Raw genomic sequence first — 144,179 nt, 5'->3', positions numbered from 1 at the left:
AGGTAAGTCGCTATGTGTGGAGATGAGTTTGTTCTATCCTGAGTTTTCTTTCATCTGGGATTACCGTTCCGACCTACGAACTCCAGAAATGATACGTTTGAGAGAAATTTAAGGCATGTGCATTCTTCCAAAGCATTTATTATTTCCATGCTTTGCTGAATAGTTGTCCAAAGGAAATTTGAAATTTTGCCAAATTTGATAAGAATTCTTTTGTATGCATTCATTGTGGATGTATTATTTGACTAAGAAATCGTATGTTGGGTACTTTGACATTTGAATTAGGTTGTGAAAGGTAAAATAGTCATACATTGCTGAAGGACAGTGTTTGACTTCGTAGCTTAGTTTACACACCAGGTCTCTTGATTCGAACTCTATGCAGTAGGTACAAACAATATAGCTACTTGAATTATGTTCTGAACAAAACCTAAAACTTAAAGAAAGATAAAGTTGCAGTCCCTGTATTTTGTTTTCTAACTTTACTGAAACACTTTGAAAACACATATTCAATGTTTTGGTAACATTTTTCAAAATGGCCACTAAAAGCAAGGTTGTTCTGGGATTTACACATGAGATATATAACATAACAATCTCATTGTAGGAGTTTTAATTTCACTAGATGTGAGCAGAAAAGCATGTCTTTTTATGGTTTCGGGTTAAACTTGATTATTATGTGTTTTCATTGTGTGTCAGTATATTTGAAGAAGAAAAGTATGGGGGTTTAATTACATTGATTACTTAGTCGGTATCCCCATGTTGAGTTTAGCAGGAAACACTGCTGTTAGGGTCATGATAAAATCAGTCAATTATTTTGTCATCATTGATTGAAATTAGTACTTTCTCTTGATGTTGGAACTTTTTATGTCATATTCCATTTCTTAACATGTTTGTACTTTCTTAGCTTCTTGCACAACTTTGTCTCTGTATATACTACTCAAAAGAAGTTAAGGAACAACCCATTCTTTGATATTACTTTGATGATTAATCGGTCATGCCGTGACAGATGTTCTTTAAGTTCTTCGAGAAGTATAGAACAGTACTGCTTTAAAAGTATGTCAGGAATAATACTTTCATTTAATCCTGTAATCAGCCAAGTTCATTGTGCGATATGAAGAATAATAATACATATAACTACTCCATTTTTATAGGGATATTTTCATCTTTAGATACACCAAAATGGCTCTTGTAATAATTCAGGTTCCTGACATATATGTGATTATCCCTTTCAAAAGTTGATTAGTATACATAGGAATCAGTTTTCTCCTTAATTAGCTCTGGGAATAGTGAACCTTAACTAGTTGCAATAAGACTTGCTTTTATCTGCGACTTAATTAATCCAAATTAGACCTGGGAATTGTGAAACTTAATTAATTCCAATTAGAGGTATAACGATACATCAGTGCACTGGTGCATTGTGAGTTTTCATGCTCAGATACGATACACGATATCTGTATTTGTTTACATTTATTTCTACATCGATACAAGACGATACACTTGCTAAAATACATTACAGCTCGTTTCATGAATCCCCAGAGTTTTTGTGAGTTAAAAATTGCAAAATGTGTGGAAATTAAGTTCACCGCTGAAAAGTGCTGCAACGAACATGTGTCTACAGCTAGCTTTTCCTTTTGAACCTGCTCTGAAATATTTATGGTCAAGACGTTTCCACACGATCTGACGTAAATATGCATATCGCGATATGTATCGTATTATGACCTTTGTATCATGACACATATTGTATCACGACCTTGCTGTTTCACCCCTAGTTCCAGTAAGATATGCTTTAAAAAGGTATTATTCAAATTGAACATCCTGAAAAAGAATATGCAGGACAAATTTTGGGTAAATCTGAAAAGATTTAAAATTCTGGTAATTGTACAATATCTAGCTAAACCATGTACATATTGATATTTAAACATGTATGAATTTTCTGTATGTATGTTATCAACTTGATCTACTAAGTAACAAAATTTAGTCAAAACCATGTCAATTTCCACATAAAGCATTTGTTTCTGTGCTGACATACACAGTCAATAAACAGAGGATCTATACACAATAAACCTGTCTACAGTCATCCCTAATTACCCCAATTGTGTGATTGTTATTTCATCCCATCTGTCATATACCCCCCTCCCCCCAATCCCCATCACCCATCGATAACCCCAGGGTATTAAGCACCCGTAAAGCACCAGTATAATGATCCTCATTGTCCTCTCTGCTAATACATTGTCTCCCCCATCTGGAAGGCTCTGACTGGAATGGTGTGTTGTGATAGTGAAGGATTATCTCTAAACTCTTACTTTTAATTAGTTACTGTTCAGTGTCAGCTTAATTACTGGCTTAATTACCTGGATTATTGTGATTATTTCTTAATCTCTTTCTTAAGAACAGATTATACCACTGATGTCCTTTTGAGTAACTTTGGTTGTTTTCTTTGCAAAAGTGTTATATTTAAGCAGATCTTGTTCACTGAATCAGTACATTTGTGAATCTTGGATGGAAAGGGGGTTAAGGTTTATTTCCCAGAATCTTGGATTTATTTTAGCAGTGGTACATACCGGTAAGATAGCCTGTCAAATTACTATATAGCGTAATGATTCTTGTGCACTGGTACTTTTTGGGTCAGATGATAGCTGAACAAGAGTCATTGTTATAAGTGCATGTGATTTCACAATTCATTAAACACATGCATTATAGCAGAATTATACAGATAAATGTCATGCTTTAAATGCCACATCGTAAGCATTATGTAAAGTTCATTGTTTTCAGCTTCTTTTGTGTCGATGGTGTAATTATTTCATGTTCCTTAGGTTTTGTAATGTTCCAGCTATATATATATTCATGGTGTGTCAGTGTTCAAGTTTGTTCAAGAAGCGATGTTTTAGACAGTTTGACCCTCTTATGATATTCACCTGAGAGCAAGTTCATGCTTGTGAATTAGTTAAATGTGTCGTTGGTGTTGAGTTACTCACAAGCTTAAAAACCAAATTTCACAGGATTAGTACAGCTAAATTGTGCAGCCTGTTGAAATATTCCAAGTGGATTTTCAAAAATATTTAGCCAGGTCAAAACTGGTTCTTCAGAAAGGTAGGCGAAATGAGAAGTGATAGGGGAGTGTGAGGGTGGTAAGGAAATTTGTGTCTTTTTTTTGCGAAATGAGAAATGTCAGATTGTTATGTTTTTAGGAAAAAGTTTTATATCAACTTGAATATTTAATTATAATTGGTTTGGAAACAAAGGGGTTGTGTTTGATTTGAATACTTAATTTATTTATCAACAATAGACTTGTGACTGACATGTGACCTGGAGTTTGACATGCAGATAATCATAACATGAAGCTAATTCAAAATTGTATGTCTAGAATGGGCTGGAATGAATTTGCTTTTGACTTAAAACTTTGAACGATGAGCAAAACAATTTCTCAGCCTCAGTAAATATATGGCCTTATCCTTGGATGGTATTGGACAAAGGGGATATCTTCATTAAGGAGAGACAGGTGATTGTCTTTTTGCATGTCATATTCCCATCTTCTTCACCCATGTCATATCAACAATACTTGTTTTATGAATGAGGCGTGAGTTTAACACACAAATGAATACACATGAATGGGCAATAACCTTTGTGGCATAAAATGTTGTCATTGTCAGGAATATTTGAGGCACAGAGTGACCAGTGAAGGTAATGACAAGCTGACATTGACGGATCACTTTGAGGAAATGGACAGATTTTAAAAAGGCCATATTGTAATAATTGACAAGATTAGGCCCTAAAGCTAGTATGGGGATCTAATCCTGTGTCAGTGTAGCTACTTTTGTCTCCCAATTGCATTTACTGCAGTAACCTGGATAGGGAGACTGTCGCCTGTGTTGGAATTTCCTGTATAAACCATGTTTCTATGGCAGGAAACTAGCGGTAGGGAAAGTCTATAAAAATTGGCTGCCAGTGTCCCTAGTTATGTCGCCATAGGCATACTTGCCCCGATAGTTGTGTAGATATATGAACAGAGGAGGGGCCTCACTGATATTGCAAACTTTATGTACTTTGATATTTGGAGAAGTCTTGTCTTTCTGTGGTTTGTTGGCAATGAGATAGCTGTACGTGGTGAGTTGGACCAGCTTGCTGTTTTTCTGGTGTAAATTTCCACCAGTGCTCTTAGGAAAATCACTTTCATTGTTTTAGTTTATTACACATGTTGTCAATTTATTGTATTTATGTAATATTTTTTAATAATGTTGTAATGTTTTTCTTAATTTCATTTAACTGACACTTTGTGTTAGTAACACTGGGGGACTTACATGATAGAAGTTTTGTAATTTATTCCATCAAAAATGAATATGCATTCATGATATCACTTACATTTGTTTAAAAAATCTTATGTTGCCAAAAATGTTAATTCCTGTAATTGTTTCCTAAAATTATTTTTGCTGACTTTTTTTTGTAAATATGCAGACTATTATTATGAATATTAGCTGTGACAGAAAGAGTTTTGAGTTTTGGAATAGGTGCTGAAATTCCAGATTGTTAGTGTCTTTTGTAAGAACCACTATAAAAGACACGGTATAGTAATGAATATTTGTTACATTGCAATTTTATGAAAACATATTTAATTTCTGTATGTATTTTGGCATGGTGTGCATAATCACGACCATATTTTTATATGTGACACAGGGTGATTGCTGCTAAGGGCTTTGTTTCTGCCTCAACTGTTGGAATGATTGATATTTTTCATCGGAATGTCATTTTAGTTTTCCCTACATCCATGAAGGACAGTGTTCACATCACTGTGTCCCCCACCACGCCAGGAAACTCACCTCAGTCACATGGGGAAAAGCACTGCCTCCTGTCAGGGATCATTTCATTACTGTCATTATCATTTATTCATCATATGTTAAGAAACTCAATCTTTTGCTTTAATTTGACTGGCATCTCATGAAAGGTAATGTCCCTATCAATCCCATGCAAAACCTAATGATTGATTGTGTAAATTTTTTGCTTGTAAAATAAGGCGACGCTAGAAGTAGGTGCGTTCATGTTAAAAAACAATTGAGCTTGACTATTATGTTTTTGTTGCCATAACAAGTGCAAGATCTTTCTGTTTCCATGGTATGAGGTGGCCAGGATAAACTATTCATGTCATGTTAATTTGGACGGGCATTTCTAATGTGAAATAATAGTTTCTAAGTGCTGGCTATTGTCTTGGAGGTGAGATATGCTTGATGTTTTTATCCTTTTAACAGGGAATAATTGTGATGTTATAGATTAGTCTTGTCGATTGTTGGGAGGATTAACAGTGTTTCTGACACGCATGATGCGTTTCGTGTTGGGCTCCGTTACTATAGCATCAGATATCAATATGTGTAATGTCGGCCTATATTGTAGAGTCTATGTGGAGACTCCTACAGCGTCTATGGGGTTCACACACAGGACCAAACTGAGGCTGATTATGTTGGAACTTGGTGATAGTACCTGCTCACATTTCACACCAGATTGGTTTTGTTGTCAGGAGAAATGGAATATCTGATGTCACAATGTCCTTTGTGATAGTTTGCCATCTACCAAGTTTAACTCCGAGTGAACAGTTTATTTACTGGGAAAATCTACAACAGGGTGATGAAATATACTGTAAAAAGAGTGTTAATCTGTACATATTGGTCAGAATCAGATTGTTGCCATGGTTACAAGCAAATTTGGTCAATTTTACATAAATAAGTAATTTGGAAGTTACAAATATTTTGTTACGACTTTGAAGTTTAAAGTTTCTGTAATGTTACCTTTCTATATATTTTTTTTATATACATATTATACTAATACACATTTCAATTCTTTGGTGCTTTAAATTAGATAATGTATATGTGTGTCAGTTTTTACACATATATTTCTGCAGGAGTATTTGAACAAACAAAGATGTACAAAACTTGTGTTTGTTGGAGCAGCTTTCATGTCCGTCTACATCACTATAATTATCCAACAAAGCCTGACACTCTAACAACAGTACTAGAGGCTGAGCAGTATAGAAATTAACCCAACCAGAGGAAATGTCTCTCACCAGCTTCCACCAACTCAACAACTGGGAAATATTTTATTATTTATTTGTCAAAGTACTTGGCACTGTCAATGGATTTTACAATTGAGCTGATATTAACTCAGGGTTAATAAATATTTCATTGCGAGAACATATTTCATGAGAATTGTGCCAGCACTACTACTGTATGTAGACAAATTCTAATAAAGTGAGTAACTTCCCTGAGAAATTCAGCTGGTTCAGTCCCAGGCCTTTGTTGCTAGTGTAATAACCTGCATTTGATCTGTTTAGTATAATTTGGCTATGAATGGTTGCCATAACGATGTCATTTAAGAATGTTGAGCATTGATATGTGGCAGCTCGCTCAGTCAGCAACTGTGTGAATACACCAAACATCAATCCACGTTGACATTTCACCAAAATACGACTCCAATAGAAAATTATTCAAATTGCCACAATTTAGTGAGAAACTGTAAATTGGGGTGAAAATTGATATATCCAGTGCCACGGAATGAGCTTCGTCGCAGTTTCACTCAGTTTTTGAATGTCAAAAGTTTATCCAATATATCTGAATCATGTGAATTATGGGTAAATTTATTGGAAGAATGTCGTCCGTGAGAAAATGGACTTTGATCGACTCAAATTGCTTACATTAGTAGAACTGTGATTTATATTGTATTGATATATGTAGTGCTAATTACATGGTGCTGAATAACACTAGCCACTGTAATTGATGCTTAATCATCCAGCTATGTAGGATTCTTTAACTGGATGACAAATCCAATAATTTTCCATATTCATGTCATCGTAAATGGGAAAATCTAGTTCTAAAGTTTTTTTACGCCTTGTAAACATTTGTTGTGCATCATGGGACTTGAAAACATATCATTTTCCTGGATAATTTTGTTTTATTGAGTAAATTTCAATTGTGGGAGTTGCAGATAATTTTACTTCACCTACATGTGTATGGTGGATGTTGTGAACTAAGTCACCTCATTTCATCTATTCATCATTGGATTTTTAAATACAGACTGTGCTGAAGTATGTTTAACACTAGCTCCAGAATAGTATGCTCACATGCCTGTTATCAAATGTGATATTCTACAGAGTCTTTCTTGAGGGAAATGTACTTTAGTAGTAAAGACTTATGTGGGATGGTATTTTGAACGAAATAGCAATATTTTGCATGCATCAATCCATATAATTTCATAATTGTCACTGTTTGAAATTAAGGGAGGTCTAATCTAAGGGTATTTGAATCTTGGACCCCCTGAATCTTTAATTGGTAACATAAGGGTTATGACAAGCACCCCCTGACTCTCATGCTTAATCTGAACACTGAAAGTAATCTCGGGAAACTACTTTTTGTAAACTTTATGATTTATAGATCTGGATCCTCTTGGACAAAGTGATCCAAGTGCTACGACGATTGTAACTCCCATGCTTTAACAGGGACTTACGTTAGCCTTAGCGCTAAGATTACTTTGTGCAAGTGGGCCATCGTCTTGATGGTGATAAAGTTTTGGGCTGACCATGCAATATTTTTCAGTATTGCCCATAAGCTGGCTGGATCACTGAATGTAGCAATTGTCCAATGTTTGTACATGTGTAATTTTCACAGTTCTCAAAGATGATTGCTTAGTTGCATCATCATCAAGTCAAATTGCTGTTTATTTATATATAATACATGTTATAACATGCTCCATTATTCATGACATCACAGATTGATGACATTACTCATTTGAATAAATATGCTAACATCAGTGAAGCATCACTTCATGAACTCATAATTACTTATAATATCCCATTGTGACTGAATGCCATAGATTTCCACTAAATTGTCACCAGTGGCAGAGGTATTGCCAGTGTGATACAAAATTTTAACTCACTTTTTTTCCGTAAGGCTTCATCATTCTTTTTCATTACTTTGGACATCAAATCTATAATTCATTGTAGCCAGAGGGTTAGTTATTATATAAATGGTCCTTGTTTCTTGTTGAGTCTTTTGATTTGGTTGAGGGAAGATCTAAACATCATGTGACAAGTCTTTTCATCATTTACAGGTTGTACAGTTCTCTCGTCATGTGATCTGGCCACGTAAGAACAAAATACAACCCTTGGTCAAACTGCTGATATGGCGCTTTCATTGAAACTTGGCAAGCTGGATGCCATCTGTGCCAAACTCAAATCCCACACACCTGAAGGGCCGAGTTCTAACGACAATGATGAGGCTTCTCTTTCGGAACCGCCAGAGGCCTCAGAAAGCAACAACAACAACCAGAAGACCCTAGACTTCAACGGAAGTGTGCCTCCCGAGCCAGTTGCTCCGTCCACCCCCATCATACAACCTGCACCTCTTCTTGCTTCGACACCTGACACAGCCAAAACTTATCAGGCAGCTACACCCAAGTCATCAAAATCAAGTGGTCGCAAGAAAAGTCGGAAATCTGCTTGCCCTAGGAATCTAGCCCAGTATGAAGATGTGAAATTCTCTGAAGGTACGAGGAAGGATGAGTTGGGTCCGTATGAGATCAACAATCAGAACACACACTTTCCCCCACAGGAAGGAGAGACGGATGAATTGCTTGCTCAGGACTTGTCCATGGACAGTTCTCGCGCCACCTCACCTGATGACCTTGACCCTCACTCACAGATTGATTCAATGGCAAGTGATAAGGAGGATTCTATATGTGCAGAGAAGTCAGAATTAAACTCTAGTTCCTATGCCAGTTCGGGTTTCCCACTCGACCTGTCGGTCAGTCGTGCTGCTGATGATGCAAGTGTCAACGGTAGCCCTCGATCAGCCGATAGTGACAGAGAAGCCACGTACCAGTCAACGTTGGAGTCACATGATCATGCTGCTGACCTCTCTACTGATCACGTGACACCAGATACTCACGATTCCCCTGCGAAACCAATGGTATCTGCTGAAGCACGTGTTCTTCAGGACTATGCAAAAAACACAATGAATGAACTGCTCAGTATTTATGGTTTTGGTGGGTCTGCTGATTCCGTCACGAAACAAATACCTCTCAAAAACTTTACATTGTACCAGCACCAGTCCCCAAGCGCCCAGGACCTGATGGAAGGGTCGTCGTCAGACATTCAACCATTACCCAAAACAGCTCACATGGATGGAAAGTCCCAGAGTTCCAACAAAGGCATCTTCAACAATCAATTCCAAAAACTTGCTCAAATTAATGGAGGTAAGTTTATTGCATTTTATTTGAGTATTATTTTGTTCATCACATCGAAACATTAGCTCCTATATTTTCAAGGATCAACTTTGCACTATTGCGAGTCAGTTCACTTAACTTATGTTGAGGGTATGCTGAGGGCTAGTAGAATTTCAGCCCTTTTTCAGAGTGAGTGGTAGAGGATTGACGCTGCTTTCAGCAACATTTCAGCAGCATCACTGTGTGGGGTACCTAAGGTAGTTGTTGTTCTTGTTGGTTATTCCTAATTGGCTTAGTAAACATTTCAGTTCTATTTCTACCACTGTTTCTTTTTAAGCCTAAGTAAAACATAATCGTAAACCATTAGAGATATGACTTTCTGTTGCTCGTGCACTCATAAAATGTTGCTTGGTCGAGTTGCTGTGTACATCACAGCTCCATGCATTGATGGCCCCAATACTTCCATGTTTGTGTTTATTTTGTTAGCATTAAATGAAGCACACATGATTTTGTTGATTACACCTATGGATCATTAAGGATGTAATTGTTCTTTTTTCTGCTTTATTACTGAATTAAGGCGAGACATGTTCTTATTAATTTGTTAGTTAATGTTCAGTATCAAATGGGAATTATGATAATGGGCCTACAGTGTGTCTGTAATTGTGTGATGGAGTGGCAGGCTACTCGGTAAGGTAATCCATTCCTTGTATGGAAATGCCTGGCCGTGTTGCTTGGAAATGCATTGGTTGTTTGGAATCACTGATGCTAGGGAAGAAAGACTTTGTGTTCAATAATTTAGAAGCAAGAAGGATGGGAATGAATTCCATCTACCTAGGCAGCTGTGCGTGTGACACCTTCAATACTATTGTCAAGACAACCAATGTAAAGACATTGGTGATTGTGGGATGTTTCCATGGCTGATTGGTTTAGGAGAAGACTATTATTCCTGTAAACTGGCTATCATAATATAACTGCTTTACTCCTCTCCAACGAGAATAATTTGATGACAACAAATTACCTTCAAATCATAAACAGTAGAACATTATCTGCATTTTACTTTACAGTTTGTGTTTAATGGTTCTCTTTGCACATGAATGATCCGCAGGGTTGAAACAGAACTGTGGTTACCAGGTCCTGAGCTTAGAACCGTGATGGTATGGGACGGATTTCATAATCAGATGTTGAGTAGGAGTAGGTGGTTTTAAACTGCTTTTAGCACTATTTCAGCAATATCATGGCGGGGGACACTGGAAATGGGCTTCACACAGTTAACACTGAGAATTTGAAACCAGGCCTTTGGCGTGATGATCTAATGCATTAACCACTAGGCTACCAGACAGATCTTGAGTGGAAGGATATTATGGAAGTTATAACTGTTATAGTTTGTTAGTTGTTTAACACTGCCCTCAGTGAGTCTGGACCAGACAATCCAGTCACTGACATCATGCACATCGATCTACACAATTAGTACGGGTCTTGGGAAAGCATCACCTTGTCAGAGGCATAAGAATAAGTTCCCAAGTTGCAACATAAGGTGAAAGTCCTGTCATGACACTAATGTTAAAAATGAAATGTGTAGAGTGTCCATACACAAAAATAGGTTACTAAAGCCAAAACATAATCACTTTGATTTGTAAAACTGTATGTTGCGGGGTGATTTGCGTTGTGATCAGATTGAGGTACGGTATACAAGCCGAAACACTGGAAAGTCTGCATTGCCATCAGATAAATGAGTCTAGCTAGAGGACATGTGGCCATTTCTATCTCTGTAAAAACCAAGTAGAATAAGGCATTGGCCTTCACAACTTTCTATGTTTGCAGCCAATTTCTTTAAAAAAAATATGTATACTGTGTTATATTTAGGACCCATGTCAAATCTTGACACGACACTGGTGTCATACATTGAAAGTGAGTTTTGTTTTTCACCTCTGTCAAGCAACATGACAACTGAATGTCATATGATAATTAAGTCTACATGAGACGAAGCAGTGGTTGACAGAATGAGCATGTTACTTGGCTTTTACATCAAGCACTAAGGGTGCTGGGGACCTATTCTGCACAAGTACCCCAGAGAGAGACGTAAGTTGAGAACAGTGATGTTACTCTATGTATGATGTTGAGAAGATACATGGATTGTGTGTCATATGGTCAGTCAAGTAACAAATCTTTTGAATTAAATCTTAATGTGTAGGACAAGGAACGGCCGATGTTGGGTTCTCTTACATTGTTACAAGAAATATCTTTGGAATAATAATACTTGGTTACAATTATTGGAATTAACTTATAATTCAATAGCATATGGTTAATATTACTAAAGGAATATGACAGTATGTGTTTTTTATTACAAGCCTCAAGTTAATGTTATTTCTAGAGTAAATTGATGTCAGAAGTCTTATCTTGAGATGGTAGGGTAAAGATAAATATTATATGACACAGCATTGCTGTGCAGTACAAAGTACTAGTCGCTTGTTCTTCACAATCCCTTCATATAGTGGTCTGATAAAAACTGATAATTTCCTCTCAAAACAGGTCAGGCAATTTGCTATCATTTCTCCCTATTTGATAAAATCTTTATCAGTATTTTTTTCTTGGTTCTAAATGTGCAAACCAACAATGTTATACTGGTTCATTACTTCATCAGATAACATTAGATAATTCGTCATTTATTCTTGTGTATTCATCTGAGAAGTAGCTTACAACCTTCCCTTACTAGGAAGTCTGTTAGATATATTTATGAACGGGGAATGTAAGAGTTGCAAATCATGACATGTGAATAAATTTACATTCAAGTTGGTTATAAAAACTATTAAGATTTCACACATTATTTCTTGTGTGTCACAGCTCACATGTAGTCACAATGATAGCTTTCCTATACATGCCTGGCATGTTTTTTGAGCATGAAGAACCCTTTGAATATAATATGAATATACTTCTGAATATATGTACTGTATGTGTGCCAGAACTTGATATTTGTATTAATAGTGATATCTTTCAATGACCTGGCAATCTGCCTGGACCTGTTTCTACCTTCCTAGCAATGGACTAAATATTTTTGTCTCTATGAAAAAAAGCATTATTGAGTTGGTATGTTACATATTAACTATCTTTGACTTTGTTTTGTCAATAATGCTGTTACACTTAGATAGTCACTTTGACATATATTTAACTGTTTGGGTCCAAACTTAATTTTGTTCTACATTTAAAAGTAAAATTTGAAGTTAAGAAAAGTAAAAAAGTAAATGTGTTATTTTTTTAATTGAATATTTTTATTATTTGAGTTTGATAACCTTTTCCCCCTTTTTGTGTACTTTATAATCAATATTGTATAAGGTACCTCTCTGTGCCTAATAGTTGAAAATAAACAAGGCAAGAGTTCGAGACAGATAAATATTGATAAATTTGAATTTAGGGGCATTTCCTGCATAAATCAATGTTTTATGAGTTATACAAGCTACATAAACCCAATAGTTTTTATTGGGAGACTCTCTGCTCAATATTTGTGTTTGAATAGAATTGTGAGTGATTAAATATGGTCGTCCTACAGACCCAATGTTGGGTTGAAATAACCTGCTTGATGAACCAATGGCGAGACATTCATACATAATGTCTATAGATATAGCTCTATATCCCAGCAAACTCCATACAGGTACAAACAATTTTCCCCTGATTTTAGGCCTGTTGGCCCACATGTTTATGGAAGTTTGTGGAATTGCTAGGCATTATGGTTTAGTAGGCTGAACTCTTTATTGAGAAATGTCCTCGTGTCAAATGATAGAATTTGTCTTTCAGTCCCCTTGACTACCGGTTGCCGGGGCCATGACTTCCCGATTGTGTGCTTGTTTAAGATCTTTGACTGGCGAATACTTTTGATATATCTTAATTCAATTGAACAGCCTACCCGGGTTGGCAGATTTCACAGAAACATTAGGTGGTGTAACAGTGATTACGATTTCTATACCCATGCCCCGTTTGTCAACTCTATTGGAAAATCCTCTATAGTTCCATTGGTTGCCATGGTGTCATTAGCCCAAGCAAAGAATTAGTGACGATCAGGTTTATTATGGGTCTCTCTCTCTCCAAAATACTGGAATTTCTGGTTTGGGCCGTCAGCCAATAAATATCAAGGCTTGTAAGGAGACACGTTTGTCTAAAAGTTTGCGGGAGCAATTGCTGTTTAGTTATTGATAATACTGTCACACCCCTCAGATGGCATAGTGCTGGAGTTTGGTGAATGAGAAGGCTGTTATGTTTTTTGTCAGTTATTTAGTGTGTTTAACAACTGACATTAAATGAAATTAGACCCAATTTATGAAAATGATAAATAAGGAAATATGGTGTGTTTTTTGTATTTGCCTCAGTTTTCTCATATGCAATATGAAATGATTTATTTTCGGAATGGTATTTGTAATTTTAATCTTACTATCTTGAATAGATGTGTTGTTAATTTATGAATTGTTTAAATCCTTTGTGGTAATTGAATGGATAATTTATATGATTTTGCTTTGATCAAGTTTTATGATAATTTAGAATTGATTGTATCTGTGTTTGCTAAAACAAGCAAATCGCTGCAACTTAGGTGGGTCATGGAAAGAATCAAACATGGCTTTAGAAATCCCCTTGACCCTTCAATATATGGGTGGGGTGGGGGAGGGGAAAAGGAGGATTTGACTATAACCCCAATGTGACCTGTGACCTGTAGTTCAAATAGTATTAGAATAGATCAAGAGGAAGTAGCCATTGTTTGTCCATTGTATTATACCTCTGATCAGCTGGGTCATGGTGGCTGGTCATTCAGACCATGCTTACCTGCATGTGATATAACTTGACCGCTCCCACCCGGCTGCAGCCACACCCATTCTCTAGGAAACTGACCCTTCAATACTGCCCAGTTAAAGTACATGTGGAGGACTTGATGCAGTTCACTGGGTAAAGTAGCACAAGGGTTTTTACAGTAGTTCCACTCAGCTGTTTTTCTTGTGTTTGGGAATTTAGTCAATGGAACCTTCTGCCATACAGTCAAACTCTTTCATTTAAGACAAAATTTGGTCCAGATATTTAAAAAGAGTTTGGATTGTATAGCCCTTGAAATAACTCTATTCTCTGTTCTTAACTAATTCCATATATCTGTAAACAAATATCTGGTTTCATTTGAAGGTTCCATTTTGAGCGTTTGTAAATATGATTTTGAGAAAAAAAATTATGATATGTCAATTTCATAATTCAATCTGAAATGTATTGTTGGCATATTCCTTGGTAGAACAAGAAGTTTGTGGTTTATGAAGGAAACCATGAATATCAGTAATTTAAATGTAGAGTTTTTTCACAACAGATTTCATGGATGCTACAGTGTAATCCGACTTTGCAAAAGGAAGACAAAGAGATTGACATTGTTCATTGCTGATGTGTGGAATATATATTTCTGGTTTCTTTTCCAAAACTATATCAATCATAATCAATCAACTTTTCGGAATATGATGATTGTGATGCAATAAAACAAGTATTTTAAACTTCCATAAAAATTCTTCTCAATAACAAGCAGAATCACAGAATTGGAATCATTTCAGGAAAACAATAGCTCTAATATTTACTTAGTGTTTCAGTGTGGATTCTTAACATTCTAATTGCAAGAATTACGATTAAATGCTAGAGATGTAATTGACAAAATAATCTGCCATTATCCAATATTAGATGTTTGTGTTGTTGAATTGCTACAACACTAGAGAAGTATCATCTACTCGTTTAGCTCGGCCAAATCATATCTTAACGTTTACCTGGACGTGTTCTCACCTGTAGACTCACAATCAATTGCTCAGATTAAATTTCAAATTCATCACCCAGTGGACAGTATTTGAGTCCTGCTTTGATAGAGCAATACAAATATCGCATTGATTTTTTTGGGTATTTTGGTGTTTATTGCTTGCATGCAATGTTAAGATCAGATAACTGGCCCTATAATCTTGCATGGCTGATTGTATCAGGTCTGGCTAGAACACTGGAGGACAAGGCTTTGTATTCTATATTGAACACTTTATTGTACTTCTGGATGTATTCAACATATATGGACTCCCTATGGATTTGTAATGCAATATATTTCAAAGAATTAATTACTTGGCCGCCAGAAGTTATAACTTGAGGCTCATGATTTTAGAAATTTACAGTTTATTAACCTGTTATTTTCTTACCATACATTTATTATATATAAGTATATAAATAAACGGTGACCTTGCGGTGCCTTCATCAATTGTTATTTTTTCCAGTTCAGTTCATATTATCCTAGTATAATCATTATTTGTTTAAAATACGTACTTGTACTATTGGTCTGTGGTTATACAGTTAAACGACAACAATAAAATTGAATATTTTTTCTGTACTGCATGCGAGGTGGTATTTTAAGGACGTCAGTGTTTCCATATTGTGGTGAAAATACTTTTGTCTTATGTTAGAGAACTTTTTCGTTTAGGGTGAACTACACCAATCATTCTGAGAGATTTAGCTTGAGCTGGTTACCAGTTCGGACATGACGCCACAGGCAGTTTTCGACTGAAACTGTGAAGTTTTGATTAATCTCAATTATGCTGCAAGAGTTTATGGCAAAGTGAAGGGGGAAAGGATGTCAGCTTCCACACTTTAGCCATGTTTTATTGCACATTAATTAAACATACCTCACACTGCTGTCATATATATATCATTGTCGTTAAAATACTAGAAATTCTCTTGTAATAAAACTGTCAACAATACAACGTATATTGCCTCAAAACGACACTGTTGGTCTTGGCCATGTTGTTTTCTAGGGGGTATTTTTTGAATTTCCTGCCTTTCAGTTTTTGCAATTAATGGACACTAATATTATTCAAGATTTTATTAAACCTTAAAAATTAATCTTTTGTCGTTTAAGGAATTTTAGACGATGCATGTACAAATGAAATAAGTGGTAAGGATAGCCACTTTGGGGACAGGAAGTTGTGTGTTTCCCATCATCATGCACTTCATGCAGTTGATGCTTGCCAATTCCCAATGGAGGCCTGGGTTAGACTGTTTCACCACTACCCAATTGCTTGTAATAGGCATAGTGGTTAATGGTTCGCCAAAGGCCGAGATTCGATTCCCCACATGAGTACAATGTGTCCATTTCTGATGTCCCACCCCATGATTTTCTGGAATATCAGGGATGTCATGGAGCGGGACCACAAAAATGGGCTTTACACATTTTACCCATGTGGGAATCAAACCCTATCTTAGCGTGGTGATGAGTGAACACTTTAACCATTAGGCTACCCCACAGTCCCTCTCTGTGTTGACATTGGAATAGGACAAAAATAATTTCATTCATTTTCAGCTCCATTCTCACATTATACTGTTGTGATCTTTTAAATCCTGTGATAAAACTCTTGATGCTTCAAACTCAAGGACCTCACATATGAGCTCATGCCTTTGTCATTACTTTGCAGCAACCCAATACAAGCCATGGGTGTTTGCTTATAAGTAATAGCATGAATGGTAAGGTCTTCCATTAAGGTCCCACACAATAATATCAAACACCCTAGCACAGGTGAGACTGTTGCATTGTCATGGTAACAGATTGACAGGGCGTAATTTTCCAATAAACTTCTTAAAAAGCCCTTGTCGATCAACTGTCATGAATTGATTTGGGCTGGACTCAAGTGGTGCTATTGTGAAAAATTGATGTGTCCATGATGATACCTGGCACTGCAGACTTGTCAAGATTAGTCAACGAGGACTTGGCCCCCTTTGATGTGTCAGGTTGCCATGGTTACTGTTAACTCTGATAAGGTGGCGGTGGAGGTTTGGGAGACAAGATCTGAATGGGACCGGAAGGAACTGGTCTATCTTGGATGTGGTCAATCCCCAGCAGCCTGCCGGCCATTGTTTCCTCTCTGATGCTGTTGTCCATTTCCATGGCAACGTGTACAGCAGAATTTCCTCACGGTTCTATGCGGTTTATGACATTTCATCTTCGGCTTTATTTTCTTTTCTCAATGAAGCATGCAGTAAACAAGAGATGAATTATCAATGAATGTTAATCCCCTTGTGGGCAGGTAGGAAGGCAAGCAAGCAGAAAGCCAGCCCTAGCTCACCTACAGTTAACACTTGGCTCAGGTAATCAATGTGCTACACCAGAAGCTAGAACAACTAGAGTTGCACATCTGATCGCAGTCTATTAAAGAGCATTTGTTTAACTTCCCGTATGGGGTAGAGGTAATCGCTACAGGGAGGAAATACAGACGTAGTTTGTAAAGATGGTATTATGCAAAGTATGAAAAAGGAATTGCACATTTGACCCCCTCAATTAACGATTGTTTATCATCGGAGATCTTAATGTTGAAATATTGATATTGTATTATTAAATATTGATGTCTCTTTTACCAGTATTGTGTCATGGGAAGGGTTTGAGAAAAAAATAACATGCTTTTGGGAATGATTGTAAAAGAATGAAATACATTTAGCAGCGGTCATCAATATGTTCCATGCATGTCCAAAATTAATAAGTTGCAAGGAGTCTTTGGCATCAGGGCAGTAGATCCCACATTAAAATAGTAGCTTTAGGGTCATTATTTTGAAATTCCATCACCAAAATCCTCAAAGACCCAATCTCAGAAAGGCTCCCTTCATTTCCAATACGGCTTTAATTAAAGTGAGGTCCTCCCCTTCTCTATTATCATGTAAGACAACTAATAAAGAATGAATAAATAATAGGTCCCTAATTAATCTGCTTATTTTACCCGTATGGCATGGATATAATGGAAATTATTTTCAGTACTTCTCACAGAGCATAATGACAATTGTTCCATTGTTTTCATTGTTTGAGAAGATCAGTGTGAAGTCACTATTCATGACGTCATAACGATTTTAGGCGATGCCAAGGCTTAGAACTTACAACATTATTCCCTCGGGACTCTGCCCTGTGGAAGCTGTTTCAGAGGATAAAGAGTTTGGATATTTTCTGGTGTTAACGTTTTGTATTATGTTGTCTATCAGCAGAAATACTGCAGTATTTTGACAGGAGTAAGAACATAGGTATTGGTTTGAAAAGGCTGATCACCTGGTATGAAGCTACATGATGGCATTATTTGGAGCCAGTTTTGGATCAATAATCTTTAAATTAAACCTTTTAATTGCTAAGTAGAAAATTACTGTTCATATTTTTCTGAAGTTTTGACTTTTACAAACATTGAGATCCTGGAAACAATACTTATAGTTGATGAATGTGGAGAGGTATCTATTGTGAGGATACATTACTGAAACTCATGATGCGTTAAGCTGGAAATATGTTAATAAAGACAATTTCACCAGAGAAGGTACCGTCCAGTGTAACTGGATTTCAGTAGAAAAGATTTCATCCATGAAATAGTTCATTAATATGTGAGCCTGGTTTGAAAGAAGGAACTTTTTTTTTATCCATAAAGTGGTTTTGGAAGACATGCAAGGAACAGGTTTGTGTGGGTCGTGTTCTCCAGTGGGACAGTGAATACAATGCACTTGGTGAACTCAGCCTGAAGTGTTAGAAATATGCCGGTGATTAAGAACACTTGCATCAATAATAAATGAAATGTTTTAATCAGCAGCTGAAGCAACAAGGCCAAGGCGCTTCATGCTGTTATTATGATGTAGAAGTTTAAAGTGATCCCAGTAATTGTTATAAATTTGAACAAGTTCTTCGGTTTCACAAGATGACTATCAAGGGAAGGTATCCCCTTTCTGGGAAATGTCACCTTACACTAACTGAGGGACAATCAAGCACTTGCATTTCACCAGTTTGGAAGAAATATTTCTGAATAGAATCATACGTATATTTTTGTCATTTAATCAGTTTTGATGACTATAAACACACTTTGCAGTCTGGCAATTTAGTTGAAGGTTTTATAATAAAAAAGAAAATTATATGCACATTTGGAGCACATTTGGCAACAAGTTTCAAATCTACGGTCACTTGAACATGTTGAAAAGTAATTTATCAATAAAAAGCTTTTTTTGAGGTGGTCTTTTTTGTTTTATGTTCAGGTTATAATATATGTCTCATATTAATGTATGACTTTTATTGTAGTGTGTTTATACATTTTTTGAGCAAATTTATGATAATAAAAACAGTAGAAGTGCTTGGACATGTCTTCAGTGTCATATCCTCATGTTAACATTTGTGATGTCCATATAAGTCTGTACAAGTGATACCTCTTGGGCTGAATATCACGTTAAGTTTTTATCTCTCCAGTTTGTAACATTATAGAATATATAGAGTTCATAGTTCATTTCATGTTTTTATTTGTGTCAGTTTCAGCAGAAAAATACTCACATCTGGGTTTCCACTCAGCTAGAAAGATTCTTATGAATCTCCTGTGCAAAACTGTTTTACCTTGCAGGTGTGGCTATATATTTAATATGTAATTTAGCATTTTTCAATTTGAATCCAGTTTAAGCTATTTATCTTGCTATTACAAGCCGACGTCAGTGTGTCGTGGTCTTAGTCATGGTTGTGTTGTGTGACTTGTCATGCCTCAATGGACAGCTATAATAACACTATTGACAGCTTTCTCATCAAGTTCAGAAACATCAAAAACTCGCCATATTTCCCACCAGTATTCAGAAATAGCTCCATAATTCTTTGAAAGGCAAATTCTCCACTACTTGAGAAGTAAATATTGAAAACTGTGTGTCCCCTGACCGGATAAACATTATCCAGGAGTACGGGTTTCTCTGTAAATTCCATAGTTACGAACAATATAGCTTATCACTCTTGCCTGGCCTGTCTATCTTAGCAATATTTGTTCTTCAGCAAAACCAAACAAGATAGGCCCTCCTTGTTTGCCGAACTCAAAAATACCTGATATTCCCTATGAAATTCGGTATTTAGTTTCTGAGATTTTGGGACCCGAGCCATGAAATACACAAGTTCGACATAAATTTGAAAACAAGGAGGCTTTACTGTCGTATCGCTGCCTGACATTTATTGTCGTGTATTATTGTAAATTACCAAATTTTTATGATTCACCCAACCTACATACTATGAGCCCTAGGCATGACTTAACACTTTGATAGCTGGAGCTCTTTATCAGGCTTTTGAAAATATCTTGTTTCCAAAGTACGAAAGATATTCATTTTTAGAAAGAACTTGAAAAGTACTGTATGAAGGTCATGTATAAATGGGGACACATATATTTAGATAAGACACTGTTTGTTCAGGGAAACATTTCACCTTCAAGACAACACGAACAACCTGATTTATTTCGGAGATTTACTTCTCAAAAAAGAAGTTTGTGAAGTAACAAGGAAAGATTAGGAAGGTTGTTTTAAAAAAGGAAACAATCTATTTTGAGGTATAATTGTTTTTTTGAAGCAACATTTTAGCATCATATTACATGCATTATAATTTTTTTTAAATGTGAAATAGGAAATAAGAAATATTCTTATAAATAATTAGTTTAGCGAAGCCACAGTTTGGTACATGTGTTGTTTTACATGTATTGTATTCTATCAAAAGTGTCAAAATACAAAAAAATGCAAATAAAGATTTCAATGTGATTAAAATATAACTCAGTTAAGAAAGGTTAGGGGGAAGATAAAATACGAATGAGTGAGTGGGTGGACTCTAACACCTTTATCATGACGTAGAGAAATCAAGCTTCAACCAAAAAAACAGTGATCGATAGTGTGAGCACCTATCAATGCATAGCCTGAAGGCATGCTGTCAGTCAGTGATGTGGCATGGGTCACTGGTGTGGTGTGGGTCAGTGGTGTGGGTCAGTGGTGTGGCGTGGGTCAGTGGTGTGGCGTGGGTCATTGGTGTGGTGTGGGTCAGTGGTGTGGCGTGGGTCAGTGGTGTGGCGTGGGTCACTGGTGTGATGTGGGTCAGTGGTGTGGCGTGGGTCACTGGTGTGGCGTGGGTCACTGGTGTGGTGTGGGTCAGTGGTGTGGCGTGGGTCACTGGTGTGGTGTGGGTCACTGGTGTGGTGTGGGTCACTGGTGGTTTAAGCATTTACTATTCTTAAAAGCTGAAAGGAGAATTGTTTCAACAATGAGCTTCATAATATGGTGTAGTTTAATTCCTGAAAATTAAAGTTGAGACATCATGTGATGGTGTAGGTGATACAGAAGTAATAGTGAATGGGTAAACCAGGATGTGGGTGTGGGAGGGTAGGGATTACTAAGGGGGTTAACTGGCAGGCCTTTTTGGGTATATATTGAATGGCTTACTTTTCATTCTTAAACAATGACTAGCAAACATTAAATTCATTTTTATCCTTTTTACATAAAATTGAAACAATCCCTTCAAAGTATTTCAAATTAACTAACTAGTCATGCTTCCGTGTGGCTGCATTAGTGTAATTACTTCAAATTCATTGCATTCCTGGAAAGTCTTAATGTCACCCCCAAATATGGCTATTTATCTGTCTACAGTTGTATGAATGGGAGGAAAGGGTGAGGGGAGGGGAGGGGAGGGGAGGGGAGGGGAGGGGAGGGTAAGGGAGGGAAGGGGAGGGGAGGGGAGGGTAGGGTAGGGTCAGGGAGGGGAGGGGATGGCTGTGTTGACATGTTGTACAAGCAGCATCTCCCTTACTGCCCATGCCTCATATATCTAGCCCCACTCACGACCAGACACAGCATGGACAAGTAAAGACTTGACACTTTACAGCTTATTGATTAAGAAACATGAAAATGTGGGAAAAAGTAGATGTGAAATTAAAAAATAACAAGCACATCTAAATTTGGATATTTGTTTCTAAGGGCAATTTTCTAATTTATTTGTCATGAAATAAAACATACATTTAAATTGGTAGTTAACATGACATAAGAGAAATGTCTTTTTTTAACAATATCACTAACATAGGAAATTGCCAAGTGGGTAATGCCAAGTTCTGTTCCTGCTTTGCCAAGTTTATCTCCATGGTTTGCCATTCCCAGCCTGATCTCCAGGTCTGATGTAATAGTGTGGAGCTATACCCAACTGTCCCTTACCTAAACAATACATTCATATTTCATATCAGGGTAACGACTGTGACTGTTCTACTTCCCTCCATTGTCCATGGCATAATTCATGTTGACCCATCCCTAAAGAATGCCTTGTGTGTCAGCCTGTACCAGAGGATTGTTGTCGTATTTTCAGGGAAACTTCTTAAAAGTTAAAGAAAATAATCTCTTTTTTCCTCAACATGATCTTATTTTCTTGTGAAAATCTCAAAATTTTCTCTGCCAGCTATCCCAACTATTAAACTCCTCTTTGAGATCTCTGGCACACACTTCCCGGAACTTTTGTCTTGACAAGGCTCTGTCTCACCCAACAGAGAAATTCCCCGCCAATTTAACCCAACTCTAGCAATTCCCAAACCCGACGTTGTTCAAATCTTAATCCATGTAACTTTTGTCTTTATGCTACACTCTGGATACATATTTATTTTTTGCATTGAGAAAATATCTAGACAGGAAAGTATTTTTCTGTAGAGTTCAAAGTGAAGGCTGTGATCAAGCTTTATTTGTGACGTACATATTTTGAATTGACAGTTAAACAGCTAACACCCAAATCTAGTCCAGATCACAAGTATACATTTCACAAAATGTCACCTCGGCTAACCATGCATATTTTGCACAGAGTTTATGGTTTTGGGCCTACAAGTTTGAGAGAAATGAAATGTAAATATATCAAGACCAAACCAAAGCTGAGAGATTTGTTTTGTGACAATTCAATATGTTATTTGTGCACTTGTGAGGAATGCTGTCGTTCCTTTTGTCCCCACCAACTCTTCTTCAACGGTCCTGGATTGAAGCCAATTTTTTTTTGTCTGAAAAGGTAGTTTTACTCATAAGTTCCAAAAAGGCCATATTTTACAATCTTGAAAAGACTGGCTTTGATAGGGAGGACAAAATCTTTAGCAATGAATGAAAGGTTGCGTCATATTGCTCTATCTTCTTTCCAGTGAAGGTGTTTGTGTTAACAGGTTTTCTAAATGGTTGGCATTTCAATAGTCAGTGCATATAGTCCCAATCACCCTAATTTGTAAAGACGTATCTGTCAGCTAAGAAATGCCACAAAAGCTATTTAGTGGAGTAAAACCGTCCACTGCAGTCAGCTTTACACTAGCATAAAAATGTGCATTTGATTGTGTAAGTTACATACAAGTTGTAACCTGTGGTTTCCTGGCAATACACTGTTGTGTGTTTACAGGTATGGTAGTCAGTTAGTGGTAGGCTTTCTGTATACCATCTTACAGTGAACAGTAGATGAATAGTTGTTGAGAATATATATAACTTCTGTTGATATGTCTTTATTATATTACTAAAGTTGACTTCCAGGCCAACTCAGAAAGAAAGTTGTTGGTAAATATATGTTACTGTTTTCAAGTGGAAGGCTCCTGTTAGTGAAAAGCACTGTTTGATGAATATCGTTCACAAGTGAATAAATGATATTTAGTCACCCTTATTATGATTTTTCAAGTTTTTAATATCAGTTTTTAAAAAAAATATTTGTTCTTTAATTACATTTTATTTTAAATAAACCCTTGTGTTGCATTATGAGATGTATTACAAGGAGTCGCTGCATTCATAATTTCTAACGTTGGCGGTTATTTTTGTTACATCATTGACTTCTGGATCCCATGTGTATCAAATCTTCGACTTTAGCCACCCGGGTGAAATCAGAGTTGTCTAAAATTTCTTTAATCTGGTAGTATTAGCTGCTAAAACTCCTTATGAAAAGACGAAATTCCGTTGAGTGATGCTGAAAGACTTCAGACTAGCGAAGTTCAATGGAATGTTTCAGAACAAAGTTGTTGGTTTTTTGGTTTAACCTGAAAATGGTTTATGTTGTTTAACCAATATCAATGTCACTTTAATCTTTTTCTCGTGTTTCATGTACCGGTTTCAGAATGACTACAAATTTGAATCAATTATTGTTTTGCTAGAAATTCATGTGAAGCAAATCCTTTTTTATTGCTTGGTTATAAGCTTTCAATGTTACAATACTGTGTTGGATTTAGGATAGTGATAAACATTTGTTTGTGTTCCTAAGCTACTCTAAGGTTTTATTCTAACATTTTGCTCAAAACGTTTTTATGTAAGTTGTTAAGTGGATTAGGATCTTGTATTGTCAGATCGTGGGTTTGAATAACGGTTTTGTCCCGATTATGTTTCTAGGTATGTCAGCACCATACCAGAGCTTGTTGGTTTCACAAAAGTATTAAACGTATGAGACCTGCATCAATTCTGGCTTTCCTCCCACATTTAACTGACACACCATGATGTAACTGGAATAATGTTCAAAGCGGTGTTAAACCTAACTCACTCACTCTTGTATTGTCGGGTATTCTAATTATTTAAAAACATGTCAGTTAAATAGAATGGCACAGTAAATGGACATAATCTAGAAAGCTCGAGGATGAGAGTCATTAGCTCAACTTGAAAGGGAAATTATGGTGTTAAGCAGAGATATCTTTATGTCCTAGATAATTTTACATATTTGATCATAGCATGTGTGGAAAGAGATTTTTTGTTCCTAAATTGCTGGAGCTAAGGTCGCTGTGTCACTTTACCCTGCCGTTTGATAAGACCATAATTGCCCTGTTATCTGAAAACAAAGGTTTTGAATCAAAAATACAGTTTTAGGTTTCATGTGTGATTTTGTGTCCTGGACATGTGGTCTCCGACACACGATACTTCCCTCTTTCTGGAAATGTGAAACATCATCTTTCATTTCTTCTCCTGTCCTGCCTCTTTTGGGCTACAACTTGAACATATCTTTGTGCAAATATAACCAGCTAGTTGTAGAGATACTGTACACTGTATAAAACAGAGTGTGAAATTCTACCTCCCGTGGTTTCTGTGTTGTGTGGAGACTGAACTTTGAGTCAAATATTTTGAAAGTGTATGATTTCAGTGTGGTACATATTGTGTTTCATCAAGTGTAGCTTGAGTTTGTGTGGCTACATCTGTATCAAGATTCGCGTGATCATGACAAGCAGCGTCATTTGTGATGTTGTCACGGCTTATAAGCACTAGTTTGGAGTTTATGAAATGCAGCTAAACTGTGTATTAATTGATTCACATGGGCAATTTGTATAAAATAAAAATGTCAGTTTCACCCAAGTTATATATACAAGCATCTATATCAGCGATAGAAACTAACATGTTTAGCCCACTAGTCCTTATAATGATAACATATAGCAAAACCCTTAAAAAGGGCAAATTTCTACTTGTCCTCATGATACCTTCACTATTGGGTAGTTTGACAAAGACTACAGGACTAGTGCCAATTTCTAACGCTGTATATTTACGACCCAGATTAATAAAATTATTCAAATTGTTTTCTATCTGCAGACAGAAAAAATACAATTTTAAAAATATTTTGTTGTATTTTCTTCACCACCGGTTACCCTGTTAAGAATGATAAATTGACTTGAGACATAATCATTTGATACCTACAGTGGAGTGTCGCATATGGATCTAAGATGTTACACAAGTGTCTCATATTGTTCACAAATGTACAGAAGTGTCTCGTATAGATCACAGATCCATGGTCTAGTGGTAGAGCGCAAGACGTTAAAAGATGGTACTTGTTTTTACCCTGACTGATACTTGTTTTTACCCTGTCTGGTGCTCGGCATTGAGGTGATAAAACTAGGACTGGTCTGCTCGGAGTCAGTATATTGTCTGAGTGGGGTATTCATGTTAAACTGCGGCATGGTATCTCAGTGGGCTAGCACTATAAATTGGCATCAGTCTGGAATTGTACAAGCATCCACACGCACGGACGTGATGTTATACCCAATTTCACCTCAACTCACCTCACCTCACAGATGTACAGCAGTGTCTTGTAAATAAAGATGTAACAGAGATTAGGCTCTTTCATATTCATTCTAAGATTTAACACTCATATAAATCTGCAGAAGTGTGAACAAAGGTCAAAATATGTCCCCAGCGCTCAATTGTTTGTTGTAAATGGCCGCTAAATTTTGTCAGGTGGTCGGTTTGTTGACATGGTTGATAACAGGTTGTTGTACTCCAACATCTTTGGACGTTACTCATATCAACCACTAGTTGTTCTGGCCCAGACCTGATTAATTACAGGTGTCTATGATGTAGCTGGAAAATTGCTGACTGACCTTTAAGCAACAAACAAACAAATCGCATTGATCTGCAATGTTTTCTGAATTTTCTTCTATATTGATGTATGGAATGTTTTCTATGTAATTAGCAGTTGCATCTTTTTCTCTCTCTCTCAGGTCACCCGCATAGCACCCCTTCCCCCACCTCCAACCCCGCTACCACCTTCAAACCAATTGCACCCAGCATCAAACTCAGCCCTCCGCTCACCCAGTCTTCCTCATCTGCCACCCAGCACCATGCAGGTGAGTTGCTTCCCTTGGCTCAGCGTTTCACTCTATTGCTTTTGTTTTACATTTATCACAGTAGGAATATGTTGGCTGTGCTTTGAAGATAGATATATATCTTGTCATGTAGAAGTCAGGGCTAGTTTTAGAATGTCATCTCATAGGCTGTAAAGAAATATTACTGATAAGGGTAGAATGATTGCATGTAATAACTTTTCTATATTCACGTCAATGTAGTTTCTCTGTAGGGTTGACATTTCATGTGGTTTTTTTCAGCTTCCGTAATATGTGTGAGGGGCAAACCCCAAGGGCCTCAGGACCCCCCCCCCCCCTCCGTTAGGTTTGAACACTGAATATCTGTCTCATATAATGCATCGCAGCATGCTGTGTGTTAGATGATGATGTGATTGTACATCGCTGACACAAACAAGACAATCAGACAGACTAAAGACCACCAGTTGTACATATATATACATGATAAGAATCACACAATGCACATGCATCGCAGCATGCTGTGTGTTAGATGATGATGTGATTGTACATCGCTGACACAAACAAGACAATCAGACAGACTAAAGACCACCAGTTGTACATATATATACATGATAAGAATCACACAATGCACATGCATCGCAGCATGCTGTGTGTTAGATGATGATGTGATTGTACATCGCTGACACAAACAAGACAATCAGACAGACTAAAGACCACCAGTTGTACATATATATACATGATAAGAATCACACAATGCACATGCATCGCAGCATGCTGTGTGTTAGATGATGATGTGATTGTACATCGCTGACACAAACAAGACAATCAGACAGACTAAAGACCACCAGTTGTACATATATATACATGATAAGAATCTTGTGGCCGTCTCACACAATGCACATGCATCGCAGCATGCTGTGTGTTAGATGATGATGTGATTGTACATCGCTGACACAAACAAGACAATCAGACAGACTAAAGACCACCAGTTGTACATATATATACATGATAAGAATCTTGTGGCCGTCTCACACAATGCACATGCATCGCAGCATGCTGTGTGTTAGATGATGATGTGATTGTACATTGCTGACACAAACAAGACAATCAGACAGACTAAAGACCACCAGTTGTACATATATACATGATAAGAATCTTGTGGTCGTCTCACACAATGCACATGCATCGCAGCTTGCTGTGTGTTAGATGATGATGTGATTGTACATCGCTGACACAAACAAGACAATCAGACAGACTAAAGACCACCAGTTGTACATATATACATGATAAGAATCTTGTGGTCGTCTCACACAATGCACATGCATCGCAGCTTGCTGTGTGTTAGATGATGATGTGATTGTACATCGCTGACACAAACAAGACAATCAGACAGACTAAAGACCACCAGTTGTACATATATACATGATAAGAATCTTGTGGCCGTCTCACACAATGCACATGCATCGCAGCATGCTGTGTGTGTGTGTAGGGCCCTCAGCACCAAGTGGTGTGCGAGTAGTTCAAGTACCTCCCCCCACCTCCGACAGTTCACTGGGTTAGTGCCGCCAATTAAACTCAAGTCCAGTCGTTCACATTACGTGAAAAATTTGGAGGATGTTAAATGATTATTGTTCCTTTCAACCTATATTTCCCACATTCCTGTTTGACATTTATATTACACAATATGTGCTTGCTATATTTGGAATGTGGAACTCAATTTTCATCATGTAAGTTCGAATGAAAGCTTGAGTTATTCTTGGTGTGAAAGGTTCTAAATTTCAAATTATAATTGAAAGTAGAGGTCGTAGATTCAGTATCGGGTGATCAGCTGTTGCCGTTTATCATCTTACTTTATTGATTATATAATCATAGTTGTCACAAAATTGTATGAAAGTTTCAAAATGTTGACGTTATACTGTATATACATGAACTTTAATCAATATCACTTTATGATTAAATTAAAAAATATATATCAAGCCCTTAGACCCAGACTTTAAAACTATTTTGTCCAATATTTATTATCAGTGTTAGAAATTAGGGGAACATAGTGTATTTGAGGTTTTCTGCTATAGTATTCTAAACCAGGTTATTTTTTCATGTTTGGAAAAGAGAAGGACTATATTACTATATTTTTAAATTTTGAACATTGATAATGATTTCTTAAGTAATAATTACTGTACATTATATTTTGCACTTCTGTAGCCATATTTCCTGGATTATGTCAGCTTGTTTTGATTATTGTTTTCTAAGTGGTGTATAGGCAATGACCGCCTTCTGTGAAAGTGGACAAACAGAGACAGGGGATATTCATGGACAGGATAAGATGTACGAGTGTGTACCAAAGTAGGCTAATTGCCAGCTGTTTATAATGACTCTCCCACAATATTTCTCTCAAAGTCACTCTCAACGATGACATGCTTCTCACATTTCTCAACTCAGCGTTCTGCGGAACATTTTCAAATGCTTTATATCGCATTGTGTTCTATGCAAATGTCCTTAGTTACGCAAAGGAACGTGAGAATTGTTACATTGAAATTAAGTTTTTGTCAGTAAATGTGAGCTTTATGCAAGTCAGTTTTACGAGACTGCTATTGCCCAACTCTGAAAGGGGGCCGGCCTGACTGTTGGTTGTCTGGGAGATTATATATCAAGTATATGGGAATATATCATGTTTCAGCATGTATCAGGTCAAAGCCTACACTGTAGTCGGGGTAACCAATGCATGACATGTATAGTCATGAGTTAACCAGTTTCTAAGGAAATGATCAGCATTATAATGTAGTCTTGCTCATTATTCTCATGTCATGCTTATGGGTATGTGTGTAACATATCTCTTTCTTTAGTGAACTTTTGCATGCTGTAAGAAAGTACAGATGATATGGGCAATCTATAATATTCCTACCCAATATCAAATGTTCAGTTTTTGAATTTACGTTAGTAAATTCTCACATTTGACTCTACCAAGATGATTAATGTTTATCTTAGTTAAATGATGAAAATGGGGATGTCAAATTATTAATTATTAAGTCATAGCATGGTTTAATGAAAAAGGCTTAAGGATTATTGATCCTGAATTACATTAAGTAACACAAAACATTATCAAACTAGGTTATGGGATGGACAGACTTGCGTTTCCTTTAGCTTGAAGCAGTGTTTGAAAGTAGGCCTGAAAGTCCAGTGGTCCTTGTCATAGCCCTAATAATAACAGGTCAAGATTTAGGGGTCCCTTTATCCTTTACTCAAATGTTGTAGGAGCTACCTCAAGGACAGGGGACCCCCTTAATTTCTGTTCTATTGAAAGATTCCTAGGATCATGTGTTCAAATCTTAGATTTAACCCAAGCAGATCTTTGGCGTGTTATCTCGTACCTGTGCATACTTCTAGCTGTTTCACTTTGGGCTTTCGCAGTTTTATTAAGAATACACATAATGACTGAAACGTGTGTTTAACCCAACTCAATCACATGCTAGTGAGACCGCCTCTGTGGTCTAGTGAGTAGAGCGTCTGCCTGGACAGTCTGTGGTGTGATTCCCTTCAGTGTCATACCAAGAGACGTTTAAGGTGGAACTTGTTGTCACCCTGTCTGTTGTTTGAAATTGGGGGGATAAAACAAGGACTGGTCAGCTTTGAGTCAATATACTGTGTCTGAGTGTGGTAGCAATGTTAAAACTGTGCCATGGTATCTCAGTTTGCTAACACTATAAAACTGGCATGAATTGGGACTAGTACATGAACATGCACATGCACACATTGCTATATAAGTGCAATAATCTTGGACGCAACATTAAACACCATATCATCACCATCCCATCTTAATGAGTGACACGTCTATTTCAGGTTTGAAGTCGAGTCCATCCTCTAGTAAGTCAAACGTTGGTGGAGAGTTCTCCAAGTTCCGCCTGAATCCAGCTGGGCACAAACTGTCTCACGCCAGCTCCTCAGGGAAAACTTTCAACCCCGATTACACCAAGTATCTCAAGCGGTACGACACCATTTTGTCTTCATCTTGTTTGTCCTTGTTTAATGCCCTAATATTCCAGCTATATTACATCTTGTTGTTTAATGCCCGACTCAGTAATATGCCATATAGTTGATGATGGCCTGTAATTAATTACCAAACAAACCTGTGATTATTATTATGAACGACAACCCGTTCTTGACACGCTATCACGCTGACCACCTTATCCAATTTAGTTGCCCTTTACAACATGCAGTAGAGTACTGGGGACCAATTCTAGCCGGGAATTCCGATGGTTCCTCTTTTTGAATGTTAACTGTATCACAATAAGTGATACATATTACGTTTTAGGCCACAATAAATCAATTAGTAGATTTTAGGCCAAATATTAAAAAATGTTGGTTGGGAGGTATTTGATTAATTGGTTTACTGGTTTTAAAGAAATTGTTTAATGCATCTGTTTACATGATGGACGGATGTGAGTGAGTTTGATTTTCTGCCGCTTGTAGCAATATTCCAGCAATATCACGGCGGGGGACACCAGAAATGGGCTTCACATATTGTACCCATGTCGGGAATCGAACCCGGGTCTTCGGCGTGACGTGCGAACGCTTTAATCACCAGGCTACCCGACCGCCCCTATAGACAGATGTGATTCACATAAAACATGACTGTTTGGTAGACTATCTATATATAGTATTTTTAGCATATATTGTAAAGAAAGAATTGCTTGTAGGTACTGGGGCAATAAAATGATGTGATGGGGTGTTTGGTCGTGAGGCGGAAGGGGATGAGAATCAAATAATTATTTTATTGTTGTTTTTTTTTGTGTCCTTTATTTCATGTGCTGGTATACATACACTGGTTGATAACATTAGCTGAAAGGTAGAACACTGCATATTAACCAACAGAAAAAGAGTTTGATGAAAGTGTACCCTTTACATAAGGCGACCCCTTTCTACAGAATTTTCTGGTCCTTATCTACGGTCATATATGGTAACCTTTTATAGGGTTAATTCTGTCTGTCTAGAATAGAATAAAAGCATACTGAGGGATAATTGACAGACATGTTTGGCTATGATAGGTTCAGGGAAGGTGACATGGTCTCTCTGCTTGTTTCAGATTTCACAATGGCGAGGACTGTGGCGGCACCCACTGCAAGGACCTGGGCTACAGGGAGCACTACCACTGTATGGACTGCAGCTTCAAGGTGTTCGTCAAGAAGGAAGAGATGGTCCGGCACTTCAAGTGGCACAAGAAACGCGATGATTCCCTCCAACATGGCTTCCTCCGGTTCAGCCCCATGGATGACTGCAGCCAGAAGTTTGGGACCTGTACGCACAATGGACGCCAGACCCACTACCACTGTCTACAGGTCAGAAAGTTTTTAATTGACAGGAATCAAAGAAGTTAAACGGACACCCGATTCTTTCATATTACTATACTTACTGTTATTGCATGACAGATGAACTGTATTATTATGAAAGAATCAGGTGTCCTTTAACTTCGTTTTAGTAGTATATATGCAGTCACAATACTTTTATGGGTTACTTATTTAAATTTTGAAAATTTGAAATTAATTTTGAGAATTTCACTGTTCACATCAGTAGTTTGAAAATAAGTGATGTAACAATTCATAGTAATGACAATGAAGTAACTGACAGTAAGTGAGAAAGTCAAAACTTCTTTATTTCCTTAATGCATGCAGAGCTAGGATTGGTATTCAGCTCTATAATTGGGTGTTTGTTTCCTACAGCCTGGCTGTGACAAAGTCTACATCAGCACATCGGATGTGCAGATGCATGCTAATTACCATCGCAAGGACTCCGCTATCATCATGGAAGGTTTCCAACGATTCCGCGCCACGGAGGATTGTGGGACTCCGTCATGTCAATTCTATGGTCAACGCACAACACATTTCCACTGTCGACGAACAAGCTGCAAATTTACTTTCAAGAACAAAGCTGACATGGGTATGACAGAGTTATCTCCCTTTATTCTCCCGTCTCATTTGATAATCCTGGCAATGAAATGATACAGTTTCATACCTTGAAAGAGTCAAATGAGGTTATTTGAGTGTCTTTAGAATTTAGGTTATCAATGACAGTTGATTCATATGAAAATGGTCCCTGGATAGTTGAGGACTTAAATGTCTATTGTATATCGCCATTCTATTTCAATAAATACTCTGCACATATTGGACACCATTGCTTCGAATTGGAAGACATGTCATCTTCTCTATTGCTCCTGTCTCTAACCTAGCACAGATTTCCTCTCGGTCTTGAGATTGATTTGACTGGATGGCAATTTTCCATTGTGCTATTTAAGTTGGACTCAAAACAAGATATGGTGGCAAATGGGTCCAGAGTATTTTTTCAAAATAGAATGGAAATTTAATGCTGTAGATAATGGAATATGGAAGTCAGCTAGTGTATGTGACTGCCTGTGTTACAGAGAAGCACAAGAGCTACCATCAGAAGGACGAGATCCTGGGGCGGGATGGGTTCAAGAAATTCATGAAGTACGAGCACTGTTCCTACAAGGCTTGCAGGTTTTCCAAAATCAGCAACCATATTCATTGCATCAGACCAGGTGAGTCTTTGAAGGCTGTTCTACTTACTCGTTTAGCTAAAAGGAGCTGTACTGAAGTTATCTATAGTTAAGATCACAGGAATACAAATTGCAAAGTTGATGAAGATTTGCTTTCTGAATGTTCAGAGATTGTGACACATGTATCAGTGGCATGCGCTTACATTCACCTCTTTACTTGCAGGTTGCAACTATGTGCTGCACTCAACAGCTCAGCTGTATTCCCACAAACGTAAACACGAACGTCGGGACTTTGAGAACGCTTACCGCAACTTCCGGCAGGTCCAGAAGTCAACAACCCCCCAGCCTCGCCCTGCTCAACAGGTGATGAGCTCCTTACAAGGGGTCTCTGCTCTGTCCGGTGCTGGGCAGATTCTGGCGCAGGTGCCCATGACAATGGGGACAAGCCTGGCCCATCAGGTCGTGCCCTCCATGTCTCTGCCTGTTAAGATCAAGACAGAAATGGAATCACCCAAAGGGAAAAAGTCTGACAGCGGGAACAGTAATAGCATGTCTCCTCCAATCATGGAGAGGAAGGTCAAGGTCAAGCTTGAGCCGAAAGAGGTCAAGGACACCATGAGACTGGACCATAGTTCAGGGCTGTTGAATCATGCAGCCATTGTCTCTGAGGAAAAGCTGAATGATTCACTGACCCTGCCAATCCCGTCTGCCATTAGTCCCCAGAAGGATAGCTCCAATCCCCCATCGTCCGGTGAGAACACACCATCACACGGCATTGAACTGATACGTCCATCTCCGGAGAAGAGAGAGAAGGATGAGTCCTGGAAGGCCTATCTTATCAGGTAACTTTAGTTCATGCCAAAACTGTCGGGCCCAACTTTCCCTACTGCATTATTATGCCCCCAAACTAAAAGGGCAGGTGTTATAGTTATATCAAGGAATTCCGTCCTTCCGGGGACAGTTTGTTTTTGTCTAACCTATGACTTGGAAAGCTACTGCGTAGATTCTTTTCAAACTATTTCTTTACCAATAGGAGAGGTGCAGTTCAAGCTTTGAATTAAATTTTTGGATTTTCTGGGAAAAAACCCCAGCTATTTTGAATGTTTTTACCTAAACATATGTGTGACCTATAACTCGAAAGCTACTCATGGATTTTTTTCAAATTCAAGGAACACTTTCTGTACTAATAGGATAGGTGCAGTGATTTGATAAGTGGATTTTCGGCTGATGTTGGAGTCAAGGTCGGGGTATTAGTGAGCCCTGCTCACTTTTAGCCAAGTTTTCAGTAGATTTTACGTAGTTTCTTCTGATATCTTGTTATATGAAAACCGTCTCTTTCAAATAACCCGTGAATAAAGTATTTTGAAAGTTTGATGAAAGTAAGCTACATTAATCTGTTCATAAAGTCATTAAGCTGAAAAATAAATACTGCTAGTACTGTGCAGAGTTGCGTCCATTGGGCACGCCAGAAACTTATGATTGTGGGTACGAATCCCTGTTCGCCCCGATTATGTTTCTAGGTTTGTCAGTACCATACACGTGCTTGTGGGTTTCGCCGAAGTGGTAAACGTCTGAGACCTGCATCACTTCAGGCTTTCCTCCCACATTAAGCTGACATGCCGTGATATAATTGGAATACTGTTAAAAGCGGCCTTAAAACCCAACTCACTCACTCACAACCAACTAGTTATTAACATCGATGTGTTGTGCATTCAGGTACACGGCCAATGACCCCTGCAACTCCCGCTGCCAGTATCTGTACAAGGACCACTACCACTGCAGGGTGGATGGATGTCAGGTCCTCTTCCGATCCAAGGACGGGGTGCGAGAACATGCCAAGTGAGTTACATATTTCCGCCTCTTATGTAGTACCTCAGTGCTTTCAACATACTCCGGTAGCTGCATTCCTATTGGATGTGGGGTGGTCGGGGAGCCTATAGTTAAAGCATTCGCTCGTCGCGCCGAAGACCTGGGTTCGATTCCTGACATGGGTACAATGTGTGAAGCCAATTTGTGGTGTCCCCCGCCGTGATATTGCTGGAATATTGCTAAAAGCGGCATAAAACCAAACTCACTCACTCATTCCTATTGGATGCCAGCTTCCACTGGTCGTGGGTTCCGATCAGAATCCAATATTTTTATGATCCATGTTCTTGTTGGTTTCACCAACATGGTAATGTCTGATATCTGCATCACTTTGTTTTCCTCCTATCTTAAGCTGACACGCTGTGATCAGGGTTAGAACTAAAATGTAATGTTAAATCAGTGAGGAAACTGGGAAATTTGTGCCAACCTGCAGGTCTTTGTACTAGCCCCAGACTTGTGGGCAGTGTTAATTTGATGATGTTCCTGAAATGCTGTTCAAAGTGGTGTTTTTCTCAATTTAATACTGATTCATAAGAGAACAATAGATGAAAGGATGGTGAGGTGGTCTGTTGCTTAAGGTTCTTCCTTAAAGACCAGGGTTTGATACATGTGTATGTCCCATTCTTGGTGTACCATGTGATATTGCCAGAATATTGCTTAAAGTAAAAGGTGACTATGCTTGTCGTGAGAAGCGACTAACGGGATCAGGTGGTCAGGCTCGCTGACTTGGTTGCGTGGATTGATGATTATTATATCAATCACTGAATTGTCTGTTACAGACCACCGCCATATAGCTGGAATTTTGCTGAGTGCGGCAAACAAACAAACAAAGCTTAAAGGGGCAAAAATCAATACTCACTCTCATGTCCTTTATACCCCTCTTCACCACATATGTGTGCTGATGTTGCTTGCCTTATCGTTTTTTTCCATGGATGTGCTGAAAAGTGTTTCTGTGTTTTAGGTTCCATGAAATCCAGGACCGTATCACACCTCTTGTGTATCTGATGTATGAGGAGCTGCAGGCATGTCCCCAGAGCTGCCAGCTCAACCTCAAACAGAAGCACTACCACTGCAACTGGGTATGTACATACAATATATCAGTGTTGAATAGAAGAGAAAGCTATGAAGCTTTGTTATTGGATTCATGAACAATATTTCCTATAAACATTCTCTAAACATAAAATGATAATACTTATTGTTTTCGTCAAGATTCAATATTTGAGGTAGAAGAAATGAAACAACAATGAAATGAAAGACTAAAAAAATATAAAAAATAAAAATAATCATTCTGTTTTCAGACTGGGTGTTCCCATGCTATTCCCCACACCGGCCCAGCATTTGCCCGACTTGAACATTACCGCATCCATGAGTATGCCAAGGCTTCAGGTGGAAAAGGCAAGTTTGGTAATTCCAAGGATGACGAATTCTCAAAGCGAAGACGAGGTCGCCCTCCCAAGTATCCCAGGACTGAAATCCCAACTGTTCCGAAAGTGGAACTGCCAGAATCAGTGATCCAGGAATCTGTGAGACTGTACTCAGAGGGGAAGTTTGACCCAACGGCTGAGGTCATTAATGGATTCAAGCACTTCACATCGGATGAGCCCTGTCCGGACACACAGTGCATGTATTACATGAAGGATCACTTCCACTGTGCCCGACCTCGGTGTCATCATGCCACCGACAGGATGGATGTTCTCAACCTTCATGCAAAAGACTTTCACAACTTCGTCAACATCTTAGAAGGCTTTGAGTTCTTTGACCGAAATATTGACTGCCGACGTCCTCACTGTCACAACAACCGTGCTAATCGCCACTTCCATTGCCTGAAGCCCAAATGTGACTACTCATTCGTCCGGCACAGCACTATGGTACAGCATGACAGAAAACACAAGATGCCACCAGTTCCCAAAATTGCCCCAGTCCCAGCCTCAGCTAAGAAGGAGGTCTCCAATTTCATCCCCATCGTCCCAGCAGTCCCAGGATTACAGCTTGATCCGAAGAACAAGAACGTTGTTAAGGCAGCTGGCACCTTCTACCCAATGTCTCCCCTGACTGACGTACGCGGTACAGCTCCTGGCACAGTCTTCAGCCAACATCTGTCCTTGAGCATGGCTAGCAATCTCACAATGGCCAATACCCTCAGCACCCAGGCTATGATGGCTCAGCCCCTACCGTCAACCATCTCCGCACTTCCTACCAACATGTCGACTTTGTTCATGGCTGGGGGACAGTTGCAGCTTCCCATGGCCAGCGCCATGCCCCTTACAGTGCTGCTACAACAAAAAGGGCTCACCCCTCCCCAACCAAACTGGGGTCAGATGAGAAGCAAGATGCATTATGCTCTCAACTCGAACTGTGGACGGCCGTTCTGCAAGCTGAAGAAAAAGGATCATTATCACTGTCTGGAGTGTAACCAAGCTTTCTCCGACCCAGCAAGGTTGCGCTGTCACATGGGAAAACACGGTCTTAGATTCCGAAGATCTGAGTCTGGAGGGAGAGCAGGCAAACATGTACACCTTATGCCCAAACCTGCTCCAATGGCAGGTCTGGACCTCTCCAACACTGCACAGCTTGTTGAGGAGGAGGTGGATGAGGAGGAGGAAGAAGAGGAGGAGATTGCTGAGGAAGATGAGCAGCAAGAAGGCAGCTTTGAGCTCTCGGCATCATCATCTCTCAACCTCAACCCAGAGGCTTTTGCTAACATGCTGCAAAGGAGACAGACTCTCGGATCCGACAACAGCAGCGAGGAGATTGAGGACGAGGAGGAGGAGGACATAAATGGGAACAGTATGGATGAGACGCTTGTAGAAGAGGCCACGAATGGAAGCGACTCCTACAACTACAGTTATGACAGCTATGATGATGGTCCTCTGGTGGTTGATGAAGGGCAAGGGTCAGACGCTGGTAATGAGGATGCAGAGGAGCCAGAGGTTGGGCTCAATCTGTCCATTTCGCGTCGATCAGGACGAAAACGAATAGCTACAAGGCATGAAGATTTCATCGACAGTGATATGTTGATGGCCAAGCAGAGAAGATTGTCAAGCCCGCAGAGCTCAAAAGATCAAGTTGTCATCCCAGAGGGGTTTACCAAACATCGGTCTGGTGATGATTGTGGATATACCACCTGCACCTACCGTCAGAGCTCCACCCATTATCACTGTATGAGGGAGGACTGTGGGTATGGTTTCAGTGATAGAACACGCTTCATCCAGCATGTGCTACGACACGAAAGACTTGATAACATAATGGGTGGGGAGTTCTACCACTTTCGCTCATCTGTGGCGTGTGGAAGCTCTGATTGCGAACTGTCTATAAAGTCATCACACTTTCACTGTCTGAAGTGCCCATTCGCTTGTGCCGACTCCAGCAAAGTTCAAGCTCACCGTAAATATCATAGCAAGATGGACAGTATTGCATCCAATGGCTTTCAGAAGTTCACTGGCAATGAAGACTGCAGGAATACCATGTGCTCCTACTACAAGAAGCAGACTCACTACCACTGCACATTCCCGTCGTGTCACTATGCCGTCCTTGGCCCGGCACAGATGGCAGCCCATAAGGCGAAACACCCTCAGGAAGAGCTCAACTGAAGAGATTGTGATGAACAATGTTACACTTTACACAGCATTGTTACAACATGGGGACCATTGATACAATGTTACATCGTCACTGCGCCACTGCTGACACTAGAATATGCAACGCTGTTGCAGAAGAGTTGAAGTATATTTTTTGCAACACCATCACTGCTGATAATACCCATGGACTGTTCCCATTCCTTTGTTAAGTTTATTGTTGATTTGTTTTGACTTAAATCACGACTGCTGCATCGGTTTACAAACAGTGACGTCCTACTCTGCTGATGAACAACCTTTTCCTGGACCTGTTTCCATGGCAACCTTTACATAGGATCTGCTTCCATGGCAACCGTCAAGGAATCTAATTTCCTGGGCAGCAGAAACAGTTGGTCATGTTTCTTGTTTTGTTAAGTTTCTTTCATGAAGTCACGTAGACAAAGATTTCCAGTGTGACTATAATAATCTTTATGTGTACAATATTTTGCTATTTTATACTGACGTGTATTATGTGAGTTATGTATGTTATATGACCAGTATTTCCGGTCTAGCCGGCCATGCCCACAGGGAAGCAAACAATCTTGCCTCCACACATACCTAGGTTATGTCAAGCAGACATATTTTCTATACTGCTGCAGCAAATGGCTTATACTGTCTCCTGTCCATTATATCTTAATATTGATGTAACAAGTCATATTACATGTGATACATCTTCCCTACTGCTGGTGTCATGCAAATTCTGCTGTATTGATGGCTGTAGCAGGATTTTCTATTGGCAGATGGCCTGTCAATCACTTGTTGAAAAGAATGCTGGTATATTATTGGTTGAGTAACAATCAGTCATGTTGATTTCACTGCTACTAATACTGTGACAATGGCCAGTGATAACCAAGGTCTTCAATTTTAGGAGGCCATTTGACTCATAATTTCAGAGCATAGTTTCTGTGATATATTTTCTTCAAATCAGTGTATATTCTCTGATATCAGTGGATAGTTCAAGATGTACTCCGGATTTATGCAACTGTTTATATTATGCTTCATAAACTGCTGAATTTATGCTGGTGTTTGCATATTTGATTACTTTGAGCAATAAATTGGACAATTTTTCAAATATTATTGAGTACTAGTGCTTTTTGCCTTTTTTTTTTACAAAAGGGGAGAAACTCCTTATTACCTCTTTGACTAAATAGTTTTTTATTCCACAAAAAATCAATATGTGTGGAGGCCAGATCCTGCAATATCTGTAATATAATGGCTTGGTCACATGATCACAAGATGTCCCAGAGTCATCCAAACATAGTTTACTTAATGTACAAATTCCTTTGTTGCCTCAGTACCTATCAAGTCATGTAGACGTTGTACCCTTGTAATCCCTATCTAGAGGTTTGTATCGAGATATTTCTGTATAGTCAGTGAGTTATATTTCAGAACTGTTACGTGGTAGTCATTTACTAATCTGCAGGAGTAATTATTTAGATGTACCTATGTGGCTGTATAAATGTACAGAGATAACAGCAGCATGCTGAGACTGTTTATATTGTATTTATTCAATACAGAGGACTATTGAAACTGTGATCATTAATACATTATTTTAGTGAACATGGCAATATGCTATCTGAGATCACCGCTGAGAGTCACTGCAAGTCTGAGGCGTGTGCAGCACTCAGACGGACCCTCCCTGTCTATGCAACCATTTTAGCTGAATAGTCCACCATAAAGGTCTTAATCACAATCCGTCTTGGGGCTCCCTCGTCCAGTGGCTTGATATACACAGGGTGTGTATGCCTATCAGTAGCATGAAGCCAGGGTCCTGATCACGAAGTGTTCGTAACGCTAGGATGATCGTAACTCCTATACTTTAACATAGACTTACGACAGTCGTAGCGCTACGAACACTTTGTGGCCTCGATCCACAGAGTGTTTGTAGCACTACAATATTAGTAAGCCTACGTTTAACTATATGGTTATGATAGGTCGTAACGCTGCAAAAACTTTGTGGATCAGGACCCAGGTCCAGTTAAATATGTACCAGGATAGTAAACTTAGCTAGGAGCCATGTTTATGAGATAAATGTTTTGACAATTTATGACAAGAAACTAGTTCTCATTGAAACCGATTTAACTCTGACTACTTTAACTGGATATTTTGTCTGATTTGTAGTGGCACTGGTGTGATGTCACCACGCTAATTGTATCGAACTACGGATAACTTGATGTATTTTTTATGATCCAAAGAATTTCTAGTGAACAAGGAATAGTTGTACACTTGGCATGATAGGATTGTGTCCATAGTGATACTATGATATGAACTTTACCTAGAATATTCTCATTTTGTACTGAAAAGATCATTTGTGCATTTCATATTACAGAAAGCATTGTGTAAGCCTGAAATATACCTTGTTGGTTGAGCACGATATATATTATTTTGTGGCCCATTATCACGCTGTGTATTGTTATAATACAAGGAAATTTGCTGAGTTTGCAGATATTTCATTGTGTGTTAAGATTTTGCTCAGATTTCATTTCGTGAAAAAGTGTTTGATACAGTTTCATCCCAAACACCAGCTTTTGATACTGCATGAAATGAGACAATAGGATGTGTGAGTAACCGATGTGATGCCTGAAGCTGAGTTAGGTGGAAGATTGTGTGTGTACTCGTGGAGTGTTGGGCCCCGAAATGTGTGTCTTATTCAATGTACTTATGGCCTCTTGACTTTCATCCCCTCACGAATGATGTACAGACAGTGTTATTGTATATAATATAACAGAATTTAAAATAAAGTCTATATATTCAACTAAACAAATCCTGCAAGATCCTATTTTCTAGATATGTCACTGTCAGCTAGACTAGACCTGTTTTTTGTTCCATGAATCCAGTTCATTCCATTGTCAAATACCATTCCTACCCAATTCTCAGCAGCATTGATTAGAGTCATGTATCTTGTGAGGAAATTGCTTGTTGTGAATGTTAGTGCTTTTATAAGATCATGAATCTTTATCATTCTCCAGAATATTTTCTTTGTTCTAAATGACACTGCTATGCCTTTTTTTTAAAGATTTCATTTGTTTTAGATCCAGTATAGATTTGGATGTTGCCTCCTTAATTCAAATTTTGGTTAATCAATAGTAATTATGAATAGTACAGATATGATTTTGTTTGACTCTGTTCATTACATGCATTCTAAGCTGTGTAAAGAAAAATTTTGAGTACCGTATTCGACGTAATAAGCACCCAAGGCGCTCTCAAAATTAGAAATAGGTGGCTCTTATTAGAATATAATTTTGGTGAGAAAAAAAAAAGTTAAAAGATCGTAAATTTCGTGGTTTATGCTGACAGCCTGAAATAATACTAAAGAAAAGTGTGTGCGTGTTATACACAACAGATATATTTTCCAGAATTTAATTGCCCATAATTAAGGGTGCATATAACACGAATAAATGAGTCTTGTGTACATTGATCAATTGGAAGGGGTGCTAATTGGGATTGTTCACTAGCTAATATATTAGCAAATATCGCCTTGGGCGCTTATTAGAGCGGGGTGCTTATTACATCAAATATGGTCAGTGCACTTAGTTGATTTCAAATAATAGAGCCTTAAGATGGTTAATTTTGTCCCAGTAAATGGAATATTAAGAGTAGTTTTAGTACCCTTCTTGGCTGCTTCTTAGGAGAACATTTGGAAAATCTCCCAGAGATCAATTATATTTAGTGTTATAATGAATATACTCATGATACAGATGAATCTTAAAAGTTACTAACATTATATTATACATTCCATGTCAGTCAGTTCAACAATTAACCAATATAATAGCTGTAATTTATTTTATTTATTTCATACTTATATCAGCGAAGTCATTTATTGTTACCAGTACATTTGTCGTTGAACATTTTCTTTGATTTTTTTATTCACGCTTTCTCTGGAATATCTAGCCTAATATTTATGTCTTGTACCAAGTTTCTGTAATGTAATTTAATTTTTGTGCCAAATTTTGTTTTTGTAATGAGTGATAACTTTCTCAGCACTGCGTATGTACTGCTGGTTTCAGTGTGTCACTGTTTGATAGTGCCCTAGGAACATGCTTATTGCAATGTCTTGATGTGTAGCATAGACGTTGTGTGGTAGAGTTGATGTAGAATAAACATTTCTCTTTGTGTAATCCCCCTCATTCAGATATTGTTTAGTAGAAAATTAAGATATTTTGCAATACACAATAAGACTGTATTGTAGGATATGACAAAATGATATTTACTTTTGAAATCAGATACTGTTCTGGTACATGTATTTCTTTGTAGGATAAAATAACTCATTCTTAATTTAAATCATACAATGTATTTTGTTTGTATTGTAGGTTGAAATAAATTGCTATTTCCTTTTAAAATCATTTACAATTTAGTTTTTTTCTTTGTACAACATATGGTTTTTACTTAACAATGGCTTATTTAATTAAGTTTGAAATATTTCCACACATTTGCTTATATAAAATTTACTTACTTAGATTGTGCTGTAATTTGGAGAAAGTCTTAATTTTCCTGTTAACTGTATATATATAGATATATATATGAGACACAAACTGCACTTGGAGTATACATTGTCTTTAAGTTATCCTTCTTGTGTTATATACTCTGCAAGCAGCCATGTCTGCAGACAACTATTCACAGCTTGGGTCACAGATCAATCGTGGTCCTGAAGTTTATATTCCATATTCTGATGGCTACATTTCTGTTATCCAATATTTTGTTTATGAAAATATTTATTAAATATTTTTTTAAATTTTATTAATCGATACAAAACTGCTCATTGAGATTCTTGAAAAGAATCCTAAAGTCATGAATATCTTTTGTTTGTATGCAATATTTTCTATAAGATGAAAACCAAGTAGATGTGTTGATACAAGTTGTTAGGGGAGTTCTTTAAAGCAACAGACCTAATGGTATCGTAATGGCAGGGAGAATGATGTCAACCGACTCTTTGCAGGACATTCCCAATGTGTATAATTTTTTTGTGACGTTTTCCTAGTGATTTGACTTCTACGGTATGTAGTTATACAATGTTTCTAGTCTTGAGTTCAGAAATACACCATCTTCCTGCTACTGAATATGTAGATTTAGAATGTGTGGTGCCTCGAGTGCTTTTACCCAGTGCAACGAATACCATTTGTGAAATTTCCAGCGAAACTAGTTTCTTACTACTAATCATAGCCAGTTGGGTTGTGTCATGGTTGTGTGTTGAATTCTTTCAACGAAAAATAAAACCATTTTAACATGCATGTGGAGACAGTATTTTGTAATGAATTTTGGAGGACTTTTACTGTGTGTACTTAATGTTTACAGTTGGTGTGCTCAAATGAGTCTCAGTGTCAGTCATATGTGTTATTGTGTGAACAAATGCCAGCACAGAACATCAACAAAGAAGTCTGTTGGACTGATACAGTTACTCTTGATAAGTTTACCATCGAAATGTACCCTGGGTACAAAACCATACATCATGTTGTACCAGATGCAATCACGATTGTCTATGTTGAAAATGATCCGCAAAAGTTTGTCGTTGAACAACATGGCTGTTCCCGATCCTGCTAGAATTCTCCGAGAAGTTTCTGTGTACCTAAATAAAATACCAAAATTTCCCAAGCTGATTTTGTTAGAAAGAGACTTGAGATTAAGTCCAATGTTGACCTTGTGCCAAGAGTTCTCCCCCCAAATGTCATAAAGCTGGTTCAAGCTTAATGACTCATGCCCCTAACAAAAATAGGGTTGGTTGGTTGGTTTGGTGTTTTACGCAGCACTCAGCAATATTCCAGCTATATGACGGCGGTCTGTAAATAATCAAGTCTGGACCAGACAATCCAGTGATTGATATCATGAGCATCTATCCACGCAATTGGGATCGATGACATGCATCAACCAAGTCAGCGAGCCTGACCACCCGATCCAGTAAAATAGGGGTACACTTAGACATGTTCAGGGTAAAAAAAATATATGGCAACACAAATTTGGGTACAACTCAATATTTATTGTTTTGTACCCAGGGTACATTTTGATGGTAAACAAGTTGAGAGTGACCCTATCAGGGTCAGTTGGTGTGGAGAACAATCACATTCAAATTAGATAAATACATTCCACAAAAGTTGTGATCATAGTCCCAGATCAGTTTGTGAAATGTATGGAGGGTTGCACTTCAATCCAAACATATCCTAACTGCTAGTTTGAAGTATCAAGTGGTTTCATCATTTGTCAGAACTTTTTCTGGTACAAAACAATTTTAATGTATATACTCATATTCTGATGTGTATTCATCAATGATGATTTTGATTTTTGTGATTGTAGATTTCAATGTGAGAAAGCACTGTCACAATAAATAACACTTGTACTGTTTGAACATCGCATGAAGTCAAGAGAGATACTAACAGGACTTTGGGAGTGTACAATTCAGCCAGACCATGTTTTACAGCAAATCTTCATAAATGTTGCTAAACTGAACCAAATTTGATTGAAAATATGGATGTTTTTTAAACCTAAAAAATTATGAGATTAAGTGAAGAGCGAAAATGCTTTTTTTTTAATTTTATTTTTTCCTTTCTTTTATAACATATGGCTATTTTTAGGGGACCAAACTCAAAATGTCCTGACAGTTTTACTTTAACCTGCCTACTGATTCATGACATTTTCTGAAATATTGAACAACATTCAAGAAATAATTTAGTCTGGTTTAATGGTACTGGTCATTTTTTATGTCATGATTCACAAATTCCAATATTGAAACAAATACATAAAATTGTGATTTGATTGCAATATTATATAAATATAACAGGAATACTGTTCAAAGCAGTGTTAAACCCAACTCACTCTCTCACTGTCACTACATTCACCATATAGCCAGATTCAGGAAGAAAAATGAAGAGATGAGACTTTATGATGACTTTGTGCTATGATTCGTACAGTGGTTTGTTTATTAAGTTTGATAAGCATTGACACTGGCATCTACTTATGGCAACTAGCAGCCCAGATTCCTCATATATACATCATTCCAATGTAACACTACACGTTTCTGTGTTAGCTGTACTAAGTTGTATTCAGTTTTCACTCTTGTATATAATGCCTACTTGAGTTTACACCACTGGAAACAACCAGAGAGTATTAAATAAACAGAATGTATTAGCTAGCTCTGTTTTTGTCTTTGTTTCACATCGTTTGTTTGTTGTTTAACGCCACACTCAGCAATATTCCAGTTTTATGACGGCACCTTGTAAATAATCGAGTCTGGACCAGACAGTCCAGTGATTGACATCATGAGCATCAACCCATGCAATTGGGATACAATGAAATGCATCAACCAAGTCTTCCCCTTAGTTGCCTCTTACAGCAAGCATGGGTTGTTGAAGATCTATTCTTTCCTGGATCTCCACAGGTCGTCTTTGTTTCACAGGAGAGCAAGCTCCTCACAGTGATAGCCCATTAACAAAGCTCTAAAAACTATCACTGCCACCAGTCAAAGTTCCCCACTATGGTAGGTCGCCACAACCATGCATGGAGTTGAATTCTCAACCGACTGACCGTTGTGTTTGCAAACAAGTGATGACTGTCGTGACGCCAAATACTCTCACCCCAGCTAACTTATTTTCTTTGTTTGTCAATTTGAATTTCTATCTCTTTTCAACTGTTGTATAGCTGGTTGATTTTCAGTTGGTTTGCAATCTCAAACCAATCTGATTATAAACAAACAAAAAGGTCAACTCATCTGGGAAAACGGGTCAGTTGTAAACCTTTTCAAAATTCACTATGATGGCATTCCCAAACACATAAACAAAAGTTAAAACATGTAGAAGGAGGTGTCATACCTTGAGACTGAGATCAACACTTTGACCAGCCTTATAATCTAAAAAAACTAAGATTGTTCTTAAGTCTAAACTTAAGGTTTTTTTACACTTGTTCTTTTATGAATACCGCCCCTAGTGTATAACATCTCCATCGTACTGTACTCATTTGCCACCATAGTTTCATCATAGAAGTGACATCATATTCTCCATCTCTCATAACTATCTCACCACAGAGTTGCTCGAAACTACAATGGTGAATAGGTCTCTGGTATATAATTACAATATATCCTAATGGAATAGAGATTCATGGGATGCAAGAATGCACCTGGACTGAAATCAGGCACTAATAAAACCTGGTCCAGTTTTAACAATCATTGTGTTGCTACAGTCACAAGCTTAACAGAGTTGCCTCCCTTACATCAGTTACCCAGCAATACCAATTCATTTTCAGGCAACAAAGACCTGAAGTTCAACTTTTGTGTTTAGACATGGCTGGCTGATAACCAAGATGAGTAATGTAAATTCCCTCAGTGAAGTCCTAGCTGTATCCACCTCAACACCTCACTATGTAGGCTATGTCATTTATCAATCTGTTTCTTTGTTTGTTGTTTAATACCACAGCTGCACACAGCAATATTCCAGCTGTGACAGTGGACTGTAAATAAACAAATCTGGAACAGAAGATCCAGTGATTGATATTGTGATCAAACGATCCACTTCGTTGAGGTATGATGCAGTCAATTTTAACAACAAATTCATATGTAGCCAGCTGGGCTTGTTACTTTTAAAAGATACTAGCCCTTCTCCAAACTAACTGGCCCAAAACTAAATGTTGGAGGCCATGACCCAGCTCGCTCCAAAAATGTTAGAACTCCTAACCCCTTAAACATCATTTCCTGGATGCTGAGATTAAATCTTGGCTTCCATTTGCCTCATTTCGTGGTGATTTTATGAGCAAATGAAGATGTTGTTGTTGTACAGAACATTACAAAAATGGCCGCCGGTTGTGTCATTCTTCCGAGTTGATCTTTGAGCTAAACATTCACACGACCTCACCCCCCATAAATAGTTTCTCATTGAAATTACAGGATTCACGAGCAATGTCCAATTAAAAAAAATTAAACATACACAGAGAAGGGGTGAAATATTGACACGCCAGACACGCATTTAAACCAACCCCTGCTCTTAAGACCAGCATAGGTGCTTGAGACCCTTCCCTAATGGTTGTCATATTTTTGGAAGACCCTCCCTGTTGCTTGTACATTTTTTTCAAGACCCTCCCTGAAAAGACAAAATGCATAAGCACTTTATATCCTATAACAAAATGTTCATTTTTTTCATGACCCTCCCCAAACCCTGATGGCAGTCACAACAAAACAGTGTTTAACGAAACAATATTTAATGAAACATCTGCAAACCTTTCATCCACATCCAAATGAGTTAAACCGACAGAGCATACATTTACAAATATGAGGAAACAACATAATCTCGCCATGTTGAATTTACTTATTCTTCTTCTTTGATTTTTGTTGTGTGTTGGGTCCATCCCCGTCAGCCCGGGGGCGGGCCTTCTGCCACTGGAGAGGCTTGCGGCGGTACATCGGCCATGGGGGCAGGGTAAGCTGCAACAAGCAGGTGATGCATGCAACATATAAAAAACAATTTGATTACTGATTCTGATGCACCTCCCCTACCTCTTCCTCCAAATAGGTGAGTTGAGGTGAAATGGGGGTTTAACGTCACATCCAAGATTATTGCACTTATACAGTGACGTGCATGCATGTGTGTGTGTGGCGGCTTGTACTAGTCTGGACTGTTGTCGATTTATAGTACTAGCCCACCGAGATACCATGCCGCAGTTTGACATGAATACCCCGCTCAGACACAGTATAATGCGTCTGAGCCAATCAGAATCTAACATTCATGTGTAAGGTAAGGTAATAGATTGTATGACACCATGTACTTGGATAACTTTCTTAATAAAAATAACCAAAAATTCTGAAATGTCTCATTTATTTTTCAACTTTTTCCTGCCTACAGACCTGGATTTGTCAAATCTAGCTAAAAAAAATCTTCAACCATTGTTGAATTTGTCTTAAAATGGCAAAGTGAAAAAGGTAACTTTTTACATGATTACCATGATTAGCTATTGTCAAACAGGCAAGTGGACTATATTACTTTTGTTCTCGTTTGTTGTTTAATACCTCACTCAGCAATATTCTATCTTTATAAAGGGGGCCTGCAAACAATCGAGTTTGGACTAGGCAATTGAGTGATTGACATCATGAACATCGATCCACCAAATTGGGCAACTATATTAAATTGAGTGAATGATGACAGTCCGAACTAACAAAACAAGTTTGAGTTTAATGCCACTTCTGTTGAATCAGCTTGGGGCAATGTTTAGTGCAGAACTCGGCAACATTCCGGCTCTATGACGATGGCCTGTAAATAATGACCAGACAGTGCAGTGATTGATATTGTTAAAAACAAATCGTGTCCTTGGAGTACGAGGACATAGTATCAACCAAGTCACCGAGCCTGACTACCTGATCCATTTTCGACACCTCTTCCATTCCAGAATTATTGGGTGCTGGGGACCTGTTCTAACCCGGAAATCCCATAGGGAGATATACATAAGTATGACAAAGTTGACTTACAAGGCAGGACAGGGCAAACCCAGCCAGGAGGATGTACATTGTCTGTGAGAACTGCTGGCAGATGTATCCCCACACAAACCCAACAAACTGAAACAGATATAACACATCATCATCATCATCTACCTCAAATAGGCACCATTCCAAGGATATGCTCAAGGTGCTACAATGTGAACATCTGTCCAAAGTATATACTTGATACATACACCCGATTAGTAACCCAAGTTTAAAACTAACAGTATGGCGTACACAGTATTACAGTCATATCTGGATGTGGGAGGAACACCAAAAGTGATGCAGGTCGTAGACATTTATCGCTTTGGTGAAACCAACAAGCATGTGTATGGTGCCGATAAAACAAGTATCATAAGATTTTGGAGCTGAACCCAAAAATCACTGGATCTTGGCACAACTAGTGAGTGAGTGAGTAACAGTATTCTAATTATATCACAGCATGTCAGCTTAATGTGGGTGGAAAGCCCGAAGTGATGCAGGTCTCAGACGTTTACCACTTCGGTGAAACCCACGAGCACGGGTATGGTGCTGACAAACCTAGAAACATAATCAGGGCGAACCGGGATTCTAACCCACGATCATAGGTTTCTGGCATGCCCAAGGGACGCAACTCTGCACAGCGAATCGCGGCACCATAGACAACTGGGCCACCCCGCCCCCCTTGGCACAACTAAGGGATACAGCTCTGCATAATGGTTTGATGTTTCTTTGCCCCTGTTGATAATGAAATAACAGTAATTTACTTACACCAAACAGGACAATAATGATCTGGAATGTTTTCTCTGCCCGACGCTGCCCATCAAAATCCTGAAAATATATTTTTCGTGACAATATAATTCATATTTGTTAGAACGCATGTTCCAAATACCTTCCACCATTTTGTTAAGGGATGTGAAAGACCTCCTTCCTCAATTTGATCAATAAATTGCTTTAAAATCTAATTATGAGCTTTAATAATACAAAACCATACAAATCCATAAAAAGTAATTTCTCTGCTCATTTGAGCTTTATCCCACTGCCGTGGGCTGCCATATTTCATATTATTAGTAGACCTCCTCCATGGTCTAATGGACAGAGCGTCTGCCCGGAGAGCAGCAGGTCAGTGGTTCGATCCCAGGCTATGTCACACCAAAAGACTTGATAAAAAAATGGTACTTCTTGTTAACCTGCCTTGCACTCTGCATTAGGGGATAAATGATGAAATAGATAATGTGGATCCTAAAAATAAAGAAAAAAATGAAAGGTGGTCCAGCTGGTCACTTTGTTTTGCATACCTTTAACTGAGAAAAAAGGTGGAATTTTCAAACACAATGTTCAACAAATATGTTGTTCTACAAGACAATAAACTTGATTGAGAACCAGAAACAATAAAATTGAAGTGGTCCAGCTGGCTGAAAGCAAATCTGTCTCCATGTTTTGCCTACCTTTAACAAACAGAAATGGTGGAATGTATGTGTCATATAAAGGGGCAACTTGTGCAAAATATATGAAATATGTAACATTCCTGATATTTTACAACTGCCTGTCAAACTGTGTGCCAGTGAGTTTTCTCTGGCATTGGTCAAAGTCAACCACTGAAATGTTTTTACATGGATATCAGGTTATGGATATTAGTTATTCACTAATTAAGTCAGACTTATCAAAAATAAAGCATTGCTTAACAGACATCATACGAGCAGATTTGTTTATTGCAATATCTACTTATTATCTAGTGGTCACGGTGATACTGGGATAAGAGATGACGTGTTTCTCGCATCTGGGAATGGAACATATGGCATGTTCTCTCATTCGCTTCGATTTGAAATTTTCTTTGTCTTCAATTAGATTCCCAACATTAACTAAATTAGAAAACTGTGTTTCTTACCATGTACACAGGAAGTGACTTAATACTATCTGGGACCAAGCTCATGGCAAAATCCATTTTCGAAGATGTTCGTGCTCGCCGACAAAACCGGAAGTAAAAACTCTTCTGCGAGGAAGATAGCTATCTATATTCTTACATTTGTTTCACAACTTACTAGTAATGTATATTCAATAAAAATACAAATTTGATCATTTCTGCAATGGAATGTATACATCTTTACAGTTAATATATTAAATGCACACAGCTAGAGTTTGCTAATAAATAATACTTCCAACAAAGGTCATATCAAACTCATATCTTAAGTATAGTTTATTTCATTGGTAATTAGTTGTAAACATATAGTACCCACATCGATCTGCGAGACTTTGAGAGGGACGAGACTTTAGAAGAGAAAATGATAACCTTACTGTAGCATTTGTTTATATTGTTTATAAACAACTTGTGCCAACGTTTTAGTTATTTTACAGGATTTTCTAGTCTTGTTACAACAAAGATCAAGTTTGCAACATGGGTGTCCCAAAGTTTTACAGATGGATGAGCGAGCGCTATCCATGTCTCAGCGAAACTGTCAAAGAATTCCAAGTAAGCAGTTTGCAATAGGCAGGCGACGTCTGTTGTGAAAGCGTTTAGCATATTTGATAAATATAGTTCGATGGTATGATGTCATGATGTACGATTGATGCTGGGGAATGGACACTCAGATATATATTTTTATGAGGAGACATTCCTTTTATTCATAAACTTTCTTTCATTTAACAATGGGAATATTATCTGTGAGAATGGTTTAAACCAGAGGTGTTGCACAACAGAGAATCATTTTGATTGTCAGTACTCATAAGCATGATAATTATGACAATTACTCCAAAATCGAAGTTCCATTATAGAGTGGCGTAACCTCATCAGTGACATCCCTCAGGGCCACATTTTTAACAAATATGTAGTATTTGTCATTAAAGGGAAAGAACACTCCAACTTTGAAAGTATTGAAATGGAAAAGCTTTTTCGTAGTGGATTTAAAATTTGCGTATTATGGAATATAATCTTGACTGATTTGACTTGTGTTTTGTGCTCCTCCACGTAGCGACACCTATCGGAGGATAAAAAAATGAGAAGCTGTATATCATAACAAATGATATACAATCAAGAGCTGTAGTAAAACTGACAAGTGTTTTTGTTGCTGATTAATGCATGCACAACTTAAAAGGGGAAGTTATTGGTCAACAACATATTATACACAGTCAAAAAGTACATAGTATACCTTTAGAGAATTCAGGTAAACAAACAGGTGATAACAAACTTGTTTAATAAAAATGATGATTTACCATATTTTCTATTTTGCTAGGCATTTCTCTATTCGTAGAAATACAGATTACCGTGTGTATGTTCTCGTCAACTAAGCCAGAAGTAGCAATCAGCTGTAAGCACATTTTCTATACCAATCTACCAGTGATTCGATGAACAAAATAGGCCTACCCAATAATGTAAGTTGTAACTTCAAAGAATTTTGATACAGTGATAGGATGAATTGTATCTGAAACTATGATTTTATCAGAAATAATATCTTCCAATATCTGTAGTTGCAACTTTTACCATGTATATTTAAACTAATAATAACCATAAGAGAAGCACTTTTGAAATCTGATTGCTATTGCCAGATTTACGTATGGAACAATTTGATCAGTCACCGTTGCGGCCTCCTGTGTTCTTGAAACAGCAAATGAATGAAAACAACATGCGAATATCGTAATTACAACCGACAAAAGTACCGTATATGACCGCGGATCAGCCGACCCCGTAGATAAGCCGAGGTGCTAACTTGACCATTGAAATACGAGAGAAAATGATATGACCCGCAGATAAGCCGAACCAGGAAGTGAAAGGCAAAAAACACTGCGAAGTCGGACTGCAAGACGTGTGCCGGTACTCGCAGATATTATAAAATATAAGATGAAAAACGTTGTAATTATATTGAAAAAGTCATTATTATTTCTAATAAAGATTTAATAAACCAGTCATCCACTTTCATAATGTGGGAAGCTGTTTCGCTTACGTTTTTTTAATCTCATAATGATCGTTATATATGCTGCCATCAACAACGAAACTCCATTTTGTGAATCGGTGTATATAGAATTATGAACCCGTGAAAAAATATATCAGCTAGAGCGAAGACTCGCAGTTTGAATTCAGCATCGTAAGCATGGCGTTTTCGTTTCAAACTCATGATGAGATTGTCAGTCAGTAAAAATATACCAACTTTTATAACCCCCTTTACACCACTATTGTATGTTAATCCAATTGAATTAAATAATCTATCATACTATGAACACATGGAATGACCATCATTTACTCACAGGCTTCTCCAGTTTGATTTTTTCTGGTCCTCAAAATTTCGGCTCATACGCGGTATATCAAGCAGTTACCTTGGTCTAGGAATGTATCCATCAATATCCATGTAAAGGAAAAATATCCTGTACATCTGAAGCTGTTCAAAGAAACTTTTTCGATGTCTTATATTTTAATATATATGTAGTCTTTCAGGATATTTTAAGATAATAACCCGTGTTCTTCTCTCAACTGATCACTTAAGTTTGGTTCTGGTGTTTCACATAGGTGTCTAATGGTCAGCTGAGATAGCACACGTGACAACTATTTTCATGATGTCCACTTTCTTAAAAATATCCATTGAGGTTGATAACAATGAGCAATCAGTCAACGTATTATCAGCTGATCCTTTCCTTTGAACAAAGTATGTTGTTTTTACATAGGCACTTCAAGCCCAGATATGTGTATATTCCGTCTGCTTTAATAAACCTACAAATACAATCACTTTCTTTTGACAAATCCACTGTGCAAGATTACAGTAATTAATCAATCAACATACAGTGGTCCCTCGCTACAACGCTACCAATGTGGGCGTTATAGACGATAAGCCGTTTAACCGAGGCCGAGGCGGGAGAGTGCGCTCACTGGTCCCTCGCAACAACGCTACCAATAGGCTCCAAATAATTGGTGGGCATTATAGACGATGATTAAGAAAATAAACTTTGCTTGTGGTTCTCTTTTATTGCATGCATGCGCTTCTAAGATCAAAGGATGTATAGTGTGAAAAGTTAACTAGTAGAACAATCGTATTTCCGGGACTTGCCGCTGATGTTTTCAAACAGATTATTAGAACTCCATTCAGCGATAAACGGTTGATTATGCAATGAGAAGCGTTATGTGCAAATGAACAATGAACAACAATGCAATCATGGCTGTGTAAAACTCTCAGTATTAAAAGTGTACATAAACACACGTAGTTACCGAGGTAGCGCTTTATCAAAGAGCCCAATAGAGAGGGATCACTGTAGTTAACTTTTCACACTATACATCCTTTGATCTTAGAAGCGCATGCATGCAATAAAAGAGAACCACAAGTTTATTTCTTAATTAGTGGGCAATCCAATTTGAGGCGACACTGTCAACTCACATGTAGTTGCTGTCACAACACGGCGGTCATTCCCTTTGATTCGGAACAAGTAATCGTATCAAACCATTTAATCTGGCTTGAATGTGTATCTATATTTGCATGAATGTGTATGAATGCGCATAGTGCTGGTCAAAACTCTCGTTTTCCGTATTTTAAGCAACATGACCAATCAATGCCACTGAAACACTCTGTACTTGTGTAATGAATTGTGATTGGCTCTTCACTCATAGCGTCTGTTACTACCATTATCGATTGATATTTTCATGTAAGTAGACTACCGTATATCGCTGTGTATAAGGCGAGTTTTTCGTACCTAAAATGAGGGAGGGAAGGGGAGTCGTCTTATACACGGATTCGAAGATCTCACATTTTTTTCCACTGGCGATGTCAACCGGCGTCCGATAGCCAGCCCAGCATTTGGCTATAAAACTTCGCATTTTGTCCTAAATAACTGTTCCAATAACTATTTCTATACATAAACATGATTTGCATATCTTTTCCTTGAATAAAGTTTAATAATTTCTGCAAATAAAGTTGAAATGACCCTCGCCTCGATCCAGATTGTCAAATCAGCTGACACGGTAAAAAAATCAACATCCGTGAGTAGAGAGCCGGAAGTACCGGTAATCATTTGCATATTGCACATGTGACCTAACATGTGATAACCGGTGAAGCTGAAACCAATTCCCGCTGTTTTTACAGTTGTATTAAGATAAACAAGAAATAGTTATTGCATATATAAGGTTTGTGTGCGCACTTGTGATGTGCTTCATTCCAGGTCGCCTTATACACAGAGTATAGGATTTGGGGTTGATTTTGGAGGCGTGTACAGGGGGGTCGTCTTATACGTGGGGTCGCCTTATACACAGCGATATACGGTACATTCACATTGAATGTGACAGTTAAGGCTTGAAAATAATAACAAACGGCGAAAACATAATGGATATATATTTTTACACTATGAATGGTAAACAACTTGTATCATTGCAATGTGCGAGACAAGGTGAAAATCGTGAGATTTGCCGAGTGCGCTCCCCCGCCTCGGCCTCGGTTAAACGGCTCATCGTCTATAATGCCCACCAATTATTTGGACCCCATTGGTAGCGTTGTTGCGAGGGACCACTGAGCGCACTCCCCCGCCTCGGTTAAACGGCTCATCGTCTGTAACGCCCACCAATTATTTGGACCCCATTGTTAGCGTTGTAGCGAGGAACCACTGTATTTAAGTTAAATATTTAAAAACACTATTCATCTGGTCCCTGCAAACTGGTGTCGGGTCGGTTCGAGAGCTTTATAGGAATAAAAAATACCACAATACTTCCACACGAATATGTGATGGCAAATGATCATTATGTAACTGTCATCGTGGAGTTTGGCAAGGTTGACGGAATGCCTGTTTATAATTTCAAAATAAGTTGCTGATTTGCTAATAGACTACGCAGGGTTACTTCACAATATTTTGAGGATACGCACAAGTTTTAATTTTGTAGCTTATCTGTAATGTTCGTTGCGAATTTGATACGCTTGGATTTTATTTTACTGCGTATTTCTGCATTTCTGATACGCAGCTTATCTGGAGCTCTGTCAATATTTATAAAGAAAATATTTAATTGTCAACATGATCAATGCTGGCAACTTTCACTAAGTGGCTGTTTTTGACAATTTAAAATCTTGACTTCATATCCAGGTGAGCTACATTGCCGTGTCATTATTTTTATTAATCAATAGTGTGCAGATATTGAATTATGAACAGGAGAATGTTAACAGATCAGCATGATAAGAATTAATATTTATATAGATTAATGATAAAATTTGTCAACTGATTCAGCATGATCAGGATCAATCAGCCATTCTGAATAATTTCTCGGAAAGAGGACTTCGTGAACATGATGAATGTGATGTTTTACACAAAATAGATACTTTTTTGTACCACTAGAACTAATAAAAGGTGACAGCTTGCTGATTCACATGATGGTTAATTCAAAATTTATAAATATTATGCCATGTGTATATTTTGCTGATATCATATTTATCTGAGAAAATGACTTCCCATAAAAATGTATGCAGTAATGATAATTGTGCCAAGTGAGAGTGTGATACCACTTTTAATGTTTTATCTTTGAATATTACTCCCCTGAAAAATAATAGATGCAGTTAAAATTGAATTATGAGTGTTTTTAATGAATTGATAGAACAGTATTGAAATATGAAGGTCAAATGCGAGCATGGTGAGAGTGTATTGTTTTTCGCTTCTTTCCGCAATACATCTGTATCTTGGAACTATTACCATGTTTACCCCAGCCCATGACTCGTTAATCTCCTTTCAGGCCCCTATCGGGGTTTATGAACAAAATAGTTTCCAAATAGCTCCTTCTGGTAAGAATTGACTAACATTATAGTCTGAGAGCTCCAGATAAGCTGTAGAACACAGATATAATAAACACGGATAGAGCGAACAGATGGATACAACAAACTGTTAAAAAGTCCCTGATTTATCTCTTATATACTTTTATGTAGAATTAACATACGTAACGAACTCTCTACAGCGAAATAACGGATATCGCGAACTGATATCTGATCCCTGACAAGCCCTAATACCACTAATAAGGGACGTGTAAACTGAGAAGTGATCACTGCTATTACCTGTCAATGCTGCAATTATGTGGATTGTGTTTTGTTTGATCCAAGATGGCGGACGTTTCCGAGCAAAAACGTGTAAAAGGAACAACGTATATAACAAAACTGATTTCTCCGGTCCCTTGTAGTTTGTAATATCCATGTTCTCCTGAATATATGCTTATAAACCTCCAGTGACGTCATCCTATTGTCCTCTGGTCAGGTTAAATCTCATTAACAGGGACGCTGTAATGTCCCTGGGATATTCAAGTCATATTTGCTATATAATGTGTTATAATATCTGATGGATTTTATATAATGTCCCGGGTATTTTATTTATACAACTTCGTTTCAGATTGTAACATGTAATGAAATGTAAAATCAAATGACAAATATTTTCTTTATATTCCCGAGGATCGAACACGCAACCTTTGTATCTGTAGCCCAATGAGTGGCGCTGATAAATCACAATGTTTTTAGGATGTCCTTTTCAAGATCCGTATGCCAGCAACATATTTTACGCCCGTTTCCTAATGTTCATGGAAAGTATGTTCGAAACATACAAATGTTGATAAATGTTGTTTTAAGTGTCTTTTTTTTTTGTTTTGTTAGTGATATTTAAAACCCTTTCCCTCGGAAAATCCCTCGGGATGCAGGTTTTAAATATAACAACCCTCGGACGTGTTTTATCCTATACGTAAAATATCAGCTTAGAAATTGGCACTAATCCTATAGTCCTTGCCAAACTGCCCAATAATTATGGTATCATAACGACTAGTAGATATTTGCCCTTTTTAAGGATTTTGCTATATGTTATTATTATATGGACTAGTGGACTAAAGCTAAATACAGTATGTATGAAACAAAACCACCCCCACAATAATTTTGACCCTCTGCGTAATTACCCAATCTTGCCCTTTTTAGCTTGTGTACCTGTATGTCTTGTATACTGATCAGTGCATGCAAGGGAGTCAAAATATATTGAATACAAAAGAAAACTAGGGACAATTAGTTTAATGTCTTAGAGAAATCTTGAACATGGTTAACACACCACTTCCAAGATATCTGGTGAATTTCCAATATCTTGTCATGGATTGATGCCACAACATTTCAATATATATGAAAATGATGTTAATCTTTCTTTTAGTTTCTGGGTAAAGGATAACCAGATTATCACTTGCCTTTTTCCATGTATTAAGTGAGTCTTGGCTAGATATATATGCTACTCGAAAGAAGTTAAAGAACACCCAATTCTTTCATTTTACTATAGCTAATCAGCATAGTAGTATAAACTAATATGAAAGAATCGGATGTTCTTTAACTTCTTTTGAGTAGTATACAATGATAAAGGTGAAGGCACCATGTGGTTCCATGCAAGATTAGAAATTAGCACATGGTGGTTGGTCGGGTAGGTAGGTAGGTGGGTAGGTAGGTAGTTGGGTGGGTAGGTGGGTAGGTAGGTAGTTGGGTGGGTAGGTAGGTAGTTGGGTGGGTAGGTAGGTAGGTGGGTAGGTAGGTAGTTGGGTAGGTAGGTAGGTAGGTAGGTAGGTATTTCCAACCATTGACAGATGTACTACAAAGACCTGATTGTTTGTGTGTTTCAGATTCCAGAGTTTGATAACCTGTACCTGGACATGAATGGCATCATACATATTTGTTCACATCCAGAAGATGACAACCCACATTTCAGAATCACAGAAGAGAAAATATTCTCTGATATTTTTCATTATATTGAGGTAAGGACTGTCCATTAGTACTTAAATACTACTTCAATATGCACATATCATCATGATAATGACATTGCAATGTATTCTAAAATATGGTAAACTTATTTGTAAATTAGGAAATATGTTATTTGGAAATATGTTATTAGGAAATATGTTATTAGGAAATATGTTTGTTAAGCATGTTAACCAAAGTAAGTATATGCCATCTATCCAAAGAGAATGCTATTTTACAAATGTCAGGTTTACATGTTGCTGCAAATTTGCTGATGCAATATAAAGCAACATTCACTTGGATAGATCTGATGTATGAAATTTTAAGACTTATCCTATCTCACACTATGCATTTCGTCTGTGGAAACGTGCTTGAACAAAGCTTTTACAGCTTCTAAGAAACAAGGAACCAGAACACATCCCAGCTTCAGCATGGTCAGTATCCAAACAAATGGGTCACGGCATATAATCCCGTGCATAGCTACCTACACAACTTGATCACATGGCTACCTCTGCCACATTCTCTTTTTCATCGCCACCCTGTGGAGGTGTAGATATTTTTTTATTAGCTGTCTCCTGGTGGTAACATCTACAACACAGTTGACATGATTGAAGTGAATAGGAACAGAACGAGATAAATTTTCATTAGTCGCAAGCTAATAGAATATTTATAGCTGTGCTGTTGATCATTTATCAATGTCCTACATGAAAACATGACGCGTATTATACCTGATGTCAGGTTGTTAAGGTGATACATTGCTTAATATGGTGTTCTACCCACTCACAAGTTCTTGTCTTTATGACATGCGACAGTGTTGTAACTACTGTTTTTGTCACTGTTAGGCTAGGGGATCTGCGCCCCGCAGTCCGACCGCATGATATTGCATCGTCTGAGATAGGATAAGTTAAACTTTTTATGAATTGTATATTTATAATACTTATCCTATCTCACACGCTATATGCCCACCTGGCCATCCCATCACAGCTCCTCTAGCCTGTCAGCTCTAAGAGGGAGAGTGATATGGCAGAGATAGTCATGTGATCAGGTCCGTGTTCGGGTTAATTGTTTTTAGAAGCTGGAATCTTTTGTTCAAGCATGTTTCCACATAGGATTGAAAGAAGGAGGAGTAATGCATAGCGTGAGATAGGATAAGTATTATAAATATACAATTTAATGTAAAATTTATAATTCTGTAGAAACTTCCAAACAGCCATCTGACATGATTCTTTTTCAGTTTTTGTTTCGCATCATAAAACCAAGGAAAGTTTTCTACATGGCTGTTGATGGTGTTGCTCCTAGGGCAAAGATGAACCAGCAGCGGGGGCGACGATTCAGGTAAATACGGAACATGCACACATATCATGCATGTGCAATGTACACAGGTCTCAAGCCATGCATTAACCTAGCTTGTCCAATGCCTTTCTGCTACTGAGCACTGGGTCAGAATATGTTCTCTTGTCACATGTGGCCAGTTTTTCTCTCCCTAAATTTATTTATGTTCATAAACCACATGAAGTTCCCCCCCCCTGGATGAGGTGTGGACTATTTAGATTAGCCAATGGTGTCTCCCCTGCATTCCCAGTAAACCTGTACTATTCTTATGACATGTCTGCTGTGACAATTGTGCTGCCACATCAGCAAGAATGTATGGCTATTACTTTGAACATGGAGGCACAGGTGGCCAAGTTTTAGGGAACAAGATTCTCTTTCTGATTAGATCCTCCTTGGGGCACTTATTGCATTTTCCAGGCTACAGAAAATCTACATGACATGTTGTAACTATTTTGTTCCTAATAAAATATTACCGCACTAAAAAAACAACGTTTTTTTGTGTATGATGTACGACCACCCAAACAGGGCCTCTCCCTATTTTGGCGCCATGTAAATTCGGCGTCCATGGGTACGTGGCACGTCCATTCAATTGTAATGACCGCCGCTTGGTAGTCATCATTGTTTTTTGATACTCTAACTCATGATCGTTTATAAAAACGACATGGTTGTTCATTATCATTGCAATGTAAACTTCGTATTTCCTATTATAACCTGAAGTTCTAAATTATAAGAGACCCTTAACGTCTCAATAAATTAACTCAGGCTTTCTCCGTATATCGGACGTCAGAAGCTTGTATTTTATAAAATTACTTGCTCCTTTATAATGTATATATATTATATCGTATATTACATTACGCCTTTGCACGGCACCTTAATGTTTGTTTCTGTTATATCTCTTGCACTTATACTTGAAACATACATGCACACCGGCTCAAATAAATTACGGTCTCTTACAGGCCTTCAAATTGTGTTCCGGCTGTGAAGCCAGTATCCCCACTCTGGACAATCATGACAAGTGTTTTCGCTGCCTAGCGGAACTAGGTCACGATGACCAAGCTTGCCCGGTCTGTCTCAGCTTCACCCCCAAGGCGTCCAAGAATCGCCAATGACGATCTTTTGCACTACAAGAGACTTCTCAAGGCGGGGGCAGATATAAGGGATAAGTCAGTCCCCCCCCCTTCCAAAAGTAAAGGGGGTAAGGGTAGGGGTAATAAGGGTAAAGGTCCCGCATCTTCTTCCTCGGTCTCCAGCAATAAGGAGCTTAAGAAGTCGGGGTATCAGGCTAGTAGGGTTCCCGTAGAACAGTCACCTACACCAGCACCTTCTGTTAATCTGGCGGATATTTCTGCCATCTTGAGGTCGCAGATGACATCCATGTTCGAGGAGGTCAAGTCCCAGCTCTGCGAGGAGTTACGGGTGGGGCTTCCCGAATATCGGGTGTCGGAAGCGGCCTCGGGGCCTTGTGGAATGCCCGGCGTCGGCCGTGGCAGGTCGCTTGGCCTCGGGGACGACTCGAGACCGGGCTTAGGCTCGGGATCGAGATCGCTCTCCAGCAGAGGGGTGGCGGGCGCCGTCCCGTTCACTTCCTCCTCACCTGTTTTCCAGGCGGAGCTGGAGGCCAAGGCTTCGACCTGTGGTTCCGTGCCCAGTGGTCAGGTGGGTTCTTTCGAACCCCAAGCACCCCGGGACCAGGATTCGGCTTCGGGCCGGGGACAGCCTTCGAGTGTTCGCTCCCGATACCGTCTACTTCCTCCCGGGTTGAGGAGTCGGAGTTAACCTTCGGCTCGGAGACTAGGGATGAGGAGTCGATTGAGGAGGGAGAGGAAGGCTCGGAGACCCCTGCAGGGTTTTCCTTCGCTTCGTCTCTGTGACTCGTACGGGACAAAATTGTCCAGGTACTGCCGCAGGTGGCTGCCCACGCTCCCGAGTCGGTCTCGTCTGAGTTTCGCCTTCCGGGGGACGCGTTTGCGCCTTGCAAGCCGCCCCAGGTGCGACTCCGTATTCTGTCATCGTTGGCGCACGAGGTCATCGATCCTCTGTTGTCGGGTAACCGAAAAAAGTTCGACCTCCCCTCCCCTATGGCAGAGGACCGGGATTTCGAGGTGCGTTTGGACCTCGGTGACCCCCATTTTGGCTTAGGCCAAGCAGGGCCGGCGATTGCCTCCCTTCCCAATCTGTGGCACCGAGCTGAAGGCGGCTTACGTCTGCTTCGAGGAGCAGTTCCGTAATGCCGGCCAACAGCTTCGGATTACGGCCCACTCAGCATACCTTTCTGCGGTGAAGAGGGAGCCGGTGGGAGAGGGCGACTCATCTGAGTTAGCCAGGCAACTCACTGACGTCCACAGTCATTTGGAGAGGGACGCTATACGTAGTTGTGCCTCCCAAATGATGTGCGCAATCATGGGCATGCGCAGGCTATGGATGTCTGTATCTAAGTATTCAGCATCCACACGCCAAGAGCTACTGGCGCTCCCCTTTCCGATGGGTTCTACCCTTTTCCCGGGGGCGCAGCAGGTAGTTCGGGAGGCCGCGGAGCTCTACGCCTCCATCAAGGATTCAAAAGCCTTGTTGGAAGTGCCTAGTAAGCCCCGCAAACAGCCATCCCCACTTGACTCCTCCCATGTCGAGACGCCGGCTCGGCAACCCAAGCCTTCCTGGAAGCAGCCGCTTCCATCAGGCAGGGGCTCGGGGAGGGGCAAGAAAGGCAAAGGCTGGGCCGAGGTGCGGGTAAATCCCAGCAGCCTTTTCGAGGTGAAGGGAACCCACAGGGTTCCCAGTAACCGTCGGGGCGCCCCTGGTGAACCCACAAAGACCAGTCGCAGAACTGTCTACTGTCTGGATTCACTCCCTCAAGCCAGCAGTCCCCGTAGCCGGCCGCCTTACTCTATTCCTGTTGGAATTGGAGAAGGTAACATCCAACCCCTGGGTCCTGTCCACACTCAGGGCCACTTGCCTCAATGGAGACTTCCTCCGCCACCCTTCTCCGGGATAAGGCACACCCCAGTGCCCGCTACCCGAGAGAAGGCAGAAATACTAAGGGCCAAGGTCGTAGCACTTCTACAGAAGGCAGCTATAGAACCAGTACCCTTGGGACAGGGAAACGAGGGTTATTACTTGACGTATTTCCTTGTCACCAAAAAAGAACTTAAGAAGGCTAAACAAATTAATAGAGGTACCGTCCTTCAAGATGGAGACACTGCGCGCAGTGATCTCCGCTGTAGAGACAGGGGAATGGCTGACGTCAATAGACCTCAAAGACGCCTACCTCCACGTACCCATACACCCCGAATTCAAGAAATACCTAAGGTTTTCTTTCGACTGGGGGTGTTATCAGTTTCGGGTTCTACTCTTCGGGATCTCTACGGCCCCAGAGGTGTTCACCAAGCTGATGTTGATTCCTGCCCAAGTGGCCAGATCGAAAGGTCGGTTATGTCACCCGTACCTCGACGACTGCTTACTACGTGCACTATCTCACCACATGAGCCAGATGGCTACACAAGAGGTGTTAGACATTCTAATTACGCTCGGGTGGATAGTCAATTTAAAGAAGTCGGATCTGACCCCAGCTCAGAATCTGACTTTCTTGGGGGCGAATTTCAACACAGAGAGAGGGATTGCCAAGGTCAGGAGCGTAACCTTACAGTTCCTTACCTCCAACAGGCACACTGCTCGTACTTGGCTCCAGTTGCTAGGCAACATGGCGGCGACAGTAGATGGGGTTTGGCGAGCGCGCTTAAGAATGCGACCCATTCAACAAGCGTTCGCCAGCTATGGGCGAACTCGGAGGACCCCAACATGGCTCATTACACACCTTCAGTGGTGGACCGAGGACGGGAATCTGTCCCGGGGGCTCCCCCTCGACACTCCCGTTCCGTCTCTCACAGTTCAAACAGACGCGTCACTTTCCGGCTGGGGAGGCGTTCTGAACGATCACACCGCATCGGGACTGTGGTCCCAGCAAGAGATCTCACTGCACATCAATGTCCTCGAACTGAGAGCGGTCAGGTTGGTGTTCCAACGCTTCCAGGATATGCTTCGGAGCCATGTGGTTCGTCTAGATATGGACAACCAAATGGCGATGACTTACATCCGGAAGCAGGGGGGAACGGTGTCTACGTCACTCCTCAAAGAGACGTGGCAGTTCCTCCTGTGGTGCGATACCCACGACATCAGGGTGATACCTGTTTATCTCCCGGGGGTAGTCAACGTCAGCTCTGTCTCGCCGGATCCTCGCTCCTCACGATTGGAGGCTCGACCTGGGGAGTTATTGCCTCCAGAAGAGCGGTATTCCTGCATGAGTTGCAGACACAATACTGGCTTCGCGGTGGGATTCGACAAACGTTCAGTATGAGGATAGATGGGCCTGCTATGCGCGATGGTGTGTCGATAGGGGGGTTGCAGATCCCTTTTCTGCAGATCTAGTAGCTGTCCTGGAGATCCTCCAGTAGCGACTAGACGACGGCTTGGCCGCATCGACAGTAAGGGGGTGCTCCATGGCTATTGCAGCTTTTCACATACCTATCGACGGGGCACTTCTGGGTGCGCACCCTTTAATGCAGCGTTTTCTAGCAGGTGTGGACAGGTCCGGTCCTTCCTTTCGGGATCTGTCGTCTCTCTCCCTTCAGCTGTTGAGCTGGAAGGCGGCGTTCCTTGTGGCGGTGACGTGAGGTAGACGGGTAGGCGACATTCTCGCAATGTCCGCCGATCCCGAGCTGACCATCTTTCACCGGGACAGAGTCAGTATTCCCCTACTGGACTCTTACCGTCCCAAGGTCGCACACGCTTTCCACGTGACGGCTCCTATCGAGCTACCTGCTCTTTCACAGCCTTCCTCGTCGGGGACCTCTGCAAGAAATGCTCATGTCTTGGATGTCCTCAAGATTCTAAAGGTCTATATCAGCAGAACTATGGGTATCCGTAAGGATAATCAGTTATTCTGCTGTTACGGCGGTGGGAAGGCTGGCTCCCCTGCGAGCAAACAGTCTATTTCGAGGTGGATTGTCTACACTATTTGTATGGCCTATACACACAAAGGGAGGGACCCCCCTGAGGGGTTGAAGGTTGAAGGGGTCCAAAGCGTACACCGCGGCTCTGCCCATTTAGGAGATCTGCTCAGCGGCTATTTGGAGCCAGCCGAGCACGTTCATCAAGTATTACCAACTCGATAAACACTCTAAGGAGCGTGCTCGGTTCGGTCAAGCAGTACTCCGCACTGGACAGAACTCTACGTCTCTAGCCGATTGAGCCTTCGTGATCGTAAAGTTCTCTGTCATATATTAGTTTGGCTGAACGACGCCTTTTTTTATACGAAACTGGCGATCTATGACGTCATCTCTCAACGATCTCCACTCGTTTCCAAAAGCACTCGTTCGATACTACAGGGACCCTCTAGCCTGACTAAGGGATTCTCTATAGATTTCGAAGTCCCCGTAAAATTCACTTGTATACGGTGAAGAAAAAGGGGGGTGGGGGGGTGTATTTGAGTTCTCAATATTTACTAAAGTATAATTATCAACTTTGGTTCCGACCATGCCCTGTCTTCAGCCCCCGCCTCTCATCGGTGGAGATACACGATTTAATCAGAAAGAGAATTTTACAAACCTGTAGAGGTTATGAATTCTCTGATGAAATCCTCCTGGGGGCACGGCCACCCACCGCCCAACATACCACCTGCAAGAAGACATATGGAAAGTGAATTGGGTGTGAGTTGCTTCCCTTGGCGTTTGGCGCCTAAATAGGGAGAGGCCCTGTTTGGGTGGTCGTACATCATACACAAAAAAACGTTGTTTCTCTTTCTGATTATATCCTTCTTGGGGCACTTATTGCATTTTCCTTGCTCAAGAAAATCTACATGACATAGTTGTAACCATTTTCCTTAATAAAAAATGTTACCACACAAAAAACTTCGTTTTTGTATGATATACGACCACCCTTACGGGGCCTCACCCCCAACGGCGCCTCACGCCAGGGGGAGCAACTCTCACCCAAATCACTTTCCTTATGTCATCTGTAAGAGACAGACGTGTTGATTTTTCACACAAGACAAAAATCAGAGAAATCGATCATTCGAAAGAACCATGGCTGACCAAACTGTATGTATGGTACATCTCTTTCATTGCAAAGGCGTAATACCTCGCATTGTGAAGTTATAGAGTTGTAATTGCACAATACTGGCTTCGCGGAGGGATTCGACAAACGTTCAGTACGATAGATAGGCCTGCTATGCGCCCTGGTGTGTCGATAGAGGGATTGCAGATCTTTTTTTTTCTGCAGATCTCGTATCCGTGCTTGAGTTTCTCCAGTCGCGACTAGATGACGGCCTGGCTGCATCAACAGTCCGAGGGTACTCTACAGCTATCGCAGCTTTTCACATCCCTGTCGACGGGGCACTTCTGCGTGCACACCCATTAGTGCAGCGCTTTTTAGCAGGTGTGGACAGGATCCGACCGCCAGTCCCCCTTGGGACTTGTCAATCATTCTCGATTGGCTGTCCGGTCCTTCCTTTCGGGATCTATCGTCTCTCTCTCTTCAGCTGTTGAGCTGGGAGACGGCGTTTCTTGTGGTGGTAATGTCCGGCAGACGGGTAGGCGACATTCGTGTTATGTCAGCCGATCCCGAAATAACTGTCTTCCATGCGGTCGATAAATATCACCGGGACAGAGTCAGTTTTCGACTACCGGACTCTAACCGTCAAAGGGTCGCACATGCTTCCACGTGAACGGCTCCCATTGAGCTACCTGCTCTTTCACAGCCTTCCTCGTCGGGGACCACTGCCAGACATGCTCATGTCTTGGATGTCCGCACGACCCTCAAGGCCTATTTCAGCAGAACTATTGGTGTCCGTAAGGATAACCAACTATTTTGCTGTTATGGCGGTAGGAAGGCTAGCTCACCTGCGAGCAAACAATCTATCTCGAGGTGGATAGTTTCAACCATTTGTACAGCGTATACGCTTACAGGCAGGGACCCCCCTACCAGGTTGAAGGCTCATTAGGTTAGAGCAGTGACTGCGTCAAAAGCGTACGCCGCGGCTCTGCCAATTGAGCAGATCTGCTCCGCGGCTATTTGGAGCCAGCCGAGCACGATTCATCAAACCTTACCAACTCGACAAACACTCAAGCGAGCGTACTTGGTTTGGTCAGTCAGTTCTCCGAACTGGGCAACGTTCTAATCTCTAGCCGATTGAGTATTCGAGATTTTAGACAGTCCTCCGGTTATACGGCTCAGTAATGGTCCGGATTTTATCTTCTGCGGTCGATAAATATCAGTCCTTACTACTCGATAATACTCGTATTTTGCACACGCACTCCTTCGATCCTCGGGGACCCTCTTGCCTAGCTCAGCCCTGGTTATGGTCTCTCGTGATCTACGCCCCTATATCACTTGTTCAAAAAAAGTGGGGGGTGGGGGGATGGGGGGTGGGGTGGGGGTTGGAGGTGTTTCAAGTTCTCAACTTATGACAAGCCGCAAAAACAGGCTTTATCATAATATATGGTCGACCACGCCCTGTCTCTAGCCCCCGCCTTTCGACGGTGGTGCCTCACGATAAGGTTGGTTCCATTTATTGAACTCAATATTTTATTCTGTTGAATAATCAAATACGATGTATTTATTTAGGCCTGTTGCTGACAGATGCCACTTCCTAGATTATCTTTGGGAGTCTGTCTTGATGCAATAAGTGCCCGAAGGAGGATTTAATCAGAAAGAGAATTTTACAAACCTGTAGAGGTTATGAATTCTCTGATGAAATCTTCCTTGGGGCACGGCCACCCACCTCCCCACATTCCGTCAGCATTTGACATATGGAAAGTGATTTGGGTGAGAGTTGCTCCCCCTAGCGTGAGGCGCCGTTGGGGGTGAGGCCCCGTAAGGGTGGTCGTGTATCATACAAAAACGAAGTTTTTTGTGTGGTAACATTTTTTATTAAGGAAAATGGTTACAACTATGTCATGTAGATTTTCTTGAGCAAGGAAAATGCAATAAGTGCCCCAAGGAGGATTTCATCAGAGAATTCATAACCTCTACAGGTTTGTAAAAAAATTTTGTGTGGTAATATTTGATTAGGAACAAAATAGTTACAACATGTCATGTAGATTTTCTGTAGCCTGGAAAATGCAATAAGTGCCCCAAGGAGGATTTCATCAGAGAATTCATAACCTCTACAGGTTTGTAAAAATTTGCTGTACCAGCTGTGTACAGAGTTGCATCCTTTAGTAGTCGTGGGACAATACACTAATACATTGGTGGATCGTGAATTTTTTTGCTTCTCGATACAAGTATCGATCACAACCACACACAGAGTAAAAACTGTTGATTCTTACCTTAAATGTATTCTTTGATAAATGTTTCCACCAAACTAGTGAAAATTAGTAGTGAAAAACATACATACTTTCCTCCATTGCGCCATACTTGACACTGCCAACTGAATCCTAATATTGCATGTTTGATTCTCACATTTGCCCTGATTATTTCTTTCTTTGGTTTCATCAAAGTGGTAAACATCTCAGACCTGCATCATTTCGGGCTTTCCTCCCACATAAAGCTGAGAAGCCATGATATAACTGGAATACTGTTAAAAGCGGTGTTAAACCCAACTCACCCACTAACTCACTCACACTCAAATTTCACATTAGTACTGCCCAAGTTTCTTATCACCCGTTTGTTTACCGAAATTCCCTGAAGGGGTACGGTGTAATTTTTTTCTGCGCATAATATTCGACAAATCTTTTTTCCAAAATACTGAATCCACTAGAAGGGGGCGCGCATTATACTTGGGTCAGCACTATACTCAAGAAAATACGGTATATAAAAGTACCCAGTCTCTAAACAACCCTGCACACTTAAATGTACCCAGCAACAACTCTTCATGAGACTTCTAAAACATCACCAGTTCCGTTCATGACATCAGTGAAAGACTCATTTATGGTTTTAAGACTCTGTGGGTACTTTTTAGACTCCTCTAAGTACCCGGGTACATCGTAGTGCCACGTGTACAAGGTGTGTCGACAACGACCCAGCACATGATTCCGAGCTCACAACTGGTTCCAAGCCTTAGTACCATTACCAATAACAGAAGGAAAATATCAGGCAGTGGCCCTTAGCAATTACTGTGTCAGAGGCATCCTTTAGGGAAACAGTAATGTTTTTGTTTTGATAGTTTGATTTTATTTTGTCCTTATTCTGGAAAGTACAGAAAAATCCCACCAAAAACAGGATTTAGGTTGCGATTGTGTAACTGTGATATTGCTAACAACAGTATCAAAACTAGGAGGTTATTTACACTTATTTTGTGTCATCCATGTTTATTCTAGAAATGTGCTTGAAAACTTGTCAGCAGTATCTTTAATATGGGCATCTTTTTGAGGCAACGTCCACTAGCCTTTTGATCAAAGTCTTTTTAAACCCCTCGCCGATTGCCTGTGTTTGTCTGTCAGGGATGAAATCGTGAATGTTTTCGCTATCTGATCAACTAGGTCGTTGTCTATCGTAGTCACCATCTTTATGAAACCATACAAGATGACAGCGATCTGATTGGATATTGTGTTTTCATTACAAGGGGCACAACTCAAGGGTAGAAACTGGGCATTGATATAGGCTAGTGGACAGGCTTGCATCGGGAATATGATATGTGTGTTGATAAAAGTTTTTTTCCAATCCAGATCAGCACGTGAAGCTGAAGATTTGATAAAGAAAGCGCAGGAAAAAGGAGAAGTTTTGCCAACTGAGAAGAGATTTGACTCCAACTGTATCACTCCAGGTATGTTGGATGACTGGGATAGCACAATGAAGTACATACACTGTATCATAGATAGCATCTCATTGCTAGTCACAGAGGCCAGGGCGTGGTGGCCCAGTGGTCAAATGTTAGCTTGTCGTACCAAACACACAGGTTTGATTCCTCACAGGGATTGCCTAGGTTGACACCATGGTTTGGCACTTGGGCTACGGATGTATGTACGTATTTGCGTATCCAGCATCTAGTCATCTACCATCGGACGAGTGGGTCTGGGTGTATGTACTGTACACTAGGGGTAGTGAAAACACCATAAAGACCTGTAAACATTGTTGGTCCAACCCGGTCACTAGCGGGATACGACCTCAGCACCTGTTGCCTGCTAGGCTGCAGCTTTAGACCACTTGCCCACCCTGCCCCATGTTATGGTGTACATGATGTATTTGAGAGATTAGAAACACACTAAGATAATTTGAATTAGCTCACCTAATCAGTGTTAAAAATTAACTGAGAATCAGATCAATGATTTGGCTTCTATAGTATTTGAATCTTAGAACCAACTTAAGTTCAACTTTTAACATCAGGATTATGATAAGACCCTTTTATTTTCATGCAAGTAGCTTATGAATTAGCTTTAATATATTTCACTTCTGTCCTGAAATTTCTGAGTTTCATAATGATTAAAAAAATAAAAGAATTGGTTCTCAGGCAGTGACTTCAGAAAATAGACTGTTTTTCTTTTCTTTCTTGCTTGTTCAGTTTACTATGTAACCAAATAAACAGTTGTATGCCATCAACCACCGAAAGGACCTCCCTACATAAACAAACACACAAGCTCTTATTGCCACCATAACCTCAACACGAGATACACAATAAAGCAGTGCACATGTAAAGGGAAGTAACTCTGTGCTATAATGGATCGCATTGTTTTTGAGGATTAGGATTATTTATTTTTTTGGAAATGGAAATATAAACGAAACGTGAGGCAGACTTTATGATGATGCGGGCGGTGCCTGAGAACCCAAACTATATTTTTTAGCCTAATGATTTTTTCAGTTTTGTGCAAGTAATCATGGTCACTGTCCAGGTTTTCCATTGGCAGATAATATATGCTAATGCAGTTATGGTTGTAATTTATATGTACATTTTATTTCATGTACATTTCTAATAATTTAGGTTTCAATGTGACATTGAATTTGGCATGTTTATGTAAAAATAATAATACTGATAAGATGAAGTGTCGTCTTTTTCTGAATGACAGGAACGGAGTTCATGGTGAAACTACAAGAACAACTGAAGTACTTTGTGGTACAGAAAGTTACAACAGACCCCTTGTGGCAGGGACCTGAGATTTACTTGTCTGGTCACGAGGTGAGTTCCGTCATTATTGTATCAAATACTGTAAATGTGGAAATTAGTGCGTCTCCAAATTAATACGACTGACCCCTAGCCAAAAATGCGACTCAATATCAATGCAACTCACCTTACCTTAATCCAAACTTACCTTAAACTTACAGTTAATTTACTGACAAACAGTCATTTTGACATGAACTTTTAGAATGATAAGAAATAGACTGAACATGAATCTGATTATTGTTTTGGATGGTTAACTCTATCATTGTCTCTACTTGATACAAGCAATACAGTATAACATTAGTTTCCTTGTACATGCTATTGGATATTTGCAGCTTTGTGGCCCACCCTTGTCTAGTAATGACCCAACTGGTGTTATATACTATGGGGCCTAGATGGGCCAGTTGTCTGAGGCAGACTGTACTGAGTTGCATGCCTCAGACATGCAGTGACCCAATTGGTGTTATATACTATGGAGCCTAGATGGGCCAGTTGTCTGAGGCAGACTGCAGAGTTGCATGCCTCAGACATGCAGTGACCCAATTTGTCTGTTATACTATGGGGCCTAGATGGGCCAGTTGTCTGATGCAGACTGCAGAGTTGCATGCCTCAGACATGCAGTGACCCAATAGGTCTGTTATACTATGGGACGTAGATGGGCCAGTTGTCTACATTGCACCCTACCCATACTTGTGGGTTTCACCAAAGTGATAAACGCCTGAGATCTGCATCACTTTCAGCTTTCCACCCACATGAAGCTGACGACTATTATGTTACTGCAATACTGAATAAAGAAGCATAAAACGCAAAAGACTGCCTCATTTTGGTGAACCATGATTTTAATATATTTTACTTGATATTATATAGATAGCTCCTGAAGACTTATCTTTATCCTCTGTGGGTTATCCCTGCTTTTCTGACATGATACATGATATTGTGTGTATTATTGATTTCCACTCCTGAGTCTAAGTATTTGTGCGTATTGTTTCAGACCCCTGGCGAGGGAGAACACAAGGTCATGGACTTCATTCGTTATGAAAAATCACAGCCAGGTTACGACCCTAACACACGCCACTGTCTCTATGGCCTGGATGCTGATCTTGTAAGTTGTCATTTGTATACGCCTCCACTTTTAATAGAGATATGTTTAACTTTCTGTGATACACAAAACCAATTCTCATAATTTATGAATCTCACACTATGCATTCCTCTTTACTCTTCAATCCTGGTGTGGAAACATCCTAGAACCAAGTTTCCAGCTTCAACAAACAACTCACCTCAACACATCGCATGCATTACTGCTATCACCACTCTGTTCATGGGTCACGAACCACTGCAATGCTGCCTTGCCATCCCGTGCGACTGGAGCCCTAGCGATGCGACCCCTAGTGATCCGATCACCTGATAATCCCTTCATCACTTTTTACAGTCATCCCGGGGGCGGTCGGGTAGCCTAGTGGTTAAAGTGTTCGCTCGTGACGCCAAAGACCCGGGTTTTATTCCCAACATAAGTACAATGGTGTCCCATTTGTGGTGTCCCCCGTGATATTGCTGGAATATCGCTAAAAGCGGCGTAAAGCCATACTCAATCACTCACTTACAGTCGTCCCGCATTCAGCAGACTACCATACCGTATCATCAACTGATGTGTTAATGTTATTCGAGGGATATGCCTAGGTTGTCAGCCGACAGTCACATCTCCCTACCTGTGAATGTCCCAGGATTTCGCGGCACCCTGCTGGTTGCTGATGATATCTCTCCTCTCCTATGTTTGTCAGATCCTATCCCTCGTTGGCTCTTGACTGATGCATCGTCACTCTAGGGTTTGACAGCTCTCAACAGATTGACATCACTCGAGAAATCGGCAATCGATGGATCAACGCACATTGACAGATTTACATGACTCGAGAGTTGGACAGTCATCGATGGTTCGACTGTCGATAGCTCATCATAGTTTGATCATCCTGAGCACCGTACATTGATGGTTCACGAGTGATTGACAGTCATCGTTAGATCGATGTGGCTCGACGACCTTGGATTGTTCAACAGGGATTAAAAGAACGTTCTCAGTCTCAGGATCGTCGTCTATGCATCATCACTAAGATGACCTGGAGCGGGATCTACATATGGATTGCTGTGGTCTTTTTTGCTGGAACCATCTGGTCCAAGATCAAGGTACAGTTCATAGATCTTGTATTCTGATGACCTGCATGGTGCTCTTCTTCAGGAGACAATATGACAGTCAAGATAAGGATTGTCATCATCAACCTTGCTCATCAATCCTATGGGTTTGGAGACATTATTACAGTCTAGATCACATCAGACTCTCAGTCTTATTTTCAAGCTTTTGTACAGATCATGTCTACTGCTTTTATTATTCCACATGATACTTCTACAAGAGTACTTTCACCCTCACCATGGAAGCGTTCAGCCAGTAATGAACCTACATAGATTAGACAGGGAGGATTGGCGGGAGCGTTCTCCGAACCCGTGCCGTGAGGTTCTGTGGAGATGCCACATTCATGAAAGTGATCATCACCAGTCTCAAGATCAATACCCTTGTCTAAACAAGGAAGATTTTCACAACATAAGAACGCTGGATTAGATGATTGACAGAGTCATCATGTGCTATTCCTGTTTGGGATCGTCATTCACAACCTTTGTTATTTTCACCAAACCCCAGCTATTGTTATTGCGGTTATATCTGAGGATTGGTCGTTAAAGATCAAGAATATACCCCTCTCGGGATAGACATCGACTGGGCTCTTCAAACTTTCATCAGTACGATCAGCAGAGATTCATCGAATGTCAACTTTTTCAAGATTTATTTTCAACTATAACAAAGATCAACTTGCTACTGCACCATTCACACATTCTACAGTGAACTGACGATGAACTAGGATCCAGATTTTCCAATTGGTGGCTCATCTTCACATTCAAGTATGAGACGGACACATTCAAGAGATTCACAATATGATCATAGATGCTCTATTGCGATCGGATCATCCATCCCTATGGGAATGACAACTCAAACTGTCGGCCTGTTATTGACCAGATACAACAATCTGAGAAACTATTGAGATTCATCTCACCCAGACAGGACTAGGGAATAGGAAGCACAATGCACTAGCCATCTCTTGGGAAGAACTTCAGCTACTTTTGCTTGTGCCCTTCTGACCAGCAAGGAGCTGACTGTGCACATCTTTACCGAACACCCAACCTTTCCCTCTTTGCAACCGGATTCAACTCATTACCAGGCACACTTCATCTTTGTGTTTGGCACATCTCCAGAAATCTCTCACAGCCAAGGGTTATTCTCGGAAGGTGGCTCGGACTAACACTAAGGTGCATTGCACTTCTTCTAAAGCTTGGTGCGATCACAAGTGGAAGGCAGTTGAAGACTTTTGTTCAGATATTTCATCACCGACCACTGTGTCTCGTCAACAAATAGCTGAATACCTTAAACATTTACACATTACCAAGAAGTTAGAAGGCTCCACTTCAGCTACTATTTGTCTGCGATAAATTCCATCAGTGCCACAACTAAGGATTCCAGGTCTCTTCTGTTGCGGAGCTGACTTACAGTAACAAGGCACCTCCCTTCATCAGGTAACGGGAGCACTTATACGACGTCCAGGGGATGGCAATGATCACTTTACTTTGAACGCTACAATCTTTCAAACCAAAGATTTAGATTAAACTACGGTTGTAACGAACTCAAAGGGACCACTCATTTTAGTTCACTCTAACCGCAGTTCGTTATAAGCATATATACAGCATATGTACAGCAAGTATACAGCAAATGCACAGGGATCAAAAACATTTCGTTACATCCATCAATTTGTTTTGAGCATGTACGTTATAAAAGTAGTTTACTGTACATATATTCAGCTTTGTCTACTGGATACAGCTTCAACTTCTTCCCACAACAGTCTCAGACATTGATCAGAATTTCTCCTGAATTTGACTTATCAACTTTACACTCTTGTAGACAGCCTAATTTAAATCTGCAACCTGTTCTTCAGCAGCCCATTACACTTCGCCAATAGCAAGTGCTCTTGGGACTGCTCACGTCAGCCTACGACCTGATGAACAGGGGTTGGTTGCATATACACCCGATCCAACAGTTCTGCATCCCTCTACAATAAATGTCAATAATGTTGCTTGGTTTTGTGTCATTAATCAGAAGAACATGTGCCTGTTGCTTCTTCTTTTATTACTCTTTCATATAGAATTATTGAAATGTACGCTTCGAGAATTGAGGAACATTCAGAAGAGTCTCATTTGTTTGTTGTATCTGCTGTTTTAACTTGAGATGTGAGCAGCCATTGTAGAATTCTACTATGTTATTCCTGTTTCAGATTGTATTGGGTTTGGCAACACATGAACCTCATTTTTCTCTCCTCCGTGAAGAAGTCCGATTTGGTGGAAGGAAAGAGAGGAACAAGAGGTGAGATGTTAGCAGTAACTGTATCACTAGTACCATTCTACGGTCTACTATTTCGCTTTTTATCTTCATTTGAGCTAGGGGTCACAAGTGGCCAAGTCGTCTAAAGCGCCGCGATTCCCTGTGCAGAGTTGCGTCCCTTGGGCATGCTAGAATACTGTGATTGTGGGTTTGAAACCCGGTTCGCCCCGATTATGTTTCTAGGTTTGTCAGCACCATACCCGTGCTCGCGGCTTTCACTGAAGTGGTAAACGTCTGAGACCTGCATCACTTCGGGCTTTCCTCCCACATTAAGCTGACGCCCCTTGTTATAACTGGACTACTGTTAGAAGCAGCGTTAAACCCAACTCACTCACTCATTTGAGCTATTTTGCAAATCACCAGCAAAATGTAAGAAATTAAGTACCCTATATTTGAATAGACAACATGGTAGTGATTTTAACGAGCAAAAAACAAAAGACACTAAAAATGATACTTGTTGTTACCCTGCCTGATGCTCAGCATTAAGGGAAGTCAGTATTCTGTGTCTGAGTGTGTAATTCCGGACTATTACAAGCGGACACACTCGACTATGTAAGTGCAATGACCTTGAACACGTTGTTAAACTCAATTTTACCTCACCTCCTGACAACTGAATGTTTCCACTAATGATCTCATCTCATCACGTGTAGATAGATCACAATTGATTAATGTCACATTGTTTGAATATGAATTTGTTTGACATTTTCCCAGACCGTCAACACCAGAAGAAACAACGTTTCATCTCCTCCATCTGTCCCTTCTCAGGGAATATCTGGATTATGAGTTCGCTGCTGTCAAAGTGAGTGGGCATGTCTCAACTAATATCAGTTCTGTGCAATTGAGCTCCTTTGAAGCCTGGGTCTAAATATAGTCATTAGTATCATGTGAAATCGCTTTGTGCGGATTGGGCCAAATAGTTCCCCAATACCCCAAGTCTGTGTTAAGGTATGGGATTTATGATCACCTCAGCGCAAAGATCGCTTTGAACAATGGCACCCAGACCAGTGAGCTTGGTAAGGGTTGGGTATGACTTGGCTCACTGGGTGTCACTGTACCCCGGATGCCAAGCTCCTTCCCTGCTCATAACACACGTCACTGCCTAAAGAGTGGATGTGGCCAATACAAGAATTTTGAAATCTGCCGTCTAACCTCAAATGTAGTGACCTTAGTATTTTTGTGTTAGTCTTTGGGAATGCTATCATAGTGAATTTCAAAAAGGTTTACGACTGACTTATTATTTCCCAGATAAACGTTGGTTTTGTTTAATCAAATTGGTTTGAGATTGCAGGATAAAGGAAAAGCATCTATCTTCCCTCTTATATTCTTTCTGAGTCAGTTACTTAATATGGGTAGATGAAATGAAATAGAAATTCAAATGAACAAGCAAAGAAAATAATTTAGGTGGGGGAAGAGTATTGGCTGTCCTGACAGTCATCACTTGTCACAATCGTCAGTCGGTTGAAAGTTCAACTCCATGCAAGGTTGTGGCCACCTGTGACTGGTAGCAGCAATAGTGTAGAGAGCTGCTGTAACAGGCGGTGACCTGTAAAGCCCACCAGGATATAACTGGAATATTGCTCACTGTGATGCTGAACACCATTCACAAACTCACTGGTTTTTTAAAATAGCATTGACTCAATTAAACACTGTAAACTCAACATTTTCAAATTTATGTTTCACGTTTCCAGAAAAAGAACCTGCCCTTTCCTTATGACATAGAGTGCATTATAGACGACTGGATTCTCATGGGATTCCTGGTGGGCAATGATTTCATCCCACATCTGCCTAACCTCCACATCAACCATGACGCATTACCATACCTCTGGCGGACATATGAAGAGGTGTTGCCATCACTGGATGGTATGTTAGGCAGAGACACCTCACTTTTTTTGTGCAAATTGTGTGAATGCCGGTGGAGCAGCACATGCTTACCCTTTTCGCAAACCCCTGGTGTCATCACTGCCATTTGGTGATCCATTCATATAGGCTTAAATGTTCTGTAACTTCTTTTAAGTAGCATACTACACCAAACCAAATGTATTGATATCAGTCTGGAAATGCATGGTGGTAGCCAATGATTTCTTGCACTTCCTGGAAAAGATGAAGGGATTGCTTCTGTTTTGGTTTGAAAACTGTTTTCTTGTTTCCTTCGATTTTTCAACTTTATGATTTCATTGTCCTTTTAGACCCATGAAGATCCGGGGTAGAATAGGTCTTCAGCAACCCATGCTTGCCATAAAAGGCGACTATGCTTGTAGTAAGAGGCGACTAATGGCATTGGGTGGTCAGGCTTGCTGACTTGGTTGATGCATGTCATCGATCCCAATTGTGTGGATTGATGCTCATGGTGCTCATACAATCACTGGATTGTCTGGTCCAGACTTCATTATTTACAGACCGCCGTCATATAGCTGTAATATTGCTTAGTGTGGCGTTAAACAACAAACAAACATTGTACTTTGACATTGTTGCTTTTGTCAAATTTTCAAAATATTGTTTTCACAGGTTATTTGAATGAGGGTGGCCATTTAAATTTGAGAAGATTTGAGAAATATCTTGAGGCTCTGGCAAAGGTAAGTTTGTTCTTGCAGTAACAGCATCTGCTTAGTTTAGAGATCCATTCAGTGTGCACAGATCATTTGTGATTCTTGGGCACAGGTGTCTCAGTCATCTAAGGCACCACAATTTGCAGTGCTAACCCTGGGTTCGAATCCTAGTTCACCCTGATGATTTGGTTTGCTAGCACCATCCCTGTGGTTGTGGGTATCACTGAAGTTGTAAACACACTATGATTCACCAGAAATACTGTTCAAAGTGGCGTTGAACCAAACTCACTCACTCACCCTTTTGTTTTTGCAGTCTTAGATGATATGGGATAGACACCCAATATAATATAGAATATAACCCAACTAGTCCACAGTTCAAGTCAGACAAGTGGTTCATTTTCAATCCTCTCTGGCTAAATAAACAAGATGGAAGTCAATGAGCACCTATATTCAACACAGCGACTGCAATATTTTTTGTGCAACAACTTATTTGCTCTCCGTATTACATAATATCAGGCAATGGAATATTGGTGTGTGTGACATTAAACACCAAGCAAACAATAGTTGACTCAAAATAGACTCCCATCACAACTAGGGCTGTGTTTTGGCCTGGATTTTGTATTGCAATATATTGCCATACTTTAACATTGTTTAACTTGTATTTACATTTTCATGAGTTAATCAGAGTTATACCCTGTATAAATGTCAGATACCATCAGTCAGTGTCCCTTATTTGGGACGATGTCGAAATCATCTACCATTTTGTATCCCAGTAACGATCAAGGGAGATAATACGGTCGCATAGTAGCACAAGCTCCTTCCCCGCGAGTGACACCTTCGGTATAGAGAGCTCTGCGAACGGGCTACCGCTGTGAGGAGCTTGATAGTAGTGATGTGTACACGCTAATTGATAAAAAAGATCGTCAGGCAAGTTGTATCAGAAAGATACTATTTTCCATCTCCATATTGATTAGGAACACATAAATATACTTATCTATATTTGCCCCAATATATTGCTGCATTTACAACTGTATCGCAATACATATTGCTGAAGATTTGCACCACAATATACCGGTGTACCGGTAATACCGCACACCCTCAATCACTACTTCCACTATCAGCCATATATATTCAGGGGTCATGGAGGAACATACAAATATGTGAAGTACTGACAATGACAGACTTGTGGCTATATCTGACCATGATGATATTGATATTTTCAGCCAATCATGATCAATGGTAGAAATTAGGGCTGGAATGATCCCATATTATTAGTTATGGTGTCTTTAGTTGCCGTATCAGTTAGCAGAAAAATATTGAGCGAGGCGTCAGCCAAACCTTGTTGACAATTTTAACTATAATCTTTATCAATAAAGTCACAAACGTGATCTAAAAAAACAGATTTATGTCTTTGCACATCACAATCAATGATAGTAAAACACAAAACTGTGTCAGATAATGAATTTCGGTACCAGAATTTTCATGTGAAATATGTCAGGTGGGTGTTGGAAAATCCAAGATGAATGTTACTGATGGTATACAGTCTCATATTAGGTCAGTATCACTATCAACCATCTTGGATTTTTGCTGATGTTTTTGGGACTCATGTGGGGTTGGTAGTTCTGCTCTCTGATTGGTCAATCTCACTTTGAGGCATAATAAAACCCACTGTAGGTCTCAAGAGATGGGTATAAAATTGCCGATTGGGAATTGTTTTACCAGAGCCTTAGCAAAAACTCTTTTGATAAACATAAAACATTCTGATCACACATACACTGAAGTTGACTGAAGCTTTGTGTTTAGCAAAACATATGAACATCAGAAGGAATTTGTGTGTAGTGAGAAAGAAATGCAAATGTCAATGACTTGTAGTGTAGCCATGGACTTATACTGTTATTGTCATTTAACAATGTATCACATGACTAACCATGGATCTGAGTGCTCCTATGGTACCAGGGTCCTACTCGGGATCCACCCAACCAATAGATAATATTTGCAGTCTAGCGTGACAGGTTAGAATATTAATTAATTTGTTTGTTTGTTTTTGTTCTTTAATGCCACACTCAGCAATATTCCAGCTATATGACAGCGTTCTGTAAATAATCAAGGCAGGACCAGACAATCCGGTGATTGACATCCATTTACCCGATCGGGATACAATGACATGCATCAACCAAGTCAGTGAGCCTGACCACTCTATCCCGTTAGATGCCTCTTACGACAAGCATGGGTTGCTGAAGACCAATTCTACCCCAGTTCTTCACGGGTTATATTAATTTGTAACCATATCATGATCTTTTCTTGTTCATGACACTAATCATTTACTAAATGAACTTTCAGTTTGACATTGAGAAGTTCAGTGACCAGTTCACAGACATGAAGTGGATGGAGAGCCGGCTGGGAAAGAAGCACGTCAACGAGGCAGCAGCCAGAGCAGCCCAGGAGGAGGAGCGGAGAAAAGAGAGGAAAAAGGTGACAGTCTTGCGATTTGTGTCCATATACGATATCTTGTCCTGAAGTTTGTCCATCAAGAACATTGATTAAGACGAACATTATAGGATGTAATTCCCTGAATTATCCTTGTCTGTTGTCATGGTTACGTGTATTGTTTTTTTATGTTGCAGTCTTTCAACGATACAAATCCATTTGCTGCACTGGAGGGTGTGATAGATGAGTTTGATCCCAGTCTGTCAGATTCTGGTGAGTAGAAACCGGCACTGTGTGAGGTGAAAGGATGGTTAACATCACGTTTGAAGATTATTGCACTTATATGCAGGGATGAGAATCTTCCGTGGATTCGCAAATTTCCGAGAATTTTAGTGACCACAAAATGGTTAAAATCTGATGGCTTCCCCCAGTTTATGGACCACGCTCCATTCCAAAGATATTTCAGCTGAAAACAAAAATATCCATTCTCGTCCCTGTATATGGCAACGTGCATCCACATGTACATGCGTGCATGCAAGCATGCATACTTGAACTAGTCCGGACTAAGGTGTGTTGTGAATAAAGCAGCCATTATAGATTGAATGACGGCTTGCTTTTGGTCGATTCCACAGTGAAAACCTCAAGTTGCACTGGAGTTGCAATATATGAACTTGGGCTGTGTGATATTATTATTGGAAACTTCCCAGGACTCTGATTAGTTTGATGGATATTTTCTTCTCTATGTTTATGCATGGTTTTTTTTCTTGAACTTTGTTATGTCTTTTAAAGGTGCTGACACATTCACAGAGCCAACAGAGGAGACAACTCTGTCGGATCTGTCTGATGACGATGTGGACACGTTCGATGCGGAGTTTAGACAGCACAAGCGGAACTATTACATGGACAAGCTGGACTACCAGACTGTCACACCGTAAGTGCAACAGTGAAGCAGGAGGCGGTGGGCTAGCCTTGTGGTTTAATTGCTAGCTTGTCATGCCAAAGCCCCGGGATCAGAATACAGTGATCCCTTGCTACAAAGCTACCTTCGGTGTCCAAATAATTGATGAGTGTTATAGATGATCAGTGGTTTAATGAAGGTCAAGTCGTAGGTGGTAGATGACCAATGAAACAGTACACATGTAAATGCTCTGCCTACCTAACACAATCTACGTTGCACGTTTCTGAGTTTCCAAAAAGATTAGAATAGAAGTTATTTATGATTCATAGTGTAAAAAAAGATTTATCGAGTATTAACAAGCGCTTTAAAAAACCCAACACATCGTATCCCTTCAGGTGAAAAAGCATGTAGATCTATAACAAACTTGGTCAATAAAAGTATGAAATTTGATATAAAACATCACTAGACATGATGATTTACCATTTAAAATGTATTTCCTGCTCTCAAAGGCATTGTTTTATATGCAGAGATTAAGATTACCGTGTGTATATTCTCGTAAACTAAGCCGGAAATAGCAATCAGCTGTGCACACGTTTCCTCCCAATCTACCAGTGATTCAGTAAAAAGGTACCCAGGGATACCACTTTAAAGAATTTTGATGCAATGGTCGGAAGAAATTATTATTTTGTCAAGAATAATATATTCCAATATCGTGTTATTTTAGTTGCAGCTTCCAGCATATATATACTTACAATTATAAGAACCACAAGCGTAGCACTTTGGTACAGATTGTATGCAGGATGATTTTTGACGTAGGGAATATGTGTATCCATTCTCTTGCAACTTAAGTTCATTTCAAGGCATCAATAGCGGTAATCTGACTGTGGTTGCTGTTAATAACAGTGAGCTGTGCAATTTCCCGATCACTTCGCATACGATTTCGCCGAAATTATTGTAAACATTATTATAATTATTGAATGAAATTTTGAATATAATTAAATAAGTATATTGCAAACAATGGTCCAGATAAGCAATGAACATTTTTTTAATTAGATCTACCAGATATTATAATGATAGGATTAAATTGCGTACTTCAGTTCGGATTTGTTGACTGGTATTTCCGGTGTTAAGTGATCGCGGTGATCAGCTGATAATGTTTCCTGAGATGGGGGAAAACATGGTGTCATTGGAAAACTTGAGTGTATTGAAAATGTTAGTAAATTTTGGGAGCCATGCTTTACCGTGGGCTATAGCCGAGTTAGCGCTATATTGAAGGGCGCAATAACGAGGGAACACTGTATTGGTAAAAGTGGCATGAAACCCAACTCACTCACTCACTCACTCACTCACTCACGTGAAAACAATCTTCTCTTAGTTCCTCCCTTCCATTGTCTAAAAACAGACTCGAAACATTTGGCTATATATATATAATGTTCTCTCACATTATTCCAGTTCTGTAGAACTCCCTCCCTTTAGAGCTTCGGTTCTGTCCCAGTCTTGAAAACTTTAAAACTAACTCACCTTTCGTATTTTGTCTTATGCAATTTCAATGCACAAATTTTACGTTTTCATAATTCTTCCTTATTCTTCCTTGTCATGCTTTAAGCAGCCATTCTTGTACATTATTATTATTATTATTATTATTATTATTATTATTATTATTATTATTACAGCGAAGTGCTACAAGACCAGGCTCGAGGGTATGTGACTGCCATACAATGGATCCTCCTCTACTACTTCGAGGGTGTGCCGTCTTGGAGCTGGTATGTAGACACAGAACCATTATAAGTGTTGTCTGAGAAGATTATCTTTGTTATATCTCATTTTGTATTCAATGAATATACGGCTACAGTGGGGTTGTTGACACACTTTTATATTATCAATGAATTAAATTATGACAGCCATTTTCCTGAGCCTCCAGTTCTCGATGATGATTTCCTTATGTTTGATCGACCACCAAACACCAAGGTCACTTTACCGGCATGCCGTATTAAAGATCTCATACAGCCTCACATTTTTCAATTGACATCAGTGCGTATGTTAACTGGTTTGTCGCGGGAATCAGTCACATCATCTCTTCCTTGAGGACATTCTATGAAGGAATATCTGGTGCTACGCTACAGCCTACACGGACTGATCAAGTGGGTCTTATTCACAGCCTTGGACTACATGGTACGCATGCAAGAGGATTTATTGTGAACCCACATTTGGATGTTGCCACCACTACTCTGGGTACAGGGCCAACAACTCCTTGCTCAAATCAGGTAACGTGTCATTTCTGATCAACCCAAGGAAAGGATCATGACTCAGCCTATTGCTTCATGCAGGATCTTCAGCAACAAATTAGGAAGTGTTATTGATTAAGTTCGTCAACATACGGCTGAACGATTTCAAGTGTCGACAATCCATCTAGCAGCCAAGCCTCCCGGCTTGTCTTTCCCTCCTAAACGCCCATGTGATGCTCCTCAGGATACGGGGTTCAGAGAACCACTTGGAAGAAATTTGTCCCTTCGAGGAAGGATTCTTTCCAACCTAACTGTCAACCAAATCGTTTCTGGCACCTCGTCCAAAATTCCAGATGGAGTTGGTCAGGAAATTATGTTCGATCAGCCTCGATCTCCAAGATGCTTATCTGCATGTCCTCATCCGTACGTGGGGCGGTCGGGTAGCCTAGTGGTTAAAGCGTTCGCTCGTCACGCTGAAGACCCAGGTTCGATTCCCGACATGGGTACAATGTGTGAGGCCCATTTCTGGTGTCCCCCGCCGTGATATTGCTGGAATATTGCTTAAAGCGGCATAAAACCATACATACTCACTCACTCACTCACTCACTCACTCACTCACTTATCCGTACGTCATCACGGTAATACCTCCGTTTTGGAATCTCAGTAGCCCCTTGGCTCTTCACCAGGGTCACAGCTTCCATCATCAGCTTCATCCATCTACATCCATGATGTCTTCATGGGTATCTGGACGATTTCTTTGCTGCGGACCAAGACAAGGGCCAGCTCTATCAGAATAGTATCTTCCTGATTCAGCTCATGACGTACCTCAAGTTTTCTGATCCACCAGACCCAAGTCAGACATCGTACTGGTACAAGACATCATATACATTGGGGTCCAATTCCAACTCCACAGCGGGCGGTCATGCCCACCTGAAGATTGCTTTGTCAAGACTCACTCAATGATATACACGATCCCATCTCGGCCATCTTGTCTCATTTGTTGGTCGATGTCTTAACTGGGAAGATTGATGTCTCTCCAAGTCATGACCTTCAGGGGTGGGTAATAATTTCTCCCCCTCCAGAGCTGGATCACCAAACTTTGTCCTCTAGACTTTGACTCTCTCATTCAGATGCCCCCTAAAATTGTTACTGGTGGACTCACAGGGATCACGTGATGACAGGCATCCCCCCAGGTTTTCAGTCCCTGAAACTTCCCCTGTTCATGGACGTCTCCTACTCAGGATGGGGAGCCCACATGGATGATCTCACTCTCCAGGGACTTTGGACATCAGAACAGAATCTCCACATCAACTGCAGGGAAATGAAGGCCATATATTATACGCTCAGATACTAGAAAGTCCCTCTCTCTCATTCCTGTCCGTGGCTGACATACAGAAATAAGGCGGAAACAGCTAATATAGTTGACAGTGAAGAGGACTTCTGTTGAAAATTTGAAATTTCAGTTATAGTGGGTTGCAGCAAAAATACAGGATTTATGCCAATGAAGTAATAGAATTATTAACAATGATAACTATTGTTTTGACTATTGTTATAGACTCGGGCTTCTGACTTGTGGCTAAAGTTGCAGGCTGTATCATGTGTTGACAATAACTATGGTGTCATATAATAACTCCTGTGTGTGTATGAATACAGGTTCTACCCCCACCATTATGCGCCGTACATCAGTGACGTGAAAGGCTTCAGTAACATGAGGATCGAGTTCCAGCTGGGCAAAGCCTTCCTGCCCTTCCAACAACTCATGGCTGTGCTGCCAGCAGCCAGCAAAGACCTTCTGCCAGAGGCTTTCAGGGTGAGTAGCAGTGGTGGCCCCCATGGGGATTCCGGAGTAGAATTGGCCCTCAGTTAAATGCTTGTGAGGATCGGTGGTAAGGATCTTTGACATGGCTGTGTGAATATTGTCAAGAATGAATTCAGGACAGCACTTTGGTTAAATACCAGCGCCCAAATCAAAGGAAGTATCACCAAATGACATGTTTTGCTTGGATACCAATTCAGAAGTAATGACCCATTAAATCTTATAATTATTCTTTCCCAAAAAATTATGTTCTCATGTAAAGACACAAATAGAGAATCTCACCCGAGTGTCTTTTGATATCAAATATATCAACACGAGTTGATAAAAGTGGAACATTCCGAGGCTTGCTGAGGAGTTTTTCCACTTTTATCAATGAGTGTTGATATATTTGATATCAAAAGACACTTGGGTGAGATTTTATTTATCATCCAACATCATTCTTCCAACTTTTTCAGTTTGTAGACAGTAATTAGCAGTGTCTTTAGTATAAAAAGTACTGCTGACAGCTTCAGTAGCAGGGCCATTAGTGATGTCATTTGATTATGACGTCATGGTTACCATCTACAATGTAGATATCGCTTGATCTAATCCAAGCGATATCTCCTGTGGGATCCAGTTTTGGATGATAAAGTATATTCCACCATTCCAGACCTTCCAGAATGCACTGAAGCAGTATTACTTCATCTCCAAATGTACAGCACTTATGAGTGGGAATTTAGACAGATTCTGTAAATATTGGTCATCATGCCGTACACTTTTTTTGTAACATCGAAGTCACTGTTTATCTGCTGTGTAAAAACGATAAGTTATGCAACAAGTATAAAAAAGACTGAAAAAAGATTGAATCCGCTCACTCAACGGCCCCTAATATTGATATTATTTGACTGACATTGGCCTTGCGTGTTCACAGGGCCTGATGACCATGGATACATCCCCCATCATTGACTTCTACCCTGTCAACTTCAAGACAGATCTCAACGGCAAGCAGCAGGACTGGGAAGCTGTGGTTTTGATTCCCTTTATTGAAGAGGTGAGAGTAGCGGTTTGTCTATTTTTCAAAAGCCAAATAGAGATTGTGTTTTATCATTCTTAACAAGATTGTTGCACACAATATATACCAATGGTTTATCTTTATTGGAAGAAAAACTGGCCACTGTGATTGTTTTTTATGTTTAAAATTGATGATGAACAGGCAATTAATTTGTTTTTAGTTGGTTTACAAGTTTTCGACCTTACAATGTTGGTTGTTGAATTTTTTTTCTCCAAAATCATCTTGAATGTGGCCATTTTCGAGCCTGAACGAACATGCAGCTGGATATGTCATACGGAAGGGGTTGTAACTCTTGTTGGTCTACATTGTTTCAAACTTTGCGGTGAACACTTCTCAATGTATTTCATATTTCGCATTGAATCCTCTTTTCTTTGCAAACTAATTCGAGTGATGTTTCATGTAAATTTATTTTCGCTTATATTCTGTTTTAGTACCATTAGTGTCAGTGGTATTATTAGTTTTCATTTTGGCAGATCTGTAAACCCTAAATTAGGTAATCGCCTCAATGTCAACCACTTTTGCATGTTATACTCGATTCAGTCAGTCCTCAAGAGTAAGAAGTCAGGTTAATTTATGTTTTGCTTTCCAACTTCAGGAGCGGTTGTTGGAAGCCATGCAGCCGAAGTATGACACAATGACAAAAGCAGAGACGGCGAGAAACAAACATGGTCCCAGTACAGTGTTCGTGTATGATGAGGAACGACAAGAGCCATACTTGTCTCGTCTCCCCGGCATCTTCCCTGACATTACTGTCAATCATGCTAGGTATGGAACCATTGTCAATACTTGTCGTGTATGATGAGGAACGACAAGAGCCATACTTGTCTCGTCTCCCCGGCATATTCCCAGACATTACTGTCAGTCATGCTAGGTATGGAACCATTGTCAATACTTGTTGTGTATGATGAGGAACGACAAGAGCCATACTTGTCTCGTCTCCCAGGCATATTCCCAGACATTACTGTCAGTCATGCTAGGTATGGAACCATTGTCAATACTTGTTGTGTATGATGAGGAACGACAAGAGCCATACTTGTCTCGTCTCCCAGGCATATTTACCAAAGTAGTAAACGTCTGAAACATGCATCCTTTGTGGCTTTCACAGGCAACTATACTTGTCGTAAGAGGTGACTAACGGGATCGGGTGGTCAGACTCGCTGACTTGGTTGAAGCATGTCATCAATCCCAATTGCATGGATCGATGCTCATGATATCAATCACTTGATTGCCTGGTCCAGACTCGATTATTTACAGACTGCCATCATATAGCTGGAGTATTGCTGAGTGCGGCGTAAAACAACCAACCAACCAACCAACCTTTGGGGCTTTTCTCTCGCATTCAACTTTGATATTTTGGAAATATTGTTAAAAGTGGAATTAAGCCCTACTCATTCACTTGTTGCTTTGGCCATTGTTGATGATTGGGTAGCCTAGACAACTCTAGCTTGTCTTACCGAAGACCCAGCTTTGATTTCCCACTTGTATTCTATGTCAGAAGCCCATTTCTGGTTTCCCCCACTGTGATATTGCTAGAATATTTCTAAGAAGCAGCGAAAACATTACTTATGCTTGATATAGATCGCTGTTCATGCTATCAGTATCGGGTTTGTTCAACCCATACTATGGAGAAATAATTTGTAACAAAATTTTAAGAATATCCTGAGATCAATTTGACTCCGTGAATAGTTCCATCCCTTTAGAAGGGTTAAGACTGGCTTGGTTGTGTTGACAGACAGGAGGAGGTTCCACTAGAATTATACCGAGTTGATGGTAACAAGTTGAAAAAGGGGTTGCTGCCTGAGGTGCGACTGGATGTGTACTTTCCAGGATTCCCGACACTCTTCCACATCAAACACTCGGTGAGTAAACTACTCTTTCCCGCATCAAACACTCGGTGAGTAAACTACTCTTTCCCACATCAAACACTCGGTAAGTAAACTACTCTTTCCTGCATCAAACATTCGGTGAGTAAACTACTCTTTCCCGCATCAAACACTCGGTGAGTAAACTACCCTTTCCCGCATCAAACACTCGGTGAGTAAACTTCACTCTCCCACATCAAACACTGTGAGTAAAGTACACTTTCACATCAAACACTCAGCTGCGGTCTCGTTTTGTGATTGGCAACCCATATCTTGCCTTTTCTTTACAAAAATGTCAGTGGGTAATACAATGAAACCTTGTTAGTCTGTACCCCATTATTCTGGTAACCATGACGATTACTGTAGGGAACAGCCACATGTAGCTAACTGGACTCTACTACTTACCATTGATCCATTAAACCAGAAATGTATTTATCTTAATGTAATGCTCATAGTTTCATATAGTTTGATGTGTTGGTTGGTGTTTCTAGGCGGAACTGAAGAAGGAGGGAGTAAAGGTGTTTCAGATGAACAGTCGTGGGGAAAACATGATCCTCAACATCACACACAGAGAGGCGGATCTTAACCTGGTGAGTGATGGCAGGAGTCGACAGTGTTGGCAGCCATGTGTGCAGTGAGTGAGTGAATGTATTCCATGAATGGAAGGAATGTGTGAGTGTATTTGAACTATATCGCACCAGCCTGTAAATAATCAAGTTTGCCCCAGGCTGATCTCAGCATGGTGAGTGATGGCAGGAGTCGACAGTGTTGGCAGCCATGCATGGCCATTGTGTTCATCTATTACACCCAATAGGTCAGATTGGTACCCAGTATCCCATGCTTGTTGGAAGAATCTAAGAAGACTATGAAGGGAATCAGGTGGTCAGACTGTGTGACTGAATGTGTTTCATCATGCTTTCATCTAATTGCTTGGATTGTTGGTCATGCTTTTTATCAGATTTGGGGGCACGGGTGGCCAGGTCGTCAAAGTTTGTCCCTTGGGTGCGCCAAAAACCTTTGATAGATTACCGGTTTGCCGATTATGTTTCTAGGTATGTCAGCAGACTCAGCACCTTAGCCGTGCTCGTGTGTTTCACCAAAGCGGTGGACGTCTGAGACCTGCATCACTTCGGGCTTTCATCACACAGCAGATGACATGCCGTGATATAACTGGAATACTGTTAAAAGCGGCGTTGAAACCAATTCACTTACTTTTATCAGATTTATCTGGTCCGCACTAGAATTATTTACAGCCAGTGTGTCGTGTGTCCGCCGCTGTGATATTGCTGGAATATTGCTAAAAGCGGCGTAAAAAACGTACTCACTCATTACAGCCAGCGTGCTAAACCTAGAATACTGCTGACTGTGGCGTTAATCAACTTTCACTTCCTCCCTCACCCTCAATAACAGTATCAGCTTGATAGTCAGTATTGCTTTGAGATGATTATGATCCCTGGTGTGTCTGCAGCCTACCCCTGTTTTCCCCTTTAATTATCTGGGACCTTCATCATTTTGGTTTGATCAAAGTGAAAAACTGTCCAAAGCATTTGCTTTCTCACTCAGCCATCCACTCAAAAACATGGTGTAAGATGTGAAACAGGAAATAAATTGGCTGATATTATTCATATTGGACCGTCTCCGTGGTCTAGTAGAGCGTCACCCAAAGCGCGGAAGGTCAGGGCTTTAATACCCAACCCTGTCATACGAAAAGACATTAAAAGATTGTACTTGTTGTTACCCTGCCTGGTGCTCGGCATTAAGGGGATAAAACAAGGACTGTTTGGCTCGGATTCAGTATACTGTGTCTGAGTGGGGTATTCATGTTAAACTGCGGCATGGTATCTCAGTGGGCTAGCGCTATAAATCGGCATCAGTCCGGACTAGTACAAGCAGCCACACACACACACTTGCATGCACATCGTTATATAAGTGCAATAATCTTGAACACAACGTTAAACCCTGTTAAACCTCACCAATTATTCATATTATTTTAAACATGCCTGTCTTGATTAAACATTTTAAGACAAATGTCTTATTGTACTGACTTACTTTGCCGCCTTGTTGATGCTTTGCGTCAAAGTTTGTCTTGTTGCTGTTGTAGCCAATTGAGGAGGCAGCACACATATACCTGGGTAACAGTGTCTACGTAGGATGGCCACACTTGCATGAGGCCAAGGTCGTTGAGGTGTCTGATGGGGAGACCAGGTGAGTGTTGGATGAGCATGATGCCTGCTCCAGCTGATATCGAAAGGCCAAACATCAGTAAATGTGGAGATTAAGACATCAGTAAAATTCACTTTCACATTAATTCTACTTTCAATTGTAATAATCCTTAACAGGCCTAAGCCAGTATGTTTAAGTATAATCATGATAACTGTGTATTAGGCCATCCCCCTAAATTGTCCCTTGAAATCACTGCCATGATATGCCATGGAGCAAATCACAACAAGAGACCAAATATCTATATAATTCTCACACAACATCAATTGAAAGATATGGCTAAAGACTTTATAATAAAGCTTGTAATGACAGTTTTCCAATTCATTTACAAGCATTGTATATACAGGCAATTGTCTTTTAAACTTTTAAGGGATAGATTATCAGTTTGCGTGCTGTGTGCTGGTTTGTCTGCAAAATACTTCCTAGAATAATGGTTTAAGCTTTGGCCGACCTTTTCTATCCTTTGACATTTGGTCCTGAAAACGCCCTTTATGATTTGTTATTTTACATCAAGGTTTATGTTAGAGAGTTCCCTGTAAGAGCAAAATCTAATGTTCTAATGAAATTGGTGTATTATTTCAGTTACAAGTTGTTAGAGCGTAAGGGTGAGAAGGGAAAGAAGTCAACGTACGAGAAGATTCGTCGTGATCTCCAGAAAGATGAGTCAGCTGTTTGGAGATCGGAATCAGGGTCCATCAAGGAGAGGTGAGTTCACACCAGGTTTGGGAATAAACAGGTCACACCTTCTGTATCCTCTTCTAAGATGATCAAAGTAAAAAACAACCTAACTTTTATTATCAGTAATATATATCTAGTCAATAAACTTATTTATGTTATCGGACCGCTTCCATGGTCTAGTGGTAGAGCTCCCGCTCGGAGATCGTAAGGTCTGGGGTTCGATCCCAGGCTGTGTCGTATCAAAAAACGTTAAAAGATGGTACTTGTTGTTACCCTGTCTGGCTCTCAGCATTAAGGGGCTAAAACAAGGACTGGTCGGCTCGGAGTCAGTATACTGTGTCTGAGTGAGGTATTCATGTTAATCTGTGGCATGGTATCTCAGTGAGCTAGCACTATAAATCGGCATCAGTCCGAACTAGTACAAGCAGCCACACAAACATACACAAGAACATGCATGTCGCTATATGCAATAGTCTTGGACGCAACGTTAAACCCCATTTCACTTCACCTATTTTTGTTATCCTTGTTGAAATCTCCCCGTGTCTCTGTTTCAGGTACCATGATCGCCTGGGTGTAAACATTGGGCGTACCGACATCTTGCTGCATGCTCTGCCCATGACAGGCCGCAGGTGAGTGTTAGTGTCAAACACAAAAGTGGCAGCAGGCCGCAGGTGTGGGACTTTACACATACCAACAATCACTGGTTTGTCTGGCCCACACTCAACTATGGAATATTGCTGCTGATGTAAAGCACAGAAAAAAACAAAAGCTTAAAGATATGATTTTGTTATTCAAATGACATTAGGACATTTTCATGATTTTAGAAAATATTGTTAGGACGTATATCATTACCAAGTGAAAAATGTCTTGAAGACTCTTTGGACAACAATCAGTCAGTGTCCTAGATAAGGAACCGATCTGAAACTCTGGGCTTGACATAAGAACTCACAAAGTTACATCGTGTTTCTCATGCACTGACAGCATTCCCTCCCAGGTGATTAGAAATCTATGTTATGGTATGTTATGAGTATGTTAGGCATCCTTGCTTCCATATATGATGACAGTAGATGATAAAAGTATGATTAACAGAGATATTGACATTGTTATTGTGATGTTCTTATAGGAAAACTACCCAACATGTTACCACCAGTGAGATGACAGCCAAAATTGTCAGGATTTATGGCCTTGATGTAACAGAGGTAGCAGATTCGCAAGAATTATTGAAATTGTTATTGTGATGTTCATTCCATGTTTTCTCTTCTGTTGTTTTGCCAAGGTATGTGTGTGGGTCCCATGGGAAGATAACTCTGGAGAAACAGTTCTGTGTCCGTGCTGTACCGTATGCTCTGCAGGCGACTGTCAAGGTATGTCATGTTCCTTGTGCATGTCTTCAGAAGTCAAGTCAGTCCTGTTAAATCACTAAATCATTAAAACACATGTACTAAATCCTACATGCATCAGGCTGATGCACAGGGTATATTTTGTGAATATGATGTTTATCTCACAGCAGAAATCACTTTTGGATCTTGATATCCAAAATATGTTTGCATGAAAATTAGAAATATGCTACGGTAGCTTTCTGGACATTCAGAATTGCCACCATGGTGTAGTGGATAGAGTGTCTGCCCAGAGAGCAAAAGGTCTTCGGTTTGATACCAGGCCATGTTGTACCAAAAGATGTTAAGATGGTTCTTGTTGTTACCTTGCCTGGTGCTCGGCATTAAGGAGATATCATGTTGGGTTTCCATGTTTAACTGCAGCTTGGTATTTGAGTGGGCTAGAATTATAGAATGCTTGTCGTACGGGGGTTGTCAGGCTCACTGACTTCGTTGATGCATGTCTTCGATCCCAATTGCGTGGATCGATGTTCATGATGTCAATCGCTTGATTGTCTGGTCCAGACTCGATTACTTACCGGACGCCGTCATATAGCTGGAATATTGCTGCGTGCGGCGTTAAACAACAAACAAACATCAGAAAATCTAATATTCCAATTACTCATCATGAATAGAGACTTCTTGTGTACACATTTTGGGCCAGACATTTCTTGTCATAGAAGACATGATATTTTCACAAGGATCTAGTTATTCCGTAACCTAACCCAGTATGATTGTTCACATGCCTGGCAACTGATTCATGTTGTTGGACTTGGTTGATCAGGGAGATTTGTTCCTATAGATGTAGTCATTCTTCAGGAGCCCCATGGTAATTCCAAGGTAAAATTGGTCCCTGGTTATCTATGCTTGTCATAAGAGGTGACTAAAATGATCACGCTCTGTCATACCTGATGGTGTGGATCATTGCATATGCTTTTGGTTACTGGATTGCAAGACACAAATGATGTGTCTGGAATAGTGCTTGCTACAATGTTAGACCCCACCCACTAACTCAATCCACACATGGCTGTCAACACAGTAGACTCCAGCCAGACAAGAACTCCAGGTTAAGATCATCCTCTCTATGACTGTTCATCTGAATAACCTTTACTCCATCCTTCTTCTCCCAAACCCAACATATCAAACTACCAAACTATTTGCTTCAGGACATTGCCATCCACGACCCCGACTTCCAGCAGTTCCGCTCCCTGGAGGAGTTGTTTTCCCCCGAGACGTCAGTGTTCATGATTGGTCAGCCACACTACGGCTGCCAGGGAGAGGTAGGAAGTCAAGTCTTTATTCACAATGGAAGCATAGTTTGTGTATTTGGTTTGAGATTAAATCCTTGTAAATTGCTCAATCCTTTCCTCGGGACTAAGAACTACTCTTGTTTGGTCAGAACTGTTTCAGGAAGAATTGGCCTTACTAAGGTTGTAATTTTGTTTCAAAAACACGAATAATTAATAACACCTTCTTAAAGACCTGAGGGGCCAGAGTGTTGAAACTTGGTGGGTGAGATGGTCACCAGGTTTGTGCTTGACACACTGACTGGAATATGACTGCCAGTGGCCAAATATGTAAATTCTTGGAAAGTCTAGGAAACCACTGACCCAGTAAGACTGAAACCTCAGGTGTTTGTTCCCACTCATAATGACATCTGTTGAATTTGTTAAAGAGATTTGAATCCGATTTTGCGATATTGCTACTACAGGAGCCTTATTGAAAACCTATTTATGGCCATTGCTCAGCAATTCTGCTCAAAATGTAATGTTTTTGCTCTAAAATGCTCTCAAAATGCTCTCAAAATGCAGCAATCACTCTGTAAACATCTTCCCTAAAATTGCCAGACTAGAGAAGCTGAACTTTGGCATGTATGGTTCTCCTAAGGATGAGAACTTGTCAGGATTTCACTGTTTTTTATGTGAAACAATTGGATAAAATTATCTGTCTTATTATTATGTATTGCAACAATGTTCTACGATAGTACAACTTGTCAGGATTTTACTGGATTTATTGTGAAACATTTGAAAAATTGTCTGTCATTAGAAAATTATTCTCCCATGAAGTTTATGAGGCTCAGAGTTGTAACTTTGTGTGAAGTCAATTTAACTGTTGCACCGGTAGAAACTAACATTTTTAGTCAACAAGTACTTATAATGATAACATATAGCAAAATACTTCAAAAAGGCATATTTCTGATATGCTGCTGTTGTGTATTGCTACGATGTTCTACAATAGTACATTCATTCTTGCAGATTGACAGGACACTGTGGATAGTTAGTTTCTTGTTTCATATTATTTTTGTTAATACTTTAACCTCAGTATTTATGCAGAAAGTTTCTGAACAGAAGTTCTGACAACTGTTTTTTATTTTTAGTGTCTGCCTTTTTTGACATGTTGTTACACACCAGGTGAACTACAGTGAACTATGTAAACTGTATATTTGCCTTATTGGTGATGCAGCTGTCTGATCAGTGGCATGTAATTTGGATTTGAAACTTCTGATTGACAAATAAAGTGAAGTATTTTCAAAGTCATGGTAGAATAATGATTGACCCATTACATGTTCTGTGTTCAGGTGGTAGACGTGGAAGATGGTAGAGTTCGGGTGAACTTCACTGTTCCGGCTGAGCCAGACATGACAAATGTCATGAGGAGACAGGAGGTCAGTACAATAATTGTCATGCTGAAATAAACACACATCCTCCACATACAGATTATAACGACAGTCGCAGCCTGTTTTTTTCCATTTCCACCCAAAAACAGAGCCATGGTGTACATGCTGGCACTATTATTGTAATATAAAAAACTGTGAAAAAATCACGGGCATAGCACCATTTTGACTAACACATGAACATTGCACCAGATTGTTACACCATGCAGCCATGTGCTTGACAAAAACACCAATGCTTCACAGGGGCATAACTCCCCATTAATGATACACATACCACTAAAAATAAGCTAACATAGAGACTGTCATGTACAGACATGAGCATGTGTTGGGGCCACTATTGTGATGCACTTCTTTCTCTGGAGCTCACACTCTCAGCTCTTCAGGGGCATTCTGGGGTTGAATTGGTCCCATGTAACTTTTCCCTGTCGTAATTAGTGGGATCAGTTCAGAGCTGGGACGGGTAACTCGGGTACTCAGGTCAGGTGGGTCCTCAGTAGGACCTTGGTACCCACAGGACTACCCAACACCCCTGGTTTGTCACGTGACATATTGTTTAATGACAAAAACTTGCTATAGCTCAGCGGTTACACTACAAGCTGCTAATGTTAGCATTTCTTTCTGACGATGCACACATTCCTTTTGACTTGTATATGTTTGAGTAAAGATAAAGCTTCAGTCAACTTCAGTGAATGCATGATCTGATTATTTGATACATGTATCTTAATAGTTTTAGCCAGGGCTGCAGTAAAACAATTACTAATCAGACATGTTGTTCCCAACTCTTGATACTTGCAGTGGGTATCCGGGTAGGGTTGGGTAATCAGGGGTCGGGTACCCGCGTACCCGGGTATTTACATCCGCTGTGATATGTTTGTTTGTGTGTTTGTTGTTAAATGCTGCACTCAGCAATATTCAAGCTATATTGAGGCAGTTTGTAATTTACGTGTCTGGACCAGACAATCTAGTGATTGACATCATGAGCGTCGATCCACGCAACTGGGATACGATGACATGCAGCAAGCCTGACCACCCAATCCCGTTAGTCGCCTCTCACAACAAGCATAATCACCTATTACGGCAGGCATGGGTTGCTGAAGACCTGTTCTTGATCTGCACAGGTCCACAGGGACATGGAGCGTAATTTCCTGACTGTTGTGTTAAACAACATGCACTCACTCACACTCTCTCTTTCAGCTGAACGATTTTTACACCATTCCTTTTAACCTGTTTTGATGGGCCGAGACCCTGGAGATAGTTTCACTCCCTTCTCACTTTGATAACATCACCATATAGTGACATTGCTTCATTATTTCCAGTCTTTGGAGACTAACTACATGCCCGGTTACATGATCGCCCAGCGGCTCGGCATAACGGGGCTGTTCTTGTCACGCCTCACTGGCTCCATCCTTGTCATCCAAGGCAGCAGGGACAACCCCAAGGCCAACCGGATCAATGTGGGGTTGAACCTGAAACACACGAAGAGGAACCAAGAACTGCCTGGCTATACCAGGAAAGTGGATGATCGGTGGACCTACTCTCAAGCTACCTTCGAGCTGGTTCGAGACTACATTGACAAGTTAGTATAAGAAAAATTCAGTACTAAACATGTTGTATAACTCATCTGTACAGTAGTGGTGTAACGATACTGTGATACAGTATTGCATCGTATCCTATAACGGTATCGTATACAGTATTGCATTGTATACTGTGTGGCGATACAGTATTGCATCGTATCCTATAACGGTATCGTATACAGTATTTCATCGTATACTGTGTGGCGATACAGTATTGCATCGTATGCTATAATGGTATCGTATACAGTATTGAATCGTATACTATAACGGTATCGTATACAGTATTGCATCGTATACTGTGGCGATACAGTATTGAATTGTATGCTATAACGGTATCGTATACAGTATTGCATCGTATACTGTGTGGCGATACAGTATTTTAATCGTATGCTTTAACGGTATCGTATACAGTATTGAAGTCCAGACTCGATTATTTACAGACTGCTGACATATAGCTGGAATGTTGCTGAGTGCGGCATTAAACAACAAATAAAACAAACAAACAAACATGCACAGTGCCCTCTAGCCTGCATGTTTCCGTCCTACAATATTCCATCTTCGATCTCTGAAAATTTAAAAACAAATGAGTCAGGGTTGTGATTCAGCTGCCAAAAGAAAGAATATCAACTTATGAAATTAAAAGTACTTCATCAGATCCATGTGTTTAAGCGGTGCACGAGGTGGCACTGGTTTGGGCACCCCACTGGGATTCTAGGTTCGGTTTTCAGTAACCAATGCTTGTTCATGGTGACCAAGATGGATCATCTGTTTAGGCTGAGTGACTTGCTGACTCCAGCTGTGTGGGATGTTTTTGAACTTTTTGCATCCTCAGGTGATATCACTGGCATTTGCAGACAGTTGCATAAAACAAAAACACTATTCAGCATTTTCCTTTGTGAGAAATATAATCAAAGGATGCCTAATATAATACAAATATATACTCTTTATTTTCTCATATTGACCTCAACAAGAGTAATCAATTGTTATGTATTCCGAAATTCATTTATAAAGTGCTTCACTGTTAAAAACAATGTTGGCATGCCATGTACTGCTTCTCACAGACACCATTTTGTTTTCTAGCAGATGAAGTCAATAATGTGATGGGTTAAGAGTAATCACGTCAATATTCGAGGTCATTGTCAGTCACATGAGTTTGACCAAACTTTTGGTCAGTTTTCTGTTTTTAGGTCAGCAATTGTTTTGTCATTTCATACCGATTATCCAATGAAATTCCAAGAATCAAGGTATAACCAAATGATATGTTGTCAGATTCTACGATGTGATGCAAGTGTTGTCAGCAGGCGGAGGAGGCGGGGATCTGATGTCAGAGGAAGAGATATTTCCTCCCGACAGGTAGGTACTCAAGCTCCTTCCCTCCCGGTATCACCTGCCACCGGTGTGCAAGCGCCATTGGAGGAATCTTAAAAGATTACCCTCAAGCCCCAAATGTTGGTTTACTGTTTCCTAGATGAATTTGAATTTGTTTTTTGATCAGCTTTGTTCGAGATTGCAGACTTACAGAAAAGCTTTCAACTATCCCCTTACATTCTAACTATACTACTAACATGATAGTTGAAAGGAAATAGCACCCGTGATGATCAGGGTAGAGAATAGGTCTTGAGCAACCCATGCTTGCCGTAAGAGGTGACTATGCTTGTCATAAAAGGCGACTAACGGGATCGGGCGGTCAGGCTCGCTGACTTGGTTGATGCATGTCATCGTATCAAAATTGTGTTGATCGATGCTCATGATTTCAGTCACTGGATTGTCTGGTCGAGACTCGATTATTAATAGACCTCAGCCATATAGCTGAAATATTGCTGAGTGTGGCGTTGAACAACAAACAAGCAAGCATCAAGAATGAAATAGAAATTCAAATTGAAAAACAAACAAAATAAATTAGCTTCAGAATAGTATTCACTTGTTTGCAAATATAACAGTCAGGCGGTTGCGAATTCAACTCCATGCATGGTTGTAGGCTGCCTAGCACAGTGGGGAGCTGTGACTGGTGGCAGCTATAGCAAAGAGAGCTCTGTCAACGGTCTATCGCTGTGAGGAGTTTGGTAGCTAGTAAATGATGGTGTCCATATTTCGCGATATTCAGAAAAGTTAGAGATTGTGAAATATCTTTGAGGATGTTTTTTTTGTAGTGAAGTCCGAATTTCTTTAGATGTGTATGGTATGTAAAAATAATTCATGATCTCTAACTTTTTTGTTCAGTATAGTTTTTTCATCACTCGGTTCATTTCTCGCTAAGCTTTTTCTTCACCTCAACACAACATGTTTGCCCAACATTGACATCAACACTGCCACTGTGACAGATCCAAGATGACGGGGCTTTCTTTGTGTTATTTCAAAGCCGCATAAGCAAGCTGACAAGTATAGAGTGTGAGGTCATTCCCTCCACGAGGAGGACCACATTGATGAGAAGGTCGGACAGGTCGGCTGCATCTACTCACACCATTTTGTCTGTGAGTAGGAAGAGACAGCACAGCTGGATGCCATTCCATCAAACCCTTAACAACTGGTATGTTTTTTGTTAAAACCCTGTGGGAATTCCATGGATAGAATAGGTCCCCAGTACTCTTGCTTGTTGAAAGAAACGATTGAAGTGACATAAGGATCAGGGCCCTGTTCCACAAGGCGATAGCACAACGACAGTCGTAAGTCAATGTTATATTAAGGGAGTTATGATAACCTTACCACTACAATAGCTTTGTGGAACGGGCACCAGGGAGCCGTTCCACAAACGTTCGTAGGGCTATGACGACCGTAACTCCCATACTTTAATATAGACTCATGACAGTCGTAACGCTACGATCGCTTTGGGAGTTACGATCATCATTCTGCTACAGCTGTTGTAAGTCTATGTTAAAGTATGGGAGTTATGATCCTCATTGTGCTGCGACTGTTGTAAGTGGATGTTAAAGTATGGGAGTTATGATCCTCATTGTGCTATGACTGTTGTAAGTGGATGTTAAAGTATGGGAGTTATGATCCTCATTGTGCTGCGACTGTTGTAAGTGGATGTTAAAGTATGGGAGTTATGATCCTCATTGTGCTGCGACTGTTGTAAGTGGATGTTAAAGTATGGGAGTTATGATCCTCATTGTGCTGCGACTGTTGTAAGTGGATGTTAAAGTATGGGAGTTATGATCCTCATTGTGCTGCGACTGTTGTAAGTGGATGTTAAAGTATGGGAGTTATGATCCTCATTGTGCTGCGACTGTTGTAAGTGGATGTTGAAGTATGGGAGTTATGATCCTCATTGTGCTGCGACTGTTGTAAGTGGATGTTAAAGTATGGGAGTTATGATCCTCATTGTGCTGCGACTGTTGTAAGTGGATGTTAAAGTATGGGAGTTATGATCCTCATTGTGCTGCGACTGTTGTAAGTGGATGTTAAAGTATGGGAGTTATGATCCTCATTGTGCTGCGACTGTTGTAAGTGGATGTTGAAGTATGGGAGTTGCGATCCTCATTGTGCTACGACTGTTGTAAGTGGATGTTGAAGTATGGAAGTTACGATCCTCATTGTGCTACAACTGTTGTAAGTGGATGTTGAAGTATGGGAGTTGCGATCCTCATTGTGCTATGACTGTTGTAAGTGGATGTTGAAGTATGGGAGTTACGATCCTCATTGTGCTACAACTGTTGTAAGTGGATGTTGAAGTATGGGAGTTATGATCCTCATTGTGCTATGACTGTTGTAAGTGGATGTTGAAGTATGGGAGTTACGATCCCCATTGTGCTACGACTGTTGTAAGTCTATGTTAAAGTATGGGAGTTACGATCATCATTCTGCTACGACTGTTGTAAGTCTATGTTAAAGTATGGGAGTTACGATCATCATTCTGCTACGGCTGTTGTAAGTCTATGTTAAAGTATGGGAGTTATGATCATCATTCTGCTACAACTGTTGTAAGTCTATGTTAAAGTATGGGAGTTACGATCATCATTCTGCTGCGACTGTTGTAAGTCTATGTTAAAGTATGGGAGTTATGATCATCATTCTGCTACAACTGTTGTAAGTCTATGTTAAAGTATGGGAGTTACGATCATCATTCTGCTGCGACTGTTGTAAGTCTATGTTAAAGTATGGGAGTTATGATCATCATTCTGCTACAACTGTTGTAAGTCTATGTTAAAGTATCAACATTATGAAGGTTGTAGCACTATAAAGACTAAGTGAAACGGGATCCAGATAGTTACTATCAGTGGCCCAGCTGATTAGGTTGTTGCTCATCGTATCAACCACTGATTTGTCTGTCCCATTCTGCGGTGATTCACTCACTCACAGATTTCTTTCTGCTTTGGTTGACTTGCTGATGGAATAGAAGTGATTGACTCACAGCCTTGATTCTCCAAGAGCTAAGTTTTCATTCATAACTGTGAAAGATTGGTCAAACTTGGTTACTTGGTTGCATATCATATATTCCCTAACAACATGGGATATTTTTCATGATATCAGTCACTGGTTTATCTGGTCCGGACTCGATTATTTATTGTCCTCTGTGATTTAGCTGAAATATTGCTGAGTGAAACAAACAAATAAACGAAGAAACATTTGATGTGAAGGAACCGTTGATCATATCTTTCCCATATGAAAATAGTGATGACTCACCGAATTTCTGTTTTGTAGTTGTTGAAAATGGGTAGTGCAGCTTTTTACACTGGGGGTATATTGGCCACTTTCGAAGTCAGTACTGTAGAACCACATGTGTTGTATTTTTGTATACTTGTATGATTATACATTTGTTTTTGTCAGTCTCATTCATGACTTTTATTCAAATTTATTTTTAGTCGCCAGTATCACCAAGGGAAAGAGAATCAATGCACCGGCTTCGTCCGATCACCATGGCTAGGACTGAAGAATGTACCAGATCAAGTGAACATCAGAAACAAGAGGAGTTGTCTCCTACTGTCTGTGTCATGTCTTGCTACTGCAGCACTTCATTATAGGAATAGGTAGCTAGGTCATCGACCTGTGTCAAGTAGGTCATTCTGACAGTCTCCTGTTGGCCAATGTCAGATAGGTCATTGAGACAGTGTCATGTAGGCCCATGCCAGATAGGTCATTGAGACAGTGTCATGTAGGCCCATGTCAGATAGGTCATTCTGACAGTGTCATGTTGGCCCATGTCAGATAGGTCATTGAGACAGTGTCATGTAGGCCCATGTCAGATAGGTCATTGAGACAGTGTCATGTAGGCCCATGTCAGATAGGTCATTGAGACAGTGTCATGTAGGTCCATGTCAGATAGGTCATTCTGACAGTGTCATGTAGGCCCATGCCAGATAGGTCATTGAGACAGTGTCATGTAGGCTCATGTCAGATAGGTCATTGAGACAGTGTCATGTAGGCCCATGCCAGATAGGTCATTGAGACAGTGTCATGTAGGCCCATGTTAGAGAGATCATTGAGACAGTGTCATGTTGGCCCCTGTTTGATAGGTCATTGAGACAGTGTCATAAAGGCCCATGTCAGATAGGCCATTGAGACAGTGTAGGCCCATGTCAGATAGGTCATGGCCACACATTCAGGGTTCAGTGTGTGTCCAGAGAAATACTAATAATATAAATCTGTTTATGATGAGCTAGATTCCATTCACAAAGTGAGTGCTCATAGTGCAACATTTTATTGTCCCCGTCTTTTAATCGGTGTGGACGCCAAATTAATTCTCAGCTCCCTTGGGAGTATACAACCCAAGGTGTCTTATGAGGCCCTAGAAGGGTTAGTCATATTACCATTTCATCCTACCAGGTACCCATTAACTGCCATTCTTGCCATGGTGATAGACGGTATGTTAATTTGTGGACATGTAAGTTTTAACATACAACATCCTAGCTCTATTAGGTGCCTGATGATGTCAGTACTAGTTACGACCTGTGAAGATCCGGGGTAGAATAGGTCTTCAGCAACCCATGCTTGCCGTAAAAGGTGACTATGCTTGTCGTAAGAGGCCGCTAACGGAATCGGGTGGTCAGGCTTGCTGACTTGATTGATGTATGTAATCGATCACAATTGTGTAGTTGTATGCTCATGATGTCAATCACTGGATTATCTGGTCCCGACTGGATTATTTACAGACTGCCATCATAAAGCTGGAAAATTGCTGAGTGTGGCGTTAAACAACAAACGACAGCCCTAGTTACAAAATAACCAGAAATGGTATGGAGGACCACCTCTATATCGTCACATGAAGGTATTTGGAATCAGAAACCAATCTCGAGCATGTATGAAAAAGGTGCTCATGTGCTTGATATGAGTGCAAGTATCAGCATTGATATATATAAGATGTACTAGAAAGCCTGCAGCAATCTGTTCACTCTCTACATTGTTTTAGATATATTTTAATATATTGTGACCACAAACTACTGCTGTGATACGGGTGTGTATGTGTACAAAACTTTGTGTCTGTGTGAGTGTACTCCTGTCTGTGATTGTCTGTGAAAATTTATTTTTCTGATCAAAGAATTGTTTCCCCCATATGTGTGTTGGGTCTATGGGCCTCTTCAATGCGTAGCGGGTGTGCCAAATCTTACGAACAATCGCAAATTGTTTACTGCGATGCTAGTCAATGGATGTAGGCCATGAATAAGTTTGCAGAACACAACACTCTATGAACAGATTAAATTTGTGTGCAACCTTCGAATGTAATTGATCTTAAGAAAACCACTCAAGTGTTTTGCATAAAGTTATCTATGGCTGATGAGCATGATAAGGCTGGCTTAAAAGATCAATAATCGGAATTATCGTCATTGGGAAGAAAAACGAATGATTATTGGTATGAAATTGTTGTCATCGATAATAACTCACATAAACTATTGTGATGAAATAAGTTTAGATTTACCCAATTTGTTATTGTCAATCAGGTCAATTGTCGAAAACAGAATGCAACTATCCACAAAGTAATCCATGTATAACTGTGTCACTGCTCACCAGTGGGATGAAATATGTTGATTTCTTTTGGGACTTTCTTGCATATTTGCTCAAAGTTACTTCTCCAATATTTATTGATAATTGATCGATATTTAGTTGCCGATTATCAATTTCTATGATCTGCATCGTTAGCCAGCCCTAATACATTTGTCGAAAATTTCATTGACCACATGAAAAACCACCCACCTTAAAATGATTTTGCATGTTGCTTGAATAAAATGAAGCTTGACCAAATGTTTCTATGGCTGTCACAACAGGGCCCGAGAAGATTCGGGGTAGAACAGGTCTTTAGCAACCCATGTTTGCCGTAAAAGGTGACTATGTCGTAAGAGGCGATGAACAGGATCGGTGGTCAGGCTCGCTGACTTGGTTGATGCATGTCATCGATCCCAAATTGTGTTGATAGATGCTCATGATGTCAATCACTGGATTGTCTGGTCCAGACTCAAATATTTACAGACTACCGTCATATAGCTGGAATATTGCTGAGTGCAAACAAACAAACAAACAAACAAATCTAAAGATAGGATGTTTGTTGTCGTGATAATGTGAGACAACATCTCAGGAACATGTGGGTCTTGTGCATTGATGTAATTCTATTGCGTGATGACAGAAAATAAAATATGTGACAATCCTTTTTGTTAAGTTTTATTGTTTCTTCCATCCCAAAGTACGAGGACGGATCCTTTCAAAATGAGGGGTCCAAAATTTCAAAATCTTCTCTCAGTGGTGGTGGTGGGTTTGGTTTTCAAGGGGGGTGGGGCTAGACCCCCTGGACCCCCTCTGGATCTGCCTATGAACTATACTACTCAACTTTTGATAGGGATAATCAGATATCATTCTATGTAAAAATACACTTGACATTTGAGAATCAGTTTTGTATATGACGTAAAGATAAAAAATATGCCTATAAAAAGTTGAGTAGGATAGATTTTATCTCAATCAGATACTGAACCCTGTGGGGATTCTAAGGAAATATAGGTTCCTGTATCCAGTGCTGTTTAGTAAGAGCTGGCTACAGGGCTGGATGGCCAGTCTCTGAGACTTGGTTCATGCGTGTCCTTGTACTCCAATACTTTCTGTCACATGTTTCTTCTGGTCCACAGTGGATTGTTAACCAGTTGCCATGATACAGCTGGAATAGTGCAGCTTACTGACATTTTCACTCGCTCATTCACTTGTTTTAAAACATTCCCTCGTCATGCTGAAGACCTAGGTTTGATTCCCCACATGGGTACAATGTGTGAAGCCTTTCTGTGGTGTCCCCTGCTGTGATATTGCTGGAATATTGCTAAAAGCGATGTAAAACCATAATCACTCACCATCCTTAATCTTTGAAAATGGGCCTATTTAGAAAATCTGCCCAGAAACAATTGAGTTCCATAAACAAGTTATATTCTTTTGCGCCCCTCAATATAGCACCAACTCTGTTATAGCGCGCAGTTCAGGTGAACGAACAGGTATAACAAACTTGGTTAATATAAATATGAAATTTGACATAAATCATCACTAGACACGATGATTAACCATTTAAATTGCATTTCCTTCTCTCCAAGGCCAAAGTACCCAATGATACAACTTCAAAGAATTGTCGGAAGAAATTGTATCTGTTATAATGATTTCAGATACAAGCTAGAAAACGCATATTACTCACCCGACATCTAAATCTTATTTGGCACGGTCGTCGGGCAATGGTATCTTTTCACCCCTGAAAATTGAGTATTTCTAATATAATTTGTTAGATATCTGTATGTTTACCTTTCCTTCCAGTGAATACAAGCTGAAGCACATGGTAGACTTTGTGAGGAACCTGCCATGTAACAATGTCAAGCCCCTGTCCACAGGGGCTGACATCCTGGAGGAGGGCGTGGTCAAGGCAATTGAAGAGGAGGTGGACACGGTTAATGTGAGTATTGTGTGCGTGCATTCCGGCCATGTTGACCTTGGTAAGATTGGCATAGGATTAGGAAAACTGACACCGTGTAAGAAAGGTGTCTGTTATTCTTTTGTAACAGGTGACTTCTATGGGAATGGGAGATGTGTTTTCTGTTGCTGGCATACAATTCTTTTCTCTGAAAGTTGGAGCAGAACAGAAAAATTTTTCACAGCATATTTTTTCATGACATTCAGAATGTACAACAGCACACTGGCAGAATTATTTTCTGCAAGCATTTACTTGCACAAATTGAAGGCTGATATATATACAGAATACCGGATACCTTCTGCCATATTGGTAAGGAATGGGCACAAGCTCCTTCCTCAGTTATGTTAGTAACGGGGACAGACTTGGCACCCATAAAGACTTGAAACAAACGCTGTCAAAGTAAATGTCATATTCCGAAGTTAATGAAAACTAGTTTGTGTTTGTTGAAATGTGACCCTGATGGATGTCGCTGACGAAGCTGCCATACACCATTTAGGAACTGCTTAATTCCTTCCAAGAGCTCTATTTCATCATAGCCATAATTTCCATTTTGACTAAATTCACACTAAAAAAATATTAAGATATTTCAGCAGATGTCCTCTTCTCTATTAGTTATATAATGAGCTGTTGCAAGGGAGAAAATCTTTTGACCCAAGTTCACACAGAAAAGAAGTGACACAGAACGCATGCCCTCTGTTGTCACGGTTGTAGGTGATTGTTAAAGTGATACAGACACATGCCCTCTGTTGTCATGGTTGTAGATGATTGTTAAAGTGATACAGACACAGTCCCTCTGTTGTCACGGTTGTAGGTGATTGTTAAAGTGATACAGACACATGCCCTCTGTTGTCACGGTTGTAGGTGATTGTTAAAGTGATACAGACACATTCCCTCTGTTGTCATGGTTGTAGGTGATTGTTAAAGTGATACAAACATGTGCCCTCTGTTGTCATGGTTGTAGATGATTGTTAAAGTGATACAGACACATTCCCTCTGTTGTCATGGTTGTAGATGATTGTTAGAGTGATACAGACACAGTCCCTATGTTGTCATGGTTGTAGATGATTGTTAGTGTGATACAGACACATGCCCTCTGTTGTCATGGTTGTAGATGATTGTTAAAGTGATACAGACACAGTCCCTATATTGTCATGGTTGTAGATGATTGTTAGTGTGATACAGACACATGCCCTCTGTTGTCATGGTTGTAGATGATTGTTAAAGTGATACAGACACAGTCCCCATATTGTCATGGTTGTAGATGATTGTTGTTAGTGTGATACAGACACATGCCCTCTGTTGTCATGGTTGTAGATGATTGTTAAAGTGATACAAACACGTGCCCTATATTGTCATGGTTGTAGATGATTGTTAAAGTGATACAAACACATGCCCTCTGTTGTCATGGTTGTAGATGATTGTTAAAGTGATACAAACACGTGCCCTATATTGTCATGGTTGTAGATGATTGTTAAAGTGATACAAACACATGCCCTCTGTTTAAGTTGATTTTTCAATGTTTTTCTTTCAGGAGGAGAACAGGAGGAAACAGAAGAAAGTCAAGATGCAAGTGAAACCTCATTTGCTCTTCAGAGTGAGTATAGTTGACTTACTATGAGACTAAACTCTGTGGTCATTTCCAGATCTAGACATTGTAATATAAATGCCTTATGTGTAACTGAGAAACTCTTTCTGTAATTACAATTATCATGATCATATTGCTTGTCAGACGTTTTAAAATTTGAGTTACCAGACCAGACAAAGTATATTCTATTTGCAACTTAAATATATTACACTTGCAAGAACTGTGAATTGCCCTTCATACAAAGAGTTAACTTTCAGTTCAGTCTTTGATATTTTCCTTCAGTGGTGTTTTTCTTTTTAAGAAGCAAGGATTTTTTCAAGCGCAACTCAATGGATCTGGTGTTTTTTCTTGATGAGTTGGCTGATGACCCCGAATCATTGCTCCCAATATCAATCACTGGATTGTCTGGTCCAGACTTGATTATTTACAGACTGTCATCATATAGCTAGAATATTGCTGAGTGGGATGTCAAACAACAAACACACACTGACAACAGGGTTATACACAACTCAGAAATGTGCATCCAGTGTCAAGAATGGACACAGATAAGAAATATATTGCATCCCGAAGGATGCATAATAATATTCATGGTACCAAATTCTCGACAAGAATTATTAAGGTCCTGTAATTAAAGTAGTTATCAAATCTAACAGTACAGTACACTGCACCATTTCATAACTTTACAGGACCCTCATATTTACTATAACCTTGAAATTAGTAATTTGGGGGCCCTGGACCCCTAGTTTTGTAGGTCAAGGTAAGACCCTTTTCAATATTCAAAGGTATTTGGAATCTGAATGAAGCACTGATGTGTTTTCAGCCCCTGATCAACCAAGGCCCCCTGGTGCCGGACCAGACTGCCACCTACTGGCTGTACGACCGTGTGGTAGCTGTGAAGCTGGGGTACCCTGTCCCCCTCGGGCTGAGGGGCGTGGTCGTCGGCATCCACCCTGACGAGAAGGAGAGCGACACGCTGTATGATGTTGTGTTTGATGCAGAGTTTGTCGGAGGAATCAGTGTCAGGTGAGCTACAGGAAGGTTGTGTTTGTTGATAGTCAGGCTGGGATGAGGGAGGTGATGCCTACAAGCCCAGTTGTCACCTCACCACCAAAATAAATCAGTGACTAAATTTGATACTGCCTTGTGCTTAATTCTTACGAAACTTCTACCTCTATTACATTTTTGCCATAAATCCTGTATTTTGGCTTCAGTCACAACAATTAAACTTTTCAGATTTTCAACAGAAGTCCTCTTCACTGTCAGTCACACAATTAATGGTTCCCCATAGAGGCACCACAATTTATTATGAAGAGTTACGTCTCTTAGGCATACCAGAAACAAATGATCATGGGTTCCAATCATGAATTGGCGCTGTCTTTGGAGGTATATCGCATCCATGCTCATGGGTTTCGCCTGAGTTGTAAACATCTAAGACCTGCATCACTTAAACTTTTCCTCCATCAAGTTGATGTGCCATTAAAACTGTTCAAACTGTCCAAAAACCAAACAGTTGAGAGCTTTCTCAAGGTGCCTTGTCTTTTATTATAGGTGATCCACCAGGGGATAAGGGACCTTATTGTTAAAAATTCACATTTAGACTTTTCATTATATTTTCAAACCTCAGTATCGGCACACAAAAAAACAATTCACAAGCTTCAATTCATATTTATTACAGAGATACATGACATCGATCATTTGGAATCATTTTCCGACTTATAACTGTTATGCAGTAATTACAGTTTTTGTACATATGTCTGATGAATTGAAGGCAGCTGTGAATGCTGAAGTGTTTTGTAATTATGTTTTTATTACATTACGAACTAACAAGAGAAATAGAAGATACTGTTGTACAGTTCACACATATCTTCACTGAAGTAAGTTGATGTCAAACGTCTTTAGGACATCACAGCACAACTGTATTCTTGCATGCATAAGGTCCCTTTTCTCCAGATTGGTCATATAGGATCCACGTGAGGATTCCAGGTCAGGAGAGGACCCTGGTACCCGCACTCAGCAATATTCCAACTATATGATGGCGGTCTGTAAATAATCTAGTCTGGACCAGACAATCCAGTGATTGACATCATGATCATCGATCCACACAATTGGGATTGATGACATGCATCAACCAAGTCAGCGAGCCTGACCACCCGATCCCCTTAGTGGCCTTTTAGAACAAGCAGAGTCACCTGTTACGGCAAGTATGATTCTAATTCTATGTATGTATTGTTGCAGGTGTTCTTCAAACCGAGGCTACCGTGTCCCAGCAGCTGCGATGATCAACCTGAGCCACGGAGAGAGGAAGGAGAAGAGGAGTCATGATGGGGCTCAGGGTCTCCGTCCAGCCATTGGCACCTGGGGTCTCGGGTCAGGGGCCAACCTCAACACCAACCACAGTTACAGCGCTCTCATGTCAAAGTCAGGGGGACACAGAGGTCGGGGCAAGGAGCCCCATATGCAGTGGGGGTCTGGAGATCGACGCCTAAATCACAGACACAATGACCAGTTTGATTCATCACAGAAACAGGACAAATACAATTACTACAATGGGAGTGACAGCTTCAATAAAGGATTTGGACAGGTGATTGTATAACTTGATTAGGCAGACCAAATTATTTTGAAAAATACTTTTATTTGAAAAATACTAAAGAAAGGAAGTAAAAATAATCACCCGCCTCTGTGGTCTAGTGGACAGAGAGTATGCCCAGAGAGTGGCAGGTTGGTGGTTTGATCATACCAAAAGACGTTAAAAGAGTGTACTTGTTGTTACCCTGCCTGGCACTCGGCATGCAGGGGTTAAAACAAGGTGTGGCTGGCTGGTGAGTCAGTGTACTGCGTCTGAGTGGGTACCCATGTTAAACTGGGATCTCCGTGCTAGCACTATAAAACCAGCATTCAATAATCAAACTTAGTACAAGAAGCCACACACACACCTATGTGCATGGACGTCGCTGTATCAAATGCAGTAATCTTGAATGCGACTTTAAACCCCATTTCACCCCACCCAAACAAATAATCAGTGACTAAATTTGATACTGCAGTGTTACTGTGTTTATCGAGATATATGATAGAGCAAGCATGAGAGAATAAACACAACAAAGAATGACAGTTTACTATATATTGAATGAATACTGAAACTGTCGCATGGACTAAACATTAATGAATTTGTTCACAGAAAAATGGCGGGTTTACCAACAGCAATCCCCAGTTTGTTACACCGAAGGTCACACAAACACAGTTCTCTAAACGAACACCAAACAGAACTCAACAGACTGGAGGGAAGTCACAGGTGAGTACTCATCTCAAACTGTTTGATTGTAAACACACTCACTCACACTCACTCACTCACTCACTCACTCACTCACTCACTCACTCACTACATTTTCCGAATAAAGCCTCCTACATCAATTTGTTGCAGCCGAAGCAACGAAGCCCAGAGTTGTTCCAAAATTTGAAACATGACTGTTCATAGTTTCAAGGAATAACAGGATCTAAATTATCCAAACATCACTAATTTTGTTGCAACAAATGTTGTTTAAAAACAACATTGTCAATATCTGAGATTTTAATTACTAATTTGAACCCCAATGATCCCAGTTATTATTTTCTTCCACAATTTGGGATATGTCTGGATTTACACTATAACTTCCTGTCTACTGAAGTTTAGTATTTCAAATTGAGCACCCTATGTGTATTCCGAGACCTGTTCCACAAAGCAATCTTAGCGCTTAGGTTATCGTAACTGCCATGCTTTAACATGGGCTTATGATTGACATTACATCTTGTTCGTTCCTAGGCCCCGTTCCACAAAGTGATCTCAGCGCTACAATACCAAGGCCATCTTAGGGCTAAAGTGATTGAAACTGACATACTCTAACATGGGCTTACGATTGTGGTAGCGTCTTGTTCTGACCTAGGCCCCGTTCCACAAAGTGATCTCGGTGCTACGACATCAAAGGGATCTTAGGGCTAAGGTGATCGTAACTGCCGTAATTTAACGAGGGCTTACGATTGTCATAGCAACTTTTTCTATACTGATACCCGTTCCACAAAGTGATCTTAGCACTACAACAATCATAAGTCCATTATAAAGCATGGCAGTTACGATCACTTTAGCTCTAGGATGACTTTGGTGTCGTAGTGCTGACATCACTTTGTGGAACGGGGCCCTTGGCAGAACAAGACCCATCCTGGTTGTAAGAGCCGACCTGGCTGCTTGTTCTTTGTATGCCGGTGTTATAGATGGTTGCTTGTGCCTATCAGCCACTGGTTTGCCTGGTCCAGATTTGGTGCTGTTTTTACAGTAATGATTTTCATGATTGTAGCCTTCCCAAGATGCAGCAAGCACAAACTCCGAGTTTGCCAACATGTGGAAGGAGCTGCAGGCCGGCACCGGACAGACAACACCATCTGGTGGCAACCTCATCCAAGAACCATCACTCCAACAGGCAGCACTTGCATTAGGGCAGATAACTCCTCCTACAACAAGGCATCAGAAGAAACCAGAATTGAGTGGAGGTAGTGACAGTGCCACTGTTCAGGACTCGGAAAGTGAAAACAAGTTTGGAGCTAGCAGCAGTAAGAAGATAGATCTACAGACTCTGTTTGACCGTGCCAGCTTGCAGAAGGACGCCACAGAGAAGGACGAGTTCATCGCCATGATGGACTCTCTGGAGTTGTCAGGGAAGACCCAGAAGGAGGAAGAGGTTGTCGGGGGGATCAACAGTAGTAATAATAATGCCACGGAACAGGTGAGACCGTCACAGTCAATCTCTTCACTCCCTGTCTCCTAAATAGTATAGCCTACTCATGGGGTAAGAAGAAAGGTCTGCAGCAATCCATACTTGTCATGGTCAGACTTTGTGACTTGCTTGATTCATGTCATCTTATCCCAATTATCATGATTAATCACTGGATTGTCTGGTCCAGATTTGGTCATTATACATATCATGATAATTAAGCTGGAATATAATGCAGCGTTAAACAACAAACAAACAAACACAATGGTGTTTCCTCATGGTCAAAGCTTTCACTTTCAAGACCTGTGTACCCCACATAGGTACTAATGTACCCATTCTTGGTTCTCACCCAGTAGAAAACAATACTTATGTCATGCTATGATGTTGATGGAATATTATAAGATTACTAAACCCATACACTCTCTCCCTCTGTTTGTCATACAGGATGGTAGTTCTGCACTGAAACACATGCTGAAGATTGGATCGGACACAGGTTCAACGCCAGACGGTGGTAGTATGCCAAATACATCCTCGCCAACAAAAGCGTATGGGAAACAGTTATCAGTGCAGGAACTGTTTGATGGTGAGTGTTTGTCCTTCTGAGGTCATTGTGGGACCTAGAACCCATAGTAATCATCAAGTGTACGAACAGCAGATGTAGTTCTGTGACAGCTTTGTCAAGCAGGGCCCAGGTATCCAACGTGCAAGGGCCCATGTGCACTAAGTGATTTTTGCTCTATCCTTATTGTAAGCCTATGTTTTGTATATGCGTTCCAATGGTAATAGCAAAGATCCCTTTTAGGAAGTAACAGTGCACTTTGTGATATGATATGATTATGAGGTCATGAACTCTTGATATGCTACTTGTATCATCGTATCAAATATGATTGCGATGCTTTTGTGAGGTCCTGATCTCATGATATGCTACTTGTATTGTCGTGTCAAATATTATCGTGATGCTTTGGTGAGGTTGTGATCTCATGATATGCTACTTGTATCGTCGTGTCAAATATTATCGTGATGCTTTGGTGAGGTCCTGATCTCATGATATATGCTACTTGTATCCTCGTGTCAAATATTATCGTGATGCTTTGGTGAGGTTGTGATCTCATGATATGCTACTTGTATGGTCGTGTCAAATATTATCGTGATGCTTTGGTGATACATAACAAGTACAAGAAGCACCATGCAGTGTTTAGTTTAATCATATATTGTATTAACATGTGAGGTGAGGTGAAATTGGGTTTAATGTCGCGTCCAAGATTATTGCTCTTATATAGCGACGTGCATGCACGTGTGTGTGTGTGGCTGCTTGTACTAGTCCGGACTGATGCCGAATTATAGTGCTAGCCCACTGGGATACCATGCCGCAGTTTAACATGAATACCCCACTCAGACACAGTATACTGACTTTGAGACGACCAGTCCTTGTTTTAGCCCCTTAATGCCGAGCGTCAGACAGGGTAACAACAAGTACCATCTTTTAGCGTCTTTTGGTATGACGCGGCTGGGGATCAAACCACTTCCGCTCTCCGGGTGGACGCTCTACCACTAGACCACGGAGGCGGTCTGCATTAACATGTATCTGCATGTGCAGCCAGATATATATCTCTGGCCATAGTATCCTTATCTTGATTATCTGCAGGGTGATAGTTCTCATACAGTAATGATTGTATAACATTGCATACAAATTACCAACTTTAGTTTTAAGAATTTAGTTTAATGATCTTTGTCAAGATCTGGCAACATGAGTTGAACTTCATGATCAGCTGATCAGCATGGATGCGACTGAAGTATCCGAGGCATCATTGGTAACTTTTGTATCATGAAAACGAATGTAAACAGGCAGTTCTGAATGGAGAATAATAACAGCTGTGTTAATTGTGGATATTTTACAACATACCATTTTATGACATTTTATAGGTGCTAAACAACAGGAGACCTCTCCACCACAACCCAAGCAACAGCAACAGCAACAGAAGGAGCAAGAAAGAAAGCAGCATCAAGGTCAGGGTCACAGACAACAGCAGCGGCAAGGTCAAAGGCAACAGCATCAAGGTCAAGGTCATGTGAATCACCGACCTCACGAATCTGGACCTAGGTTAGACACAGGGTGTGTTGTGGTTTGTTTGTGCTTACTTTAATTGCATGGCGGAAAGGCTTGTTCAAGTTTTCTGTTATTGATTGCGTTTATCATAAGAACAAGGTAATATACAGGCACTTTTTGGCCCATAAAATTGGTACATTAAATTCATGGAAATGTTACGTAAGTTATGTGTCGGGTTCACATGACTGACAACTAGGCATCCAATTAACTTCCTGTCACTTTAGACTTGGGGCATGACCAGGTCAAAGGTGAATTGACTGCTTTGTTATGTTTGTTTGTTTGTTTGTTGTTTAACGCCACTCTCAGCAATGTTCCAGCTCTGTGACAGTGGTCTGTAAATAATCGAGTCTGGACCAGGCAATCCAGTGATTGATATCACGAGCATCGATCCATGCAATTGGGATTGATGACATGCATCAACCAAGTCAGCGAGCCTGACCACCCGATCCCGTTAGTTGCCTCTTACGACAGGCATAGTCGCCTTTTACGGCAAGCATGGGTTGCTGAAGACCTATTCTAGCCCGGATCGCTTTGTTATGGTTATACAGACATATTCTAAGAAAAAATAACTTTTCATAGACACAACCTAACTCACCAATAGGTACTGCTGATGATATTTTCAAAGGGAATATTTAGAAATACATTTTTAATTTATTTTTATTTCAATGTAATTTGGATGTGAAGTTAGGGAAACTTGAACAACTCTTTTACTGCATGGTTAATATCATCACAATGTACACTGTGTCAAGACATAGTGAGTGTTTGTTTTAAGTTGTGCACTATTAATGGATGCTTTCTGGACAAAATCTGAATGCTGGTTCACAGAAATTGTGGGTATTGACAGTGTGCACTGTACATGTTGCATGATTTCACACATATTTGTAGGAATAAACTGTTACACAAAGGTGACTTACAGGCTTATTACGTACGCTATGTTGTTATCAATAGTCGGTGTACCCTCACGTTGCATGTTGGATCCGTCACAGCATGACGGGGGAGGTTTTGGGGGAGGTCTTGGTGTTTGAGGATATTATTATGTTCTTGTTCTGATGATCTCATTACGTTTTTGTTCTATTGATTTCATTACGTTCTTGTTTTGTTGGTTGTTGCCTTCTTAAGAAATTAAGAAAGTTGATCTTGACATTTTTACCTCGTGATTTACAAAAGGTGGTCTCAAAAGTCAGTTTGGTCATCAAATTCATACATTTTTTGTACCTATTAATTTGCAATAAAAAATTTACCCTTGTGTATTTTAAGATAAATTATATCAACACTCACTTAAAGATACCCTCCTCGGCAAGTTTTGTTACTTTGACTTGTGTTGTGACCAGTGTTAATATAGTTGTTACAAATACATTTGTGACAGATTCTCTGTATAATGGGTGTTGCTGAAATATGCCTGCTGCTTGTGACAAATCTTCCTGTATTAGTTTGGGGCGGTCGGGTAGCCTAGTGGTTATAGCGTTCACTTGTCACGCCGAAGACCCGGGTTCGATTCCCGACATGGGTACAATGTGTGAAACCCATTTCTGGTGACCCCCGCCGTGATATTGCTGGAATATTGATAAAAACGGCGTAAAACCATACTCACTCACTCACTCACTCCTGTATTAGTTTGATCTGAGACTTATTTTGGGAGGCCAAGGCTCTGTTTCACAAAGTGATTGTAGCTCTACGACTGCTGATTAGTCTGTGTTATAGAATGGGATTTAAGATCATATTAGAGCTGTGATTGCTTTGTGGAACATGTAGTTTAAAACAAAGTGCACATATAAGTCACACATAACAAATGAATTGTTTCATTTATTGATTAAAAAACATGATAATGCAAGCCAGCTTATTCATTACCTTGTCTCCAAATTTTACACTTTCGACAAGAGAAAGTTACAGTCTGATGTCAGGTTTAAAGGGGTCATGGGTGGTCCAGTTGTCTACGATGCTGCAATTCGGCCTACAGAGTTGCATCCCTTGGGTATGTCAGAAGCCTATCATGGTTCGAATCTTGATTCACCTAATTTTGTTTCTAGGTTTGTCACTACCATATCCATGCTCATGGGTTTCACCAAAGTGGTAAATGTCTAAGACCTGCATCACTTCAGGTGTTCCTCCCACAACCATCTAACTTGCCGTCATATTACCCTAATACTAAGTAGTGTAAAACCCGCTCACTTAAACAAATGTATATGGTCCGAAGGATCATGATTTTATTTATCAAATTTTCAAAATGCAAAATTGTTAACAGTTGGCCATATTTGCATAACAGAGTCCTCAAGAAGGTGAACTGATTTTGTTGATCCAGGGGATTTCATTATGTTGGCTGTAGTAATGTAGTAATCAATAAGTTTGTCAGTGATTATTTGGAGGGGCACTGGTGGTCAAGAATGCCACAATTTGATTTGCAGAGTTATGCCCCTTAGCTGTGTCTGGATACTCTTATTATGATCTTTGGCTTGTTTGCACCATTCTTCTGATGTCAAGACCTGTATTATTATGGGCTTTCATACCACATTCAAGCCAAACTTGGCTTCTGGCATTGTTTTGTGTAGAATTGGGTGTTAGTATGTTGACTATTATCAGCTGAGCTTACCAGATCAAACAGAAGTTTGCTAGACTTGGGCTTCAGTCTAGAGGCTAAACTTGCAGACTGTAGTAGGGTAATCTGCTATACATCCTCAATTAAACTTAAACCCAATTCATTCAGTCACTTTCATTACAGGAACCCAGTGCTGGACCTAGAGGCCAGGTGTAAGAATCTGGGGCTAGCAGCTCCGGGATACGACTTCAAGCGTGTACAGGTCTGTTCACTTGTTCAGTAACACATGGGAAGTCAGGTGAGGGGACCCAGACAAGGAGGCAGAAATTTAGATAATTGCAAATGTCAGTGGTTATTTGTTATATGACTTGAGTCATATTACTTCAGGTGGGACCGCCTCTGTGGTCTAGTGGTGGAGCGCTGCCTGAAAAGGGGAAGGTCAGGTGTTCGATCACCGGCCGCGTCATACCAAAAGACATTAAAAGATGGTACTTGTTGTTACCCTGACTGACCCTTGCCGTTAAAAGGCTAAAACAAGGACTGGTCGGCTCAGAGTCAGTATACTGTGTCTGAATTGGGTATTCATGTTAAACAGTGACATGGTATCTCAGTGGGCTAGCACTATTAGATGTGCATGTATGTCGCCATGTAAGTGCGAAAATGTTGAATGCGACGCTAATCCCCTTTTCATCTAACCTCACCTCACTTCAAGTGTGGGTATTGGGTCTTGAGGCACTGAAATTTGCAGAGAACAGACATTCCGGGATGCCCTTGTATATCTGTGGCCTTGGGTTTCATCTAAGTGGTAATATCAAATGTTTTTTCCTTAAAGCTACATGACACTATATCCACTCTTGAGTTGCACTAACAGGAGTTCTGTGTGTTTGTGCAGGGTCACTTCACGAGCATGGTGATGCTGACAAATGGGGCAAGGTTCGAAGGTTCCGAGTGTGGCAGTCGCGAGGAGGCTGCAGAGAGCGCTGCAAGCATTGCCCTGCTTCATCTGGTGAGTCACAAACATACGTTCATAGAGTTCTAATGTTCCGCAGTTCCCTGTGCAGAGTTGCATCCCTTTGGCATGCCAAAACACACACACAGACACACGCACACATGCACGCACGCACGCATGCACACACACACATGCACGCACACACACTGTCAATCACACACACACACTGTCAATCACACACATTGTTACACACATATGCGTGCGTGCGTGCATGGCGCAGTTTAATCTTGAACTCTAGATTAAACCCCATTTCACCTCATCTACAGGGTTCCACAAACCCGTTGGTCCACAAGACAAGTCAAGGAATCAGTACCAGTAGTATTAGATGGTCTTACAGGCTAGTCGAAAATGTGAAAAGACTGTCTTTGCTTTTTCTGTCAACAGAATGAATGGATAGAAAGTGATTTAATATTTGTGTGGTTACTCCCAAAAAATATATTTGTCAAAAGTCTACTTGAGGAGTTCACCATTTTGCTACTTTGGCCCACAGCATAACGTGGGAAAGTGACAGTTAAAGCATTTCAATAAATAGTTCTTGTTTTCTGGTTATGCCTCCATCTGATAATATCTCATATGTGCTGGAGTCTATTCTAAAGAGATAGAAAATAAAATTTGTCAAAACTTTAAAAAAATAGAAAATAATATTTCTATGTGAACAAGCTTCTGTGACCTGGCTTTTCAGAATGTGTTATTTTACACACAAATATATTGTCAGATTAGCACACTGTGATCTGAACTTCTGCCGAATATTCAACAGAATTTTGGACATGTGACCGAAAACTTAACATGGTTTTGACAAATATATTTTTTGCATGTTATGATGATGTATATGTTGACAGTTTTGAAGATATCATATCTGGATGAAATGTTTAATTCAATTTTTTTTAAATTTTTTTTTTTTTTTGTCAAAAAGTTTACTCTTGAATGGCAAATTATCCTGGTGAGTTCTTACTTGATCTTTGACCTTTGCTGGTTTTGTACACCACCGGTGACGTTTTGCTTTATTCTTTGTACCTCTGTACACTAGACATGTTACCATGGTTACAGAGATGCCAACAATTACAAATTAGGCAAAATCATAACAATATTTTGGACCAATGTTCATTATATTAAAGTGAAATATATAATGTTTTAAGATTAAACATTGGCAGTTATTTTCAGCTAATCACCATCGCTATTAGCTAATCCATCAGTGTAGGTTTTTTGTTTTCTATTTACGCTGTCTGCATGGAATGACTGCCTCCTTCACTTTAGATACTGAGTCTGTTACAAAGTAGCATGATATTTCGAGCTTTGAAAAAACAGTTTCCGTGCACGTGAACAATGCTTTCTGAATGTGATTTGTACCTAGAACAGGTCTTCAGTAACCCATGCTTGCCGTAAAAGGCGACTATGCTTGTCGTAAGAGGCGACTAACGGGATCGGATGGTCAGGCCCGCTGACTTGGTTGATGCACGCCATGAATTCCAATTGCGTAGATCGATGCTCATGATATCAGTCACTGGATTGTCTGGCCAAGACTTGATTATTTACAGACTGCTGTCACATGGCTGGAATATTGCTGAGTGTGGTGTTAAACAACAAACAAACAAAACCAGTGTGATTTGTACCATATAGAACAACATCCCTAACCTGCTTGTTCAAATTTCTACATGCATTGTCATATTTTGCCAATGAATAATCACTTGTTTTGCTGAGGAAGGGAAGCGTTACACACTTTGAGCAGTTTGGGTAATGATGTGAAATGCAAATGGTAATTTAAGTAGCAAAACCAAAGTCAGTAATGCTAGTGGTGAAACTGAAAGCAATTGCTCTTCACACCAAAGGCCCGGGTTCGATTTCCCACATGGGTACAATGTGTGAAGAACATTTCTGGTGTACCCCGCAGTGATATTTCTGGGATGTAAAACTCTCACTCACTGATTTAAGACACGAGTTATCCATATTCCTAACTGCCTCAGTTTGGGGTTGGCATCTCTGATGTTCAGCAGTGACATTATTTCGTCTTACTTAGATACATGTATTTGTGTACTGTTTTTTTATATATGTCTTTGTGTATGTGTGTTTACGGCTCTCTAGAAAAGTATTGCATATTCAAATTATATGCTTTGGCAACAGTCCTGCAGTCATAACTGTGAAGTCAAAGTCTGTTTACTGTCTCTTATGGGTTGACAAAGTAAATACTTTTCATGAATAGGGGGCACGGGTGGCCCAGTCGTCTAAGGTGCCGTGATTCACTGTGCAGAGTTGCGTCCCTTGGGCACGCCAAAAACCTTCGATTGTGGGTTTGAATCCCGGTTCGCCCCAATTATGTTTCTAGGTTTGTCAGCACCATACCCGTGCTTGTGGGTTTTACCGAAGTGGTAAACGTCTGAGACCTGCATCACTTCGGGCTTTCCTCCCACATTAAGCTGACACGCCGCGATATAACTGGAATAGTGTTAAAAGCGGCGTTAAACCCAACTCACTCACCCACTTTTCATGAAAAACAACAGAACTGTTTTATTCGCTTCAACGCTTGAGGCAATTTAACTTGAGCTTTATGCTTGTATGTCATGTCTATTGATTGTCAGTGAAAGCATGTGTCATGTGCATAGGTTGTGATTTCAAGACATTGTCTATCATTATTTGTTGTTGATTTCGTCCTTGGTGATCAGAATATAGATGGTTTTACTTCTAAAAACTTCAGATTCAGTGATAGGCAAATGCACATAGAAGATTCATGATTACAATATATAGCTAGTGTTTATTAGCTGTTACACACTAGGACATAGTTTACAGCTTGGTAGCTTTGTATATTTTTGTTTATGGACATTTTTCATCAATGATTTGCACCATGGCAGTGTAGTTGTTACATACCACTCAAAAACAGTTAGGATTACCTGAATCTTTTGTATTACCATAGGGGGAGGTGGGGTAGTCTTGCTCGTCATGTTCGTTTGCTCGTCATGCCGAAAACCCAGTTCGATTCCATACATGGGTACAGCCCATTTCTGGTGTCCCCCCGCCATGATATTGCTGCAATATTGCTAATAGCGGTGTTAAACCATACTCACTCACTTGTATTACTATAGCTAATCCGTCATGCTATGACAGGGTAACTATAGTAATCTGAAAGATAGAGTGATCCTTAACAATTTTGAGTTGCCAAGTTTAGCACAGTAGGTACTTTGTGAAGCATCAATGTGTTATTGTCAACATACTTAATGTCTAACAAGTGTTTTTGCTATATTTAGGATTTATCAGATATGATGCTGATTTTGAAGTTATTATAAATGGACAGTGAATAAGGATGATAGAAATACAAGACTGACATTATTTTATTTACAAATATGGTTCTGATTGGTTTACAACCAAGTGGGAAATAAAATTTTAAGATATTTGATCATAAGGTTAAGATCTGTCTCTATTTAACCTTCATTGTTCATGTAATATGACGATGAACTACTGCTAATTGTAAAAAAAGAATTTTAGATTCGTTCATGGTCCCAGCATTGTTTTGTAAATCTTTGGTTGGTCCGAGCTGATAAAAAATAAAATTCATGAAAAAAATATTGCAGCAAAATAAGGCTAGACATTGTTTTTTTCTCCTTTTTGGCATTATGAATTTTGGACACCAATAATAATGTAGGTAGGTATAAGTGAAAACAAATTCAATTTTAAATATGTTTGGAGATTTTCTCTTCATGTTAAGTACCTAGGAAAGGTTAAAATATAATAGTTGAAGTTGGGACGTGAGTTTTTAAGGTAAATTTTCAACAGATTTTGAGTTAGGTATAATATATTTAAATTGATAAGTTTCCTAACTTTCTTTTAACTTTGTAGTTATTCCTTGTCAGTAAAATATAAACAACCCTTTATTTTCATTTTTAAATATATTTTAATGCTTCAATTTCATTTTGGTGTTGCTATGTTGCACCATTTACAGATTTTAAGACCAATACTTGTCATTTTTAGTAAAGTTACTACAGCCTACTGACTAAAAGTAAAAAATCTTACTGACTAATGACTACCTCTAACCCAGTCAGGACCCTTTACTGATGGGGTTGTAGCAGAGTAGCAGGAATGTCATCAGTTGTTTTTGTTATTGCAGCAAGCCTTTGACCGGACACAGCATCCGCCGTTCATGAACATCCCACCCCCAGGAATGATGATGCCCCCACCCCCACATCTATGTTCGCCAAACTCTGCCTTCAGTCCAGTTCGACCTGGTACAGCACAAAGTGAGTAGCCTGACCCCCAGGGGGAGGTTGCCCCACCCCAACATCTGTCTTTCCCCCACCCCCACATCTGTCTTTCCCAAACTCTGCCTTTAATCCAGTTCAAACTGGTACAGCACAAAGTAAGTAGCCTGACCCCCAGGGGAGAGGATGCCCCACCCCATCTGTGTTTCCCCACCCCATCTGTGTTTCCCCCACCCCTACATCTGTGTTCCCCAAACTACAGTCCAAAGTAAGTAGCCTGACCCCCAGGGGAGAGGATGCCCCACCCCATCTGTGTTTCCCCCACCCCTACATCTGTGTTCCCCAAACTACAGCACAAAGTAAGTAGCCTGACCCCCAGGGGAGAGGATGCCCCACCCCATCTGTGTTTCCCCCACCCCTACATCTGTTCCCCAAACACTAGCTGCCTTTAGTCCAGTTCGACCTGGTACAGCACAAAGTAAGTAGTCTGACCTCTGAGGGAAGATGATGCCCCACCCCACATCTGTTTCCTCCACACCTGTGAGACTGTCGTAACTTCCATGCCTACCGTAATCTTTCATAGCTTTGTGGGACCTCCCTAGGACAGTAAGTAGACACACTCACGGGCCGGTGTGAAACTGTAACAGTAACCCTATATAATTGTAATTAACATGTTCTTTAATGAGTTAGTCAAAATTCCTTTATTCTTCATCACCACATAAACTCAATCCACTCACTCACGGGATTTTCAGGTCACATGTTTGTTAATATTCTGCAGTATTAGAAAATAATAATAAATAGCAATAGTTTGTGCATGGTGGTAACAATATTCCTTTTTCTGACTAGTGTTTGTACCAAGGGGAGGCTACTCTCAACTACGACACCCCCGCCATCAGTTTCCGGGCCCTCCACAGTCTCAGAGATATCAGGGTCATGGTCATCACCAACAAGGGGGTCCACGACATCAGCATCCAGCCAATCAAAATGCAGGAAGTGGTTCGTGGAACCATCACCAAGGTAACCAGTCTGACATGGGGTTGGGAGGAAGCTATCAGAGCACAGAGGCATCGAGGAAGCCGGGATTGGTGACAGACCCTGCCTTCATTCCTCTTCAGGTGATCTTCAGTAAAACTTGCTTTGTTCTGACTTCTCATTCTTGAGAAGTAGTTTCGTGAGACCACATTAATGTTTAGCACACCAGTACCAAAGGCCAAAGTAATGAATCTCATTGGATGACAAATTGATTTCTTGACCATGTTGGGGGCACAGGTGGCTCAGTCATCTAAGGCGCTGCAATTCGCTGTGCAGAGTTGTGTCCTTTGGTCGCGCTCGAAGCCTGAGATTGTGGATTCGAATCCCGGTTCACCCTGATTATGTTTCTAGGTTTGTCAGCACCATAGCCCTGCACGTGGGTTTCGCCAAAGTGGTAAATGTCTGAGACCTACATCACTTCAGACTTTTAAGCTGACACGCTGTGATATAACTGGAATACTGTTTATTTAAAGTCAACTCACTCACTACCAATGTGTAGAAATTTCCGTTGATACTTTGATATATTCTTGTTAACCCATGTGTGACTTTTCTAATGTGGCAAGGGGCGTTTGGCTAGCCTTGTGTTTCAAGCTTTTTAATGCCCAGTTTTCTTGCTCTGTGTTTAGTGTACTGGTAAATGACACATACAATATTTATTTTGGTAGGATGTTTTGGTCATTTCAATTTGTTTTGTTTTCATGCATGGTATGGCATAACATATTGTAATCTTACTATTGACCCAAAGGAACTACCTGGATAAAATTAGTCTCAAGTAACCTCAGACTCAGTGACATTGTTGCCTGAATGTCTTTGTATCCTAACACCATGGAATGTTGTCCATAATATCAACCACTGGTTTGTCTGGTCCATGCTTGATTTATTACAAACTCCAGCGATAAATTGAGACAAAGTGTATTGTTACAGGGCTGCCCTTGGCTTGGACATTGGGAAGTAAATTATATTGTTCAGAATGGGGATTTAAAAAAAATAAAATTGACATTGTATTTCCACATGGCACTCACTCCAATAATGTACAACTTTTGGTTGGGTTGCTTGTTTGTTGTTTAAGGCCCAACTTGGCAATATTCCAGCTATATGACATCGGTCTGTAAATAATCGAGTCTGGAGCAGACAATCCTGTGATTAACATCATGAGCATCGATCCATGCCATTGAGATAAGATGACATGCATCAACCAAGTCAGCGAGCCGCACCACCTGATCCTGTTAGTCGCCTCTTTCGACACTCATAGTTGCCTGTTTTGGCAAGCATGGGTTGCTGAAGACCTATTCTACCCCGGATCTTCATGGGTCCATTACATTACACAAGGACTCCTTTGGCTGAAGGTGGTTGGTAAGCCTACTGATGGAACCATTCTAATATGTGTTGGTTACAATTCCAGTGTGATATTGCATACAGTGACACAAAACCTCACTCACTCACTCCATATTGAGTCCTCTTCTGCTCCCTATTCACAGGTTGCTAGGAACCAGAAGACACCCCAAAAGCGGCGCGACGCCCAGCCCCAAGACCATGTAGATAACAGTGCTGCTCCAATAAGAGACTCTGACAGTTATGCTAGAAGTGAAAACAAACAAACTGACAGTTCCCAGTCCCAGTCAGGGAGCTACTCAGCTCTTAGAACTGAACACTGCAAGTCCCATAAACCTGAACCCAAGTCTGCTGGAGGAGGAGCACAAACACATGGGAAGAAACGGCGTCCTCGAATAGCTGCTAACCTCAACTTCTCCTAAACTATCACAGCAGGATGAGCAAGCACAGGCCGCCATGTTTGAAGGAAGATGTGTGCCAATGATGCATATCATTTGAAGTTCACGTTGTTCAGTGGGCAAGACAGACCTCACTGAAGTATTGAATTCATGCAGTAACCATGGCCACAGTGAAAGTGTTTTCTAGCCAGGCAGTTTTACTTGGTTCCCTTCAGACTTGAAAATAGTGACTCTTTTGTGTTTTAATTCTGAAAACTGGCTGTATTTTAATTCTTTATGTGCAAACAGGTTTTGATGTATGCATTTGTATGAGATGTGACATGCAAGTGAAGTATTTGAGGTCATCTTTCATGTCTGCTTGGTGACTGGACAAGACAGTATGTATATATACTGATCCATCCTCGTTCATCCAGTGTATTATATCACCACTCTATCATAAGTACCCTGGACCTGTACCTGTGTTCTGGGCCCGCGTGCTCAAAGTGATCTTAGCGCCAAGATGATCGTACTCCCATAGGCTTACGATAGTCGTAGCGCATAGATCGCTTTGTGCAAGTGGGCCCTGATCCAGTCAACACTGATTGAAACATGCGATATCACCAATTCTCGACTTGCTCTTTGAAATACAATTGCTATACCTTGTAGCATAAGGATAGTCTACTACTTGAACCACTAGTTTTGGCAGACTGTAAGCTGATCTACCTGTGTTGGTATTTAGTCAAACATGTTTTCCAACTAACAGTTCATTTATTCCTGTCTTCTGATTCATATGGATGTATTGAGAGCTAGCTCAGACAAGACCATCACTTACACATATGCTCAACGTTCCGAGAAAACTATTTTGTATGGTTGTTTAAATTTGGGCATAGCTAGTGATGAGAGATGAAGCTAGTGACATCGCTTCCAAGTAGAGGTTATAGGTTCAGGGTATGAATGGAGATTTAATACACTGGAATATCGAGGATGAAGTTGATCGGGTAACTGCTCAACGTGTTGTGATAAGTTCTCAGACTGATCTCCCCTTATGGTGGAGCTGCATTATCAAAGTCCAGCAGACTAAATGAACAGTCTCTATACATGTACATGGTGATATCTACTAGTATCTATGCAAAACCTGACACTGTTTCCTGTATTTTCAGTTGGAATATGCCTGCTTTTGCTAGTATTTCTTATACTACACAATATTTGATAAGGATGTCCCTAATACGAATTGAGTAGTGTACATTGGTTACGCCAAGTCTAGAAAATAATTACAAAAGTTATGGCATAATGTCAGATAAAGGTTTTTATGGTTGTTTTTTAGTCCCAAAGTCCTTGCCAAGCTGCCCAAGTATCATCAGGACTAGTAAAAAAATTGCTATTTTACAGGGCTTTGCTATATTTGATCACTATAAGGACTAAAGATGTCAGTTTCTACCACTGATGAATGATGGTTGTATGAGATGAAGAGGTTGGCATAGGAAATGGCAAAATCAAAATTTCTGTGTAAATGGCATTAGAAGGGGAGAACACTTTGCTTCCTGTAGATCTGTTTCCAAATACTGATCAGGGTGCTATTGTACATCACACTCTTAGGGCTAAGGTGACTCCCATACAAAGACTTACGATAGTCGTAGAGCTAAGGTTGTGTTGTACGGCAACACCCAGGTCATTGTACTGAAGAGAGATGAGTATGTTAAGTTCCAAATGGTGTCCAGGTTTTTGCTGTGTGAGTGTACAATGCCCTGGGTGTCGTTCCATGACTATTGTAAGTATGGGAGCTGAGATCACAATGTGGGACAAGTTCCACAAAGCCATTGTAGCACTATGATTATTGTATGTATGGGGGTTGGGGCTAAGATCACTTTAAAGTACCAGGCTTCGTTCCTTAAGCATAATAATTGACTACAGAGGAATCTTGTCAACCAGTGAAAATGTTCACATTGATTTAAGAATTATCTGTCTGAAGGAATGTTCTTTTTTGAAAGGATAAGTTGAAATTTGTCTTCTTTAACATCGGCAAAACTTTTGTTTTGTTTCTTTATAGCATCGCATCTTCATTAAAAGTATTGAAAATATTATCATGATTAGAAAAAGGTTGCAATGCCGAATGAGAAGAAAAAAATCTCTGATTTAGGGGTAAAAGAGTACTTTGTTGTAAGAAGTGGGCAACCGGTCTTCTTGATTATAAACAGGTTGCCATGATACAGCAAGACAATTGTTTTTTTTAACTGCATAAAAGCCTTTTATTTAACACACCCAAAATACAAAACAAGTATCCTGCCTATATTCAAAGCCATGACTGTAACATTGTTTTTTGCTTTAAAATAAACTATGGAATGAAGATTGAAAAACTGTTGCAGTATGCTGTAGCATTTCCACCAAAGAGTTAGCATTGATTTATTTAAATATTTGATCATTGTGTTGTGTTCTATCTTGTGTTTATTTCCTTTACAACTGCTGCATCGTGCATTCTTCTTGATTTAAATCTCATCTTGGGTTTGTTTTATCCCATATGAAATTCTTCTTTCTTAACTTCCCGAAGTTGATGTTTGGACAAGATGCAACATATTCCATAATGTTTTAAGGGTTATTTTAAAATGTACATTTATATTCATTTAATGCAGAAAGCTCTATGTTGATCTTCAAAACACACAGAATAAATGTTGATGGGACCTCAAATAAACGCCAGGGGTAAAGAGTGAAAGAAAAATACGTCCAGGGCCTACTGGCACAGAGCGATCTTAGTGCTTATATACTCGTAACTCCCATACTTTAACATAGGCATAAGATAATCTTAACACTAAGATAATTTTGTGCAAATGGGCCCAGGCCTTTGAGGAACTCAGTAGGCTTGGAATATTTCAACATTATTGATATAAGTTGAATAGGGCATTCGAATGTAATGGTATTTGGTTATCTAGTTGTATGTTGATCGACTATCATGGATCACTACCACTGCTGGTGCTATTTTGACATAGTACTGCCAACTTGTGCAGCTGTTGGTCAGCCTTCTCCATGTCGGCTCTATGGTGGATGGAGATTACTCACTGCACCCATGTCTGTCACAAATGGTGACATGTCACTTAACAGATGAAAAACTGAGGTCAGCAATAACACAACTTGTGTGATTTGTAATAAATATTTTAAGTTGTGAAGTCTTTGTCTTGTGTTTTGTCAGCTGTGGTCAACCTTCTGCAGTTTTCGAAATGAAACTACCAACTTGAAATACTGTTTTCGACGTAATAAGCGCCCACTGCGGTATTTGCTAATGTATTTGCAAGTGAACAATCTCAATTAGCACCCCTTCCGATTGATCAATGTACACAAGACTTATTTACTTGTGTGTTATATGCACCCTTAATTATGGGCAATTAATTCTGGAAATAGATCTGTTGTGTATGATACGCACACACTTTTCTTTTGTATCATTTCAGGCTGTCAGCATAAACCACAAAATTTACGATCTTTGAACTGTTGTTTTTTCTCACCAAAATTATATTTTAATGAGAGTTCTAATTTTGAGAGGGCCCTGGGCGCTTATTACGTCGAATATGGTAAAATAAAAATGCCTAAAGAACTTTGTTCAGTTTTACATATGTGACAGAAATTCAAATCCCATGCTACTTACAGACTGCTTTAGAAGCTGGTCTGGTAACACCTGATGGAGCAGGACACTTAATACAGTACATATAATCAGAGTTACCTGATGCAGCAATGTGCATAGGCCTGGAATGGACACAGCAAAATATATATACACGTATTTGAGTAACATAATATTCATTGATCCAAATTCTTGACAAGAAATATAAAGATCCTGTAATTAAAGCATTCATTAAGCCTTACCATACACTACACCACTTCATTACTTTACAGTAAGGAAGGACCCATGAAATTAGTACTTGGGGATCCTCTGGACCCCTAATTTTGTATGTCAAGGTAAAAACCCTGTACAATACATCAGGATTGAGGTAGTATTTGCAGGATTTAATACTAGAACAGCCTGAAACAAATATATCCAATACATCCTATGCAAGTCTATAGTAGTTAGCAAGTCTAGATTAGTGCAGTTTCGGTTTCTGAAAAAATAGAGTCCCTTGGCTCCCATTTTAAAAGATAATTTAACAACTGTTATTTTTCTTAAAATATTTTCATTTCAGTGACCAAATGTTCATCTAATACTTGTGTAGCAGGACTGCGTCCGACGCAGACAGACCACAGACGCGACTGTGTTCTTCAATGGCCAATATCTATTCTCAGATAGTATTAACGTAAATAAAACCACCCTGAAACAATCAGGTCCACAATATAAGGGTAAGGGAACGCAACTGTAGGCTAAGACGAAACCTACCTTAGCATATAAGCCTCGATATCAGAACATCAAAAAGAGACCCAATCAAACCTGAGCCACGAAACAATAGACTTAAACAACAGGAATATATACCATGATCATTGCGTACGTAAACAGTAATACAACTATGGGAAAATCAATGTCCAAACAGCAGCATCGTAACCAATTAAACAACACAACGCCTATTTACGATATTAAACTAAATTACATGTTGGTCTGGTGACTAATGTTTAATTGCACTTGATTATTTTCATCACAGAAACATCCAGCTCAAGCATTCATATATTTTGTGTCACTAAATAACAGCTAAACTGATCAGGTTAAATACTGCAGTGTGTGAGCGCTCATTCTTAGTCTAAACATTTACAAAACATGCACATGAAACAATGCAAATTGGCCATGAAACACAGTGCACGCAGACACAACCCGAGTATATTCAGCAAAAGGTACAATGATTCCGAACATGTTCAGATTCGACTTAAATTTGACAATGATGCATCTTACATGTACATCAAATCTGTGTACCAGTAAGTGTTCACAGAACCACTGGAACCACTGATAGCAAAAGTTTGGATGACATCAATACAATATGGACATTGTTCACGCTGCACTTAAGTGTCTGTATCTGCAGATGGGAACATATGTGTTGCTATATATCACAGAAAAAACCCAACATATCTCACATCACGGTATTCCCTAGGATGACGTCATGATTCCAGTCACAGTTGAGGGATGGATCCTCAATGGTTGATGACAGCAGGCTCGGATCCTCAATGGTTGATGACAGCAGACTCGGATCCTCAATGGTTGATGACAGCAGGCTCGGATCCTCAATGGTTGATGACAGCAGGCTCGGATCCTCAATGGTTGATGACAGCAGGCTCGGATTCTCAATGGTTGATGAAGCAGGCTCGGATCCTCAATGGTTGATGACAGCAGGCTCGGATCCTCAATGGTTGATGACAGCAGGCTCGGATCCTCAATGGTTGATGACAGCAGGCTCGTCCTCACATCTCTGGTTAGGCCATGTCTTCCCTGGGGGCTCCAATGTAGCAGGACTGCAGACGCGACTGTTCTTCAATGTCCAATATTCCCAGATAGTAAGAACGTAAATAAAAATCACCCTGAAACAATCAGGTCTACAATATAACACATAAAACATTATACACAAACATACACATACAATTCATACTAATAAGGTAAGATACAGTACATAGCGTTGCTGTGAATGCATTAGCAAGAATGTATTTATATCCTAGTACATTTCAAAAGTAGTTTTGTCTTGATATATAATCAAATGCATACACTAGATAGACAATTTACACAGTTAATAAATTACATATGAACGACATGTAAACGACTAATAAACCTACCAGGTGTGTGGGCCTGGGTTGATCTCGCACCTGGGGACGATGCCGCGCTAGGTTTCTACACAGTAGTGCCAAACTTGTCTGCAGAGGCAATAACAATACATATGTATACAGCAGACATGCCAATAAGAACAAATATAGAACTAACACCTGCTATCATATATATAAGTACACAGGTAGCTGAGCAATGAACATGATAGAGCAATAATAGAAAATACCTTCACTTATTCATCACATGCATGCTTGCTTAGCCTTACCTCCTATATCACAAATAAGCTCTACTATTATTGCTAAAACTACTAATATTACCTCTAAGTTTAATGCTTATACATGTTTTCATGAATTCAGGATACTTATTTGGTTGTTTAACTCAATAATAATCATGATTCCACATTCCGTGTACTCGTGACTAAACATACATATCCAAATACAAACAATATCTACAATATTGCAAATACAATTTAATGAATAAAATCTCAATCCAATAATAAATACTAACCTTGGAATTTGATCTAAAGTTCCCCAAAGCGATCCTTGGGAATAACAGGTGAAAAAATCGCAAATATATACTAGAATATATCTTTATCCTTGAAAGGAATATGTGGAGTGACCATAGTCCTCATGTGTCCAGCATACAGCATGGCAGAGTACCCAAGCTGGCTATGAAGACAAAAGGGCTTGATTTGGGAGAATAGTATAGGTAATGGGGGTTCTGGCTCACTTCCACTGGAGCCGGATTTATATACCAGTACCACCACTACAGGGAGAATTTTTTATGGAAAAATGATGATGCGATTCAACGATAGTCATGAGATTAAACTAAATTGACTCTAGCTCACCACCACCTGGAGTCAATCAATGCTTCTATGATATAAATATTTATAGGTAATGGGGGTTCTGGCTCACTTCCACTGGAGCTGGATTTATATACCAATACCACCACTACAGGGGGAATTTTTTATGCAAAAATGATGATGCGACATGGTTTGACATCACAAATATAATATATACCTTGAGGTAACTCTCTCAAATGATAATTTTGTCCCTGAGCATAAATGTTGGTTTGTAATTCTCCATTATTATATACTTACATAAACATTCGTTTAAATGTGATCAAGCAATCTATTTTTAATCTCCAACCAGTTCTTTGGTTTTGGCATGGAATAATTGACGCGCTTGTTGTCTCCCCTGTTCTATGAACTTTTTTTCTCATCTTCGTTAATACCACTGGTCTTACGAGAATTGGATCGAATCTCCTGCTTCATTACGTTGTATTTGGTGAGTTCTGACAACACTAAACGAAACTCCTCCTCAGATATCTTACAATCAGCCAGTGCTTTTGAAATATGATCCTCAATACTGTTCAACTTTGCTTCGGCGAGTATCCAAAATTATCGTGTTTTAATGCTTTCGTTTGCAACCTATGAGAAATGAATTTTATTGTTATTCCTGCCAGTCCTGAGACTCCAGGCGCTATTTCCATGCCAAGTACGATTATAGTTGATAGTAAACCAACACCCGCTACACCGAGTCCCATGCCAGCTGTTACAAGTGCAGTGTCAACTCCGTCCAGAGCATTCACGGCTCTGCGATACTTTTTATACAATCCAAGTCTCAACTCCCTATCCTTTTCTATTTGATGTTTTATGTCGCTTATTTGATGTAATCGAAATCCATCAACAGTATCCATCTTTTCAAATGCCTCATCGAGCGCCAGATATAAACTCATAGTGTATATTACGAATATATAATAGTCTTTAATTGATCTTGCTTAATTGTTTTGAGAGTATACATCAACCTTATCAAATGTATATTATGCGGCAAGAATATCTTATTAAGAGAAATGCTGTCACTTTTAATAATTTGGACCTCCTCAAGGGTTGCAACGGGTGATGCTCCAATATGAATAATACTGCAATGTCGACGCTCATGTTTCTTTAGCCATTTAGTCGATAGACCTGGTAATATTTCGAAGGCATTTTCCGGTGCATCTCCGAACAAAACTTCAATAATAAGCGTAGAAATATTAGGTATTGCACTCAAGTTAACTTTAATATCATTGAATTCAGTAACCAAATTTAATCTAACATTTTGGACTGCCGGACGACTATATAACATATGACCTGGGTTTTCTGGCAGGGGAGACTACCACACTTTTTCGTTTTGACGGATATCGCCCCGAGTAGTACGATACCACTATTTATTATCTTAGTTAGATTATGTGCCTTACCCATCATCACATACGGTGGGGTAATGATGATATTCAGTAGCCACACGATGTTTGCTTCAACCATAGTCCATTTGTTATCATCGTTGAGAATAATATTGTACAAAGTGTTTTTAATGAGTCTACTAACGTCAACATCGCTTAAATCTTCTAGATTACCCGTGAATGTGACTTCTTTCCGCTTGTATACATCATCTTGTAAGTGTAAAGCGTATAACTTACCATAGGTACCGGGTCTACGGAATCCTTCTGTGTCTCCGAGATCGGAAAGCGCAATTGTATACATTGTCTGAGCGTTCCAGGGCCTGATGAATCAACCATTATTTATAATACTGAGTGTTACACTTAATTATCCAATATGTACAGGTTGGTGTTTTACATCTAATACAGAAACTTTGAGGACTGAAATAATACCCCGCTTTAATTTTTTATATTGTAATGTTGAGAAAGATTCCGTTTTACCACTATTATTTTTCATCTTTCACTGGAATAGATCTGAGTAGAGTTGAAGGACTTTCGAGTTGAATATTATCCATCGTACTGATTTGATCAAGGTGGATACACAACTCTTTATAGGGAACTAAATCGGGTAATGTATATCCATTAAATGTTGACTTGAGTACTGTTATATCTCCATCTACAAATTCAAGTGTAATTGCTAAGTTCCTGTAAAGCTTTACATCCTTTTCTCCAGTGTTCAAAATCAGTATCCCATTCGACTAATTTTGTGTGAGACTAAATCCATTAGGCTTAAAAATTTCATCATTAAGTGAGCAAACGCTGTAATACACATCAGGTATAATACTGTATTTTTCAATAACATTGCCATCTAATGTATGTATCTTATTATTATTTCTCACATCATTTATATTGGTCCACCACGGGTAATTCGCATATGGTGACTTCAAGTTGTCCATCCGAGTTATCGATAGTTTGACCATTTGTTATTCCCGGGAGTGTGACATACGGGATGTGGTGTATCTCTTTAAGCTCCAAGATTTGAACTGAATAAGTCTGTTGTAACATTTCACGTGTACTATCAGATTAGACGTATACTTAAAGAAATTAGTGCTCCATTACCGCAGGATCGAGCATGGAATGCATCAAATAATCCGTACAATAGGTGGGCATTCGAACGTATTTGTCAGGAATTTAATATTTCTAAGAGTAAAGATTGGCGTCTGAGTGGAGTTAACCATGGTTCAGGTATTCCGTACTGCGGACAAAGAACTGTTGTAGAAGTCAGCGATGATTTACTGAAAAGGGGTCGGCTTCTTCCGAGCTTTGCTCTCGAGTAACGAGTGGAGAGATGATCGTATGAACTTTAAGGGTGGTGTTGCTTTCACAGTTCAAAAGGTTGAGCAACCACCTGGAAACGCTTGGAATGAATTTCTTAATGATAAAACGGAAAATAATTTTACTAACCCAGGAGTTGTACGAGTTAATGAATCAATAAGAAATTATGTATGGGCAATTCTCGGTGCACAATCGCAAACGGAACGTCCATTATTGGTTCTGGGACGGCGCTCGATGCGCAAAAACAGTTTGTTGCAAATTCACCAGTTGACATACCATCTTCTATAAAGTGTTATCAAGATGTATTACAGTACGCTCAATCCAAGGTAGACTACGTTTATGCGCCGGGACTATACATGTCTCCGAGTAATATGGAACTTAAGATCGGTCAAGTGATAGACTATGATAATAAAATTGTTATTGCTACCGATCAACAAACACCAGGTATAAATTCAGATATCAATACAGAAGTAATAACGCAAACAAACACAGGTGAAATGGGAATAGTCAAGCCACAGTCACCACAACCATCTACTAACGCACAACCACAAGTGCCACCGCATATTGCGGCTAAAAATCAACAACATATCGATGAAAAAACAGTGCTTGTAGTAGGTGGAGTCGCGGCTGGTTTACTTATGATTTGGTTAAATAGTCTTTAGTGAATACGTACAACAGCCCTGCAATTGCTACGATCAATGCCCACAAGGGTTACATCCCATTAGTGAGACACCCATTGTAAGACAGTGGAGTAGGTGGGATTAATTAAACAAACACAGACAGTCTACCCACTTAACAATGGTCACAGCCCATGATTAGCGCATTACTTAATAAGAGCAGGCCAGTAATTCTGTTTGAATGCCTGATCGTCGGACTACAACATACCAACGCCTCTTTGCTCAGTTGAAGGTCCACATCCAACAACTACTGAACCAACCATTCAACCCAGAGACATTCCAGGTCGACTTTGAAGTTGCTGCCATGAGGGTTTCCACAGTCGCCTCAATGCATCACTGAATCATCGTCATCCTAATCTCTACAGGTTCATCGAGATCATCAAGAAGATTGAGAAATCTGAGAAGACCAAGCTATCTCAGTTAGACCTAGATGCAGCTCCACCAGCAGGAAAGCGTGTGTACAAGGAGATTGACAATTGACTTTCCAGACTGAAGAATCAGCTATCCCAGGGTGTCAAGACACCACTCCAGTTCTTGGATGCTGTTGGCAAACTTCTGAAGATGGATTAAGGTTGTGTCAGTGTGACAACCTCGATGTGAACTGTGATGTGAACTGTGATATTAACTTTAACTGAACTCTAAGTGGCGAATATGTTAAAACAATGGATTTAAGGGATGGATGAATTAAAATGTTGAATGAAAAAAAGTAAAAGAGGGTATCAAGCATCTTGAGTCATTTCTTTTGTCTATAAGAAAAATAAGACAAGTCCATTTTCATGATAGGGGTTAATTACCTGATTAACATGTGCAACCAGGTTTGACATTGTTGTTTTAAGGTGTCTCACAACTGGGCTGTCTTACTAATGGGAGGAGACCCCCACAAGTTTTGACTAAGCCAAGTGGTGGTCTTAGCTAATAAATTCAAGAGCCAGGAAACAACACTCCCTATTATACCGGGAAGTGCAGAACCTAATGCTTTTAAATGCTTTTTTATCCACTCTTTTATACCATCCCTATCACTAGGCGGTGATCCGCTACCACCTGTACCGCCTGTGCCACCGGTTATCGAGAGAGTCAAAGTCGATATAATAAATCCCAATGCTGTTAAAATACTGGCAATGGTTATCCCCTGTTCTCTGAACAATGTTTTAATTTTATCGGCCAGTGTAGTGTCATCGTTGAGGACTTGATCGATAGTTTCTCGAATTTGACTGATTTGTGAACGAAGTGCCTCTCTATTACTGGAAGCAGCCTCGAGGCGGGCCGATCTTTCCTCTTCTAAGTTATGCAATCTTTCTGCAAAGCGACGTCTACTGAATTCATCGCCCGCCTGTTCAAGTTTTGTTTTCTCATAAGCTATATACTTGTCAATTACGGATATCTTGGCTGTATTATTGATGAGTTCACCCCGCATTGTTTGCATTGCCTTGTCAAGACCTCGTAATTCCCTAATACTGAACTCTGAATATGGTGATACAGTGACCGTGGAATTATCGTAGTAGGTATCCAAGATAAACATCCAAGAGGTATCACAATTGAAAGCGAAGTCTGTAAAGTGCGCAGTGAATTTAAAGATGAGATAGAAAAGCTAACCGTTCGCCTAAGTGACTTAGAAGATTCTTTCAAGAAGAGTGATGTTGTGACTAAAAGTGAGTGTAAACTTGTGATTAAAAATTTGCCTGAAGATCGGAGGGAGAAAGATAACAGCTCTCTCACCAGAAGCAAGGTTGTGAGTCTTATCAAAGACGGACTTGCCCTCCGCGATGTTACCGTCACGTCCGTCGTACGGAAGGATAGCCGAAACAAGAAGTACCCGGGTGTGATTGTTGCCACCGTTTGGGACCAGGAACAGCTGTCGCAAGTCATGAAGTCAAAGGCGAAGTTAAAAGACCACAGAACATTCGGTAAAACCTTCATCGAAAGGGACCTCCCAGTTGAAACGAGGAAAGCCGAAGCAAATATGAGGACTTTGTTAAAAGAAATGGGCAAAGATAAACAATATTTCGTGAGGAATGGCCGTGTGATCAAAATTGATAAGGATAGTCCAAATAAACTTAATTAGGGATGTGCCCAACTCGGCTTTTGGAATGTAGGGGGTGGTCTTGTAAGGACTCTGAAAATGCTTATTTTAGATCAAATGTTTTAAATGCCTTTAACCTTGATATATTCTCTGTGTGGGAAACTTTTTTAACTGATGATAATGTTTTGTTTTTGCCTAATTATACATGGTTTGGTAAAAATCGCTCTAGTCGCCATATATCAGCCAAAGGGGGTCAGGTGGTGTGGGTATGTTTGTGAAACACGACTTCCTAAAATTGTTTGATGCAACGGTACTTGATGATTCACACGATGATGTTCTGTGGACTAAATTCAGCTCTAAAACAACGGACTGCATGTTCTGTGTATGCGTAATGTTATTTGCCGCCTGCTGGGTCAACGCGACCTAGTGAGACAGAGGAGTTTTTTCGCGTGCTGCACGAGCAAACGTGTTCATATCAGAATATAGGCCGACTGTACATGTGTGGTGATTTCAATGCGCGGTGTGGACAAAACCCTGATTTTATTGCCCAAGTTGATCATATCCCGCCTCGCAATGTAATTGATGAAACTGAGAACGGACATGGAGATTTATTCACGGAATTCCTAACTAGCAGTAGTATGTGCATGCTGAACGGAAGGCTCGGGTACAATGACTTCACACACGTTTCATACAGAGGCAGGTCTGTTGTTGACTATGTTGCTGTACCATATGAACAGTTACCTGACTGCTCAGACTTCTCTGTTACTCTACTGTCAGCTGTCATGTCGGATATGGGTGTACCTCCGTCTGACAACGTTCCAGATCACAGTGTTCTCACCTGGACGATGAGAACCCCGGAACTTCTAGAACAAACTGTACAACTTAAGAAGACTCAAAAGCGGCATGGCACTAGCAACATCCCAGAGAACTTCTTAAATGATAACAACGCAGACACTAAAATCCACGAATCTATTTGTGCAATGGAATTGGCTCTGAGCGACAACGACATTGATGCAGCGTATGATATACTTACCTCCCTTGTTCACGACGAAATGGACAGTAAACTCAAACATAAAGTAATACAGCTTGGGCCTTGTTGACAGAAACGGAAAGGAAAAAGAGATAAACCATTCTGGAATGACAATCTTCAGACTTTATTTCAACAGGTGTGTGTCTGAAGGAAAGACTTTGGCTGAAATGTAAAGGCAGTAAGCAGGAGAGAGTAAAACTTAAAGAAGAATTCTGCATTCACCGCAGACATTTTGACAAGAACCTAAAGAAAGCTAAACGCAACTGTCAACAGAAGAGAAATGATAACCTTAATCAGTTGTTAGAAGACAGTGATAGAGATTTCAGGAGGGAACTGGGTAAAATAGGAAGTGGTAATGAAAGAAAAACGTTTATACCGATGGAAGTCGTACAACAGGATGGTTCAGTAGCCAGAGATGTGGAGACTGTGGTAAACACTTGGGAGAGCGAACATAAGCAGTTATACAACCCGACTCAGGAAGAACTTTTTACAAATAGTGCACCCAGCAGATTATCAACACCCGCAGTAAGTTCACCTGTACCTGTACTGAACTCTCCGATAACACGTGAAGAAGTAGTTAACGCCGTTAATCGTGCTAAAGTTGGAAAAGCAATGGGATTAGATAATATACCTGCCTCTGTATTGAAGAACGAAGTATGCATAGAACTTATATTCAGAATCATTACCTACTGTTTTGATAACGGAAAAGTGCCTGGCATCTGGAATAAAGGAACAATAAAACCGATACCCAAACCATCAAAGGATACCGACCCACGTGACCCTTTGAGCTACAGACCTCTCACACTATTGTCTATACCATCTAAGATATATCCCGACGTCATAAACCATCGACTGTGTAAGTACCTAGAAAACTGTGATATGTTAGTGGATGAACGAAATGGGTTTAGAAAAGGACGCTCTTGTTTGGATCATGTGTATAGTGTCTTTAGTATTGTAAACAACAGAAAAAAATAAGAAAAAAGAAACGTTTACATGTTTTATTGACTTTCAAAAGGCGTTTGATACCGTTAAAAGAGATTTGCTTTGGTTTAAGCTCATGGATTATGGAATATCAGGAAATATATTGCAAGCTATACGTTCCCTTTATAATGACGTAACATGTACAGTTCAAGTTAATCAGTGTGAATCAAATGCCTTTCCTGTGAAGAGTGGAATAAAACAGGGATGTGTATTATCACCAACACTTTTTGCTATTTACATCAATGACCTTGCTAATGAACTTAAAGAAAGTAACTGTGGAATAAAGATAGATGACTTAAACGTAGCTGTACTGCTCTATGCCGACGATATCGTCCTCTTAAGTCCTGACGCTAAGAGCCTACAAAATCTCCTAGAAATCCTCCATAGATGGACGCAGAAGTGGAAACTGCGGGTAAATATTAAGAAGACAAACGTTTTACACTTCAGACCTCGGAATACGTCTCAGCACAACGGAAGTTTTCATTGTGGAGACAATGACCTAGATTACGCCGACAGCTACCGTTATCTGGGACTTTGGTTGCACGTGCATTGTGATATGCGGTATGCTGTTAGAGAACTCGTGAAGTCTGCGTCACGTGCCCTTGGATATTTAAGTCACAAGTACTTCTCCTGCGGAGATATGCACTATGACGTATTTACTAAGCTGTACGACAACATTGTTCAACCAGTCTTGATGTATTGTTCTGGAATATGGGGGATATGTAAATATCCACAGGTATATAGTGTGCAACATAGAGCATGTCATAATGTAATCTCGCTGTGCGGGGCGACATGGGATGGACTGACCCACAGTTGAAACTTTACTTAGAAACAGCTCGTCTGTGGTGCAGGCTTGAACGTCTTCCCGTACAGAGTCTTACATATAAGATACACAAATGGTCCTTACAGTGTGGTAATTCACGGGATAAAAAAGTTCAACGAATTTTTGACAAATATGGACTTTTAGATATTTTAAGATGTAATGAAAAGAGTGCAAGATGGGTTTCATCTAGGATAGAACTTTCATTCAAGTCCAATGATAATGACACCTGGCTTGAAAATGAGAACCTGCAGAACATTTAAAACAGCTATCTATACAGAGCCTTATGTCCTCCTTCCCCGTTATAAAAGGTCGGTTTTATCATCTTTAAGATGCGGTTCAATGAAGCTCGAGATTGAATTGGGACGATATTCTAATCCCCCTGTGCCAGTTAACCAACGTTTTTGTAAATATCGCCCTGGATGTGTAGAAGATGAAACTCACTTTCTCCTCCACTGCTCACTTTATGATACCCGTGCTCGTGGGTTTCACCGAAGTGGTAAACGTCTGAGACCTGCATCACTTCGGGCTTTCCTCCCACATTAAGCTGACACGCCGTGATATAACTGGAATACTGTTAAAAGCGGCGTTAAACCCAACTCACTCACCAACTTTATGATGATATCCGTGTTACCCACCTTCCACAAGTATTTAACCCCACAAATGGCAACTAAAATAACTATATTGAGCTTGTATATATTTAAAATGATTATAATATTATTTCAACACTAGGTAGTATGTACTACAAAATGGCTGTCCGAAGAAAATCTCACTACCAATAACACCATATATATTTATATTGCTTTTTTTATGTTTTTACTCAATTTGTTTTACTATGTATTATTTATGGTCTCTTATAACCCACATCGTCGGTGGCAGGGATACTTTATAGTGTACTTTTATAATAATGTATGTGCCTATAACCTGTATCTCCGCTGAGACAAAAATAAACACTTTGTCATTGTCATTGTCATTGTCAGTTTCAGCTCTAGTGACCAACTGCGAGAGTTGGCTTCTTTCCCGGGAATACCTCTGCCTTCTGGCTTCAAACGACCAAAGCATTTATTTTGTAATCTAGGCTTTCATACATTTACATTCATACATAATTTACATACATTCAATCATACATACAGCCATACATACCATGGGTACACACAGCCATGTAATCATACGTACATACTGAATAGGAAGCGTGTGTATTGATCTGTTGTCTTAATCACTGACCCATCAAGAGTCTCAGTCGGCATGTATCAAATCTTTTTATTGTGATAACTGTCACACCTGACTTATTTGTCTGAATAAGACGCCTGAAAAGAAGGGGCGAACCGTTACACAGTAACTCGGGGTAACGGTTTTCTGTGCTATAGAATCAAAGTACCGTTGTGCTCATGTGTATGGAGTACATATAGATCACGATGATGTGTCATTCATTGACCAGTTAGATGTATGGCATAAGTATATACACTTAAACGTAGACACATACTAACGATAATAATAACAGAGAGATAAATAAACGCAGGTCGGGTAAGTATCATTACCTTGGTTAATTATAAGTTGCCATTTTTTAAACCTTTTTTCATAAGATGAAAGAAATGATGGTGCAGAAAAACAGACTAGCAATTAACATTATAACCGTGATGCAAATGCGTTACTTAATACAGTCCACAAAGAACAATATATGGCAAATCGGTTTTTAGATATCAATAACTGAATTTATTATCAAATGATGTACTTTATCATCTAAAAATCAAATGTTGTATTGTATCTATAGCCTTCGTCTCCGTGAGCTTTATGCCCATTTTTTAATAATTCGTGAAGATAGGTACAGTATCGTAACATTTGCGTATATAGTCATATTCAGATGATGTCTCTACATATATACTGAGTCAAATTTAAAAACTTCACATTTTAAAAAGTAATCCCATATATGATATACAACGGACAAAAATATCAGAGACGGTAATTTTTAATCATTAATGTCCAAAGAAGGATTTTAATTAACGGTGGTAACCATAATTTGTTCCAAGCACCTACGGTATTCGGTAATAACATCAACAGTTTAAAACATAAGTCCCAAGCACGAGAATCTGATGGCACACAAGTTCAGTAACGTGTATGGCCACCATGTGCGTTGACAACTGCCACACAACGCCTCCGCATAGACCTTGTGATGCTTGTGAACACATGATTGGGAAGACGACGCCATTGTTGCTGCAAAATGGTGCCAAGATCTTGCAAATTCTGTGGTTGGTTCTGGAGAGAGCGCAGATTTCAGCCAAGAGCATCCCAGACGTGTTCGATGGGATGGAGGTCGGGAGACCTTGACGGCCAGTCCATTACGTTAACTCCCGCATTGTGACGGAAATTCCTTGTCAAAATTGCTGTGTGGGGTCTGGCATTGTCGTGTTGGAAGATCAAACCGGGTCCATGTGCTGCCATAAAAGGTTGGTTGGTTGGTTGGTTTGTTGTTTAACGCCGCACTCAACAATATTCCAGCTATATGACGGCGGTCTGTAAATAATCGAGTCTGGAGCAGACAATCCAGTGATTAATGTCATGAGCATCTATCCACGCAATTGGGATCGATGACATGCATCAACCAAGTCGCCGAGTCTGACCACCCGATCCCGTTAGTCGCCTTTTACGACAAACATAGTCACCTTTTACAGAGGCATGGGTTGCTGAAGACCTATTCTACCCCGGATCTTCACGGGTTTGCCATAAAAGGCAGACGTTCTGGTTCCAGTACCTGGTCCCGGTTAGCAGCAGCGTTGATGTTGCCACGGATGACAAGAAGCCTGGAACGTGCATTGCCACAGAAAGCACCACACACCAAGACACTTCCGCCTCGAATTCTGTCAACTTCCTGCACACAACACTGGGCGTAACGGTCATGACGTCGCCTCCACATTCTCGCCCTACCAACAGCAAATCGAATATTAAACCGGGATTCTCCACTGAAGACGACTTGATCCCAATTCCTCTGAGTCCATCGTAAGTGTCGCTGAGCCCACATTTGACGTTGACGTCTGTGTAATTGAGTCAGAATCGGCCCGCAGTATGGCCGTCGTGCTTGAAGGTGAGCAGTTCTCAGACGGTTTCGAACAGTTTGCGCACTCAGTCTACCTCTATACAGTTCATTTCTGGTTGATGTAGCCGTCAAAAATCGGCTACAGAGGTGACGTAAGACAATCTGTCGATCCTCTGCATGTGACGTCACACGTGGTCGACGGTGGTACCCGTTTGCCGTAGACGCGTCTGTAAATCACAAACAGTCCGTCGACTACAACCCATCGTCCTTGCGACTTCAGCTACGGACGTTCCCGTCTGCAACATGCCGATGGCACGTTCACGTTGCACATTTGAAAGGCGTGGCATAACAAATGGTCGTAAAGACTTTTGTTTTCTTGTGTTTTTCTTTTTTTATTAGTGACCAGTTGCACGTGTAAAAACATTTTTGCCACTATAGTGCTGTGCACATGATTTTGATGGATTCACATGCACAAAAACGGGTGTTATCTGAAGAAAATACGTGGCCATCCCTTTGTTTAGTCAGCAGCTGTCCTCCTGGCTATGAATGTGGAACACAGGCTTTAGGGTTACATATGAATCTTGTTATCATTGTATTTAATGCGATTTGAATATTATTATTTACTATCGTACTTACTTCGTGTTTTAAATGAGACGTTTTATATTTATATGTCCCCACAAATTACAATTATTGCTTGTAAGCTCGACACAATTGACAAATACTCTAAAAGATATGACTAGTAAACCATTAATGTACGTTGAAAATGCCAAAATGAGGTATCCAGGATCAAGTAGAAGATATATGGACAGCAGCGCCGGGAATTTATTCAACAGGCCCGTGAAAACAACACTGCTTTAATTAGCTCAATGTTTAGCACTCCTGGCGGCCATTATGCAACGGCCATCTTACACACAACCCCGCGCTCACGTCTACAGGTCTCTTCCTGTGGAATGGTAATTAGTAGAACCCTCTCCCTCAAGTGTATCCTCCATGATATAACCTACTCTCATTAATTAAATGCTGCCCTTTCCCAGCGTCACGGCTATGGAGCTGAGACAAAGAGACTCAACCATCATTAAATAATTAGGGTCCAATGAAAACAATGCTCAACCAAACCTCATAAACATGATCACTGAAAGTCGTACAACAGACGTTTAATGTCAAATCACAAAAAATACATTTGAATAGCAATAACATTTAACAGGATCATGTATTCTCTTAACACCATCACAAAACATCACGTAGAAGCCACCACAGTACTCCTCATATTTCCCAACAAAAGTTTGTTCTCCCTCTAATGAGTGTGTCACGCGTTGCACACGGGTATCACACGAAGCGGACGGGTTCCACACGAGTGACCAACGGGGTGCACACGGGTTGCGTAACGTGTTGCCCATGCGTGTAAAAGGGAATGAACTTCAAGGCAGTAGTGTAGCTATGCACACATGCACATGCACACCCAGAATGTCAGTATACAACGTAGCTATAAATAGTGACATATGCACACCTAAGATGTCAGTATACAACGTTGCTATCTATAGTGATACATGCACACCTAGGTTGTAAGTATACAACGTAGCTGTATATAGTAATACATGCACACCCAGAATGTCAGTATACAACGTAGCTATATATGGTGACATATGCACACACAGGATATCAGTATATAATGTAGCTATATATAGTGACACATGTAAACCCAGGATATCAGTATAAAACGTAGCTATACATATTGATTTATGCACACCCAGTTTGTA

At 40.0% G+C, this 144,179-nt stretch overlaps 3 protein-coding genes across 4 annotated transcripts in view; 2 read left to right on the top strand and 1 right to left on the bottom strand.

The window, feature by feature from the left end:
- LOC139470806 (zinc finger protein castor homolog 1-like) overlaps nt 1–42,768 on the top strand; it is a 52,549-nt gene extending 9,781 nt beyond the window's left edge. For both annotated transcript variants that reach the window (XM_071253096.1, XM_071253097.1), the window contains exons 2-11: nt 8,083–9,225; nt 26,421–26,546; nt 30,360–30,504; nt 31,603–31,855; nt 32,237–32,453; nt 32,935–33,072; nt 33,254–33,872; nt 34,747–34,869; nt 35,858–35,975; nt 36,195–42,768. In XM_071253096.1, the coding sequence (XP_071109197.1) occupies nt 8,154–9,225; nt 26,421–26,546; nt 30,360–30,504; nt 31,603–31,855; nt 32,237–32,453; nt 32,935–33,072; nt 33,254–33,872; nt 34,747–34,869; nt 35,858–35,975; nt 36,195–38,486 (5,103 nt within the window). In that variant the 5' untranslated portion in view covers nt 8,083–8,153 and the 3' untranslated portion in view covers nt 38,487–42,768. The remainder of the gene's footprint in view (nt 1–8,082; nt 9,226–26,420; nt 26,547–30,359; nt 30,505–31,602; nt 31,856–32,236; nt 32,454–32,934; nt 33,073–33,253; nt 33,873–34,746; nt 34,870–35,857; nt 35,976–36,194) is intronic.
- Nucleotides 42,769–47,664: 4,896 nt separating this feature from the next.
- LOC139470880 (signal peptidase complex subunit 1-like) lies at nt 47,665–50,930 on the bottom strand. Its single transcript, XM_071253201.1, has 4 exons — nt 50,819–50,930; nt 49,702–49,761; nt 48,943–49,029; nt 47,665–47,904 (listed from the first exon to the last, which is right to left on the bottom strand). The coding sequence occupies exons 1-4, from the start codon at nt 50,873–50,875 to the stop codon at nt 47,785–47,787; spliced, it is 324 nt and encodes a 107-aa protein (XP_071109302.1). The 5' UTR covers nt 50,876–50,930; the 3' UTR covers nt 47,665–47,784.
- A 265-nt stretch (nt 50,931–51,195) lies between these two features.
- LOC139470805 (5'-3' exoribonuclease 1-like) lies at nt 51,196–127,741 on the top strand. Its single transcript, XM_071253095.1, has 41 exons — nt 51,196–51,400; nt 58,508–58,639; nt 59,857–59,957; nt 69,614–69,711; nt 70,949–71,058; nt 72,032–72,142; nt 75,402–75,490; nt 76,220–76,307; nt 77,197–77,368; nt 78,014–78,081; nt 80,395–80,526; nt 80,679–80,754; nt 81,271–81,412; nt 83,053–83,142; nt 85,258–85,414; nt 86,331–86,450; nt 87,067–87,236; nt 88,204–88,330; nt 88,825–88,923; nt 90,435–90,538; nt 91,136–91,258; nt 91,786–91,860; nt 92,508–92,595; nt 93,774–93,887; nt 95,186–95,272; nt 96,598–96,857; nt 98,125–98,208; nt 105,568–105,703; nt 107,253–107,315; nt 108,127–108,329; nt 109,542–109,887; nt 110,482–110,595; nt 111,632–112,057; nt 112,490–112,628; nt 113,969–114,158; nt 116,869–116,947; nt 117,578–117,691; nt 118,608–118,634; nt 121,788–121,917; nt 122,725–122,993; nt 124,389–127,741. The coding sequence occupies exons 1-41, from the start codon at nt 51,326–51,328 to the stop codon at nt 124,662–124,664; spliced, it is 5,604 nt and encodes a 1,867-aa protein (XP_071109196.1). The 5' UTR covers nt 51,196–51,325; the 3' UTR covers nt 124,665–127,741.
- The last annotated feature ends 16,438 nt before the right edge of the window (nt 127,742–144,179 follow it).

Source organism: Haliotis cracherodii, unplaced genomic scaffold (genome assembly GCF_022045235.1).
Source record: "Haliotis cracherodii isolate W230 unplaced genomic scaffold, xgHalCrac1.p SCAF_21, whole genome shotgun sequence".
NCBI classification, from domain to species: Eukaryota; Metazoa; Mollusca; class Gastropoda; order Lepetellida; family Haliotidae; genus Haliotis; species Haliotis cracherodii.
The sequence above is the reverse complement of the archived record's forward strand: the minus strand, read 5'-3'. Positions and strand labels throughout refer to the sequence as shown.

Bases quoted from the DNA above. Each gene is read 5' to 3' on its own strand.
- LOC139470805 (XM_071253095.1), top strand. From the start codon at position 51,326: ATGGGTGTCCCAAAGTTTTACAGATGGATGAGCGAGCGCTATCCATGT. The intron at 98,209-105,567 runs GTAGGTACTCAA...CTTTCCTTCCAG, and splicing joins GAGATATTTCCTCCCGACAG to TGAATACAAGCTGAAGCACA. The intron at 112,058-112,489 runs GTGAGACCGTCA...TTTGTCATACAG, and splicing joins ATAATAATGCCACGGAACAG to GATGGTAGTTCTGCACTGAA.
- LOC139470880 (XM_071253201.1), bottom strand. From the start codon at position 50,875: ATGGATTTTGCCATGAGCTTGGTCCCAGATAGTATTAAGTCACTTCCT. The intron at 49,030-49,701 runs GTAAGTAAATTA...TATCTGTTTCAG, and splicing joins TCATTATTGTCCTGTTTGGT to TTTGTTGGGTTTGTGTGGGG. The intron at 47,905-48,942 runs GTAAGTCAACTT...TGCTTGTTGCAG, and splicing joins GGTTTGCCCTGTCCTGCCTT to CTTACCCTGCCCCCATGGCC.